Raw genomic sequence first — 144179 nt, 5'->3', positions numbered from 1 at the left:
GACGCAATATGCTGCCGCTTTCTTTTGTTGAGGGCAGACGGTTCGAAAAATTAATGCTGTATATCGAGTCTGAGTACGTGGTGCCAAGCCGCAAAACAATAACGCCCCAACTCGAGAGTAGCCATAACCAAATGAAAGAGGAGATACTACGAGCGTTTGAGCGGGTCAGCTATGTGGCAAATGCCTTAACTACAGACGGATGGACGTCTGTAGCCACCGAATCTTATGCCCTATGACGTGTATAACGTATGTGGACGAAGGACATCCCCGCAGCTGTGTGTGTCATGCGCCTTGGAGGAAAGACACACAGCTGAAAACTTGGCTGCTCTCCTGCGGAGCGTGATGGATACGTGGGTACTAGAAAATAAAGCCGTCGCCTGCGTGCACGATAATGCCGCTAACATGGTGCTGACGAATGAGACCCTGCTGGACTGGGAGTCGGTACCATTACTCATTACTTGTTACATCAATAGAATTTAAATTAACAAACTGTCCTTATTGTTTGGGCTAAAGTAGCCCCTTCTGTAAATACACAAAACATTTGCATTTTAAACTTTGAATTCAATATGTATTAAATTTCAAGTTTTCTTGCTAGACTAGACTAGTCGACTAGTCGCAAATAAAATTTTAGACTAGTCGACAGGCAAATTAGTCGAAATTCCCATCCCTAATATATATATATATACATATATATATTAGGGATGGGAATATATATATATATATATATATATATATATATATATATATATATATATATATATATTGCTGCTCGATTAAGCGATTTTGAAATGTAACCGAATGTTCTGGATAAAACGATGTTAAAAACGTTCAAATCGTCACGTTCGATTTTGTTATTTTTGGTGCATTTCCACTTCCTCCCACGAGCGCGCAGTCCGAAACAACGACACCATCCATGGCTACCGGCGATTCTGCTATTTGCTCAGGCAAGTGAGCGTTTAGTTAATAAATCGGGCAAATATAGATCTGTAGTGCAGTGTGTGCCCTGCATGTACAATACAACTTGTGAGCAAGTAAGTCAACGTCTGAAAGTCGTCCCTTTTTTTCTCCATTACAACGGACCTCTGGTCCAGCCGGACCATGTATCCGTACTTAAGTACAGTACATTGTATTATTGAGTGACAGTTTTCACTAATCATTGATTTATGTTTAAGTAAGACCAGGGAGAAAGGTGAAAGGCTAGTCACTAGCTGGTTGGCAAAATGACTTGCTGACAGACTGTTTGGTTTACAGACTTGACTGTCTACCTTCTCTCATGTTGATGATTTCGTTTCAGATGGTATATGCACTTTCTTCTTTCATTACTGGTTTAATTAAGAACAGATCTGAAATCTATTGTGTAAGCAAAATGCTGTTAATCCCAATGGATTGTTCTGTGTGTATGAAATTAAATTGACTGGCGTTTTGAGTTCAAAGAAAGAAAAATTAAGTTTAAATAAAAGACATTTAAATTACTTCATTTTTCATTATTTTTTATTTTCCAAAGAAATCGTAATCGTAAAATTTGTTTGAGAGAAAATAGTTAGGATTTTCTTATTAGGCAAAATCCAACAGCCCTAAAAAAAAATATATATATATATATATATATATATATATATATATATATATATATATATAGTGCGGGTGTTTGTCTCTGTATGCCCTGTTCAGGGGTCGTGGGTTCGATCCCGGCTCCGGCCTCCCTGTGTGGAGTTTGCATGTTCTCCCCGTGCCTGCGTGGGTTTCCTCCGGGTACTCCGGTTTCCTCCCACATTCCAAAAACATGCATGGTAAGTTGATTGGACATTCTAAATTGGTCGACTGGTTAGCACGTCCGCCTCACAGTTCAGAGGTCGTGGGTTCGATCCCGGCTCCGGCCTCCCTGTGTGGAGTTTGCATGTTCTCCCCGTGCCTGCGTGAGTTTCCTCCGGGTACTCCGGTTTCCTCCCACATTCCAAAAACATGCATGGTAAGTTGATTGGACACTCTAAATTAATTGCCCCTAGGTGTGATTGTGAGTGCGGATGTTTATCTCTGTGTGCCCTGCAATTGTCTGGCAACCAATTCAGGGTGTCCCCTGCCTATTGCCCGAAGACTGCTCGGATAGGCTCCAGCGCACCCGCGACCCTTGTGAGGATAAGCGGTATGGCTAATGAATGAATGAATGAATATATATATTTTTTTGGGGGGGTGTGGGGGTTGTTTGTCTACATGTGCCCGTGGCTGGCTAGCAACTGGCAAAGTCAAAACAAAGACTAACCTTACAGCTGGCAAATTTCAATTATTGCTGTGTCCCACACATTTGTTTTTTTGGGTAGTGCCAATGAGTAATAAACACATGTCAAAGTACATGTAAATTAATAAATAATCCACTTTTCTTAAAACTAACCTTTAATAATGAGGAAATGCTACATGTTCTTGAGCACAAACACTTTTTTTTTAGGAATCAACATTTTATGATCCCTGAAATTGGTTTGCATCTGCATTTTGACAATCCTTGCATGCATGTTGATGTTGAAGTGAGATTCCATCGTACTGGCAGTTGTGGCAGGGAAAATGCTGTTATAGATTGTTGAGCTCCAGAAGGGTTTGGTCCAACACCTGATGCATGTCCAGGTTTTCCTCTTTGGCATGGGCCAGTTTTCCTGAAAGTTAAAAAGACACATCGGCATCCAAGCACGCATTAATTGTAGAACTAAATTAGGTAACATTGTAGCAACTGTACACCAAGTAGATCATTTATGTGCAGTCAGTCACCTACGACAATTGAATTACTTGGTTATATGTTTTCTACAAAGAGCCCTTCAACATTCTAAATCCATTTGGCTTATTCTAAGAAGGATTACATTTTCTACAAAGACGGCAAATGTTACAAACATTAACTTTATGCCATTTAAAACAATTAATTGGTTCAGTTTGATTATGATCAACAAAATTTGATTAATCTGCACAAAACAACCGGTCAGAATAAAATTGTAAATATCTCACACTAAAGTTGCAATTGCAGATAGCCGTAATTCACTAGCGGATCTCTGCAATTGAATTGTATATATCTGCGATGGCTACCACATACACATGAACGGTAAAAGTAACATGATTTGTTATACATACAATACACAACTGGATCTTAAATGATATTAGGTGCACTGCAGACGTGAGAAAACTCACAGTCTTGGTGCTACTGGATCTAAGCGCTGCTTTTGATACAGTAGATCACCAAATTTTATTAAATAGACTTAAAAATCTAGTGGGCATCTCTGGTACTGTTTTTGACTGGTTTTATTCCTATCTCACAGACCGATATTTCTTTGTAAGTATGGATACTTGTTCCTCTAAAACTCATGAAATTAAATGTGGGGTTCCTCAAGGTTCGATTTTAGGCCCCTTACTTTTTAATCTTTATATGCTTCCCCTCGGGGATGTCATCAGGGGACACGGCATCAGCTTTCACAGCTATGCTGATGACACGCAGCTGTATATTGCCGTGTCTCCTGATGACACAGGACCCATTGATACCCTTTTAAATTGCATTTTAGATATCAAGTCATGGATGGCAGATAATTTCCTACAGCTCAATCAGGACAAGACTGAGGTTTTAGTTATCGGTCCCGAAGGTCAGAGAGAGAAGCTTTTACCAAAACTACACATTTTTAATCCCTCACACTGTGTGAAGAACCTTGGCGTCATTTTTGACTCTGAGCTCAGTTTTATTCCTCATATTAAAAATGTAACCAAGATTGGTTTTTATCACCTTAAGAATATCGCCAGAGTCCGCCCGTTTCTCTCTCAGGCTAACACGGAAGTGCTGATGCATGCCTTTATTTCCTGTCGTTTAGATTACTGTAATGCCCTGCTCTCTGGCCTCCCGAAAAAGAGCATTTCACCACTGCAACTACTGCAGAATTCAGCTGCTCGGGTGCTGACGAGAACCAGAGGGCGGGAGCACATTACGCCAGTTTTGAAATTGCTGCATTGGCTCCCTGTGTGTTTCAGGATCGATTTTAAAGTACTTTTATTAGTTTATAAATGTGTTAATGGTCTTGGGCCATCTTATTTATCTGATTTGCTTTTATCATACCAGCCCTCGCGGATCCTGAGGTCCTCTGGCGCCGGCCTTTTATTTATTCCAAGGGTGAGGACCAAAATGCATGGCGAGGCTGCATTCAGCCATTTTGGTCCTCACCTTTGGAATAGCCTGCCAGAGGATGTCAGGTCTGCAGAGACTGTTGATATTTTTAAGAGGAAGCTCAAGACACACCTTTTTAGTTTGGCTTTCAACAACTTTTAAATAATTTATCTTTTCTTTTGATTGAAGATAATTCTATGTTTTGCTTTGAATGTTTTAAAGCACTTTGAGTTGCATTTTTATGTATGAAAAGTGCTATATAAATAAAATGTGATTGATTGATTGATTGACAACTGGAAACTGGCAACCAGGTTCAGCTCGTCAACCCAATCTGCTGGGTCAAAATAATTAACCCAACCTTGAGTAATAGTAACCCAATCTTCTTAAAATCCACAGCTACCCAGTGAGTAGGTTGGGAAAACAACCCAGCATTTTTCATGTGTTTCTGTCTTTTTCGACTAGGCCCATTATGTTACAGCTATCTTGAATGAAAATTCAAAATATTCAAAATGTAATAACCACATTATGGGATCACAAAAGTAGCTTCACCACTTATAAACTAGTTGATGTTGAAAACAGCCCTGGTACTGCACTACTGAGAAATATTGTTCAACTAGTAATGTCACTATTTGTAATGCCCAACTGGGAGCAGTTTGACGCCATTCATTGTTTAAAGTCTCTAAATCTATGACTGACAAATAAAATTTTGCTTCACATTTTTTTTTACTTCTCCTAATTATTTGGGGACATGTGGGTAAACAAATTTAATGCATCAGTGTTCTTTGGGCTCAATTTGACCCCAGGCTTAGCAGTACAAAACATATCAGAAATATTTATCAACATACAGTATATATCATTTAGAATCACGTGAAGCAATCCCAGATGCAATGAAAAAATGATTTCTGATATTGTAAAATCTTTCAAAAAATATTTTTCCTGGGATCAAATTGACCCTGAACGTAATACATGTTACTATTCTTGATAACAGAAACAGTTTTTCAAATAGGGGATGATGTCATCGCAATCTGTTTGGCAGCGTTGCTGTCCATAATTTTTTTTTTTTTTCATATAACACACCTTCAAATGTTTGTATGGAGGAAATGAACAGCTCACCTACCAATAACAAGCTTTATATTTTATTCTTGTGATTTTGAATCTGTCGAGAAATGATACCGCATATTGCGTCATTTGCACGTTTAGCATTTAGCATGTAATGAACGATTAGGAATGTAGCAGTGACTGATTGCCCCAGCCCTGATTATCCCGTAACATCCAACCCAGGTTCACAGTTGAGGTTCCCTCGAGCAAAGCACCCAACTTCCACAGTTGTTCTAGATAGGTGCCCATCACAACTCAAGTATGTCATAAATGGTGTGTGCTCTACTGATCTCAGATTTGGAGTTCCAAATAAGTAAGGATGTTGTGTAAAATGTAAACAAAATGAGAATACAATAATTCGATTGATTACACTCCAAAGATAATATATTTAATGTTCAAACTGATCACCTGTTTTTGGGCAAATATTAACTCACTTTGAATTTTATGCGTGCAACATGTTCTACAAAAGTTTTGATAGCGGCATATTTACCACTATCACCGTTCCCTTTAACAACACTCAGTTAATGTTTAAGAAACAAGCAACTGCAGTGTCCATTGGTGAGTAAATGGTTGAGCAACAGTCCATTTCGTAATGCAACACATATTTTCAATGGGAGACAGGTCTGGACTGCAGCACCCGCACTCTTTTACTACGAAGCCACACTTTTGGAACACGTGCAGAATGTGTTTTGGCATTGTCTTTGCTGAAATAAGCAGGGACATCCCTGAAAAAGGCGTTGCTTGGATGACAGAATATGTTGCTCGAAAACCTGTATGAACCCTTAAGCATGAATGGTGCCATCACAGATGTGTAAGTTACCCATGCCATTGGCACTAACGCAGCCCCATAACATCACAGATGCTGGCTTTTGAACTTCCATCCAGATGGTCCTTTTTTTCTTTGACCAAGAGGACAAGACATCCATCATTTCCAAAAAGAATTTGAAATGTGGACTCGTCAGACCACAGCCCACATCACTTTGCATCAGTCCATCTTCAATGTGCTCGGCCCAAAGGATCCAGCAGTGTTGTTTGAGTGTTGTTGATAAATGGCTTTCACTTTGCTTGGTGGAGTTTTAGCTGGCATTTGTAGATGTAGCAATGAACTGTGTTAACTGACAATGAGGTTTCTCAAGTGTATCTGAGCCCACATGGCAATATCCTTAACACAACGATGTTTTTTAATGCTGTGCCACCTGAGGGATTGACGGTCATCGGCATTCAATGGTGGTTTGCGGCGTTACTTTTGTGCATGAGGAGATTTCTCCAGATTCCCTGAATCTTTCACGGTACATGGTGAAATCCCTAAATTGCTTGAAATTGTTCATTGAGAAACATTGTTCCTAAACTACTACGACTATCTGCTCACGCAGTTGTTAACAAAGTGGCGAATCTCGCCCCATCCTTGCTTGTGAACAACTGAGTATTTCGGGGAACCTCGTTTATACCCCATCATTCACACACCTGTTTCCAAATAGCAGTTTGTGATCATTAAATACCTCATGTTTGTGGTGTATTCATATTCAATTAAATATAAATTGAAACAGATCTGCAAATCATTGTGTTGTTTTAATTTACGTTTTACACAACGTCCCAACTTCATTGGAATTGCTGTTCGTATATAAGGAGGAAAGGAAGCTTGTCATGCATGGCACCAACAAACAAAAAAAAAATCAGGATACATCAGGGGCGGAGCAATGGGTGGGCCTGGATGTGCACAGGCCCACCCAAATTGACACACTGCCCACCCAGTGAGATTCATGAAATGTATACTTTAAATTTTTTTAGTAAATTATTGTTAAATTATTTGAATTTGCGTTTCCACGTGTGTTTTTTAAATTTTATTTGATTGAATATTAAGAATGGCATAACTGTGGTTCTCTAAAGAAGAACTGAACTTCATATTATTCAGTTTGTCATTTTATTTGAATATACGATGTATCGGGACAGGAGGATTGTGCTCAGTGAGAGAAATATTCAGGCCCACCCTGATTTTTCCAGGCCCACCCATTAGCCACGTTCTGGCTCCGCCCCTGGGATACATAGGAGGAAAGTGCATTGTGAGATGTGAAACAAAGTTTTATAAGAAGAAAAACAGAAAAGAGCAAACATCTTTTTGAAAAAGCTTTTACTGTGTAGTTTACGAAACTTCATAGTCCTTGTGTCAAGATACTGAATGAAAACAAAATGCGGACAGGGAGCTTTGGAAGCCAGCGAAGAAAGGAAAAGAAAAAAGACTGGAGGGACACGGAGAATGACAAGAGTTGAAATACATTTATTCCAATGCAGGGTTGCAAGTGTTTTGCAATTTCAACTGAGGAAATGCGTGGGAGTAGTGCGACCTCAGCAAAACACTTTGCACCGACTGGGTGAGTTTTCACCTACTTTCAAGAGACCAACGCTCTGTAGGGCCTGACCCAGCAGCGCAATGGAGGGTGAACACTACATTTCAAGAATTTTTTTTTTCCCAGCTGATAATACCACAGTAGAGTGCAGTAAAACAGCAGCAAGCAGGCAGAGAAGAGTTGAAACAGGAAGGAGAAGAACTGACAGCTTCTACAGTGTGGTCATATCATTGAGGGCTAGGTCCAGCTCCTCACTGAGAGCCTTGCCCTTCAGCTTCTGAGCATACACTTCATCTGCAGGAGGACACACACACACGCGCACACACAATGCCAGACACGATAGAGAGAAATTTAGCAAAAATAGATTTACAAGCAAAGAAGCCACTGTTATCGCAAAATATCATACTTAGTCTTGATAGAATGCATTCATATGCACTGAGCACAGCCTGCTGTGTTACTGATGTACATACAGTCCGCAATATTTAGTATCAGTATGTAACAAGTCAAATATTGAAGAACTTAAAACTGTGAAGTGCGTGCAAATTGTCTTTCTCAATGTAATTTTCCTCTGATTCAGTCAGTGAAGAGTTGTTTTAATTTTGCCCCCCTCTTCCATCAGTCCAGCGTGGACCCGCAGTAGCGAGCGCTAGGCGTAAAGTCTGATGGTGCGTAGTAGACCTAGGTTGGCTACAAGGAAAATCAAAACATTTTGTTACATTGTGTAGATGTATAGGCTACTGGTACCCCAGGGTTGTGAAAAAAGTGTATTTTAATTCCAATATAATATGTATTGTCTAATGTCAATCCATCCAACCATTTTCTTCTGCTTATCTGGGGTCGGGCTGCAAGCTTTGAACAGGGAAGCCCAGACTTCCCTCTCCCCAGCCACTTCTTCCAGCTCTTCCGGAGGGATCCCTAGCCGTTCCCAGGCCAGCCGGGAGACATTATGTCTCCGACCTGTCCAGTGTCATCCCCGGGGCCGTCTACCGGTGGGATGCCCCGGAGCACTTCACCAGGCAACCTAACCAGATGCCCGAGCCACCTCATCTGGCTCCTCTCAATGCGAAGGAGCAGCGGCTGGACTCTTGAGTCCCACCCGGATAACCGAGATTCTCACTCGATCTCTAAGGGAGAGCCCGGACAGCCATGCGGAGGAAAGTCATTTCGGCCACCGCTCTGCGGGATCCTGTTTTTTCAGTCAAGACCCACAGCTGGTGACTATAGGTGAGGGTAGGAATGTAGATCGACCAGTAAGTCGAGAGTGCCTTTCGGGTCAGCTCCTCTCCATCCTCCCCTCACTTGTGAACAAGAATCCCAAGATATTTTTAAAGATCTTATAGAGCCAATTACAGCAGAGGGCAGTCAGGGAGAGGCTCTGCCAATTTGGGTGGAAAGGAAGGTCCTAATTGTGTACAGGTGTGGCGCTGGAGGCGTACAGGTTTTTGTTATACTTAATCTGGTCCCATAAGCGCTTTCTCTTGTCTATTTTTTGTCTTTTTCTTCGGCTAACAAAATTAATGGATTGGCTAAGCCGACCGCACGTCAAGCATTTTCATTTTTTAACATACACTCAAAACAGAATGTGCCATTCCTGCACTAAGCGGCATTTTAATCAGATATTATTAAGTTATAATTACATTTTGAACGTGTTAAAAATTTTGGGGCAACAACAAGAACTGTTAATCCTTTAAAGGCGTTTGTGAACATCTGGGGAAGGTCTTTGCAACCTAAATTTAACGAACCCTGTCAAAAAACAACATTCGCTACGTGCGCAAACACTAGCAAGCATGAGCTGCCCAGTGGGATACCACCTTGACGCTTAAAACCAGGAAACTCTTTTTTTTTTTTTTAACGAGGAAGTCAACCCCAAATTTTCTTTACATTCATATGTTCTATGCTCCTTCACTAGTCTAAACACGACATTCTGATTAATATTGCGTTTGTGGAATATGAGTTAAGCAGCAAAATGTACCCATGTACCCCTATCTTGTGCGGCGGCCATTTTGTCACTTCTATCAAATGAAAATGCCATCACAGCTGTAGGTAAGGAGCAATCAGGGCTCACCTGTTTTCTGAAGCTGAGCCATGATTAGTCATTACCTGAGCAACTGTGAAGATGGACAAAAACGGGTGGATTTTGCTGCTTCACTCATATTCCACAAATGCGATATTAATCCGAATGCCGTGTTTGGCTGCAGAGAGCATATTCTTGTAAAGAAAGCTTTTGGGTTGACTTCGTCTTTAATGAATGCTTGTTTATTTTTGATTGGCTGTTCCATATTCACATATGCAATGTTGCGATGCTACGCACTGGAGATTAGAATTTCAAATCGCAGCAAAACCAGTAGCAGACAATTGGCCACTGATAAAAAAAAAAAAAAAAACTAGTTGCCAAACCCCACAAAATCAAGATCAGATTTGCTATGTCGCCATTTTAAAAAGCGTTAGGGGCGCATTCAGGTACAAAGTAATCTCATTACCAAATAAACGGATGTCATGCGATTTTAGCAGGACTTTTATGTTGTCTGATGTTAACCAGTTACAATATTTTTCATTGTTATGGTGTCATTAAGAATGGACATATTTATAAGAGCTGTCGGCTGTTGAATTAAGTCCTATCAAATTTTACTACACTATTAAATCATAACGACTATTGTATGTAATGCTCAGTGTAGATGCGTTTCCTCAAAGTTGTACAAAACGTCATAAACATGATTACCAGGCAGTGCGGGATCCTCTCTGGTCACGCTATTCTGCGTAGCATAGATAGTGGATGCACTACTGACAGTATCGAGACAATAAAGGACTGAATACCTTCCAGATCATCAATGGTCTTCTCCAGCTTGGCCACAGATCGCTCGGCAAACTCTGCTCGGGTCTCAGCCTGAAACACGCACCAATACAAATGTTTATAACATACCGTATATTACACTCCTCATTTATTCAAACGAGCAGGAGTTAGCGCAAAGACAATCACACAATCAAACAAACACGAATCAAGAATCTTACCTCTTTAAGTTTGTCAGTGAGAACTTTTATTTCTTCTTCATATTTGTCCTCCTTCTGTGAGTACTAAAACCATCAAAATATGTTTTGTTATTAAAGATTGCAATCAAAAGAACGCACGCGACAACGACAAAAGTAACTCATCAATTTTCTGATAGAACATATTTTTCTCCTTTATGTACACATTCTCTCCATCCTTCTTTGTGCATTTGGTCTCATTATAATCCAATTTTGGATTTACACTCCAAAAATATTTTAACCATGAGGCCAATTATTCTATCATTTTTTTGTATCTTTGTATTTCATATCAAAAGATAACTATGAGATAAGAGGTCAATACGGATTTTATTTCCAAGTTATGAATTCACCTTTGATTGAATCCACCTAATCTTAACGCAAAAGTATTGGAATATGCGATTGACAGGTATCTCTTGTTGCCCAAGTGTTTCCTACTACATTGATTATTCAAATAATAACAACAAGCGCTGAATGTCTAAGCTCAATTTCAGATTTGGGTTTTGCCTGTCAAGACCAGACATCTGATAGTTAGACATGTAACGAACATACGAATCTGTTGCCCATCCCTGTGGTCAGAAGAGCTTGATAGTAACCCTCGAAAACAATCAACAACTCAAAGAAGTGACGGCCTGGAAAATTTAAAAAAAAATCCAAGAATGGAAACGCTTGGTGACTCAATGCAGGCTTGAAGTGGTTATTGCGACTAAATATACTATTTGGTCTTATTCACTTCACTTGTGGCGTTAAAATCTGTTCCAATACTTTTGCTCACCTAAGAAGTTGGTGTTTTGTTCTAAATACTTGAGAAAAAAAAATCTTACAACTCGTTTTTGCATGTCCAACGCAGATGTTTTCATTCTACAGCAAAACTAGAAGAATGAGCCTCACCTCCCTGTTCCAATACTTGTGGGGGAGACTGTATGATTAATCACATGATTACCGCCTAACACCACCCCGCCCCACCCCCTACACACGTATAGTCTCACAAAGACACGGAGGGGAAAAATTGCTATTTAGAATTAGGGAGTTTTACATAGTCTTCAAATTTGAAATAGTACAATTAACGATAGAAATGTGGTACTACTAGTAGCAAGATAACAGGAATGAAAAATGTGGTTTAATACTTTGATGTCTTCAAAATTACAAATATAAATTTCTGAGGGAGACCAATGAATTTTGAACGCATGCTACACTTCGGTATACACTTACAATAAAAGGCTGAACAATGAATCGGATTCAAATCGACATTGCACTGTATTGCAAATCGCAAAGGCTGCAATTTGCGCAATACAGTGTCCATATAAGTTCAGTGCTTCAGAAGTGCAGTCCACATTTCCATCTCTTTGTTTCATGAAACATGAAAAGTTGAAGAGATAAAGCCACAGATTTGTTTATTGTTGTTGTGATCTGATTTATGACTTACTGATTTAAATTGACGGCACAATCGTTTGGTTGGAGTTGTCATAGTGAACGCTGAAGAGACTACAACTGTTTAGTAAGTTAACGACTGTAATTGAAGTAGATAAATAAACTGTCTTTCATATTAATTCACAGTTCCTTTGCCATTAATTTAGCACAAACCTAACCTATAAAACCCAAACATTTGTGTATAATAAATCCCATATTATTTATTGTAGTAGTACAGATTTATTTTTTGTTTGTGTTCGTTAAAAATACATGGGCAGAGGACTTTGAAAAAAATAATTGCATATTAAATTGCAATCACAATACTGAGGGGAAAATAATTGCAACCAGATTTTAGTTTTCAAAATCATTTAGCCTAGTATTATCATTTGATAAATAAATGCACCCCGAGATTCTTCTGTACCTTTTCAGCCTGAGCCTCCAGTGACTTCAAGTTGTTGGTGACATTTTTCAATTCTTCCTCAAGATCACCTGATTTACTGAGCAATGGCAGGAAGAAGAAAACAAGAGGAGAGAAAAAGAGTACCGGTAATTGGAAAAGTAGGACAGTAAAGCAGAACAAAGTGAGAGTAATCCAAACTATTCAAATGACCACTCAGCAGCCTGCTTCTAATTTGATGTCTGCCTTACTTTAGAGGCAAAATTACTGTAAAATTCAGTTAGGCGGTTGGTTTAAGTAAAAAATTCTTGTAACGTTTCCTTATTATAACCCCTTTTCTCATTTTCCCATGGAGGTTTCTGTCAAATGTCAAATAGAGATGTAACGATTCACTCAAGCCCCGATTCGATTCGATTTTCAGTTCCCGATTTTGATTTGATCTTTTAAAATATTTTTTATCAAAATGAACGACTCATTTTAAAACCATAATAAGTTTTTATTTTAACATCTGCATTTTTTTCTTGTTACAAACAGTAACATTTTGAAGTTAAACTGAAAATAAACAGATCAATTGGACTGTTTAACTAAATCTTTTACTTGTTATCAGTGTTTTGTTAGTGTCAGAACTAAATAATAAATGTTCAAAATTTTACTTTCAACATCTGTATTTATGCTATGTCAAACTAGCGTTGCGAATTGATTTTTTACATTTTTTTACATTGGTGCATATTTTAAGCAGTTTAAATTGATATTAACTCGATTTTCAATGAATCGTTACATCCCTAGTGTTTAGGTATTGTATAATAAAAACAAAATTGATCTTCTTCGATTGAAAATGACATCACAACTGCTCACAACGACCAATCACGGCTCAGATTCAGAAAACAGGTCAGCCGTGATTGGTTGTTATCTGAGCCCTGAGTAGTTGTAATGTCATTTTCAGTCGACAGAAGACAAAATGGCCTCCCCCAGAGATGGCTAAAAACGAGTGCATTTTGCTGCTTAACTTATATTCCACAAAGGCAAATTGAACCAGAATGCCGTATTTCAACTAATGGGCCTGCTGTGAACATATTCTTGAAAAAAATATGTTTGGGTTGACTTCCGCTTTAATTCATATTCCACAAATACAATACAAATCAGAATGCCGCGTTTAAATTAGTGGGGCTGCATTGAACATATTCTTGTAAAAAATTTTGGGGGGTTGACTTCCTCTTTAACCATAAATGTAATTTAAGTAAACGTTTCCCCCAAAAAGGGAAGGGGTAACTAATACAGATAGGAATAAATGTATGAAAATTTAGCCTTTTGCTCATATAGAGTATAAAATCAGTTCAATTAAATTCATTAAATGCTGTACCTATCTTTACATAATAAAACCACCCATCCTTCTTAAAAGAGAAACGAGAATTTCAGATGTGATCATGCGCGCAGGTTAGATGGAGAAATGAGAAAATTAAGAGTTGAGATGGCAGGTTTTAGGAGCGGCAGGCAACAGGTCAGGATGAACCCATGGCAGAGGTCGCCCAATAAATACCTCTTCCTCTCCGCACATCATGGATTTCAAATTCTGGTCCATTAACCCGAACTCCTCCTCCAGCTCCCTCACTCGCCTGCGGGGGTTAGTCCATAGCCAGGTGGGTTGGTTGAGGGTGATGGTGAGGGGAAGCAAAACATCCCATACAGGTGGTGGTGATGCATTGAGGCATGCATTGCATAGAAACACACATACAAACATTTCCGTCTCCATGTCATTAATGTGTGTTATTCCTTGCAAAATGTGAATCGCACATCTGGAAAATGGCTGCAGCACAGGGAATGCGCATGCACTGATGAAATGATCAGTTCATGAAATTCTACACATGAACGTGCAATTCAATTCTTTACATGAGTAACTGTAAATGGGTTCTTCACTTCAGGCCCTATTTCCGGGAATGGCAAAAATTAGGCGCAAAGGCGGGTTGGACTGGTATTGATCATTTTGTGGACGAATGCAGTCGGGCAGATCTGCGGGCGGGCGGGCTGCGCCATCTTGGGAGTGTTTATAGCCGACTTAAAGTGGGAATCACCCCAAACACGTTTTTTAAAGAATATGTTCCCAGCAAGCCCACTAGTTGAAACACAGCATTCTGATTAATATTGTGTTTGTGGAATATGAGTTAAGCAACAAAATCCACCCGTTTTTAGCTATCTCAGGGGGTGGCCATTTTATCACTCCTGTCGACTGAAAATGACATCACAACTGCTTAGGGCTCAGGTAACAACCAATCACGGCTCAGCTTCAGAAAACAGGTCAGCCGTGATAGGTCGTTACCTGAGTCCTGAGCATTTGTGATGTCATTTTCAGTCGACAGAAGTGACAAAATGGCCGCCCCACAGTTGGCTAAAAATAGGTGGATTATTCCACAAACGCATTATTTAGCAGAATGCCTTATTTCAACTAGTGGGCTTGCATAGAACATATTCTTGAAAAAAATGTTTGGGTTGACTTCACTTCAAGTCGCCACCAATCCAAGCGGCTCCACTCATTCCCTTTAAACGGGGGGCAATTTACAGTTTATATTGAGATACGTATCTCTGTGTGGAAAAGGACGATGCGTAATCGCAGCAAGCAGCGGAACTCCCAGCTAGGTGCAGAAGAGTTTGCCAAATTGCCAAACACGCACAGTGAGCCTTGTACGTGTACGAAAAATCAGGATCTCCCGACATTTGTGCCGCGGATGCGCTTTCTACGAAATTAGAGCCCTGTAAGTTGACCTTAAGTAACATGCCAAATATAGACAACAACATTAAGTTGGAGTATAGTCCCATGTATCATCGTAGCGATCACATGATCTTTACTCCGACAACATGAATAATGTATGATGGTTCTCATGTCAGTGTTGCATTTTCATGGCACAAGTGTGGACTTACGCCTCGGCCACCTCAGCACGCTCCTCTGAACGCTCCAGATCGCCCTCAAGAATCACAAGTTTACGTGCGACCTGCAGACGTGTGCGGCACACACATGATGAGTCACAACATGATTCCGGACTAAAAACAAAAGAACGCGGAGCATTCGCGTGCATTGTTTTGGATCAAAATATGCAAAGAACTAGTTTGCTTTTTTCAAAAGTTAAAGGGATGTAGTGAATATCTCACCTCTTCATATTTGCGATCAGCTTCTTCAGCGATATGTTTGGCCTCTTTTAGCTGCATCTCCTGGATCTCCATTTTCTCCTCGTCCTTGCTTGCCCTGTTCTCTATGACCTTCATTCCTCTAAATGTCAATGATGACAAACATAGTATTTGTTTTAATGGAGCTCATCAATTTGTTACGAGAATAATTGCTTGACAAGTAAGTAAGTTGATCTTTCAATTCCAATTCAATTTCCAATAATCAGAGTTGATGACTAGTAGTTTTAATCAACTCTTTCCATTCCTTTGTGGAGGTTTGATTGATCGTCGTGTGTGTTACTGCTTTTATTAATTACATGAATGCATTCATCAACAAATAATTACTAAGCAAGAAACTTCATGTGCATTTGCACAGCAGGTAAACCCATCTGATTTGCTGTTATATTTACTGTAAAGTTATGATATGGGAATTCGGGGTGGCAAGAAGTTTAAGAAAGGTTGATGATTGGTGAGCATTTATTTCACCTTTCACTCTCGTCAGCTGCTTTCTCAGCTTCTTCGAGCTTCTGCAGGGCAGTAGCAAGTCTCTCCTGAGCTCTGTCCAACTCCTCTTCCACCAGCTGGATACGCCTGTTTAGAGACGCCACCTCGGCTTCAGCCTGCCGAGACACAGCAAACAAATGGAAATATTTAGCAATATTTTACTTGAAGAAAAAAAAGGGGGTTTAAATTAATTAATTATTTTTGCCAACAATGCCAGGTTATACAACTTTGAAGATGGGAAAATGTTCTTTGGGTAGATGAGACAAAACTGGAGGTTTTTGTAAACAAACATGGATGGATGGATGGATGGATGGATGGATGGATGGATGGATGGATGGATGGATGGATGGATGGATAAATCTAAATCCAATGAAACATAAACCAAAAGAGCTGACACATGCAGTCTGGAACAACTGCATGTCCGCCTCTAGTTATCACCATTATGAGTCCTACATTTAATAGAAATAACAGTAGTTATATAATATAAGTATTCATCAAAATCCATTAAATGTAATTGCTAGTGCTCTTTTTTTTTTAAATAAACAAAAAAGTAAAACACATAAGAGCTGTCCTCTCTCGCCTATGTGCACAAACTGACGATTCCAGCTTGGATGAAAGGTGAAACATTTCCTATGACTTGGATGAATGAGAATATTCACAGGACTCACATCTACATATCAGGATCTGGGATTCCAGGATCCAATAGAAAAATTAAATAAAAGTTTAAATTTTGTATTTCAATATCACAGTCACAATGTTAGGTACATTGTTTCCTTGAAACACTCATGAAATTTGAAAATATCAGGAAAATGCATATGTTGACTTGATGCTTACCTACAGTCTGTCCTTTTTATGCCTGTCTTTTCACAAATATATTAGTGAATGTGTGTATTTGGGAACCTTTGTATGCATTTTTGGAATGTTTTGAAACAATATGACTGTGGTGATAAACATTGAAATATATATGGCATTAAAAATGTATAACCATCATTTTTCAAAAATATATTTGCGTTTGTGTGTGGATGAAAAAGGGGCATTAATTTTGTGCATTTTGTACAAAGGCGATTCATGATTGATTGTCTTGCATTAGTTTACGGGCAGATCTGCCACATCAAATACGGCAAACGTGCTCACGAGACGCAACACCGGATGAAGCTGCTCCGGGCGGGATCTATGTAAAATTTATAGTATCTATGTTAAAAGATACCTGGTTCACTTCCGGCAAAATGTTGCCAAATTTTAGTTGAGAGTTTACCTTTAAGCCTCATGATGCTTATATTTTTGCTGAGCGCGACGTACTTTATAGCTAATCTTTCATGAGATGTGAGAACAATTCGCTAATTAGTACATGTATCCGTTTTAGTGATTACCGCCTTTCTCGCCTGTCTCTCAAGGTCCGCCTCTCGGAGCAGCAGCTCGGCTCGGTCCTCCGCCTCATAGGCGACTTGTTGCAGCATTTGTATTTTTCTTCTCACCGCGTCTATCGACATGAAAGTCGCCATAGTGGTTGGACTCGACCCAGCGTTGTGATGGTGTTTGTTACCGTGGCAACGGCGTCCCCTTGTCACACTAAAATACCGTACAGGCATATATAGATAACACCTTGAATCGGTTGGCCCGTTGCCGCGCTACGTCCGCGCGTCCGTCATATTTGATGTGTCAGCTCTGACCGGAGGAATTCATTCAGAACTCCCGGAACTCGATGCTAATTTTCTCTTAACTTGTGAATAGTATATTTTACATTCACTGCTAGCATGAGCACTTGCGGTGTTTCTGAAAAGAAGTATGTCTTGTATACAGTAAAATCTCACTGGGGTGACATACGTTTGCTGCGCTGATAACACGGTGCATTCAGGGTGCATTCAAAACACAGGAACTTTCAAAAATACCGCGCCGTTCGGCACATTAAAAGTTTTTCTTTGGTTATGATGTTTTTTTAATCACGAGAAGCCAAAATCGAAATCACGATTACATTTTAAGTAATTACCCAGCCCTGTAAGAAAGAGTAAAAAAGTTCCAATTAGGAGAAAATTTGTGGAGCTATTGTCCTCTCAATTCAACTTTGAACAACTAACAAAAATTACTACCGGTAATAACTTGGGATTTATTTACTGTAAGAATTCACATCACAGTATTATGCGCATACAATGTAGAATCAGTCACCAATTACCAAAGTGATGCTAAAAGGACAAAATCAAATCAAAAGTCATTGTTCATTCCTAATGCCATCAGATCTGGCTTTTAATGTAAAATGGTTGTTAGGCCTACATATCTAAGTAGCAAAACACTTTTCCACATCCACTATGGCAATGACATTAATGTATTTTCCAGTGTGGACAGGTTTTATGTATAAATAATGTCTATGGTCTTGAAAGTCTTCCGGTAATTTTTACAAAATAATGATTAAAACCTGAACATGCACAGATCATCATTAGATATTATTAGTATACGTTTTACACTGAAATTCAGTGACTGAATGCAGTAACGGTGGGAAGGATTGTTATGTTCAGTAATAAATTAGACAAAACGTAGCACAAAAAAATTACATTTTTCATGTGTCGAAATATCGTGTCAACCTAGAACCTAAATAATTTATTTGTTGTTGTATGCTTACAGTTAACCAACAGGGGAAAGAAGTCTGCACAATATTTTTCAATACTGCATGGACGACTTACATATTGGTGTCATCTCAACAAAGAAGTTGTTTTGTTTAAATTAAATGTATTTTGTCTGTAATGCAGATGATAGTGTAAAATGCTTTCTATCAAAGGCAATCTAGAACAACTGCCAGTATCGGTTGCCTTTTTTTAGTTATTATTTTAGTTGTATACTTTAAATAAATTCAGCTAAAAAAAAACATTTTCCTGGAACTATGATGAAACTTCACTTTGTCATATACCATCCCTTCTATTCTTTATATTTTGGAATTACTAGAAATGGAACACAGTATACCTCTTATTATTTCTCTTAGAATTTCTAATATACTTCAACTTTAGGACGTCGTACTACATCGTGTAAATCCATTCATACACCGCACTGCCTCTCCTCTGTCATATATTGTAAGTATGGATGTCAGTCTTTTCTTCTCCTTAAAGCAAAAGTCAACCCCAAAATTATTACCGGTAATCAGAATGTCATGTTTAGATTAGTGAGGTGCACATGGAACATATTATTGCAAAGAATTTTGGGGGATTGACTTCCCCTTAATAATCATTGTAAGAATACGGTGACACTTGACTGATGGTTAGGGCCTGTGGAGTCGACAGTATACTGTATCTCAAAAAAATGTCTCATGGATTTAGAGAATTTAAACACAGAATATTTGGCGCAGGCTTCAAAATGATGTAAAAAATAAAAGATATATTATTTTGCAGCTATGGGCCCAGACCCATCACACATCATCTGCGGGATAGACAGTTGCAATTTTTGCTTTGTTGTTTTAGCAATGATAAAGAATGGCCCTCAGTGGAGCAGACCCCCCACCAAAACCGTCGCTATTTACTGGTTCATGCAGGAGGGGGAACAGATGATGATCAATCTAGGCAGGGCCAGAACTTGTGGCACCAAACCGACATTAGCTAAAATAGCTGAAGCTGCTTGTAAATTTTGATGTGTCAGCAGAACCTGATACTGAGTTTTAATAACAGTTAAGCTTCAGCTGTTAGCCGAAGGACTGCCATGGGTTAGCAACTTTACACTGGAACTGATGATGGTTGATTTGGCACAAACTTTTTAATAGAGTACTTGTGAAGGTCAAATCGAACGTCTGCTTATCATTTATGCATGAGATTTGCTATTGAATTTTGGTAATGTATATTTCAAGTGGGGTGCGTCAAGTGGGTTTTCCTCTCCATCATCACTCACATCTGCTGCCTTTTTCTCGGCCTGTTCCAATTTCTCCTGGGCATCCTTCAGTGATTCCGAGTATTTGTCGAGTTCATCTTCCACTCCTTTCAGCTTCTTCTGCAGACCCAGCAGCTCTTCCTCCAGCTACAGAATACAACACACACGTCAGAGTAAAGCAAATGTGTGCAATATGAGAGAAAGAGAACAATGTGTATTCTGGGATGAACAATATAGTATATAAAGTATGTAAAGATGAGTAAATCATTATTTATATATTGGTCACCAGTGGGGGGCAGTAATGATGTACAAATACGTTACTCGAGTGAAGTCAATGTGTACAGTTAAATATATAAACCCCCAAAACCCCACCCCTTACACACAATCGCAGGTTCCGGGTTCACTGTCCTGCTATTTTGGGGTTTTTTCTTTTGGTACTCTGTTTTGTTCTGTCTCACGTTTATATTGGGTATAATTCAAGTCGACTACTATATGGCGGCACATTATTTGGTTTGACTTAATGTACAATGTAAAAAAGGACTTGATTTTTGGTTGCACATGATTAAAATGTGTTAAACTAATACATATCATTTGTTTATTTTTTAGGAAAACACAGGAAAATTACATAGGTTTTCCACATTTTAATCATGTGCAACCGTTGTACATGTTCAAATTAAGTAAATCCAACTATCAGTTTGTGGATTTTAAAAATAGAACGAAAACAGGCAGTACTTTCTGCTCAGCGTAGTTTTTGATGAAGATTATTTAATGTCGCATCCTCGTCAATCCTGCTTTTTAGTCCTACAGAAAGTAACAGCTGTAGGTTCCTTTTTTAAATATCGTCGCTGTCCTGTGAAAAACACGTATGTCCAATTTGGTCATTTTTTTAAAGCAGCGCTGGGCAAGAAATCGACCTTAATAAAAAATGTTCACAACTTTTTTGATGAAACATTGACTTACAAGTACAGTAGTTGAATGGGACTTCATGCCCTGAGGGGGTCTGTATCGTTTTTATTGGCACAAAGCAATTTTGAGGAGGGTGGGCTATACCCTGGCACATAAAAAAAAAAAAAGTCCTGAATTGCTTTACGGCATACTCACTTCCTCCTTTCGCTATAAGGACGGCTCAGGATTTCATGACACTACGGCCTGGCACGTATGGGAAATGTGGTTGATTTTTGTCAAAGTACTACCACTTTTGTCCATATGGTACCGCCATAATAAACAAAAACTGACATATAACCCAGTGTTGCTTTAAATGTTCACGTTAATCGGACGTCTGTGTGGAAACCCCATTCATGAAAAAAAAAAATTTATGAAAAAAATGGACATAAGTGTTTTTCGCAGGACGGCGACGATATACAGTACATTTTTGGGCATGATTTGTTACTGAGGAGAAAACATTTTTTGTTGTTTGTTTTTACTGTAAATACAGAGGGAGTCATACACTATTATACTATTTGTACAATATTTTTCTTTTACCCATTGCTCAATCTCAATATATTATGTGTTTGAATGTGTTTGTATTATTTTAAAAGTGTGTTTAAAGAATTTTAAAGTCTTACTGATGGAGTAATTGAATAGGGCATTTTTCTATATGGTAGATTTCACTTATTGCAGGCGTCGTCTTAAAGATAACCCCCATGATGGAGGGGGATTACTGTACTTACGTATTCATTTTTCGAACAACTTTCACTTTCACTACCTACAGTACATATGTAAATTGGTACACTTGTATGTCCTTACTTTGTACAAACACATCTAGGTACGAGGTATTTTCCAGTTATCATTAGCTGAATTCGCTTTTCTTTTCTTAGTGTTTAAAGGTGCAAAAAACTTCAGAGGTTGGACAGCCATCATTCATGAGGTAACAAAACCTCAGCCAACTTAAAAAAAACCTCAGTTCAGTGAGCACCAAAGGATTGACTCCAGCTGTTTGTTTGTGACTCTCATTCTAAAAGAGGGCAACCTCAACAAGAGGTGATAAGAGCACAAGAATGTGACGAAGAGAAGAAGAATATATAGAAACCTCAGAATCACCACTTGAATTGTTTTTATGCTTTACATACTAAGACTTTTTTTTTTCATAAAGAATGTTATAAAGTGACACACATCTGCCATGTGATTCACCTTCACGTCATAAATTAAAGTCAAGCCTGATTGTGTTGTTGTCTTTATGTCTTAAATTGTGCAGTGGTTATCTTATTCTCATTTTGGTTAAAGCGAAATCAAAATTTCCTACAAGCCCCCACTATTCTAATAATGGTATTCCGATTTATATTGTGTTTGTGGAATACGAATTAGGAAGCCTAATCCACCGTTTTTCAGCCAATCAATGAGGGTGACATTTTATGCAGCACTGCCACCTGCTGTCAACTGAAATTGATGTCAAAGTGCCCACGGGCGAATGTCATATGACCAAAACAGGCGAGCCGTGGATTAGTCTTCTTAATTCTTACTCGACAAACGCAATATTGATACTGCGTTTAGAGTAGAGGGGGCACGCAGAACACATTATTACAAAAAAAATATTTGGCTTGACTTCTGCTTTAAAAGTGCAAAAAAGTTATACTTCAATTTTTTTTTTCAAACTTTAAGTATAGACCAGTTGCAACAGCATCTTGAAAGTCAATGGTAAATGTATGAGATGGTGCCACTAGAATGTCCCTGCAGGATAAATGTGCTTTCCATTTGTCTCTTGCAGCCTGTAGCCATGTAAGGCTTCCCAGTCACAAATAGCCTGGGAATCCTCATCTTGCAGCCGCCAATGTTGTAAATCCCACAAACTCTCAGAATGTCTCTGTTGAGCAGTGCTTCCCAAACCTTGCACATCAAGTAGGCTTACATACTACCTAAAATAACACTGAGCACTCCAACATGACCAACATTAAACAAAAGAGCAGTAGGTCTAAGTGTTCAGAAAAATGAGGCTTTTGCAAGTCACTGTAACATTGAAAATTAACACTGTGCAGCACTTTGCATACAGCAGTGGTTGAAATAAAGTGCTTTATAAATACAGTTGAGTTGAGTTGAGTTGTTTGTCTAAATGTTTTGTTCGATTGACTGACGCCAAGTCCAGGTTGTACCCTGTCTCTTGTCCAAAGTAAAACGGGATAAGCTACAGCCAACTAATGACCTCGGCTAGCTAAACCTTGAAATGGATGGATGGACATAAATAGACATGCCTTCATCAAGAAAGGATTGTTATGCTATTGTGTTCGCTTAGAGCTGGAATCCTCAGAGGACAATTGCTATGTGAAAAGTTGCACGGATGAATCGTTGATGTCTATTTGTAGCTCAGTACGCAATTCTTTGTATTACACCGTGGAGCTACAGTTCATTCTCAGTCATTTTAACTATAAGTAATGAACGCTGTTGACTGTATAACATCATTTGCACTTTATTACAGTTACTCACTTACCATAAACACACCAATACAGGCTAGCAGCATTAGCATTTAAAACAACAATGTGTTTAAAGGTTGAGTCTCAAGACTATGAAAGGAAAGCTGTAAATTAGACATTATTTTATTTTTTATAAGTAATGCATTTAATGAGTATTCAAAGGCTTTATGTGTTAATAATACATATATTTCGAGATTTGAGGTTGTTTTCAGTTTTTCCACAGTGGCACATTGTCCTTGAGCACCTCTCGTTTCCAAATGATACATAAAGTATTGTTTATTTCATAGTGCACCTATGTTAACTCATTCACTGCCAGACATTTTCAGACCCTCTTTTACCATAACGTTTGAAATAAATTGAAGAAAAATATAAATAAATTCCTGGGATTGAATGGCTGGACTGTGAAAAGACAAATATGTCCTTGGCAGTGAATGGGTTAAGTATTCAATTCACTTCATTCAAAAACAAACGATGGATAAAATCAGTCTGCCCGAACATCAAATGTCCACTGTCATCCCTCATCCACTTCCATGTTTCCACTGACTTTGTTTCCTATCTTTGTCTGCACAACATGTATTGTTTCAAAAACCGGCCAATGAAAACTGAAATGAAAACTGTAATAAACTGGTGGGGCAAAGAAAACGTCATGTAAAATGCATGCGACTTTTTTTAAAGGGCTTCAGTGAGCAGTAGGATGGCGGCGGCATCATCACCTGTTTGCATTTGTCCTCTGCTCCTTTCTTGTCCCCCTCCGCCTGCTCTGCCCGGTCGATGGCGTTCTCCTTGTCCAGCTTCAGCATCTGCATTTTCTTCTTGATGGCCTCCATGTTTCCTCCGGTTGTGTGGTACGGTTAGTCGAACAGAAACAGACTCAGCACGGTGTGATGGGAGTAAGGGAGGACAGGAGAGTCCGCGAGGTGGAAATCTTGAAGATGGAAATCCAACTGACTGAGCCCCCACACTTTTTCCACTGTAGGGCCGCCTGTGGACCTTGCCCATATTTAGGCAGTGACAGATGTCCATTCTATGCGCGTGACGCTGGATCCTGTCTGGTCTGACTAGGGCCACAGTATATTATTATTCTCAAATTATTAATATCATTTCACATGTATGCACCAACATGAGAATTAATGAACAATATACAGAAAGTAATAAGACTGAATGAATTTACATTTGCTAATCGGGCGGATTATATTTAGCAAGTTAGCTAGCTAACTAATGCCAATGCAAGTTCAAGTTTGCATTTTCCAATTATGCCACTTTTCTTTCGTTTCTTTATTTTTTTACTGTATATTCTTACGAATGTAGAACATTAAATACACATGTAGTTTGGGTTGTGGTTACAGCTCAGCTTCGGGAAATCAAATGAAATAGTACTCGGGTGGAAGTGAACCTTAAAATGGCAGTAGTGCTCAGTGTGGAACGACTTGGCCTGCAGACCAGAATGCGACGGGCTGTAGGACAGCTGCAGTTAAAAATATTGCTCATAAGCCTCCTTCAGAAATCGGTAGAGGTGTGGTTTGGATTGGCAAGTTTGCTCCTTGAAAGTGCTAAGGTGCCCCCAAGTCAGACACTGAACCCCCAGCTCTTTGGTGGTAAAAAACTGCTATGCTGCTCTCTTATCTTGGCATCCACCTTGAGAATAGGAAAGAATATCCCACTGTAAGAATACTAATGTATATAATGATTCATGTGTTATGATGCCTTTGTCTCACATTTGTATTATGAACGATAGAGGTTGATGATTAGCCTTGTTAGCTAATTATGAAGGATAGACGTTTGATGATTAGCCTTGTTAGCTTTGTAGGTTTAGCTTTAGCTTTGTTTTAATCCAGGCCCAGCTTGCTTGGTGTGCTTTGCTTTCACACATGTATGATAATGACACACACGCACACACCCATAGACAAAACAAGTTCAGAGTGTTCCAGCTGCTTTTGCTCCCCTTTCTTTTCCCTTAGAGCTGGAACACCTTTCCTCCTAAGAAATTAAAAAGAGAAGAGGCGCAGGAGCCGGGCGCAGGGTTTTGTGGAACTGTAATCGTACATTTCTCTGCACTCTCTTTTTCAAGCAAAAAGACAATATTGTGTTGAGTGTCTTCTCTCCTCATTGTGTGCGTTGTTTACTAATGTCTCACTTGGAGTGAACCTGACACCCACACATACTGTATCTAATGTGTACCGTGCTTGAAATCTAATGTTACCCATGCTCAGACCGCGTCTAACTACTGGCACAGGTGGTTTATCTAACGCAATTTTGACTATGATTATTATTATTAGTATTATAGTTTACATCCTCCCACTGGCCACCACACACTATGGGGCTGGCACACAATCAATCAGGGGTGCGGATGGAAAAATGAGGTCTTCAGATATATTTTAGTCACCAATGGTTAGCACCAGCTCATTCTGTATTTAATGAGGGTACCCGCTTAAGTTGTCTCTTGCCATACTAGACATGAGTGTGTCACATTTAAAGGGAATGAGAGGAGTCGCTTTGATTGGTGGTGAAAGAAGGTTGTGTTCATGCCCACAACAGTGCAAACCACCTTTTTTTTCCCAAACACTGGCTTGCAAGCAGCTGTGAAATTACAGACGCCTGTCTAATCCGCCTCTATGCAGATTAATGCCGTGCGTCACACCGAATTTGCGCCAGTCACAAAAATAGAGCCCCCAAAGTTTTATTAGTGCTGCGCTCAAGCACAGTATACCTCCCTGGCCCCAGTGGACTTGGGCACCACATGATTGAATATGCACAGGACATGTAAATGGACAATCAGGATATTTTGTGTAATTTTTGGACATGGTTCTTCCTCATCCTTATGAAAAGATGAGAAGAAAATTAGCCAAGAGGTCGACAGCAACATTGAAGGAGATCATCAAAGCCCTGCTACATTTGGGGCCAAATGTTGCAAGGAATGTAGGAAGTTTGAGTTTTCTGACCTCCAATCAGGAAAAGCGCCCTGAAAAGCCACTCAAACCCACCGGTCGCAAAGTCAGAGAAAAAATATCTTCCCTAACGTCACTCGACAATAGCAACCCCCATGGAGACACAGACCATGAATAGCAAAAGCATTTATAAGATTGTAAAAACATCCTGTATGTCTATCTTTATTATTTATATTCATTTAGTTAGTCAACATAACTTCACATACCACAATGTGATTTGTACCGACTGCGTGAAGATACGCCGCTATCTACCTGCATGAATCTATTTGGTGAAATGTATGAAATGCACATACGATAATTCCTTTATTTCTATAAATGAAACAACTTAAGGCAAGTTTGCTGGAAGTCAAAATGTGTTTTGAGAAACAAAACAAAAAAAACAAAACAATTTCTACTCCTCACCCATCTTTGTTGTTTACAATTGCCTGGAACACCGAGGTTGCAACTGGTACAATCCGAATGGGACAAATCCAACTTCCCACTTTTCTGGAATGCAGCCTTAGTCAAAAAGTGTGTGTGTGTGTGTGTGTGTGTGTGTGTGTGTGTGTGTGGTGTTGGGTTTGGTGGGTGTTTTTTGGGGGGTCTGGGATTCAGGATTTGGCTAGAAAGCAAATAAAAAAAAAAAGTCAGGAATAGTGTACCAACCAGATCACCATCTTTAAATGGAGGCTAAACTTGAAATGGTGACAAGTGTGCGCTGACTCCCACTTGACATGAGTGAAATGAATGCAATTGGTTCATTCCAAAAACAGGCACAATCATCCAATTACAGTGCTCGGAGGGTGTGCAACTCTGCACACTTGTAAACCCACATTATCTTATTTCATTGGACTTCTCCCATTTGTATAGGTTATACATTACATTAATGGTGGAAATAATGTTTGGTGTTATTTTTACCACAAAAAGCGAACATTTGAACATGGGTGTGTAGACCATTGATAATGACAATGCACCAAGGGTGTAATACTGGAAAGAATGTGCGTGAACGTGGACAGAAAAATGGAGATGGTGTTCCAATGAAAACTGGCTTTAATGCATAAACATAGCTTTTGCTACTGTTTTACACCAGCATTATATTCATACCAAAGTCACAATGTGAAATAATGGCTTTTTAAAAAGGCAGATTTTTTTTTTTTAAGTAATAGCTGTGCCAAATATTATTTAAATGGTGAGTTTATAAGATGCTCTGTTAACTTGGTGAAGTGAATAAGTGCATTGGAGGATAAATGACAGGCATCAGAGAATGTATTCAATTACTTGATACATTCACTAGAAAGGCACTTTCAAAAACAATTATACACTGGGAAAAATAGTGATTTAACATTTGGCTCTTCGTAAAGGGAAAGAGTAATGTAACTTAAAAATAATGCATAGACAGACATGCGTAAACTAAACTGTGACAGGGATCCCCTACAGTAGACTGTCATTAGTTAGGCATCAGACACAATACTTTGGCAAAGGTTCAATGAATCATTTCACATCCAAATACAGTTCATACAATGTTAAATATGATCCTCCTGATTTTTGACCAGTCTCTCAAATATAACCCAAGACTAAATACTGTCATTGTTTAATTTCAAAAACGATGCTGTAAAACACGAATGAAAGTAAAATAACAAATAAATTGCTAAATCTGTAAAAAATATATTTTCCACTCTTCCATTGCAATGTCACTGCTTTCATTGGAAAACTATGAGCTCATATTGCAAATATTGTCATGTGCTCATGACACATTTACACATTGAGCCGCTTTTAAAAATGCTTTCTCACATAACATTTGCATAGAGATTTTCGTATAAAGCATCGATTGTGCTTAGCTACAACTGTCTAAAGTTCGAGTGATGAAGGCAGACTCTTGGCAGGACTTGATATGAAGTCTTAGGACTTTTTTTTATGAAGGCACATTGTATGTCCAAAAATGCAAACCATACAGTTCGAATTAAAAAAAAAAAAAAAGAACTATAAAGTGAGCCCTATATTTTGAAAAGTAAATAATCATTCAGTACATATCAAAAAGCATAGATAGGCATACACATCTATTTCTGTATCAAAGTTAAACACTGGTATTATAGAACATTTCACTTTGACAATGACTTAGAGGGACACATTCAGAATAACTGTTGTGGAATTAGAGTCCCCGCCCCCTCCTCCTTTTCCTCTTCATGTAGCTGGGTGAAGGTCCTGAGCATTGCATGAATCACTATTGTACCACGGACTCTCTCACTGTTCCTGACCATCTTCCCGCAGCTCTGAGGGTAGAAACTTGTACTGCTGCTGCCTGATCATGGCCAACCTCTTCCTGGCCTCATCCAACTCTCTTTCTTTGCGAAGCATCTCCTCTTGGGCGGCGATGATCTGCAACACAATATGTTGGCGCACTGTGTAAACAAACCCTCATTATTCAACCAAAATATCTTTGTTGTGTTGAAAATACCCACCTAATAAATATTAGTTGTTAAGTGTTTTGGTTTTACTGATGCAAATAAGGATTGACAATAATTACATATCTGTTAAAATACTAGATTGATTATTTGTCTACTACTGGCCACTGGAACAATATGGATTACTGCAACCCTGTCCAGTGATATGTTGAGAGTGAGAAACTTATTAGGTTCAGATGATGTCATGCATGTGTGACAACAACCAGGTGAGGTTTGGGGCTGCATGATATTGGAAAACCATGCGATATGTGATATGGTTTTTGAACATAGTGATATAGATTTTACTGTGATATTTAACATGTTCCTAAAGAAATGACATTTTTCTTATCTAATGAAAGAAATACATTTTTTTCACACAGCAAAATAAGCGAGCTCAATGTATTCTTAACTAATTAATTGTAATTAATCTAGATCATTTTTTCGCATACTTTTTCTTTCCCATTGGGAAAAAAATCACGGCACATTACTTAACAAAATGATTCACAAAAAGTATGTAAAAAGGTTAATTGTGGTTGAGAATCAGTGCTCTAGATAATGTTCCACTATTGGGTGGCGATGCACATTTAAGTTTGCGTCTGACTGGTCAAATTCAGATAAAGGCATACAATTCCATAAGAAAAAAATATTGCACGTCTTTGCGATATGCATACTGCATGAGCCAATATCGCGATATCGATATTTTTCCAACATGACATTCCAACATGATAACAACCCAAAAACATCGCTCCACTGCCTTACCAAACAAGCTGAGGGTAAAAGTGATGGACTGGCCATCACTTAGTCAAACTGCAACTACAACCACTACAACAAGGAACTTAAAAGTACCTTATTTTTACAGACCATAAGGAGTCTTTAATTCCTTCCTATTACGTTTGCGTTGTCATTCTCATGCGTATCTAATCGCTAGCAGGCATCTGTGTTTTTGTCGTCGGAACTAGGACTATGTCCTGCTTCTGCGTCTGAGAAACATGGGAAATGTAGTCCTACTAGCCTAATGTTGCGGTCAGCTCAGCATTTCTGGCCGCACATTTCCATTGTTAGAATGTGCGATAATATCATTGTGCTCTGTGGGACCGAGGGGTAAACGTTAGGTTAAATTCCTTCCTATTTACTTTCACATTCATTCATGTTTGCGATCTCATTCTCATCTGCATCTAATTGCTAGTGGGCTTCTGTTTTTCATCACACCGGGACTAGAACTACTTCCTGCTTTCATGTGTGAGAATCATGGGAAATGTAGTTCTACTAACGGTAGACCCAACGAAAGTTAAGCTTTTCTTGCGGCATATTGCAGCAATGGGGGACCGGACGGGGCGCAAGGCAAACAACATAGCCAGCTTCCAATAGCTGCCGAGACCAAGCAAAAAATGTTCGATAGTGGTGAGTGTATCGACTTATTTACAGTTCTTGAATTGTAAACCATGATAGCATTTAGCATTTAGCATGAGCCAAAATAATAACACAACCACCGGCCACCAGATTGACTAGCGCTGTTCAAACATTTTTTTTCGTCTGTCCGAGGACCCCTCCTCCGCTTGAAGCAGCCCCCATGTAGGTACACCGCAAACAAAAGCAAGCGAGACACGCGGCGCTACCTGATGTTTTCAGCCGGTCTTAACTGAGCATAATAGCGCTAAATCTATCAAATAAATATAGGGTCGAATTAGAATAAACTATTTCACTACATACTATTTCACCAAAATAATGCGCCTTATGACCCAATGCGTCTTATGTATGATTTTTATTTCAAAATCAACCCGTTTTTTTTTTTTTTTTTTCCTTCATAGGAACCATAGAGAGTTTGTTTGAAGTGCATGAGGCGTTACTAAATGTGTGCCCTACAAAAACAATGCTAAACGCAACACTTAACAGTGTTACAAATGCGTATGATGGCTTAATCCATCCACTAATACAGCAGGCCTGTCGTCCGCCTAACCTTACATTCCTACGGCAGACCATCAGTTGTTCATGCCTACATTAGATCATCACCTTGAATGACTAGAATGTCTGCAGTTGGACTCACCTGGGCAATTCCTCCCACCATCTTGCTCTTGACCACGACTGCTTGGTCATCCTGAGCATCAAACGCTGCTTTCTGTGCTGCCTTCACCAGGTTATCCGAAGCTCTCTTCACAGCATTTCCAGCCGCCTACAGAAACGCAGACATCAGTTAAGAAAAAGTGCATACAGGTGGCACCTAAAAAAAACCCAAAACAAATCTCATCTCTAGTTGTAACATAAACTTTTATTGAAGGCCATTCATCTGTTTCGATGACGACGTATTTTCAGGGAAATGAGTGCACATATTTGGAGCAACAGACACATAGCTTGGTGTCTTGTGAGCAGCAACTCCTTAAAGGGAAAAAAAGCAACCACTACAGTAGACTTGAAAACCATAATGTTTTTTTTTTTTTTTTGTGGTGCCTGGAAATTGCTGTAAAAGGAAAAAGTGTGGGCTGGTTTGCCGCACTCAAAGTCAAACATTTCTCTCATTGGTCGACGAAGTGGAGCTTTCTCTCCTTTTGTGGCTCTGTGGGCTGGAGCAGACTGAGCTAGCAGTAGATGACAGTCACAAACACATTCTACAGTCATTCTACTCGTTTATCTTTGACTGGAATGTTACTGTTAATCAGACCCTTGACGTGAACTTTCAACAGCTGTGGGCCTACACTGAGGCTACTTGCTAACCCCAGGATGATCGCGGTCCACCCATAAAGCTGATGTCTTAAATGATGATTTTGTTTTCTCCACGACACAAAAGTATCACTTTTGTAAAACATATTTACTACAGTCCAGTCCAGAATACAATTCACATTTTTTCCCATGGTCACACTCACACCGGGCCAGTTCAAAATGACTCGTTTTATGTATGACAGCCTTAACCAGGACATCAACCCAAACACATTTTTTTTTTAAAGAATATGTTCTCAGCAGGCTCACTAGTTGAAACACGGCATTCTGATTATTATTATTGCGTTTGTGGAATAAGAGTTAAGAAGCAAAATCCATCCCTTTTTAGCCATCTTAGAGGGCGGCCATTTTGTCATTTCTGTTGACTGAAAATGACATCACAACTGCTCAGCTCATGTAAGGACCAATCACGGCTCAGCTTCAGAAAACAGGTCAGCCGTGATTTGGTCATTACCTGAGCCCTGTGTAATGTGATGTCATTTTCAGTCGACAGAAGTGACAAAATGGCCGCCCCCTTTGATGGATAAAAACGAGTGGATTAACTCTTATTCCACAAACGCAATATTAATCAGAATGCCTTGTTTCAACTAGTGGGCTTGCATAATTAGCACATATTTTTGAATGAAATATGTTTGGGTTGACTTCTCCTGTAAAAGATGTAGAGATTAGCTTTAAAAAGCATCATGGCAAGGGGAAGGGACAAGATGCTAAGAGTGTAAACACGGGTCAGGGCTAATGTTTCGAGTTGCGGGTGCCATTGGTTGACTGGTGGATTGTTTCCAAGATCCCCCTGGACATAAAGGTATGGGAATTACTGTGGTGGCAGCTGCAGGCCCAGAAGAGGAGGGGATAAGCCACTGCTGATTGGATCCAAGAACACGAGCTGGCCGGGACTGGCTGATGTGCTCTCAGATAAGATACACAGTCATAAATAAATCGAACATTTAGAAGCGTTTGCTATGATGGGAGAGAGCTGCACTTTCAATGTCTTGGAACTAGCCACGCTTTCAGTTTGACAATTCAGTCAGTTGTACCTTGACCCACAAGTGCCCCAACTACAGTGTAGTGGGTGGGGGGGGAAATAATTGAGACGGAACCTTGAGTGACTAACAAATTGGTTAACAAACAGATTTTTTCAACAAATAGTGCTTGGCTTCATGAACTGAGCTTCCTGACATCCACACTGTAAAAAACACAACTTGTATTTTTGGGGGCTAAAACAACTCAGTGCCAGGACATTTTCTGACCTTCTTTTACCCTAATGTTTGAAAATGTTTGAAAAAAATATAAATAGGTTCATGGGTTTCAATGGCTAGACTGTGAAAGGACATTTAAATATGTCTTTGGGATTTAAAAAGTTACATTATTACAACAATGTCAGTTATCACAACAAATCAATACAGTTGTTTACTCCAAAACAATTTGTTAAGTTGTTTTTTGTTATATCTTGTATCTATATCAATACAAGGGACAACAGTTGTGAAATGCGGGAAAGAAACTTCACAACAGAAAAACTTAAAATATTTAATTGAATTACCCAACTTAAAATTTTATAAGTTTGTTGCCTTGAAATTTTGAGTCCACCCAACTTTTTTTTTTTCAGTGCTCCTGCAACGCTCACTTTTGATTTCTCCCACGACCTCATTCACTCGCATAATTCGATATTTTTTTTCTTCTGCTGTAAATTAGCCCTCAGTATAGCACCCTAAAAGGGGAAAGTGCAAGTCACTATTGGGAAACTTTTTTTTTTTTTTTTTAAAACGTATCCCCTGCTAAAGAGTGACAGACGGCTGCTTGCTGCAGCAGCCAGCAGCTGCTTCGCACAGCGGGGACTCGGGAACGAGAGCTACAAAGAGAGGTAGCCGACACTTACTGTCATGCTATTTAAAGGCCAATGTACTACAGCTAGTGTGTGTGTGTGATTTGAATTACATGTGTGGTGCTTGAACAAATTAAACTTGTAAGTCAAGGCACCACTGCATATTTTAGATTTAAAACAACAACAACAAAAAAAGCCCCAAAAAGTCAACTAGTAGGCTACGTTCAGATTGAAGGGCGTGATGCCCAATTTGGATTTGTTTTTTGTTAAATTCTACATGTAACCGTTACAAAAACAAATGCGACTTGTATTGTGAACGGAACGCGTCCATGATGTGAAACGCACAAAGCATGTCGTTGAGTGACATGCAAAGATGACGTCACGCGGCAGTATTTACGGAAGTAAATATGGGCCAGTGTGTAGGGGCTCCTTTTTTTTATCATCTCATATCTACAGAGGAGCGATGCAGAGGAGGTTGAAATATTTTGGGGAGATGAGGCGAGGCGTTTAGAATTTATCAATTCATGGAGACGTCTACTAAAGAGGATGTCACGTCATTGCTGTGTTGTGAAATGCACTAAATGAGTTTGAGTTTATTTGAAAAGAGGGACAACACATATTAATGAACAAGATTATAGCCAACGGCTAATTTCCATCTTTAGTCCCTTCGGCAGGCTGATGTTAAAAACAATAGATAAAATGCATAGGGCAACAGTAGGTAAAAAACACAGGACAAACTTGACAAACTTGAGATACATGCAATCTAGGCAGTGTTGTGATGACAATGTTTTTTATCCAGCAGCCAGGCGTTAAGATGTTTGCTCAAGAGGTTCAGAGACAGGAGTTCATGTATGGTGTTTGGTATTGAGTAAATAAAATCGTTTTGTATTGTATTGTATTGTATCAATCATTATAGTGTGTTTATGTTACCCATAGTTTGCTGAATGTGTGTCGAATGAACTGTTGCGTTACATTTAAATTGCACGTTGTTAACATGAAACCTTGACTGTGACTTGAGTGCGAAACATTAAAATCCCTCTTAGTTCCATTCTAAGTTAAAGTGATTGTCATCGCTGCTCTGTAAAATACACTTAGGTCAATTTTTTTTCAATTTTCTTATTTTTGCGTGAATGGTGATTCTGCGTAACAAACATTGCATTAACTTGAAAATGTGTTTTTTCTTTTCCAAAATTGGACATAAGTGTTTTTCACAGGACAACGACATTATGGCATAATATGACACTTGTACATGTCATTATGCCCATCTTGGGACACACAAGGGAGAGTCTTCACCTTCTTCTCTAAGTTGGCAGGCTTGTCATTTAGCTTTGCTCTTCTCAAATGGAGACGATTAAGTGTAAGTGCGAGACGATTTAACATTTATTTGCTTTCACCGTCATAACAGCCCAATGAGGGAAGCCGTAGTTGCAAAGTGGCCCGCGACAAAAATTTGTTTGACAGCCCTGTTGTAGTGACTGGACTTTTAGCTAATTAATTAGAAATAATTAACATCTTTGTTACATGTAGTCTGTTTTTGTGTTTAACTGATGACCGTGATGGCCAGGTCTGGCCCGGAAACACATCAGCCATTCAGGAAAATTCACATATTTTCCCCAAATTCCTAATGGCTACCACGCCCCCGATTGCCACCGACATTGGTTAGTATCAAGAAAACTATGGAACATGGCTAAAGATCAGCTCTTAAATTAAACTAATATGAGCTGTTTCTGTTAAACAAATGTAGACATTTAAAATGAACAAAAAAACTGAAGAAACAAGGGCGGTCTAATAATGTTTCTTCCTCCGGTGGCTGCATGGTTACAATTCTGAAAAATGACCATCCAAAACTTTGGAATGATTGAGCACCATGTAAGTGGTCTACTTCATGAATGTTGCATCATTTAAAATGATACATCTGCAGATCTGGACTTGGTTTTCAAAAAGGACATTAGAGGTATGTATTAGGACAGTGCACATTGGCATGCAGTGCTAACCTGTAGCCTCTTCATGGTCTGGGAGTCTTGGTCAGCCTTGACCTTGCAGGCCACCAGAAGCTGAGCAGTAGAGGCTGCCACCTGCTTGGCCGAAGAGATGAGCTTCTCCTCACTTGCGTGTCCCTGAACCGCTGAGTTGGCAGCCTCACAAAGATTGTTGGTCGCTGCAGCTACCATTCGAGCCTAAGGAGTCAAAGGCATTGACTGACATGTTCAAGTGGGCTAGTTGATCCAGTATTTTATGAAGCTGGATGTAGAAGACTCACAGCAGAAATCAAACCCTGAGACCACTGTCCATCATCCACTGCATTGGCTGGAATAGCTCCCACCTGTAAATACGTTGTTATTATGTTGACATATCTGTTGCTGGGCAATGGGTGATTAGATAATCATAGATACTATGAAGATAGAAGATAAAACACACTTCAATGGATATCTATTTTAGGGTACACAAGCATGTTAAGAGCAAATTCAATAGAGGGGGGGGGGAACTCTAAATGAATGGATGTGGCTTTCTGCTGGTTCACAGAAATGAGAAAATAAAAATTGGACATGGCAAACATTACCTAGACCATCTTAGTAACTGTACAAACTGGGTAGCACAGTGCCCTTGAAAAAAAGTTTTTTTTTTCCAACAACAACAACTTCAATTATCATCAACCAAAAGGGACAGTCGTGAAAATGGCACCATTCAATTTAAAGGTATTTCTTCTGCATTTTACTCAAAGAAAATAAGTAGCATTCATGATAATCTGGGATATTTTTGTAGTTTGGGGCCTTGTGTTGTGAGGGTCCCACAGATACATTTTCATCGTGTGTTGGGTGAGCCCTACCTTTCCTTGAGCCACCAGCTCTCTCTGGGCTGCTGAAGCAGCTTTGACCAGAGCACTGGTGGCTGCGGCAATAGACTTGGCGGCCTCGAGAATTTGCTCCTCAAAGTTCAAGCTCTCATCTGCTTCCTGTTTAAGGAGAGGGAAACCAGCAGTCAATAAACACATCATATGCAACAACTGTGATGAGCTGTGAAGCAGTTGGTAGAACTAAAAGCTGCCCTCATTTGGGAAAGTTAACAACTGCAGGCAGGAGTCAAGAATAACAAGATAAGAGATATAAAACCTGTCATGCCATGGAGGGATGCCATGAACTGTACATATATATATATATATATATATATATATATATATATATATATATATATATATATATATATATATATATATATCTATATATATATATATATATCTATATATATATATATATATATCTATATATATATCTATATATATATCTATATATATATATATATATATATCTATATATATATCTATATATATATATATATATATATATATATCTATATATATATATATATATATATATATATATATATATATATATATATATATATATATATATATATATGTGTGTGTGTGTGTGTGTGTGTGTGTGTGTGTGTTCACACAGTGCCTGTACGTGGTTGGAATAGATTCAAATTATTATTTGGTGTTTTGATCAGGTCATGTTCAATAAAACATACATGATTAATATAATTGCATTGACTTCAATCCTTAATGAAAATATTGTTTTACCTCTTCCACAATTTAAATCAATTACAACCACAGGCCAGGCTGTGTAAATAAAATGGCAAAAACACTCTGTTAACTGTTGGAGCTGATTTCCCCTCTTCAGCCATGTTTTTTGATACGCTAGGCTCGCTTAGTGACAAGATCTCGCATGATGAGAGAATTCAAATGTATTTATGGTGAAAAGATCTATTTAAAGGATCGATTCATGTATTTTCCCAAACTTCTTCCATTTGAGGATTACTGTGCTCTTAGGAAATTCTTTTGTAACCTTGGCCACATCTGTGCCTTGCCACAATTCTGCCTCTGATCTCCTTGGGCAGTTCCTTCAACCTCATGATTCTCATTTTCGCTGACATGCACTGTGAGCTGTAAGGTCTTATATAGACCTTTCCTAATTAAGTCCGATCATTTTAATTAAACACAGCTGGACTCCAATAAAGGAGCAGAACCATCTAAAGGAAGATTAGAAGAAATGGCCAGCATGTGAGCTAAATATGAATTTTTTTTGCAAAGGGTCTGAATACTTATGACCACATGATATTTCAGTTTATTATTTATATTTATGTTTATATTATTATATTATTTCTATTTCAGTCTTTTTTCATAAATTTTTGAAAATTTCTACCTTTCCGTTTTGTTTCTGTCAAGATGGGGTGCTGAGTGAACATTAAATTAAAATAAACTTTTTTGATTTTGTCAAATGGCTGCATGACACAAAAAGTGAAAAATTTCAAGGGGTATGAATACTTTCCATACCCACTGTATATAAATATACACACACATATATGTGTGTGTTGCAGGATCGGAGGCATGGGTGGGCCTGGGTGAGAACAGGCCTACCCAGATTGACAGACTGCCCACCCAGTGAGATTAATAAAAAAAAATCTATATTTTTAAATTATTATTAAATTATTTTTTAATCTGCATTTTGTTGTGTTTTTTTTATTTTATTGAATATTAGGAATGACATAATTGTGGTTGTCGAAGGAAGATCTGAACTTCATATAATTCAGTTTGTCATTTTATTTGAATACACGATGCGTCGGGACAGGAGGATTGTGCTCAGTCAGAGAAATATTCAAGCCCACCATGATTTTTTCAGGCCCACCCATTAGCCACGTTCTGGCTCCGCCACTCTGTGTGTGTGTGTGTGTGCGTGTCTGTGTGTGTGTATGTATTAGGGATGGTAATTTCGACTAATTTGCCCGCCGAAATTTTATTTGCGACTAGTCTATAAGCAAGAAAACTTGAAATTGAATACATATTGAATTCAAAGTTGAAAATGAAAATTGTTTTGTGTATTTACAGTAGGGGCTATTTTAGCCCAAACATTTAGGACAGTTTGTTAATTTAAATTCTATATTTACATTTATTTGAATAAATGTTTTTGTATTATTTTTCACAAGAGCTTTATTTTTGAGAAGTTCAAGACAATACAATATTGCAGCTGTTACTGAAAGCATGCTACTGAACACCAATTGATTGGCTAACCTTGTCTTGCTTTAGAAAGAAAATATATATGACAAACAACGCTGCATTTTAAGGGCAAGCAAGGAAAGTCTATCTAATCTAAGCAATTTATGTAATCATATGGTACCTGATGTATCTATCTGTATGTACAGTGGCTGCTGCTACGCATGATATAAGCTAAATAACAGCTAGATATGTGCATTTGTGTGTTGAACTTGTTGGCTCAATATTGCAATTGGATGAATTTAGACGATTCTGACTTTGGGTCATGAGCCGCATCGAGGCCGCGTCGGCCGGATTACAGACCCCGCGAAGGGTGACTGCTGCCACCGCGGTGTCCCAGCGGCCGCTACAGCTGTGGAAATCTGTGGGAAGGGCCCGCCCCGCCCAGAGTCGCCACCGCCGCTGCCCACGCTTGCCGGCCGGGACGAGGAGCTGAGCGCGACTGGGGGTGAGCTAACGTGCTATTGTTGCTACGCAGCTTGCGGCAGGAGCCCGAGGCTGCGCGCCGCACGTGGTTTCTCATCGCTCTGGGAGAATGGTTGTAAGCGAGTTTATGCTTACAAAGCCTACAGACGACCTTGTTGTCATCTTCAGCATCAAAATACTGCCAAACAGGGCGTTGTTTTTCGTGGGAGCTTCGACATCTCTTTTCTTCCCCAAACTTAGTGTCCCCGCCCCCTACTATGTGTGCGTGTGGGCGGGGGAGAGAGGAGCAATTCTCTCTCTTGGTGCTTGACTTGTTTACAGAGGCAGAGAGACTTGAGGAACAAGATGCGTGATAATGCAGCGTTTAACCGACTAGTAAAATACTAAACGTTTAATAAATCGTAGACGGTTAAATGGTTAAACGACTAGTCGCGCACATCCCTAGTATCTATAGTATATTACTTTAAAAAACAAACCTTGGGTTTGGTCCTGGGTCTCAGCTGCTCCAGTTTCTTGGCAGCTGCTTCAATGGCTGCTGCTGCTCCAAGCAGCTCATTCTCAGCGATGACAGTAGGATCCTCAGGATCCACCCATTCGGTGCCTACAACATACATAGAATGTTTCCAACACTTTGGAAGACATGAAGCGAAAAAACAAGGATAAAAGCACTTGGGCTATACATTAATCGGTGGTGACTCGAATTGAGTAGCGAATTGGTCGTTAAAACAAATGCCAAATGAGTATTTCCATATTCAAGTCACATCACACACACACACACACACACACACGTCTCACATCTATGTGTGACGTAGGTACACGGGAGAAGCGCATGCGCCCTGTGACAGCCCGCTCCGTTCGAGAACAAAACACGGAAGCATTTGCGTGTGTATGGGAATATTTATCCGGCTATCGGACATTAAATTCAACTAAAGCAGTCAATGAAGACCAGCTCGACAACTTAGCTTGTCAACGCCTTTGTCTTTACTGTAGAACCGACATTCTGAAATCGGAATGATTCCAGGAGAACACGACAACACCACTGTCGCACACTTACATTTGCGGAGAAACAGACTGTGACCAGGGTTATAATAGTCTGGGATTTTTCATCAAATTATTTCGTTTTGACTTTCTTTTTTTTAAATTTTTTTTTTAATTGAGTTAAAAAAAAATTGACCAAATGTGTTGCCCTTTATTTTTTTCGAAAATGCGTCATTTTAGTTGATTTTTTAAAAACCTTTTATTAGTTTTAGTATTAGTTTTTTTTATATATATATGGTGTATTAGTCAAGTGCAAGATTTAAAAAAAAGGTGTCTAACATATTGTGTAATAAAGTAAACTACAATTCTCAAACAACTGTTTGACCTTCCTTCTTTTGTAGCTATGTGCAGCAATCCCAAAATGTCATGTCATGTCATCTTCCAAACCGCTTATCCTATATAGGGTCGCGGGGAGTTGCTGGAGCCTATCCCAGCCGTCAATGGGCGAAGGCAGACTACACCCCGAACTGGTCGCCAGCCAGTCGCAGGGCACACATAGACACTGTCACTGAGCGGGAATCGATCCCACGCTGCCCGCACACAACTCAGGCGTGTGTACCACTACACTATCAGCGGACCAATCCCAAAATAAATACATTTAAAATGAACCCCAACAGCTCACGTATGAAACCAATCGACAAAGACAATTTCTGTAATTGTTATTTTTAGTTAGTTTTATAAACGTAAGATGTAGTTTCAGCTAGTTTTAGTTTTTATTTTGTTTTTTTTATAGCATTTGGGATTTTATTGTATTTCATTAACGGAAATGCTTTTTTAATTTTAGATGAAGTTATGTTGTTAGTTTTCGTTGACTCCAACAACCTTGACTGTGATACTGGATTGTGGACTTTTTGACACAGACACCACAGTCAGTCCGTGATGGCCGGGATATCTCAGGCTGGATTACGCTGCGCACCGGCTTTCCTAAGCCCTCTGCTGTTCACACTGATCAGATCACACATGACTGGGTGCTGTCCCAAATTTCCCATGGTGAAAACCATTACAACTATATGCAAAACCCTCCTTTTAAATATGGCGGTGTAACGTAAGCTGGTATGTGTTTATGCTGAGTCGAGCCAGAACGGCGCTAAAAGACTAAGCCTGTTTCAACTCAAACTGTGATACTAAAACTCCATTAACCCCTAACTGCTCTTTCCCCACTCAGACACAGACACATTGGGAATGAGACAGGACTTGCTACCTGACCCCAAACATGCAGCAAATGGTTGAACCGGTGGAGAGGACGTCAGACATTCCAGAAGGACTCAGTTGATATTGTTCTTTTTTTTGCCTTGAACTCTAGAGACCGAAGTTGCGTTGCTCGCTAGGCTAATTAACATTAGCCACCAACCAAAGCTAACCATACGATTTCTCTTGTAATGATCTTCTCCAACTGCTGCTTTGTTTATACATAAAACATTATTTACATAGCTACAATGTTAACTTAAAACATGTACAAAATATATAAATATAGTTTGGTTTAGTAAAACTGTCATCTATCAGACTCATTCACACAGAAAGGTCATACATGTAAATAAAAGCACACACTGACATCTCAAGGTATCAAGTTACAATATTGTATGCCTACTGCGTTTTTATGTGGCGGGTACAATACCTTTCATGGCCTCTGCGGCCTGGATCAACTCCGTGACAGAGCCTGCAACCCTTTTGGAGTAGCTGGCCAACTGCTGCTTCATATCATGCGATGGCTTTTGAATAATCTGATTGAGGGGGTGAAAAAAAACCAAGATACTTTTTAATGTATTACACACATACTGATTTAACTGAACCTTGCACTTTATGTACAATTACAGCATAATTTGTCATATGTTAAAAATGTATTCTTGTAGTATCATCACAATCCTTTTACTCCTTTGTGGATCATGATATAGGACAACAATGCCACGTGTCTAAAAATGTGTTCACTCATTCATTACAGCATTTCGTAAAGTATTTATCTGATTCATCTTCCACACATCATATTCCTTTAGAACAACATGAGAATATAATGCCAGTTAACATCTGAAACCCATTTCCAAAATTCAGTAATGGTTCAGGGTAACTACACTTGCAACAGGGAAATTTATTTTACTTTCAGTTGGTGTCCTCAAACTGTCCTAGGTAGACATGCACTATTCGAGTTGGAGAAGTGTCTGACAGCTGCAAAGTATTAACTAGGCTCAAACACTACCCGGCTCAGGTTTTTTTCAGATGTGTTGTCATGACAAGATAGAGGTGCGGACGCAATAGTACAGGAACGCATGCAACAAGCCAAACCAGTGCAAATGCCAGCTCACACACAGCACACAAATAAACTGGCACTCTCACACTCAGACAAAAACAGTTCCTGGGACCACTCTGTCGTTTGAACGTCAAAAGCATTGTCATTCACCGGAAATTCAACAAAGAAATGTGTAAAACCCAAGTTAAACAATTTCATGTATGAATTTAGTTGAATAATTCTAAGTGATGAAGGTAATTGTGCTCAGATGGTAAGATCTCTAATAGCGCCATGTGGTCCTGACAGGGCATACATAAACAAAAAAACAAACCAGGTTACTTAGCAACATGTTGAGAACCTGGGGGTAGTAGTACTGTTTCCGGACCACATTGAGTGGGTGTGGACAAGGTGGTTAATCTATTTCAAATGTCTGGAACAGAAGCAAAGACTCAGATCACGTCTATATAAAGTCCTGCCTTGACTATTGATTTTATTTTAAACTTAATTTATTCAAGTGGACGCAAATGTAATTTTTACCATCAAAACAAAAAATCCAAATTGAACTGATTCAATAGGCAGAACTAAAACAACTTGCAAATAAAGTGTAAGATAACCTGCATTTAACTAAGCATTCATAAGTCAAGGTCAAACAGTTTGTGAAATGATTTTGGAAGTAGCAAGGTGACCGCCATCTTTGTAGAATTTAAAAAGAAATGTTTTTAAGTTAGCCGGTAATATTTTGTTAAGTGCTTTGTATGAAATTATAGATACATAATACTTCACAAGGTCCTGAAATGTTAACAGCTTACATTGAAAAACAAATTATGAGTGTGCTTCCAGAAAACCAACATTGTGAATGATCCTCACAGCATGTTTCTCTAGGGTGACTAGTTGGAGCAGCTGTATTCTGGTAAGTGTTTGCCCACACTTCAACAAAATATGTAAAGTATGGGAGAACCAACGTGCAGTTTAAAATACAGAGTGCATCCTCATCAAGGTGTGGTTTTCCTTGTGTTTTTTTTTTTTTTTAATTGAGAGGCTTTAAGAGATTTTTGTTGTGTCTGGCGTGAGGTTGAACCACTTGTTATCATTACAACTCACCAAAATGTATTTTCATTCACACTTTTGACTTGAACACCATCAACGGTTATTGGTAATACTGATTCCATTATTCGATTACCAAACAACAGTGCTTTGGTTTTGTTTATGTTAAAGGATAATTTATGTCCATCCACGTTGACATTTAAAAAAAAAAAAAAATTAAATAAATCAGATGTCACATATGGGAGGAAAAAAAAGAAACAAAATTCACCAAGATTTTTAAAAAGTACCCTATGTAAACATCTTAATATGTTGAATTAAAACTGACTAAATGATTGACAACAACTCTGCATGTATACACTACCTGTAATCAAATATCAAAGTCAACTTTCTGTGCATGCTATAGTTTTTTGATGGAATTATGGTGGACCCTTACACTAAACTAAATAAAAATTATTTACATTCACTTTACATTAAATAAAAAGAGATTCCTTAAAGTGTAAATCAACCGAAACATATTTTTTTCAAGAATATATTCCACTACTTGAAACACGGCATTCTGATTAATAGTGCATTTGTGCAATATGAGTTAATCCTCTCCTTTTTAGCCATCTCAGGGGGTGGCCATTTTGTCATTTCTGTCAACTGAAAATGCCATCACAACTACCAAGGGCTCAGGGAACGGCCAATCACAGCTCGCCTGTTTTCTAAACCTGAGCCGTGATTGGTCGTTATCTGAGCCCTGAGTAGTTGTGATGTCATTTTCAGTCAACAGAAGTGACAAAATGGCCGCCCCCAGAGATGGCTAAGAAACGAGTGGATTAACCCATTTAGGACGGGAGCGCATAGCCGCGTTTCTACCACTAGAGCGCTGCTGCGTCTTTCTACCCTTAAAGCCGGGAGAGTGTATACGTCTTTTTCTATTTATTATTTAATTCTCAGTCTCTTAACCAGGTGCTTTAAGCCTTAATGGGTTAACTTTTATTCCACAAACGCAATATTTATCAGAATGTCTTGTTTCAACTGGTGGGCTTGCATAGAACATATTCTTGAAAAAATTATGTTTGGGTTGATTTCCACTTTAAAGATGTCAATAATTTAAACTACAGTATCTTCCTATAGATGGAAGATTGTGTTTAATGATGTGGCTTCAGTTTTCAACTGTGACATGACTGATAAAAATCTGCATACCCAACATGTGTATTTAATTCAACGTATTTGAGTACAAATACCGTATGCGCAGGCAGACATAGTTTGGCCGGAGCACAAACTTCATCCAGTGCATGGAACACAAGCATACATGCATGTGACGAAGATGAACTCTGTCACTGACCTATTTAGTGTGTGCATGTAAATGAGTGTGACCTGCCACAGTAAAATAAGTCACGGTGACCCAAAGTTAAAAAATGAGGTGTTGGCATAATTAAAAAGCGTATGATGTCCGCTTTCCAACGATATCAACCATTGCGTTCCGCTAGTCATTACATCATTATCACAGATATGAATGAGTAGATATGAAATGCCCCATTTGAGTTGCATGCCTGCGGCGATGCTAAGCTAGGAGGGTCAAAGTTTTGTGAATTCCTTGTGTGTGGACGGCAAGAAAACATGAAATGTCAAAGATTGCAGTACAGTACATTGTGCTGAATACAATGGCGTACCGTTATTAAAAGGGGACTGGAGTAATCATTCGTGGGTAAAAACATTTTGGGTTCGGTGGGGTGTAGATATTTTGAGATACCGTAATGACTTCTTTTTTGAGTACCTTTTATATAATGCGATTTTTGAACACTTCAAGATGTTTATTTCAGGAAAATGAAGCTTTTAATCAATAATAGGGGTACGCAACGATTATTGCCTCGTATCTTGGATTCTACTTGAGCGAGTTCCGACTCATCTTGCTATGGCGGGTCACAACTTCAAGGATTATTTTTTCTTAGTATCATTTCCCTCTTATATTAGTTCAGTTAAACTTCTGCTCCACCTCTTTGTTGAAAAGTCAGACATCAACAAACATGATGTTAACAGACATGTTGTGATATTAAATAAGACGATTTCAACCAACGCAATTCACACTTATTCTAGTTAGTCATGTTGCGTACTCACCGGCTTTGCACAAATATCAATGAACCACAAGTTTAAATTCAATGAACATTTGCAGAGAATGGGGAAAAAAGAAAGGGAGGACATTATTAAACAAATGACCTTCTGCAAGACAAAAACGGGTGTGTAATGTGTCATATAAATCATTCTTGAGTCTTACGGTGATTTTGACGAAAGCATGTTATTAATACACCAGGGAACTGTGTAAAAAATGCACAAGATCTTTCCTTTGATAAAAGTCAATGGAATAAATGTATCTGTAATATATTTTAATCATGGAACTATGGGTCTAGCACCCTAATCATAACAGAATAAAGGCAAGAGTTTCCCAACCCTACTTACCACTAGTACATGTTCCAGGAGTCCCAGATATCCCGTTGCACATTCGTTTCCATAGCGCAGGGCTCTCATCCGGACGTCCTTATTGACCTCCGTATGGAAAGCAGCTTGCTGAAAGGAGGAATGAAAAAAAAAAAAAAAAAAAAAATCAACATTTTAATGAGTGACATTTCAGACTCAAAAGATTAAAAGGCAGAAGTGTGTACATGAGTGACATACGTCAACCAAGTCTTTCACAGACCCATTGTTCAACAAGACAACTGCCACCTGTGCCTTGTCCCACCCAAGATACAAACTAGCAAACTTGACAAATCCCCTCCATGAGTTGTCCACTTACCTTGCAGGAGTGTAGCATGTCAGCAATGGCCCTTCTGCTGAGGTTAGCAGTGGCAATGATGTCCTCTTGGCGACAGGAGTTCCCAGCAGCTACTGCCTTAGCTGTTGCCATGGTGATTCCTTTAGTCATGCGAATGAACTCCTCAGGTGTGGTCGTCTTTGCTGGTGGGTCTGAGCTGCTGAATGTCTGTGTCATTCATTCAACATATGGGCTTAAATTATAAGTTGCCGTAAAAATAAATAAATGCCATCTCAATCGAAACTGTTAATTGTCATGACACTGACGATCCATGAAAAAAATAACTGAAAGTGGCCCATGTTGCAAATGCGAAATCTGAACATGATAAAACTGTGACCCGTATTCTGCTAAAAGAGAAAAAAAAAAGGACATGTGCAATGTGTATTGTGGGATATAATTTAGGACCTAGCAAGTCAATGCCCTAAATGGTTTGTTGTGGTTTTAAGATGGAAGCTGCACAAAAGATATTGACTTATATTGACTATATAATATATTATATTGATTATATTGATATCGATATTGACGATATTGATATTACATGCAGCCAATAAACCTTTTAAAACCCGAATACAGTATTGGCAGTATTCAGGTTTTTAAAAGGCATGTAAACATGCGCAATAACCCGAATGTGCCCTTATTCTGCTTTTTAAAATTCCGAATATCATGCCTGCGTTACTCCCTTTCCAACCCGAATATGCGTGCATGTACACGGTAATCGGAATATGCCGAATGCACGGGACACTGCGCACGCTTACCCGCAAGGAATCTTGGTCTTTGTAGTACAGGAAGTGCTTGTATGCGCGCTGTTTGGCACGCAACCCACCAGAAATACACATTTAGCGATAAACAAAACATGGCGAGAGCTAGAGTAAGTACGACACCATACTTTGAAAGCAAGGAGGAAACTGTCTCACTGTTTTACTCGTGGGGTGAGTGATATGAATATAATGTGTTTAATTGACGGAAGCAAGTAACAAGCGGAGATGACGCATAATTGCGTCATGGCGTTTGAATTGTGTTATTTCAATGCCTTTGCTTTTTAAAAAAAAATACTATTCAAATGTTACTTTCTCCGCTCAAGCAATGTAAACGGGTTATTCCGAATGGCTCAGGAATCTGAATTTTGACCTTAACCCGAATATTGACTCCATGTAAACGTAGTCATTGACTAATCAACGTTTGGATTTTCAAAGTGTCATTACTAACAGCCAGCTCCTGTCTGATGTGTTCAATGGTGGCCTCCAAAGCTCTGGTCCCCTTCGTGGCTTCATCCTCAACAGCCTTTACCGTCTTCAAGAGCGATGTAACATTAGTCACCATTACCTGTTGCAGACAAAGATTATCATATGGATTAAAAAGGCAGAAAGAAAATACGGTTCATGACTGCAAGTAACCAAATATCTCTTAATTTCATTCCAATGAACACGGCGCCACATTATTATAGCGAGGCAACCTTTCTGACAGTCTATCTAGACTTCAGTACATTTTTTTAAAAAATAAAATCAGGGCGGTCTTTTTTTTTTTTTTTACCTGACATTTAATTATTACTCCTGTCATGGCAAAATGTAACATTAATAATGTAGTTTCTAGATAAATATAATGATTACATTTGGGGACCTCCTGCAGCACAGACATTCAACAAACTTGAATATTTTCATCTTTAGCTGACAAAAAATCAAAACAGCGATTGTATTTAGATCTTGAAAATGCAAATCTCTCTCTTTACTCCATTGTTGTTTATGTAGCATGCTATCAATGGTATGAACAAATGAGTTATCCACATGCTGAAAACGTGACATGGCGCATACGTGATGTCACTACCCCAGACGAGAATGTGAACTTGAAGGGTCCCACAATGGCTCACTATATTCAAGCAGCAAATACAAGATGTCCTATTTCTTACATGTTCAATAATTGAACAATTGTTGAGGGTCTCCGGTATTGAACTATTTGTTATCAGTTTTGCTGCATGCACAGACCACCGTGGTTGAAAGGTATGTGCTCACGCACACTGTTTAAGTCAAACGCCACCCACGCCTCAGAGGCGATCTACTGTAACTGCCTTTGCTGGTGAAAGGCACTTCTAACTGAAATTCAGCTGTCAACTTCTTCAACGTCAACATGATTTGATACTATTTAGTAACATTCTATTACTGATGAGTAAATGCAGTCTGGTTGCTTGACTAGGAAAAGTAACTCATTAGATGACTGAAAACTGTTATTGGCATCACTGGTATGGCATGACTCCTTCTTGTGATTGATTTCAAGTCAGCCCTTAGCATTGCTGAGTAGACAACATGTCGCGATAAAGTTTTTGGCTTTGGATAAAAATTTGCATGAGTGGAAATATTCTCCCCACTGCCTTGCGTTTTGCCTGCACTATGCTGGCACTGCTTTGCACCTGTACTTCAGACACAATAATTTAAGACACAAAGACAACCATTGTAATTTGTCCTTGATTTGATAAGTGACATTGTGCATGAAAAATTCATTTATTTCCCTCTACTTCTCCCAGAATGCGCAAAATGAACTGTGTCGCACGTTTCCATGGTTGGCTTCGTAGATCAGCTTTGACATATTTGCATAAACAATCGAGTTTGTGCCCGTTTGTGCACAAACCTTGGGTGAACCAGGCCCAGAGAGGGCGGAAATGTCTTTTTTAGTTCTCGTCTTTCATTCTTGCCTTTGGGGAGTGAATCTGAATATAGCTAGAGAGCAGCAGGGCATGCTTGTAAACTTTCGACATTGACTCTGCACGTCTTGTGTGACTTTGCCTTTGTCTTTTACCTTGGCAGAATTCTTAAGATGGAGCATGCTGGGATCATCATGAGGTTTGCCTGCAGCTGCCTTGGTGGTGCTGATGAGGTTGCCCAGAGCTTTGGCCACATCTTTCACTGCGTTGATAAGGACCACCTGTGGAGTGAAACAAAACTTCTTTTTTCTATTTACATTTTTTAACATTTCCTAAAAAAACAAAAACAAAAAAAAAACTCCTCCTGTTCTAGCATCATATACTCTCGTTTCTAAATCCTTTGTTTATATTGACTGTAAATCTTTACATGGTATCTTGCATCTCCCTTGAACTACAGACATGCTCCACCTATACAGTTTGTCTTGTTATACTCAGGTAACAAATGCTTTTCATTGTCACAAGCTCAGAGGTGATTGTACCTTCTCAGTTTCTGTTCCCTGACACTCCTCAGCCAGGTTCAGCCAATGAAGGCAAACTAGCTTTTCTTGTACAGTACAACAATTGTTGACTGATTTTTTTAAAAATTTGCTTTATATTGCCTATATATAAAAAGATGATTGATTTATCTTGACACACCTGGGTTTCGGGATCTTCAGAACCAAGGCTGGCTGCTCCCAGTTTGACCACATCGGCCAGTTTGGTGATGGTGCAAACAGAGGATTGGGCGGCCTGGGCTAGTTTTTCTTGACTGGCTCCCGCACCAGATACTAAAAGCTTGGTGTCCTCCACGAGAGCCTTGGCTGTCTTCAGGATGTATTCTCTGTAAAATAAGGGAGTCAAAAAGTCACTGGTATGAAAGCCAAACTGAGCAAATTTCCAGAGAGAGAGAAAAAGAAAGAAACAGAGTGAGCGAGATATTGATTGATATTGCTAAATATTGTACAAATACATTTGGCCTTGAACAGAGTGCTATATTGTGTAACAATTTATTTCTGTTCATGACATGAAATGTAACATTTTCATTTAAATACTATTAAAAGCATTTTACAAACATGAATTTGAAAAAAATGCATATATCAGTATTACCCATATCCAGCGTTTGTTTTCATTACTTTCACAAACATCTGCATACATTGGCCATAGTAAAGCAGAAAAATAGGAGAAAATAAATTGTACATAAAATTACGGCTCCTCTAATCTTGTTGTTTGACATCACTACGGTCATCACGAATGAAAAAAATTCGTAGTCTACTTGCAGTACACATTATTAATAAACCTCACACTTTAGTCCATATTAAATGTAATACCCAATCATTAACATAATAATTTATCAAAATAAATCTGAACCAAAAAGTTGAGTAAATTCACACTTTCCTGTTCACCTCTCAGTCCAACAGTTGTGTTTTTAATCTACCTCCACAAAAGAGAATGAGGAATTTATTAACAAATCAATGAATACTGTACGTCAATAAAAAACCCAATACCCACTTTAACTTTAACTGAACATTCTAAATTTGGAGAATTGGCAGCTAGCACAAATGCTCTCCACATTTTCATGACATTTGATCCTACATAACGCCGCTCTTGCTATTTTAACACAAGAGAAGTTCATGTGTCATCCACTTGGAAATAGTATTGTGCTGATTGAAATTACTGCTCAAACTGTTCTGTTAAAACAGGTCGGAAAGGGTGAAACTACAGTATTAATCTACTTAAAGGTTAATAAACCCAAACAAATTTTTTTCAACAATATGTTCCCAGCAGGCCAACTAGTTGAAACATGGCATTCTGATTAATATTGCGTTTGTGGAATATGAGTTTTAAGCAGCAAAATCCACCCTTTTTTGTCCATCTCAGTGGGCGGACATTTTGTCACTTCTGTCGACTGATCACAACTGCTCAGGGCTCAGGTATCAACCAATCACGGCTCAGCTTCAGAAAACAGGTCAGCCGTGATTGGTCTCCAAGACAGTTCGTAGGGTCGAAGCATGGTGAAGAAACACAGAACAATATGCTGATTGCTGCACCGATAGAGGAAGAGCCTTTGGTGAAGGCAGTGCGATGGTGCGGGGCGGCATCTCCCTCACTGGAAAAACAAGGCTTGTCATCACTGGAGCCGATCTCAATGCAGAGAGATATCAAGATCAGATTCAACAAGCAGTGGCAATTCTCTATCACCAGTCTGGAATCAACCTTTGTCCTCCACGATGACAATGCTTGACCCCACACAGTTGGTTTTATCAGAGACTACTTCCAGAATTTGGGAGTGGGGAAGAAGGAACGAGCCGCCAGTTGTCCTTATCTAATACCATTGAACGCTTGTGGGATCAGCTTGAGTGTACTGTTCTTGACCAACATGAACATGTTGGATGACTTGCAACAAATGCTGGCTGAAGATTTGGCTGCCATCCCACAGCAATGTGTGACCAGGATGAGGAGGCAGTGCCAGGCTGTTGTGGCCGGTGTATGATAGCACATTAGCACATTACTCAGACTCCAAATTGATTCATTTGCCAATATGTCTTGCTTCATCAAATTTCAACAATCCGAAACCACCAAACACAAAACAACAGCCAAAGAGCAACAGCAAAATGGGTTGTTTGGCATAGGGAGCGAAGATTTGATGAATTGTTCAAGGGCACAACCCACATACTCAGCTCTGCTGCTCATCCCACAAATGCATGTTCCTTATAAATGTGGCAAGATTTAAAAGGGTAATAAACAAGCTTTCCAATACTATATGAAATAATCAACCAAATACGAACTGCCTTCCTTCTGGTGCTATGTTTACTTGCCCAGCCGTTCTGTCCTTAGGACGCCAAATACACACACAGGTGTGGCCAATCAACAACAGACACCTGTCACATGGCAAAGCCTCACAAGTATTATTCTGCCTCATTAGGTTTTTCAATGCAGTAGCCCAACTTGTAGATAAAAGTAAATACCTTATGGCTTTGTCCTAGCGCTTTCTGTTCTCACACTGACATCTTGCTGTTCCAACTATTAGCATTTGAGCAACTTTCTTTCAAAATATTACTTGACCACAGGGCAAAATGAAAATGTTCATCAATGTGCCTCAGTGTTTTCTCTGCTCAGATTGCTATATTGCTACAATGTTAGCTTAACAACTGTTAGCATTTCAGCATTTGAGCTAAAATGGCACCAGACCACAGGGCACAATGTATTTTTTTTCCCCGAAACGCACGTTTCTGACTTGCAACAGTTAGCAAACCCATTCAAAATTTCCATGGATTTTTTTTCTAGTTTACTCTAACTTACTCATAATTGAATCTCAGCGATGATTTAGAAAAATAATAATAATAAAATAAAAAAATAGATAACCAGCACAAAAAAGTATTTGTATGCATTATCTCTGTAGTGAGATGTACCTGTGGTCTGCAAAGGTCTCTGCATTCTCTCTGTTTAGTGTCCCAGCGGTGGCAAACATGATGGTGGTGTCAAGGTCAGCAATGATTCCAGACACAGCGCTGGCTGCAGTGATGCAGGCCTGGGTGCCACGGTTACCTGCCTGGAGGGCTGCCAGTACATGCGAGACCTACAAGAAGACCAATTTATTAGGACTGTAACAGGAATCTGATTAACACTACACACAAACAGCAAAACAGAATCCGCTGTTCGCTTGAAATTTCAAGATGAGGACGGACGCATGAGGATGCCAGGGGGGGTGGATTGAACTAAAGTGTTCAAGTGTAGGTGCATCTCATTGTAAAAACTAATTTGGCTTGGAGCGGAGAGCATGTACAAGTACGAGCAAAACTGACCTTCTCTGAGACTTTGCGAGCACTTTCAATCAGTTCCTTCTTGGTGAATGAGTCATTGGGGCTGCACTGCAGAGCTCCAGCTTTGGTCACCAGACCGGTGCAGCTGAAACCCAGTTCACCCACCTGCTTCTTTATATGAGAACCAATCTGGAAGAAACAATGTGAAAACTGCTAAACTGCCGCACACAAAAAGTGCAGATGATAGACAAGACATGTATATTACTAAAATCTCAGCTATGGCTGATCATACCTCATCATTTTCTGCAGTTATAGCTGCATATTTGGCCTCATTTGCCAGATTTCCGAACTCATTTGTCAGCTGATTGGCCAGTCCACCAAGGTCATCAGGGTTTGTGTTAGACTTGGTCACCTAAAAAAAAAAAAAAAAAAAAAAAAAGAGGACTTGAACAATTAATATTTCTCGATATTACAAAATTAGTTGAGAAGTACAAATTTATTTTCTCATAAATGCAATATGAGAGTACATGAAACCACAATTAGAGTGTAGTTGGCAATATTTACAACAACCCTTTACAGCACGTATCGTTTTTGTCGGTGTTGAAGAATTCTCCACGCATACTGAAATTTAAAGTACCTTTAAAACATACTTTCCAAATAAAATACTGTATTTACATGTGAAATAATAATTTAGACAGAGAGAGCATGATGACATACAGTATAGTACATGATTATATACACATCTCAACTCAATCGCCTATATACAGTAGTTGGCAATTTTTTCAACACGCAAATCAGTGTTCACATGTCAATTTATAGAGACAGAATGGAGCTTCCATTTAAAGTAACACACTAAAGTAACAGTTACGTAATCCCAAATACTCTTACCATCTCCTGGACAGTGACAGCAATGGCCTTGGCCGTCTTAACCATTGTTGTCTGGTAGTCCACAAAGGTGCCCTCAGGTTCAAGTGTAGGTGCATCTTCCATCTTATTGATGGCGTCGTTGATGGAGTCCACCATGCCACCCACAGCACCCGCTGCACTGGCTGCTTCAGCCAGAGTGGCCCCCAAATCATCAACGGCTTCCTTCATCATCTGCACCGACTCCTCCAGAGCCTCCTGCATGTGCGCTGCCTGGAAAAGGAATCCATATTGATTTTGTGTTGCTTTAATTGGGATTGATACGGTTTGATACATACAAATTACGTAGAGCTTTTATTCAATCCAATTCAGTACAAATGTATCTATAAAGCACATTTATAAATAGTCAACTAAGTGCTGTACAATAAATTGAAAACACAGAATATAAAACTAATTAACATAACAAAAGATTTTAAAAAACTAAACAATAAAACAGTATTAAAAAAAAACCAAAAACTGAAACCCATAGCTGACAATGAAGATTCTAATTCTAAAAATTGAAAGAAAAAACATAAATAAAAACACAAAGCTCGAAACTCGATGCATGGTCAGGGCCAACGCAATGAGATGAAGTGCGTTTTAGGCAATTATTTGAAAACGTGCCAAAGTGGGGTCAAGTCTAATGTGTTGGGGCCATTGGTTCCACATTTTGAAAGCCACTCCAGCAAATATTCTGTCTCCCCTGTTTTTTAAACATGATCTGGCAACTTCCAGGAGATTTATGTTCAGACTTCAGTGAACGGGACAGAGTATATGTATGTACATAAAAGATTCCTTAAGAGCAGTGCAACGGTGCAACCAGGTCGAGATGAAAGCATGTCAAATATTATCAAAGGCGTAAAAAGAAAGAAAAACCTTGACCTTGGTTCAAATCTGCAAGTGAAAGAAACTGGATTTTATTAACGAGTTAATCCAGTTACATCGAAATTGCTGACAAAAGGCTTTACACGTGGTGCACAGGGGTTCTGCTGCGGTGTGTGTTCAAGTTTTGAAATGAGATAAACAGTCAATAAAGCACTGAGCACAAGCATTGGGCTTATTTTTTGATTTGATTGATTTAACATCCAGCATATGCCCGTCTATTACAAATAGTGTCGTTTTGAACAATCTACGATATCACAATCCCAGCTGTGAATGAAGGGGGAAAGTACCTTGGGGTTTCCTCCAGCTTCCTTGGCAGTGTAGAGCATCTGCAGGGCTGACTCTGTTAGAGTTTTAGTTTGGTCTAAGACAGCCATCTGCTGTTGGCTGCTGAGTATCTTCGACGCCGTGCCAATAGCTGCCATTATGAGGGGCTCAAAGTAACTGACCATTTGAGAAACCTTAACAGAAATAAAACACAGTTTTTGGAATATAACAGCAGGATGGCGTAATACTGATAGGAAGTGACTAAAACGTGAGCTGAGTAGAGATCTGTTGTCTTACCTTGTGGCCCAACTGGGAGGCCTCAGAGCGAGCGGCCACAGCAACTGGTTCTATCAAATTGCTAATCTCATGAACTGAGGCAGCCATCTGCTCATGAAGGGCCTGTAACACAACATATACATGGAGTTTATGATCATCAACCATAGCCGCAATGCTAAATTGAATTACAGTAGTTGCTGGAAATTGTAACTGCATAATAGAACCAGAACCACAAATAGAAATATTGTCACTTTGACACTAGTCATGCCGCGCACATTCAATTGCCTTTCATCTTAAATCCTAATATCACAGGCAGTGAAAATACCATTAGAATGCAATGCATAGACAATTTAGTGTTTGTGTTTACCTCCAGAGAGATATCTTCTCGGGGTGTTAATTGCTGGCTGATGGCAGCAAGAGAAGCATGGTCAACCTCACGGATGCAGCCGTTCAGAACCTCGATAGCATCATCACACTCCCTCTGGCCAGGAGCCTTTTCTCTGTTGGAATCAATGAAGAGCGATAGTTTGGACTATTAGAGGAGAATGTTCATTTATGTTATGTTTTCATTAAGAGTGAAAATCTTCGCCACCAAGCAGAGGGCGCGCTCCGACTTCCCGACTGCTGACGTCGGATTGGTACGTAGGCCTTAAGTATCTCTTGCTATAATCAGGATTTTGTTGTGTAGCTATTTCTTAACATGTTTGCTGCTGTAACCAGTGAATTTCCCCAATGTGGACTCAAAACATTTTTCTTCTGATACATTGTAGTGCAGTGAAATTGTATTTGCCCCATTTATTATTTCTGATTTTGTTTTGCATCACACTTAAACAATTTTGGGTTCATCAAGCCAGTTTTACTATTCACAAAGACAATCCAAGTAAATACAAAATGAAGTTTTTAAATGAGGATTTTATTCATTAAGGGGAAAAAAATCCCCAATTATCTGGCCTTATGTGCAAATGTTACTGCCCACCCTTGTTAAAAATATTCAGAAAGTTTCAGAAAAGTTTAATTCAACTGGCCACACCCCGGTGCTTGATTACCACCAAAGTGAATGCGCTGAATCACGAAATCACTTTATAGTACCAGTCAGAGAAAGTTAAGTAGAGCACTAGATGTCGAGACTAAACGCATCATGTCAACCAAAAGAAATTGAAGAACAAATGAAAAACAAAAAGGTTGAAATCTATCACTCTGGAAAAGGTAACAAAGCCATTTCGAAGACTTTGGGACTCTAGCGAACTGACTGACGCTCAGAGCCATCATCCACAATTGACAACTCATCCAGTAGTTTTCAAGAACCGAGAACACCATCAAAAGAACTGCAGAACCCCTCTGGCCTCAGATAAGTTCAGTGTTCATGATTCAAACAGAACAAAGTCACTGGGCAAAAATGACATACATGGGAACAGTTCAAGGCAAAAACCACTGCTGACAAAAAAGAAAACGACGGCTCATCTCACATTTGCCAAGAAAGATTAATGACCGACAAATTTGATGAGCTGAAACATTAGGAAGAAGGCAAATCTTTTTTTTTTTTTTTTTTAATGGCACTTTGTAACAGTGCAGATAGCCAATCAGGAAAGTAATCATACTTTAAGCAATTTAGACTAGGGAATAAAAAACAAACAAACTGATGGACATGATAAACATATATAGGTCAATAAAGAAAACTGAATATCACTCATGGTAAAACTAAATTTGAAAAGCATTACACTTGAGCCGAAAGCATAGTAAAGCTACCACAGTTGTAGCCCACAGAGGGGCAAAAGCAAAACTTAGTCCAACTATAGAAGGAGACGGTAGGTCATCGCTGGAAGGACAACTGATGAGTAATATTGAATGAAGCATCAGATTTATAAATGACACTGTTGGTCATTGTCTAACTATAACCCACTTGGCAGCACAGTTCAGTTTGGTCCAGCTCAGTAACGGCACTATTCTTTTTCTTTTGCATTTGCACTACCACATTTTGAAGGGTATGAAAAGGCCTTATCTGATCTTGGATAGGGAAGTACGTTTACTCAAATATCAGAGATGGTAAGAGCTGAACAATTTGTGGGAGATTATACCTCATGTTGGTTATGAGTTTCTTGATGGAGTCAGATACAGTTCTTGAGTGTCCGGCAAGCACAGACCACTTGGGCGGGTCTTTAGGGTTGACAGCCAAAGAGCGTGCAGTCTGGATCAGGCCAGTGGAACTTTCCAGCATAGTCTTTGCTGCCACTACAATGGGCTCCATGGCAGCGTGACCCTATGGCGACACAACGTAAAGTGAAGGATGCTAACTTTGGTGCATCTGTGAATTTGGTATCAAGCACGGTCTCCAAAACCTTTCCAGCTCAAGATTCAAATTAGGAATTTAGTTTCCAAAGATCAAAATGTACACCAATATACTGTATTATTATGTGTTCCCTTAAAGCCATAGAGCACAACAGAATTTGAATTCATTACAATAAACATGAATGCCTTCACCAAAAAATGGGTGTGGTTATTAAAATTAGTCATGAACTCATTCACTGCCAGACATTTTCAGACCCTCTTTTAAACCTAGCGTTTTTCAAAAAATTGAAATAATATATAAATAAGTTCCTGGGTTTGAATGGCTGGACTATGAAAAGACAAATAAATATGTCCTTGGCAGGGAATGAGTTAAACAATTTACCACTGTATCCATGTAAAATTACATCTTTCTGAGTCAACGTTACCTCAGGACTGATCTGAGCTGGAATGCTGGCAAATTCTGGGTTGGAGGCAAAGGCTGTTAGGTTGTCCACGGCTTCTATCAGGGGACCAGTTGCAGCCTTACACTTTTCTCTGTTCTCCTGATTGAAGGCTCCATCCAAAGCCTACACAGGAATACGGAAGAATACTGTGTGTATGATATGGGTATTAGTTTTGAGGACATCGTGGTCCTCTTTCAGAATGTCATGATGAAATACAATGATGATGTAGGCAACAACTTTATACAATAAGTTCAGAACCCGCAATTTTGGAGAGCAATTTATCTGGATCGGGATTCAATTTGATGATTAAAGTGGATGTCAACCCCAGAATTTTCTTTACAAGAATATGTTCTATGCAGGCCCACTAGTTAAAACATGGCATTCTGATTAATATTGTGTTTGTGGAATAAGAGTTAACCAGTAAAATCCACATGTTTTTGTCCATCTCAGGGTGCGGTCATTTTGCCACTTGCTGTCAACTGAAAATGACATCACAGTTGCTCAGGGCTCAGGTAAAAACCAATCATGGCTCAGCTTTAGAAAACAGGTGAGCTGTTATTTGTCGACAGAAGTGACAAAATTGCAAATATATTCCATCCATCCATCCATTATCCAATCCGCTTAGCCAGCCATCATCGGGCAGTAGGCGGGGTACACCCTGAACTGGTTGCCAGCCAATTGCAGGGCACACAAAAACATTCACACTTGCAATTAACAGTGTCCAATACCCCTACCATGCATGTTTTTGGAATGTGGGAGGAAACCGGAGAACTCTGAGAAGGCTCACGCAGGCACGGGGAGAACATGCAAAACAAACACAGGAAGGCCGAGGCCGGGTTCGAACCCACAGCTTCTGCGCTGCGAGGTGGACGTGCTAACCAGTTGACCACCGTGCCGCCCAAATATATTCCACAAATGCTAAATGTATCAGAATGCCATGTTTAGACACATAGAACATACTTTTGCAAATAATTCATTTGGGTTAACTTTCTCTTTAACAAGATAAATAGTGATTTTAACAAGACTACTCATGTTAAAGTAATAATGAAAAAAAAAAACAGTGAACAAATTCTATGTTTTAATGGTCTCAGATGCAAATCCCAAACAAATCTGCACACTATGGATTTTGATAGTATCCAATACAGGAAAACAATTATTGTGTCCTTTATTGATGAACAAGTACCTTTGATTAAAAACTGGAATAGGTTTGCTTCATTCATTTGATATTGCATACATTTATTGGGCTTTATTTAGCTGTATATTTACAAAGCGAGTAACACAAGAAACTGTAAACTACAAACCTTAATTGACTTCACTAGGTTGGCAGTTGTGTTGGCCACCTCTTTGGCTGACTGGACAAATTGCCTCTTGGCGACAGGGTTGGGAGTTTTAGAGGAAGCCAGGCGGCAAGCATTACATAGTGCAGACGTGTGTTTGGCAACAATGGTGGCTGCAGAGAGCACCTATGCAAGGAGACAGTGAGATTAAATCAATGACGTCATATGAAACCAAAACATGAAGACAGAAAGACATGACAGTGTCATTGGTGCAATGTCATCATGCTCTGTACTTGTGACTGGGTGCAGCCGGGGTCCACCAAGTTCTGGCAGGCCATCTGGATTGACTGGTTAGCACGAGCAAACTGAGCAGGATCCACCAGACCCTTCTGACCTGCTGAACTGTTGGGGTCGGATACTCCAACAAGATAGGCAGCCTAAGAACAGCAAAAAAAATCAGGCTGGTTTAATTATATTCTATTATACTTCACATTTCTGCCTGGGTGCCTTTGCAGCCCACAGCATTTTTTTTTTTTTTTACTGGCTAGCGACTAATAAAATCCATGGCCCACTTTAGAGCATCACAAAATAAGATTAGAGCCACATTGAAAAGAAACAAAAAAAGGTTTGTACATTTAAGAACTATGAATAAACTACTGCAGACATTGGTAGGAGGTGACACCTGGTCTAAATGGTGTCACAATTCAACAACCAATTTTTACCTGTGCTGCAGCCTCAGTCAAACCGCACAGGGCCTTGGAGCCAGAACTGACTGAGTCACCAAACTCCGGAAGGTTGGAGTTCTTGGCATTGTGGGAAATACCGGCCATAGATTCACCAAGGATCTTGCAACATAAAGCAGAAGCTTAAAAGACAGAAGACAGTTGTCGAAAAGCATTCAACAACACAGCAACAGTGATGTCCGTCCAACCTTGGAGTTTTCCATGACGCTGTCGATACAGTCAAAGTAGGAGAGCTCATTGACGGCTTCTGTTGGGTTCTCCAGCATCCCCCTCACCGACTACACACACAAGCAACAATGTCACACACCACTCTGTTGTGCTCGATTACCTAAGAACGTGCTTATAATTTGTTACCAAAATTAAATAATATAGATATTAAGTTAACTACTAATGAATAATAATCATTGTTTCAAATGAATCTTTTCTTCTTTTGCTCTCTGTTAGTTACTATAGCTTTATTATTCCCAATTTTTTTTTGTCAACGCAACACTTGAAAAGCAATTGTGAGCAATGTGTTGCAATACATACTGTGCAAATAATTTATAGCTAGGGGGGAAAAATATCACATTTTAATAGTTTAGTGCTGATGAACCACTTTGTTGAAAGGTTAATGTTAATTGAGTTGATGATATTTCCTTAAAGGCGAAGTCAACGCAAACATTTTTTTCAAGAATATGTTTTATGCAAGCCCACTAGTTGAAACAGGGCATTCTGATAAATATTGCGTTTGTGGAATAAATGTTAATCCACTCGTTTTTAGCCATCTCTGGGGCCGGCCATTTTGTCTTCTGTCGACTGAAAATGACATCACAACTGCTCACCATGACCAATCACGGCTCAGATTCAGAAAACAGGTCAGTCGTGATTGGTCATTGTAAGCAGTTGTGATGTCATTTTCAGTCGACAGAAGACAAAATGGCCGCCCCCAGAGATGGCTAAAAACTGGTGGATTTTGCCCTATATCTCATATTCCACAAACTCAAAATGAACCAGAATGCTGTGTTTCAACTAGTGGACCTGCTGGGAACATATTTTTGAAAAGGATGACTTCCTATTTAAGGACAGCAGCAGTTTCTACATCGTTGTCTCATTTTATAATCGCAATTATAAGAGAAATATGACTCAAACATTACCGGATGGCAGCACTTGGAAACATTTGCAAATAACTCGATTCTTTAAACGGCACATTATAGGGGAAAAATGCTGTTGCCTGGTATAGTTAAACAAAATTTGAGTAGTATTAACCATAGCAAATTCCAAATCACTGATTCTGACCTTAACTCTTTTGTGAAACAATCAATCTATGGTGTCTATTAATCCTGACAATTGAGCGGAAAGCAGAATTATGCAACTGCAAAAAAAAAGAAGAAAATAAAATTATAGTTGTTTGGTGGTGGTACCTCCAGCTCTCTGAGGGCATTGTCACACTCCTTCTGACCTGGAGCCTGCTGAGTGCACATAGTTATGAGCTGGTTGATACTATCCGTAACTGCCCTATGGACACAAAGGTTGACAAATGAGGTATAAGAAATGCATATGCAGCAAAAAAAAAAAAAAAAAAAAAAAAAATTATAAAACAGAAAAATCAAGATAAACGGTACCGAGCAGCAGCTGCCAGTTGGTTCTTGAGGTTGGGGGAGTTGGGGTCAGTAGATAGTGCTTTGGCTGAAAGCAGTAGTTTGCTGGACGACATTGAGATAGTCTTCAGGTTGGATACCACTTGTGTTTTGTCCTCTTTAGACTGGAGAAAGCAAGAAAGAAGGCAAAGATTTGCATAAATTTTACAGCCAACACCAATTTCATGAATTCTGAAGGAAATCTTTTGCATTATTGTTCATGTATTATTTTATGATGAAAAGTTGTGGGTCAATCTGAAGACATACCCACAAGTGAATTAACTCATTCACTTTTCAGACCCTCTTTTACCCTAATGGTTGAAAAATTTGAAAAAAAATATATATAAATAAATTCCTGGGATTGAATGGCTGGACAGTGAAAAGAGAAATAAATATGTCGTTGGCAGTGAATGACTTAAGGATGTCCACTGCAGGGGCTAAATTCTCACTCCCTCCCTCTTTTTTTTATTTTTATTTTTTTATCTTAAATGCCACAATTCAGATTGCGGCTTAATTGGAAGTCAACCCCAAGATTTTCTTTACAAGAATATGTTCTATGTAGGCCCACTAGTTGAAACATGGCATTCTGATGAATATTGTGTTTATTGAATAACAGTTAAGACAGTAAAATCCACTTTTTTTTCCAACCTCGACGGCGGCCATTTTGCCACTTGTTGTTAACTGAAAATGACATCACAGTTGCTTGGGGCTCACGTAACAACCAATCATGATTCACCTTCAGAAAACAGGTGAGTGGTGATTGGTCGTTACCTGATCCCTGAGCAACTGTGATGTCATTTTCAGTCGACAGAAAGTGGAAAAATGGCCGCCCCCTGAGATGGTTACAATCGGCTAAAATCTAAGCCGCTGCTTAACTCCAATTCCACAAATGCAATATTAATCAGAATGTCGTGTTTAGACTAGGCACATAAAATATATTATTGCAAACATTTTTTGGGGGATGACTTCCCTGTTTAAAGAGAAAAAAAAAACGACATTGAATTGAATATCCTCTGATTTAAATACGGAATACCCCAAATATGAATGCAAATCAAATCCAGTATGTATCGGATATCTCCCAATGTAACTGCAGTGAAAATGGACAGAACTCGGCCTGCCAGCTTCAATGTAGTATCAGAGGCGTAAAAGAGGTGGAATGCTGCCGGTCCCACCAGAGACTGAAATTTAAGACCCTAGACCAGACATGTCCAAAGTCCGGCCTGGAGTCCAAATGTGGCCAGTGGTCAAATTTTATCCGGCCCGCAGCCACTGTCATATAATTAATAACGTCTGGCCCATACCGCCGTTGACAAGCATATAAAATACACTCTAAATGCAATTTCACATTTTCCCACATTTTCCAACTCCATAACCCCGTTGTGACCCTTTTCGGACAGTTTCAATAATGGCGACAATGATTGAAAAAAGGAAACTGGTCTATTTTTTCACTGAAATACACAACAATTGTGTGTGCCTCATTTGTGAGGAGCCTGCTACTTATTTCCCTGTTTTTAAATGTAAAGGTTTTAGTGAACATTTAATCGCCAGTAATATGTCATGTTTCAAATGGACCAGAAGACATGTTTAAGAATCGCGAAATGTAAATAAAAAAGTCAAAAACTAAAGGCAGACTGGTTTGCTAAAATGTGCTTGGTTTTATAGGTGTTCCATGTAAAAAGGAATGTCAGGCTAAATGGTCGGCCCCCCACATTTTCACCTCACCAAATCTGGCCCACTTTGCAAAAAGTTTGGACACCCCTGCCCTAGACTCTTTGTTTCACACCCTTTTGTGTTGGAAGAAATTGTCACTGTCATGCTGACATGGTGACATATCAAACTAATTATCCCCCAGTGTGTGTCTGTCTCAACGGTGTGCAAGTAAACATATTCACAAGTAGCCACTTTGGTGGCACGTGTCTGCAACTACTACTGTTACTGTACACCTCCTATGTGCCAATTTACCAAGAGTGCCGTATGAAAGTGGCTACTGTTGTAGTGATGAAGCTCATCATACTGACTTGTGATGTTCCTGCCATGTCAACGCCAGCATCCAGGAAGTTGCTGAAGTCCTGTCCGAACTTGCCGGTGGCTCTGGCCAGGTCTTGGGTGGTTGCTCGAGACGCCTGGACAACCTCATTGGCTGACTGGTTCAGATTGGCTGCCACTTCATTCAGCTGAGCTTGAACCTCCTGGAAACTCCTTCCACTAGATGGAAACTAGAAAGGAGAAGAGCAACACCAGCTGTGAAGATAACATTTAACATGTAGTCATTTGTCTGCCCCGATTCACAGTAAATCAAGAGTACCAAAGTCAATCACAACAAACAATATGTGTTGAAACTTCAGAGAACCACTGTCACACATTATCCAGAAATGGAGAAACTGGTGAACCTTCCCAGGAGCGGTTTTACAGCGCTTCACTGGACACAGTTAAGGTGCTTGAGACAACAATGTTGACAATAAGAAAGACAGTGGGTAAGATTGGACCCAATTCCCTTTTTTTTCTGTCGATGTTGTTCTGAAAATATGTGGGTCTGACATGAAAAGATGAGTAATTAGGTTATGACATAAAAGATCAAACTTTCAGCTTTTATTTCCAGGAATCTACAACAAATTTACGATGAAATAGATTCAGGAGACTAAGACACTTAAACATAGCCAACTTCAATTGATCATTTAGTGGGTCAATTCACTCACAGAATCAGCCAGTAGAGATTTGCTGGCTTCACCCACAGCACGAATGGCGTTGTCCACGTCTCTCTGACCAGGGAGGCAGTTCACACATCTGTTCAAGGCCTGAGACACCGCTTTAGCCACCTACACGCACGAGATGCACAAATACACCCATACTGAGTGACTGATGAACTCAAACACTTGCAGGCTTACTTTTGTCAAAACAGAGTCAAGTCTGAACAAACTAGCAGCTAAAATGTTCATAATGTTGATACAACATGGATACAAAAGCATAAACATATGTTGGGTTTTGAAATCATGATAAAAATAACATGAATATGAAAAAGAAAAGAAAAATTCTGAGCAAAATTGCCAAATCTTTTGTAAACTGTATGCCCCCCAGGCTCTCAAGTCTTTGTCTGACCTGGGCCAGCCTTTGCTGACTCTCGGCGTCTCCTGGCTTGGTGATGGCCTTCTTTGTCTCCTCAATCAAGTTGCCCGACTTATCCATGACATCACTGGCGCAGTCCAGCAGAGCAGCACGTGCTCCTACGTCCTCTGTGGTTGCAGCAACTCCTCTTGCTGCTGAGGCCAAGGACTTCAGAGCCTGGGCTACATCTCTGGCTGCCATACCTTCAAAAAAAAGCAGGTCTAGCTCAAGATGACAGCATTGACAATACGATAAACCAATTATACTGGCCTTTTCAGAATAATAGTAATCAGACAGAGTCTTTTACCCAAGGCAAAACAATGTATTGAAACTGCAGTCATTTATAAAAATCAATAACAATAATTTTCCTGGTAACTTAAATCTGCCATTTGTTAGATTTGGCCAATGTCCTTAAAGGGGAATCAACCCAAACACATGTTTTCAAGAATATGTTCCCAGCAGGCTCACTAGTTCAAAACACGGCATTCTGTTTAATATTGCGTTTGTGGAATATGAATTAAGCACCAAAATCCACCCGTTTTTAGCCATCTCAGGGTGCGGCCATTTTGTCACTTCTGTCGACTGAAAATGACATCACAACTGCTCATGGCTCAGGTAACAACCAGTCACGGCTCAACTTCAGAAAACAGGTCAGCCCTGTTTGGTCGTAACCTGAGCCCTGAGCAGTTGTGATGTCATTTTCAGTCGACAGAAGTGACAAAATGGCCGCCCCCAGAGATGACTAAAAACGGGTGGATTAACTCTTATTCCATAAACACAGTATTTATTAGAATGCCTTGTTTCAACTAGTGGGCCAAATATGTTTGTGTTGACTTCCACTTTAAGAGCTGTGAAGGACATTTTCCATCACATTCACCCTCTTGCCGCGATATTTTGCTCAGGTTTATATTCATGCTCAGTGTGCATTAATAGCATTAGAATTGGCTCCTGTTTCAGTTGAACTTCAAACATACTTCAACTCTGTCAACATTGTTCTGACGTGAGAAATACGTTTCTGTTTTTTATTTTGAGTTGAGTTGGCAATGGAGAAGAGAAGGTAAGTGTTATCTTGAGTGCATACAGTAAATGTCATACTCATGTGTCAGGAAGTGTCGTGGCGGACCCCAAAACAGCAGGACAATACGGGATGAGGGTTCAGTTAAGTTTAATGGACTATGACAGAATAAGCCATATGGCTCAACGTAACTAGAGTAGCATGGCTGGACGTGACTGGAGAAGCAAGGTAGGGTGAGACTGGAAAAACAAGGTGGCGAGACAGGGAGAGCAAAGCAGGACGAGACTAGGGAAGTTGGGTTTGACGTGACCGGGGAAGCTAGGCTTAATGTGACCGGAGAAGCTTGACTTGACATGACCGGGGTGAACATAATTATACCAGACTAACACCGTGAGACTTCACACCAGCAAAGCCACAGACAGAGGCAAGCCCCCTCTCTGTCCATTTTTCAAACCTGTTTGAAGACACATTTCTATTCTTCTGCTTTTGATTTGACGTGAGACCGATAGTTTTCAGCTGTTTTCCATTGTCTATTGTATGTAGTATTTTGTTTTAATTTATTGCTTTCACTTGTTGTATTATTGCTATTTTGTTGTTGTATGTAAAGTGCTTTGTTACAGCTGTAGCTGTTGTGAAATGCACTATATAAATAAAGGCGTATTGTATTGTATTGTAATCACAGGCATACTGACGAGGCAACGAGAAACACCTGGACAAGACTCACAAGGTAGGAGGGAGCTGATTGGCTAACACTAGCGAGTGGAAGGCACACAGGTGGACACAATAATCATGACGAGACAAACACAGAAACACTGAACAAAACATGAAACTAAAAAAAACCTAAACCAAAACAGACTAAACAAGACAAACTGTAGTTAAGTGTTGTCAAATGCAGCCCTCATGTTTAATGAATGCTGGTTGACAATTAGACAGTTTTAAAAACAGTTCTTGTGTTAAATAAATTTAAATATGTGTATAATAGTTTCAGTATATTGACTTAAACCTTGCTGTTTTGCTTATGAAAGGATCTATCATGCAGGTAGAATGCAAATGATTGAAAAGGGTTGAAACACACCTGTATAGTTCTCATTGCCCTGGGTGGCCTCACTTAGCAATTGGGCTATGGCTGAGCTTACTGCTTTAGTGCTGGTACCAAGGTCCTGGGAGCATTTCTCAAGCTGTAACCATGGGAGGCAAGCAGAGAGGAAGAAAATGTTATTGATTCATGTCTTTGTTCGATGTCATTTGCACAAGCAAAAACATGGGCACAATCGTGTATGTGCACGTGTCTTGATCCATCCCAGTTTGTGCATCACTTACATTCTCGCCTGGTAGGGGTTTGAGTTTGCCTTCATCAGCCGAAGCTTTGGCATCCTGAATATCCTTCTCCAGACGCCTCACAACTGACAGCGCATTGTCTATCTCCAGTGGGCCGCACGCTTCTTGGGCCTACACAAGGCACACATGCAAAAATCCTAAAATTGCCGTCTGTCTATAGTACATTGGAATTTTTACCTTTTTAAAATTTTCAAGGGACAGCTTAACTTTAAAATCCATAAACAAATTTTTGATTAATAAATAAGATAATCAATTTATTTTAATCCAATTTTAATTTCCTCGGAATTTTTGAATGTGAATGGGAAAAAAATCTGCCACGGACAGTAAGCAATAGTATTATTTGTCACACTTGACGGGCCTGATTTAGTAAGATCCCCAAATAGCGGGTGATTAAATGTATATTCAGTCGACTGTAAGTGCTTCATTGCGTATTCACGTTAAAACAATGCAGCACTGATGGTGGTCATGTTGCACGTTATCTACTAAAATTATGATCTTACTAAGACATTAAATTGCGTGTTCATTCATTCTAACAGACTGCGTGCTATTGGCTGCAGGTGTAAAAGTGGTGGAGACCGTTATATTTAAAATAGGGATTTGTGCTTTAAACCAGTCGTACACCACGCAATGAAATCAAAGCCGACTTGGACAGGACCATCGCAAATGACAGTTGGCAACTCACACCCGCACATTGAGCAATTTGATCTATGGATGCTCTGTGGAGTCCAAAAGCAAGCCGATACAGGCTTTTGAGGGGCACATACACTATATTGTACTTTAGCACTTAATTAAACCATAAAAAGATGTAAAGAAATGAGTAAATGTCAGGGAACAAGTGTTTGTTTTTTTGTCCTGAGAGAGGACTTGGGTGAGAATAAAAGAGCCGGGTTATATATTGAATGGACCACCCGCAACCGTTCAGTGGAATGTATCCATCACGGTATGTACAGTATATCGACAGAGATTGGAACTTTCGCTATTTTGGCCGCAGGTACATATGTGACCCGCCACAACAAAATGAGTCAGAACTTGCTCAGGTAGATTCGAGATACGAGGCAATAATGGGTCCACAGGTCTAACCTCTACCCCTTTCATCGCTTCAAAGTTTCATTTTCATGAAATAAATAATCAAGTATTCAAAAATTGCCTTGTCAATGCCAAAGCATATAACTATCAATATATACCACTCCAAAAAATCCTCGCAAAATATGTTTGCCTTTGGCATTGCCGTAGGCATGCAGCGCAAGGGGAGGGCATGTCTTATCGACCTATTCATATTTGTGGCGATGCAAGCCGGTTCCATCGCACACAGGCGATTGACATCTTAAATCACATTAAATCCAAAACCAAACCTTTCAGACGCAGTATCCAATTACACAGTCGGCCCTCACAATTCGTCTCAGGTTTGATAAATTGCATTGCACATAAATTAATCATAATACCTTGATTTGTATATACTCCACCCAGAATGCGCATAATGAATTACACTGGAAAAAATGAGCATTTGCAGACGTAATCCTGGGTGCGCCCAGTTAGTGGATGGCTATCCACATCAACAGTGTAAGTGGGCGAACATACATTTATGGTAAATCAGACTTTGTGTCAGGCAATGTGATGGCATCATTGCCACATTAAATTCTGCATCTCACCTTTCTCGGGTTTGTTTCTAATAAGCTCAAAGAACATAACAGCGTAGGTGTGCGGTACCTTCTGCGAGGCGGTGCGTAGCTCAGCCAAGGCACTTGCCAGGTTCTTCGCACACTGGCTGAGCTGCATAGCAGATGCCTGGTCACTGATGGTGGGAACTGTGGCTTTGGAGGCTGTGACCATCTTTGCACCAGGCTGAAACACAAACAAATAGAATTTTTGTTTAAATGTGATTGTATTCTGCCGTCATGATCCCAGCACAAACTCAGCAAGAGTAGGAGAAAAACACAACACACACAGTCTACATGCATACATTATGTGCCTTCATTGGCTAATCTGTCTATGTTGCTACTGCAGTCAGTCATGATTGTTTTTGACCGGGTTCCCCTAAGTTGATCTATGTGAATTACCCGGCATGCACAAAACAGCTAAAAAAAACGCAGATGCCTTCAGCCCCACTGATTGAAATTATTTCCCCTCATATTGAACCCCCCACAATAGAAATTAATGTTTTATTGAATCATTAAAGTGCTAATCAACCCTAACATATTTTTTTCAAGAATATGTTCCCAGCAGGTCCACTAGTTGACATGCGGCATAATATTGTGTTTGTGGAATATAAGTTAAGCAGCAAAATACACCCCTTTTTAGTCATCTCAGGGGGCGGCCATTTTGTCACTTCTGTCGACTGAAAATGACATCACAGATGCTCAGGGCTCAGGTAATGACCAATCACGACTCAGCTTCAGAAAACAGGTCAGCGGCGATTGGTCGTTACCTGAGCCTTATTGGGTGTTACTCTTATTCCACAAACACAATATTTATCAGAATGCCTTGTTTCAACTAGTGGGCGTGCATAGAACATATTTTAGAAAAAAATATTTTTGGGTTGACTATCACTTTAAGATAGATACTTCATATTGTCATTTTTCTATGACACAGTACATCTTACCTTGTGTTAAATTACAACCAACAAAAAAATTAAGTGGGCATTAAGTATCAAATATGAATTTGGAGAATGGGTCACTGATAAATTAGTGGGACACACAGCTGACTTCTGTGTAGGCAACTTGGCTGTGATTCTTTGGCGCCCAATCCGGACTGCTGCCTATCTTTCCCCGACGGCCGTCAGCTAAGATAGACTTTAGCTTTCTAGTAGTTTTGAACACTTTAAGTGGATGAAAGGCCCACTGAGCTCTTCCCGGCTCTGCAACTGCATTGTTTACCGGGTTGTCTGTGTGTGTTGGGCGTTACCTGCAGGAAGTTCTGGCTTGCACTGATGAGGGCCAACTGAGCACTGGGGCTGTCAGGCTGAGACTGGCTGCCTCTGACTCCTTGAACCAACTGAGGAATCTGCTCTGCAACCACCTGAGAGACACGTATACAAAAAGAGAGACCTCAGCAAAATGAGGATGTCCAGGGGAAGATTTTGATAAACTATGGTACAGATAATTAGTTCTGCCTTACTATTATTTACTCTGAAGTACTTGCATGCTCTGCCAGCATATGTTTAGTTTGACTATCTTATCTAAGTAAGTGAGCTGAAACTATTGATCTGCATACAGAATGTGAAATAATCTTTCATAACAATTAAACATTTGATACTTGTCGTGAGTATTAATCAAGATTACTTTCCCATCTTAGCACACAATCGACAGCTGAGAAGTCATTGTTTATCATATCGTCCACAGTCAGGGGTTCACAAAATATGAAATGCACACATGTACCAATCTTGCCCAACACACTCAAAATACAGGCAGGAACAAATCTAAGTGGAAAGAAAAGTCGATTTTCTTTATCGTCGTTATTTCACCGCGGCCACCACGCTGAAACGCTTGCTCCGCCCCTGCTCATCTAATAGTACTAAATGCACTAAATGAGAACAGACGAAGAAAAAGAAGTCAGATGGTATACTTTATGATAATCCTGTAGGTATTTACCTTGCAGCTTTGGACCAGCTGCTGCTGGGCAGCCTGGTTCTTGTTGGATGAGGCAGCATGCTGGGCTGCAGCTATTGTCTGAGTAGCTGCTGCAGCTGCTTGTCTTGCTGCATTCTAACAGGAAAGAGGAATCATTTTGCAGCTTTAGTTCAGGTTTCTACCACTACTCAGTGTAGCAGCATAATACCACCGATTCCATTTGACCTTGGGCAATTCATTTGCCATTGAATTTACACAAAAGGACGAAGTTGGCCTTCCTCAAACTGTTCCCACAAGTCGGATGCATTGAATTGTCAGTGTTTGATGATGGCATATGCCTTCAAATGAAAGCTTGTATGTTTCACGTCGTTATAAGAGAATTATAGCTTTGAACAACGAAACAAAAAGGTAAATAATTGTGTCAATTATTCAATAAAAGTGTCATTAGGGGCATTAAATTGCACAGTAAGGAAAGGAAACTTTTTTTTTTTTTAATCACTCGAATCCACATGTTGGCAAACTTGTATTACTGGTTTGTTTTTTTTGGCTTCATTCATCTTAATGTCCAACTTTCAATCTGCTAATTCTGGGTAAGTGACATGAAAACCAAAACGTTTTCTTTGAATATGAGTTACCTCAAGCTTGTTGACCAAACGTTTTTTGATCGCATTCTGTGCAGCGGCATTTGTTGCCATGCGGAGACCTTCTGCAGCCTCTCGCAACCTCTGCTGCTGTTCTTCACTATCAGGATTTGCTGCAGCGCCCTGAAGGAAACACGCAAAAATGTCATTTTATGTTACATTGCTGTTAGTGCTGTTTCAAATTATTATTCATACAACATACACAGTTAAATAAATGTTAAAGTTTTATCCTTTATTTTTTTCCTGCCTGTTTAGATCACTGCAATCCCAGCACACACTCCACACTCTTGCTACCCCAAGTAGAAGAAGCCACTCAAGCTGTAACTAAAGGGCTCCGCCCTGTCATCATCGGAGTGAAATCCAGATTCGCCATTGGCCAAGCCGTTTACGGTGGCGCGTATACGGTCCCTCACTTGCATGAGCAGGGCTGGGCCCTCAAAACCCGTTAATTTCAGCAACACAAGAACTAAGGTGCATAAGGTTGCTATAAAAACACATGCAGACCTTGGCCGCCTCCACCATCTTGGCAGTAGCATCAGCCAGAAGCTTGGCAGCTGACAGGAGCTTTCGGGAATTTTCCAGGTCTGACTCTCCCTCTGCATCCATCTTGATTGCATTGACCAGATCAGATGTGGCCTGGGCAAGGATACGAGCCTGGCGGACCATCTCACCTGTTAAAGAAAACATCATGGGAAGATAAAAAAAATCAAATCTGCAGCTGTTGAATAAGCGGTGGTACCAACAAGTCAAAACACCCTGGCCTGTTTATTTTTCACAAATCCTGTAGCAATAAAAACAACTACACTCCGTAAATAAAAGTTATCTGCATGAGCTGTCATATTTTCTAAAAATATGCCAATATTACTGGGTACATAAATTCTGTCAGTATGAAAAGTTGTTGAACAACTTAAAGCACGGTATGTACGTATGTATGTACAGTATGTATGTATGTGTATGTATTCATAGAAATTCAATAACGATTATTACACTCCACGATTACAAAATTGACGATTCATAGAAATTCAATTACAATAACAATTATTACACTCCACGATTACAAAATTGACTATCGTAAAAAACGATCATTATTCAATTATATCCAATACACAAGGAAATCATACTTGGATTTATACATTTGCACCTTTTTAAAAAAATGTTTCATAATAACTAATTTTGTAAATTTTGTTTGGTCCAGCAAGAACTTACATTTATTTTTTATGTTTAAACATTTCCTTATTTTGTACCAAAAAATACATGGTTTGAATAATTGTGACTTTAATTATTACCAAAATAATCATTAATTTTTTTTTTTTCATAATCAACATCCCTAGTGTGTATGTATGTATGTAATGTATGTATGTATGTATGCATGTACAGTATGTATATGTATACATACAGTATATAAGCATTTTTCTGTGCTTCTATTGCAAAGAATCCTGGTCAGTCCCACTTTTCAGCTTTTATTGGTGCACAGAACAATCCAGTTCACTTGTGTAGGGTGGAGTTAAATATGCTTTTTTTCCTTTGTTACTATTTGTTGATTGTTCAACAGGAAATTTCCACAATGCCGTTTGTGTTTGCCTGATTATGGATTATCAGTATGTAACACTGTTGCATGTTTTGTAATCATAAATGTTGCATATCTTCAGTGGTGAGTAACACAATGTCATGCTGCTGAGCTGTCACTCTATATACAGCAGTGGAAGTTTACAGAAGTTTACAAACACTCATCATGGGCATGAATGTCAGGTTCTGCCCAGACTTGGTAATTATTTGTTTGGTTCATTCTTTCTCCAGGATGGGAGAATTATATAGCACTAATTTTATGATTTAAAAAAAATAAATAAATAAAGAATTGGGTGCTCAAAAATGTAGTTTTGATTTTCTGTAATTCACACGGTGGCAAAATCATATATAAAAATATACTCTTTAAACATACTGTATGTTTTTCATATGTGTGATCATCTATAACAGTGTTGTGTAAAAAAAAAAGCAACATATATATAACAAGTAAAATATCTAATAAAAAAGTCTAACATTGATGGTTTAGCTCGATGAATCAAATTATGATACTATAATGTTACCTTTTTTTTTTTAAAAACAAAAAACATAACACAATAATACAAATTCTACTCTATTAGACAGATGCTGCTAACATATGACACCCACCAGCATTTCCCATTGAGCTGAAGATGTTCTCTGTGACATCCAAAATGCGATCAGTGGCTTCTCCATGGCGCCCAATTGGATGGCCTCCACTGGCGTATTGTTTAATATGTTGAAGTAGCTCGTTTAATGCCTGAGTGACGCCTGTTGCAGCCACGCCCACTTGCTTCAGGAGGCCCTCATCATTTGTAGCCCCCTGTGAGGCATCCACGCAACCTTCAACTGACTTGGCCACCAGCTTGCCTGCCTCTATCAGCTGTTCCTGGCAAACTGGTGAGCTGATGGTTGGAGCCACCACCTACATGAGTGATGGTAGTGTAAGAAGAATGATAGAAGAAGCGAAAAAGACTCAAACTACATCACCATCTAAGAAAAGGTCTCATCAACCTAGCCTATCTGATGATCAACATTCTATCAGTTCAGGTTTACCAGTTGTAAGTAAATATTCGGGGGGGTGATTGGTTGGGGGGGGTTTCATTGAACAAGAATTTTAGTATTACAAGTAACAACAGTTAATCTCTCTAAGACTAGGTTCACACCGCAGGTCTTAATGCTCAATTTGGATTTAAAAAAAAAAAAAAAATCTGATTTTTTTGTGGAAGCATCCATATTACATTATAAATGCGACCTCGGTTTTGTCTGCTGTATGAACAAATGCGTCGTCAAAGTGACCCGCATCCACAGAAGAAGAGACGACGTCACTCCCAACGTTGTTTGCGGTTGTAAATGTGATCCAGTGTGTCGGGGCATTTATACAGTGAAGCGATTAGGTAGGAGGTAGAAATAAATATAGTATTTGGGGGAAATTATGAGGCGAGGCTTTAATATCTCATTTCATGGAGACATCACAAACGATGACATCACGTAAAAAAATTAATCGATCTGAACCGTGGCTGAATTACTACTATCACCATACATGTCCACTTTATGTTTCATGTTTCAAGTGGGAATAAATTAAGGTAAAATATAAAGTCAATAGTGTTACTCAAAACAACTTTCAGATTCGATCACCCTGCTGCCAGCACTCTCCCTCTGCCACATTTTGGGCTCCGGATGACGTCAATATATGCGACCTGCCGTTCTGACCGTGGTCACATTGTAAAAAACGGATATATATCCGATTTTAGGACCACATATGAAAGCGACCCAGGTCGGATTTGAAAAAATTGGAATTGAGCCGTTCAGACGGTTATTAAAAAAATAAAATCAGATACAGGTCGCATATGGGCAAAAAAAAAAAAATCTGATCTGGGTCGCATTTGCCTGCGGTGAACCTAGCCTAATTATCATCGCAGTGTTGTATGTGTATAGATTTTTCATGCAGACTTCAGAATGCACACATATGGAACAGCTATAATTTTGTTCTTCTCTCAGCTTCTAACAATATCCAAATAAAATTTTAAATTAAGATTTTTTTTCATAGACCTTGGGAAAAAAAGTTACATTTATATTTTTTATCAAATTCAATGCATAAGTCGAGTGAGGTGAAAATAAATCCATGATTTCTAAATGGATGTCAGACAGTGAGACTAGCAATACCTGATATTCATACTCGTACCATGAGAGCTAAAGATATTGGGGTATGGAAGTATTTTCCCACCCCTTGTAAATATGTTAGGTAGTCTCACTCACTCTTGTGCAAGCCACCAGCTGAGATGTGGACAAAGCACACTGGGTGGCTGCAGCAATAACTCTGTTCTGCTGGGCTGAGTCCTCTGTCTTCTGGGCCACGTTTTTAGCTTTGAGCACAAGGGCTGCTGCAGCATTAGCCACCGCTTTAGCCAGCTGCATCAGCATATCCTGCAAAGGACAACCACGCACATTAGCTAACCGTGCGAGACGAAAGGTTTGTTATGATAGCTGGACATTCAAATACTGTCATTTGATTTGGAAATGAGGACTGAATAAATCAGAAAAGGAAATGAAGACAGTAACGATTTAGGAATGGGTGATTGATTTAATACTGGACTAGCTAATCTCCCCAAACACCTTTGGGAATGTTGAAATATCCCACAATGATGATCCATAAGATTTAAAGGTTTCATGATGCAATGAAGTCTTAATTTAATTTATTTCTTTGCACTCATTCAACATTATTGGCAAATTGATGCCTTAGAAACCAAGAAAACCAATACTTTCAATATTATCGTTGGTCACATGTGCAATGGATTACTTTTAATGGAGAAAAACTTTACCCAACAATTTTAGTTTACATCAGTTTCAATTGACAGTTTGGTATGATGATTACTGTATGTGGATTAGTAAATGAATTAATAGATTTCTTTGATTGGCATTTTATCGTTAAATGTCTTCAGCAGACATTTGTTACCATCGTTTGACAATAAGAGGGCACTCTCCATCTGGCAGCCCTGAAAGATCCCTTCCCTAGAAACTGTCAAATATAGAGATGGATAAAGACAGAAAACAGTGTATACTTGTAGAACATAATCACAGGCACCTTCACAAACTCTCAAAATGTGAGATTTAGAAGTTATTTTCACATATACAATATTTGCAAAAGACAGTGTAGCCAAATACATTGTGGGAATTTGGACTATCCTTCCATAGGTAATCTGAGCCTTCCTAAAAGACTTATGAGTTATGAGTATGAGTATTAAATAATTAATTCAAGAAATAGAATAACTTGAACTCAATTTTAGAGTATATGGTACCTACCTGGAACTGTGGATCAGTGTCCGTCTCTCCAATGTGTGACAGTAGCTCTCCGCTGGCCTGACCCACATTTCCCGCAGCTTGCAGTAGATTCTGACGAGGCTAAAACCAAAACAGTTTGTCTATATTATTGACAAATTCATACAGATTAAAAAAAAACAAACCATTATTGATACCCTGCACTGTGCAAAAGTGTTAGGTCAACATCAGATTTGCTGTTTCAATGAATTTTTCCACAGTAGTCAAACGTGAATAGCAGGACGGATAGGATAGGAGAGGCAGTATTTCATCCAAAATGTTGTGATCTTTGGAACCAGAGGGTTGAATCCCGCTACAGATTAAAAAAAATAAACCGCAACTGATTGTTGGACAGATGCTAATCTGCTTCCCGACCATTGTCGAAATGACCTTTAGCAAGACACGGGACCCCGATAGACACAGTTCAGGGGCAGACCAGACAAGCAATTCGTCTCCCTTATCAAGGATGGAGAGAGGCCAAAGGCACAGCCTACGGTGGTAACCGCTCACTTGGCAAAGACAAAGACAGTAAAATGATGGTGGATTTCTTGAAGTAGCTCTGGTTTCCAGGAACCATCACAGTAACATACCTGAGACCAGACATGCTTTTGGAAGCAACAAGACAGGAAGTCATGCTGGAGCTCAATTTGCCATTGCTCGGTGGATTTTTTAAATAAACTGGACAGTTGGCATCCCTTCAACAACCGGTTTGATTTTTGCATCCAGTAATAGCGATACATTTTATGCTTGCATTTCTTTTGTGTTCAAATGTGTTTACAAATATTTTGTAGTAAGTTTAAAGCGGAAGTCAACCCAAACATATTTTTTTCAAGAATATGTTCCCAGCAGGCCCAGTAGTTGAAACACGGCATTCTGATTAATTTTGCGTTTGTGGAATATAAATTAAGCAGCAAAATTAACGAGTTTTTAGCCATCTCTGAGGGCAGCCATTTTGTCTTCTGTCGACTGAAAATGACATCACAACTGCTCACAACGACCAATCACGGCTGACCTGTGTTCTGAATCTGAGCCGTGATTGGTCGATGTGAGCAGTTGTGATGTCATTCTCAGTCGACGGAAGACAAAATGGCCACCCCCAGAGATGGCTAAAAACAAGTGGATTAACATTTATTCCACAAACACAATATTTATCAGAATGCCCTGTTTCAACTATTGCATAAAATTCTTGAAAAAAATATGTTTGGGTTGACTCCCCCTTTAAGTGTGTTTTAATTAGTTTATGTTTTATTAAATTTAAATGTGTTCAAGCATGTGATTTTTTTTCCAATGTCTAACTATATCATGGATTTTCATTCATCGATGCTGGGTCTGGAACATAAATAAACGGTGGTTCACTGTAGAACCGTTTCGCAACACCCCACGAACCAGTAAGAAGCCTGTTTAAAAAACAAACGGACCAACAAACTAACACAAATAAGGGACTCTGCAATTTCTTTTTCACTTACGCCAACAATTTGGCCTTGAGGCAGGACTAATACCGTACTTTTGAATATCTACAGATTGTGACACATAAAGGGACACTTTAGTGTTGGTTTCCAGCTATGCTACGCAGAGTGGGGGTGGGGGAGTGTTATCCTGCATCTCTGCCATATTTGATTCAGGTTCCTTTCATTGGAAAACCATTGATCAATCTGATATGGTGTGTACCTCTGTGTTTGCTGGCTGCGCGGTCTTCAGCATGTCAGAGACAGCACAGGCCAGGTTCTTGGCAGCCCCCAGCAGTTGCTGTCCGTTTCCTCCTTCATCCTCCATGAGCGCTGCCAACAGTTTGACACCCTTTGACATCTCAGTGAGGTTGGAGGAGATGGTGGTAACAGCGCAGCCCACTGCTGTGTAGTCTGTCTCTGCTGGGTCACCTGTGGACGGGGTACATGGATCAACCTCAAGGAAACTAGATTTTTTAAATTGGTGGTATCTGCCTCCACTTTTCCAAGCCAACTTTAGAGTGGAAGTTGATAAGTAAATGCATAGTCATTGGCCCAGGTTTACAAGGACAAAATGTCTTGAATACGATCAGAGTTCGGATTAAAATTATGATCGGATGCGCTGTTTTCATGGACACAAAAAATGTTCATCCGATTAGGACTTGCTCGCATCGCACCTTCGAGTGGAACAAATTATTTTCACGTGCGCAGATTGACCAAATATACCGGAAATAGTAATGGAAGAAGAATCCGTATAGAGACTTCTGTGTCAACAAAACAACGCTCGGTCCATTTGTACTTTTTAACGTTAAGTGTTATTTCGCGTATTTTTCCCGTTTGCGCTGACACATTGAGTTAACACATCCTAATGGAGATCAGAACAGACCAGTTCATTCTAGCTCCCGCCATGTCTTTAGCTCGCTCTGCTTCTATTAGCTTCCGGGAATAACAGAAACGCGTATACTGAGGTCACAGACATGCGCGGTAAAGACGGTTTATTCCGAAATGTTTTCATGTGTTTTCATGCGCGCCGATCGGATTATTAATCGACATAAACCACCACTCTCGTTGAGAACAAAATCTTGATCGGAATGGTCTTGAACGCGGTCAGACTATTCAGAACGGGTTGTGTACATGAAGCATTTTAATTGCGATCAGGCTTTTAATCCGAATAAATTTGTCCATGTAAACATAACCAATGAGTCCTTCATTGTCAACGGCACCCATTAGAGTGCGACCTCCACCAAGGTGGGAAAATTGGGGATTGGGGCTCAACACAATGGATGCTAGGCAAACAGCAGATTAAAATAAATACAGGAAGTCCTCGAATTACAAGGTTTTGAAGACATTTCAACTTTACGACACCCATGCCGCATTTGCCATTTTGTCCCCAGCACCATAGTGACTATGCTTACATGCAGCCAATATTCGGGTTAAGGTCAAAACTTCCCATTTCTGAAACATTTGAAATAACTCGTTTAGATGAATGAGTGGACAAAGTTGCTCTGGCATTTGAATAACTCACTGTGAATGGCGACGCACGGCATTGTGACTCAAATGGATGTCATTTCTGCTTGTTTACTTGTGATCGTGTATTTGCGATGGGCCAAACACTGCACTTCCGCATACAAGCACTTCCTGTACTACAAAGACAAGGATTCCTTGCGGTTGAGCATGCGCAGAACGTCCCGATCATATCTATTTGCATGCCGGCAGTATCTTTGCTAAGGGTGTGCATCTCTCCACAAAAGACGATTCGATACGGTTTTTGATATGTTAGGTGCAAAACGATTCAAGGACGGTTCAATTTGAAAGTGGAGCGATTCAGTTCGATTCGACTCAGTGAGATTACGATTCCATATAGTATGGCTCAGTTCAATAGTGTATGATCGATTACTTTTTTGTTGTTGTTTTACACACATTTGAATGAATTTGTCAGGACTGTAAATGTGCCAATTCCTTCTAAGATATAGCTCTCCAATAAAAGACGATTCGATACATGTCTCGATACATTTCAAATAGGAACGTTTCGATTCGGTTCGATTCAATACACTCACACCTTTTAAATCAAAAAACGGTTTTCCAGTTCAAACCGTTTCTGTTACACCCCTAATCTTTGCCTTTTTCGCCCTCCCTCCTTCTTATACATCCACCTCTTATCAGTAATGGTAAGTACAGCATCTTATGTTTTTATTTGAACGTTTTTTTGTTTTTTTTCTACTAAGTATTTTGATGTAAATTTCGCTTAACGGTGAAATCCGACATACGCATAAATTTGGGTTACATCGCCAGTGTAGGAGCGGAACTTGTTTGTAAATAGAGGACTTCCCGTACTTTAATTCAAATTGTAGCATGCGTACACATGAAAGTGTATTCATTAAGAAAAAAGAATGTGCTATCGTTAGCCTCTTGAAGGGTAATGAAATAAGCGGACACTATTCAAACCAAATGTTAAGTTGTCTTAAATGGAGACTATCTGCAACAGATGTGAGGTGCTGTCAAGAACATCAAGCATCAGTTGACTTTGCTGTGGGCTATAAAGCACAGTATCAACTTTGGAGCCATTCATAATGGCAAATGCAAATGGATGAATTGTTCTTTATTTAAAATCTACTTCAAAATTGTACCTAATTATAGTTATAATTTCAGATATTGTTTAAATGAAACCTTCAAACTGCTTTATTGCACTGTGATCACTCTGACTGTGTAAAGTAGCTAAACCCCAAGCACTACAACATCTTGACAATTCACTGGGAACAGACGTCTGTTCTCACTGTACAGCTTTACCTGCAGTGAGGTTAACCATGGAGGCAGTGCCCGCTGTAATAGCATCCACTTGAGAATGGATCTCATGTTTGGACTCGTCCATCTTATTTTTGCGCCAGGCTTGGGATGCCTTAAACACAAGAATAAAATTACAGTATAAAACCATTGGCCAATGTTAAGAGCCTACTCTGTACAAGTACTGTAAGGTTTTATTGGCAGGTTAGTGTAGAGGAGAGCAAGATCTTACAGCATCTGTTCCCAGTGGTGGCAGGGTATCGAAGTCATCCAAAGAGGCCTGTGCAGCCTGGACAGCGTGCATACTGGAGTTGATGGTGCCAGTCAGGGCTTGCTGAGCTGAAGTCTGCAAACACACAAAATTCCTCAGATCACCGTCTCTACTGTATACCTGGGATAAAAATAATGATAATAAATTGGCTTTATAAAGAGCCTTTCTACATATGCAATGATGCAAAGAGACTACCGGTACTTCCAACTTAAAGAGTAACAACATTTCTTTCCATAATGGGAAAAGAAAAACGCTAATTCAGTTTCAGATGCAAAATTGTTTGATCCACTTTCTGCTCCACGTCAACCGCCAAGTTGCTCCCCGTACTCCTTTGCAAATGGGCATTTATAAAACTGTGGTACAGGAAGGGAATGTTGTCTTTATCTATATATCCAAGAAAAGCTGGGTTCCTTGCTTACTGTCTGTACTTATAAATTAATCCCAAGCTTGATGATGCATTGTAACGATGTCAGGCATAGGTTTTGAAGGTTACACAATATACAAATGTAATTCAAACTGGGGCTTTTCAAACTTGTACACAATCTGTGTACCGCTAAATGACATCGGAATTAAAATGTTTTAAAAATGTGAGAAAACAGTACTAATGTTATGATAACAAAATCTTTTTTTTTGGAGGACAAAAAGTTATGTTATGAAAATAAAACTGTACTTATTCTCGAAAAAAGTAGTGACCTTTACACAACAATTCTCTAAGTCGTGGTAATAGTCAAAGTTCATATTTTACCAACGCATTAAAAAAACACCGTTTATTGTCATAATACTGTCTATTATTCTAGAAAAGACACCTTGATTCTACAAAAAAAAGCCTATATTCTCAAAAAATGTTGCCTTTTGTTGCCCCAAAATCAAACTCCAGTTTGCGAACCATGAATTCAGACATGAATTCATATGCATTGGTTGTGCTATTTAATGCTTTATAGTAATATTTGTTTTACCAGCGGGGGCATGTGTCCTCTGTGCATCTGTCCACTGGTGATGTGCTGCTTGGCCTGAGGCATGGAGCCCATCTGGAAACTCTCTGGACCACCAGCTCCTGAGCGCATGATGGCTGGCAGGGCCACTGAGCCTGTCTCTACCTTACCCACTTTGTTGAACTGCTGCTGCAACACTGTTGACCTGAAGTAAAGTAAAAAAAAAAAAAAAAAAAAAAGAGGAATTTGCTACTCGCTATCATCGTAAGATGGGCGGTAACATTTTGGTGAGATCTCATATTAGACAGCTAGTCCAGTTTCTTTTTTATGGCTGTTTCAAGTCCCCCAAAATATGCTGCATGGATGAGGGTCCAAAGTATTTGTTTGTTTGAGAAAGAGATGACAGACAGCAATGCTACTGACAGAAATGTAAGAATGCACACATACTTTTTAGGGGACACGGAGTCCTCTAGCATCGTTGACTCTTCATCTCCCTCCAGCCCAAAGTGGTCTTTGCTTTTTTTCTGTCAAAAGATATTATTGGCAGTTACAATTGATCATATGGATAGTATAGTTCTCATTTAAAAACACTGAAAGTGGACATCAGAGAATACTTAAAGCGGAAGTCAACCCAAAAATGTTCTTTACAAGAATATGTTCTATGCAGGCCCACTAGTCTAAACACGACATTCTGATTAATATTGTGTTTGTAGAATATGAATTAAACAGTAAAAGCCACTCGCTTTTGTCCATCTCAGGCAGACATTTTGTCACTTCTGTCAACTGAAAATGACATCACAGTTGCTCAGGGCTCACAATGACCAATCATGGGTCAGCTTCCGAAAACAGGTGAGCCGTGATTGGTCGTTACCTGAGCCCTTACTAGTTGTGATGTCATTTTCAGTCAACAGAAGTGACAAAATGGCCGCCCCCTGAGATGGCTAAAAACGGGTGGATTTTGCTTTTTAACTCATATTCCACAAAGGCAATATTAATCAGAAGGCCATGTTTAGACTAGAACATATTGTTGCAAATAATTTGGGGGTTTTGACGTCTACTTTAGGTTATTGTCATAGTGTGAGTTTCAATAATTTTGCTCAGTTGAAAAGTGTGTGGCTTCAAACAAACGGTGCTTTGTCCTGTTGTTTAACACAGTCAGATGTAAATAGTATGAAATAAAATGTGTAATTCTGAAGTTTTGTCTCATATGAATCTTTTGATCTGAAACCCAAATGTCTTTAGTATACAACAAAAACAAAGAAACCGACCTTGACTTTCCAATACTTTTGGAGGGGACTGTTATTACTGTGACTCGTCCAACTCTATTTTTGGGGGGAGTAGTCAATATTTATGATTCCCACGTCCCTCTTTTACCAACTCTCCAATTTCATTATCCCTGTATTTCATGTGTTACATGCCCCCTTTCTCCATTAAATTCTGTTTCTATTGTCTTTTGTTATAAATCAGGTTTGAGGGTCCAAAATTCAGTGGTACGTTATCATAACCTCTAAATCGTTGAACAGTTGGACATGTGCATTCAAAAGTTCAGTTAAGGACAAATTTAGTTCACCTGAAAAGGTCCGACTACATTTTAGGTTCAACCTGAAATTTAACAAGGCAAATATCTCTAACTTTTAGTGAGTTGTGCACAGTATACAACAATTTTCCAATTAAAATTTTCAGGCTCTTCATAATGTTTTCTTTCATTAGTGTTGACATTCATGTTAAAACATTCCAAAAGATGGAAAAAATATTCATTTTAAAATTAACAGTTTACATTCATCATTCAATCAATTATCAAGATTTTTTTAGCCACCTTCCCTCTTAAAAAAGGTGCTTCACAAAATAGGTAATAAAAGACAATATATCCCTCCCACCCACTAGCAGTCAAAACACCTCACCCTAACCCACACCTGAAATCTCATGTGACAAAGCAGTTATGGTCCTAAAATATTGAAAATGACATGACTGATTCGGAATGGATACGAACAAAGTGAGTGATATGAAAATGTACTGTCTGTTACCTTCTTAAGGATGATGTCAATGTAACCAGCAATAAGTTGGGCTATTTGCTCTCCCTCAGTGGTCTGCACTGAGTAGTAGCCATCCTGATAATCTCCAAAATCCTGAAAGTAGATGAAATAGTGTCATTCATTTCAAGATTACGGCACAGTGTCCTCCCTCCCACTGTAGCAGTTAGTCATGTGACATGTCATGACATCTCAAGGCACTTTACACATACAATAAAGAAAACCATCAAAACTCCACATCAGCAAGCATCATTGTGACTGGAGCAATGAACTTACTTTAAATGTTGTTATTATTATTGTTTTATTTATTGATGTATTATTATTATTATTATTTTATTTCTAAATTTAATTTGGGCCCGGCCGGGCTCAGCCCGAAAAGGATACGTGGGTCCCCCTTCCCATGGGCTCACCACTGGTGGGAGGGGCCAAAGGGGTCGGGTGCCGTGTGAGCTGGGCGGCGGCGGAAGACGGGGACCTTGGCGGTCCGATCCCCGGCAGCAAAAACTAGCTCTTGGGACATGGAATGTCACCTCTCTGGCAGGGAAGGAGCCTGAGCTGGTGTGTGAGGCTGAGAGGTTCCGATTAGATATAGTCGGGCTCACCTCCACGCACAGCTTGGGTTCTGGTCCCAGTCCTCTCGAGAGGGGTTGGACACTCTTCCACTCTGGAGTTGCCCAGGGTGAGAGGCGCCGAGCAGGTGTGGGCATACTTATTGCCCCCCGGCTTGGCGCCTGTACATTGGGGTTTACCCCGGTGGACGAGAGGGTAGCCTCCCTCCGCCTGAGGGTGGGGGGACGGGTCCTGACTGTTGTTTGTGCTTATGCACCAAACGGCAGCGCAGAGTACCCACCCTTTTTGGAGTCCTTGGAGGGTGTGCTGGAGGGCGCTCCACCTGGGGACTCCATCGTTCTGCTGGGGGACTTCAATGCTCACGTGGGCAATGACAGTGAGACCTGGAGAGGTGTGATTGGGAGGAACGGCCCCCCCGATCTGAACCCGAGCGGTGTTCGGTTACTGGACTTCTGTGCTCATCACGGATTGTCCATAACGAACACCATGTTCAAGCATAAGGGTGTCCATATGTGCACTTGGCACCAGGATACCCTAGGCCGCAGTTCGATGATCGACTTTGTAGTCGTATCATCAGACTTGCGGCCGCATGTTTTGGACACTCGGGTGAAGAGAGGGGCGGAGCTGTCAACTGATCACCATCTGGTGGTGAGTTGGCTCCGATGGTGGGGGAAGATGCCGGTCCGACCTGGCAGACCCAAACGTATTGTGAGGGTTTGCTGGGAACGTCTGGCAGAATCCCCTGTCAGAAGGAGTTTCAACTCCCACCTCCGGCAGAACTTTTCCCACGTCCCGGGGGAGGCGGGGGACATCGAGTCCGAGTGGACCATGTTTCGTGCCTCCATTGTTGAGGCGGCCGATCGGAGCTGCGGCCGCAAGGTGGTCGGTGCCTGTCGCGGCGGCAATCCCCGAACCCGCTGGTGGACACCAGCGGTAAGGGATGCTGTCCAGCTGAAGAAGGAGTCCTATCGGGCCTTTTTGGCCTGCGGGACCCCGGAGGCAGCTGACGGGTACCGGCAGGCCAAGCGGAATGCGGCTCTGGCGGTTGCTGAGGCAAAAACCCGGGTGTGGGAGGAGTTCGGGGAGGCCATGGAAAATGACTTCCGGACGGCTTCGAGGAAATTCTGGTCCACCATCCGGCGTCTCAGGAGGGGGAAGCAGTGCACCATTAACACTGTTTATAGTGGAGATGGGGTGCTGCTGACCTCAACTCGGGACGTTGTGGGTCGGTGGGGAGAGTACTTCGAAGACCTCCTCAATTCCACCGACACGCCTTCCACTGAGGAAGCAGAGCCTGGAGACTCTGAGGTGGGCTCTCCTATCTCTGGGGTTGAAGTCACCGAGGTAGTCAAAAAGCTCCTCGGTGGCAAAGCCCCGGGGGTGGATGAGATCCGCCCGGAGTTCATAAAGGCTCTGGATGTTGAGGGGCTGTCATGGTTGACACGTCTCTTCAACATCGCGTGGACATCGGGGACAGTGCCTCTGGATTGGCAGACTGGGGTGGTGGTCCCCCTTTTTAAGAAGGGGGACCGGAGGGTGTGCTCCAATTACAGAGGGATCACACTCCTCAGCCTCCCCGGCAAGGTCTATTCAGGGGTGCTGGAGAGGAGGGTCCGTCGGAAGGTCGAATCCCGGATTCAGGAGGAGCAATGTGGTTTTCGTCCTGGCCGTGGAACAGTGGACCAGCTCTACACCCTCAGCAGGGTCCTCGAGGGTGCATGGGAGTTTGCCCAACCGGTCTACATGTGTTTTGTGGACTTGGAGAAGGCGTTCGACCGTGTCCCTCGGGGAGTTCTGTGGGGGGTGCTTCGGGAGTACGGGGTACCGAGCCCCCTGATAAGGGCTGTCCGGTCCCTGTACCACCGATGCCAGAGTTTGGTCCGAATTGCCGGCAGTAAGTCGGATTCGTTTCCTGTGGGCGTTGGACTCCGCCAAGGCTGCCCTTTGTCACCGATTCTGTTCATAACCTTTATGGACAGAATTTCTAGGCGCAGCCGAGGTGTCGAGGGGGTCCGGTTTGGTGGCCTCAGTGTTGCATCTCTGCTTTTTGCAGATGATGTAGTACTGTTGGCTTCTTCAAGCTGCGATCTCCAACTCTCGCTGGAGCGGTTCGCAGCCGAGTGTGAAACGGTCGGAATGAAGATCAGCACCTCCAAATCTGAGACCATGGTCCTCAGTCGGAAAAGGGTGGCGTGCCCTCTCCAGGTCGGGGATGAGATTCTGCCCCAAGTGGAGGAGTTCAAGTATCTTGGGGTCTTGTTCACGAGTGAGGGTAAGATGGAACGGGAGATCGACAGGCGGATCGGTGCAGCGTCTGCTGTGATGCGGACCCTGTATCGGTCTGTCGTGGTGAAGAAGGAGCTTAGCCGAAAGGCGAAGCTCTCAATTTACCGGTCGATCTACGTTCCTACTCTCACCTATGGTCATGAGCTGTGGGTCATGACCGAAAGAACAAGATCTCGGATACAAGCGGCCGAAATGGGTTTCCTTCGCAGGGTGTCCGGGCTCTCCCTTAGAGATAGGGTGAGAAGTTCGGCCATCCGGGAGGGACTCAGAGTCGAGCCGCTGCTCCTCCGCGTCGAGAGGAGCCAGTTGAGGTGGCTCGGGCATCTGATTAGGATGCCTCCTGGACGCCTCCCTGGTGAGGTGTTCCGGGCATGTCCCACCGGCAGGAGACCCCGAGGACGACCCAGAACACGCTGGAGAGACTATGTCTCCCGGCTTGCCTGGGAACGCCTTGGGATCCTTCCGGAAGAGCTGGAGGATGTTGCTGGGGAGAGGGAAGTCTGGGCTTCCCTGCTGAAGCTGCTGCCTCCGCGACCCGACTTCGGATAAGCGGGAGATAATGGATGGATGGATGGAATTTAATTTGACCTTTTCATTGGTTCGGGTGGGGGATTATATAATAAAAAAGAAAAATATTTTTGAATATGATGTTGGTAAAACTGGTGTAAATGTTCAATAAAGGAAAAAAAAACAAACTCATCCACTCAATTCCAGCCCATTTTACACCCCCTATTTTTTTCTTACTTAAATGAACCTTTTAGTTCCTTTAGTTTAGTTTTAGGTCCTATCTTATGCAAATCACCTACTGCCCGCCTCACATATTTCTAGGCCAATGGCAAATACGGACTTTGTCACCGTGATGACTAGTGGTGGTGTTAATTGTGACTCCATGTTGAGCCCAAGGTTTGTTGAACAGATCCTTGTATCTGGTTGTACAGGACAGCACAAAAAACAAATACCCCAACTCCACTCATATAAAACAGCTGACAACTGGATGAGATTTTTGTATCAACAAATCAAGCAATCAAAAATGACTCAACAGTTTTAAAATACCCTTGTAGAAATATGATATAGTTGATGTTTTGTGATTCTAACAACTACAGGAAATAGAAGTCTTATTTTACCTAAATATGGCATTACACACCGGAATGATTGAAAGATGATGCTGTCTTTGTTGCTGCAAGACTGCACATGCTGGGCATTTAGTTTGCGTTATGTCGTGCCTCAACACAGCAAATTGACTTAGGTAAGTGTAAAGTGTAACTGCTCAAAAACATTGAGTAATCTTCTTGATCATGACACAGTCTTGTTGTCACTGGGTGGAAACCTGACCAGTTAATGAAGAACTCTGAGCAAGTGCTAATCATATGTCTGTCATTGTAGAAAGAACTCACCAGAGTGAAACTCTTGGGTGAAGCAGCCCAACGTTTGATATTGGTCAGGTTCCACTCCTGGATCACCTCCTTTGTTTTCTCATCCACCCTCATCACACTCTCTTTGGTGATGCCCAAGAGACGTGGTACCAGTTTGTTCTTGCCCTTCATCTTCTCCTACGTGATATTTAAAAAGGGAAGTCAACCCAAACATATTCTTTTCAAGAATATGTTCTATGCAGGACCACTAGTTGAAACGGGGAATTCTGATTAATAGTGCATTTGTGGACTATGAATTAAGCAGTAAAATCCACCCACTTTTATCCATCTCAGGAGGCGGCCATTTTGTCACTTCTGTGAATGACTGAAAATGACATCATAGTTGCTCAGGGCTCAAAGGACCAATCACACCTCAGTTTTCTGAAGCTCCGCTGTAATTCGTCGTTATCTGAGCCCTGAGCAACTCAATGTCATTTTCAATTGACAGAAGTGGCAAAATGGTCGCCCCCAGGGATGGCTAAAAATTGGTGGATTTCTCATATTCCACAAAGACAATATTAATCAGAATGGCTTGTTTCAATGAGTGGGCATCCATAGAAAATATTCTGAAAGAAAATGTGTTTGGGTAGACTTCCTCTTTAAAATTAATAAATGCAGGTCCAATATCAGTCAGTTCAGATATAACATCTTATTGAAAGTCCTCTTACCTTGACCAAAAAAAATGACACTCCATAGGTTTTAAGAGACCTGGCTAACTTCACATAGCTGACTTTGGCCTCAATCTCTGTCATGTTTTGGCAGTTTTTGTGTGCCTGGGTAGACAACAGACCAAAAGCATTAATGTGCGGCATTAGCTATTGAACCACAAAGGATTCTTTGGACCCCACCTATAAGGGACAACATTAGAAATGTATGTGAATCACGTCAAAGTTGTAAAAATAATAACTTGCACTGGTAATATGATGAGAAGAAAATGTACATCGTACAATCGTTCAATGTCTACATTTTAAAGACAAACATTTTACATAACAAAAATCTCACTGCATATTACTAAACCAAAATGCTAAAACAAAAATAACCTTGTCTCAATTTATTCACAAATGGACTTCCCAAGTGTTAAATGTGGGCCTTTTTAAATGAACACAAAGCTGATATACTCGCAGGAAACCATTTGTTGTATGAATGACAACAGGTGGCTATCCTGTGCCATCTTAAAGAAGGGCATTTAATTGTTCTGCCGTTTACTATACAGTATGTCACAGGCGTAGATTGATAACAAAGTTATATCTGTAATTCATAAATAATAATTTTCTGAATAATTAAGTGAAATTCGATCATTTCTTATAGCACCCAAGATGATTTCTCACAGCATGCAAGGTGCCATGACACCCTGGTTGGGAATCACTGCTCTAGCGACCTGCCATAATCAGGTAATTATAATTAAATATTAAATATTTGTTTAAAAATACGCTATACATCTGAGGTAACTTATTTGAATTGATTTCTGTTTTATTGCCAAATCTGTTGGGTATTGTATTCTTACCTGGAAGATCTTTTTCTCGCCTTTGTGTTTGATGTACTCTTTGGGAAGAAACTCTTTTAAACTGTGTTGTACAAAGGTCAACATGAGTCAGACAGAATTTATCTAAACAGAGTTCAATATAAGATAACACTCACTCTAAGAATCCAGGTTTGTGTTTAGATTCATTGTGATCACCAAACTGGATCTGACACTGATAACCAGCAAACTCACAGGCCTTGTCAAAGGAGACTGGATGAGACCCATTTAGAATGTCATCACGGGCCTGTTCACAACAACACAGACGTGTGCACATTCGTTAGTTACCCTTTTAGTCAACATCAAGTCAATACTTATGAAACCACTTTGTTATTGTATCCTGTGAGTTTGGTGTGCAATTATTTCCCTTGTCATAATTGCAAGATTAATTATCCACCCAGTCGCAAAATCGTAAGAAATTTCCTCATGCTGCAGACTGTAATAATTAAGGCTGTGCATTAAACAGTAGGAATTCAAAATGACATTCGGGTGAGTGTGGAAAAACATCAAATCATAATTTTCAGACTTGGATCAGAATGAGTCTTATAATATTGTTGCGTGTGTTGTCATTTGCATGGGGAGCTCAACATGTGTCTCGAGGTATGTGGGGAGTGCACGTGTGTTGTTGTATGAGTATAGTTAGCAAGCTAATGAGCATTAAATAAAGTATTAAGCAGGAAAATCACTGGAGCCTCTCTTGGGCTGTGTAGAGTATCAACACCTCTGCCATTAGTTTGCTAGCAACGTTTCACTAAGTCCATCAAACACGGCAAAGAAAGAAGGACACTAGCCAACTTCAGCCCACAGAGACCATCTCTCTGGCTAGCTAGCTATCTTAGCTATATGATGCAGCTGATACGTGGTAATGAGGATGTGTTAATTACAACACCAATTGCCCCAATAAAAGCCCTGAATTATAACTTTGGCTACCATGCGGCACGAGATCCTAGTTTTCTTCTTCCCACTCCTTTTTCGAGCAGCATGTGTAGAGCGGTCACAAATGGTGACATGGTCACCTCTTGTTTTGTTTTGTCTATGAACTTCTTTTATTTTTTTTTTCCTGAAAAAATGAGATGCTTGTACTGGCTTGCTCAGAAACAAATCATTAAAAAAACACTCCAAAAAAAAGGCGATTCACGTGATTCGTGTACCTGCACATAGAGAAGATTGAGCTGTACGGGGTCCCTGGAGTCAACATTTTGATCTGAATAGAAGAACTTCCTCCTCAGCAACAACATTTCTGTCTCTTCAACACCTTGCTCTCTCAAAGTCCGCCCATGGTCCAACCAGTTTACTGTGGAACATAACTTCAATCTAAACTAACCTTTTCAACATCAGTGAAATGCAAGTCACGAAAAATGATAGTAATTAGACACGTGTATCCATTTCATTTACCATTACTCAACATTTCTAGACTCAGTCATAACATCAACATTAATCAGATGTTGAAAGCAGATCGATGTCATACATTCATCATCTGTGTGGAGCTTCTGCTTTAATTTCTCCATCTTCTTGTCATCTCGGAGCAGTGTTTTGTCTCTTTTAAGAGTGCCTGTAGTCTCCTCCTTCTTCTCCTCACCAATGTCTCGCACCAGTGAGTACTCGTCATAGTTTGTAATACCTATACATCAAAAACGTTTCAATTTAGTAGGAATTTTCAGGACTCAAAGCTGTTATTTCAAGTGATAAAATTCAAGTGATAATTGTATAAAATATTTCACCTATTCTGGCACAGATAGTCATGAGCATGTCGCTAACGATCTTGGAATCATCCACCATGACAGTCTTCACAGTGCCATCCAGCATACGGATCTTCAGAGGCCTCTGTTTCTTCTTGTACTCCAGAGTGTCCTGAGAGACAAAATATTATTGAAGTGGATGACATGTTCAAAATTCCCTTGCGACAAGAAACGTGTGGCGAACGTCCGGAGAACGTTTGGCGAACATTTGCGACCTTGAACGAACCCTGACGTGAACGCACATTCGCTACCTTCGCCACCACTCGCAAGCGTTCACCCCTCAGTGGGATACGGGCTTTAAATAGTAGGTCAAAGCTCCAAATAAGTGGGTTCGCATCCAATTTGCAAGTCAAAATTCGCATTTTGCGCCTCATATTGACACATTGAAAAGCAAAACTGTGAGTACAATAATATTTTAATAGTAAAATGACCCCTCAATTATATTGAACTTCATCAAAACATGGAGTTGTTGTTGTTGTTGTTTAACTCTCGGCTTAGCCCCTTTTAGTCTGGGTCATCACAGTGAGTTACATGCATGATCACCTGTATTTGGCACAGTTTTACGCCAAATGCCCTCCCTAGTGCATCACACCACCACAGTGGCTGGAAAACAGTGAATAGCATAAAGGGTCTTACTGAGGGACCCAACTGGAGTGCTACCTACTGAGCCATCCAACCTCTCTTATCAAAATGTGGCGTAATAACATAATTAAATAGAATAGACATTTTTTAATTAGTTTTGCGTCATGATTTAATTGAGCAATCTTCATTGTGCTGCTGCTTGTGGTGTGGCCACTTTGGCCTCCAGGAGGCAGTACTGTATAATACAGTCAGAGAAACAAACAATAATATTATTAATTTTGTAATATATTACTGTATAAAAGTCATTTTTGTAGAAGATAATATGAGCCTATGCGTAATGTTAATCTGTCTTCATGTGTTGTTCCACCAGTTGTGTTCAAATTGCTTAAAGAGTTGTGAGACTGCAACTATCGATCCCAACCGATGGCAGTGACAATGACATTTTCCATTAGAGCTAAGCATTAAACTAGCGGCAACTATCTTCAGGCAAGGTTGTGTGGTTGCCACCATATCAGGGGCGAAGCCATGTGTGGGCCTGGGTGTGCACAGGCCCACCCAGATTAACAGACTGCCCAACCAGTAGGATTCATAAAAAAAATATATACTTTTAAATTGTTCGTAAATTATTATTGAATTATTTTGAATTAGTGTTTCGTTGTGTTTTTTTATTTTATTGAATATTAAAAATGGCATAATTGGTGTTGTTTAAGGAATATCCGAACTTCATATTATTCAGTTTCTCGTTTTATTTGAATATGCGAGGTGTCGGGACAGGAGGATTGTGCTCAGTGAAAGAAATATTCAGGCCCACCCTTGTTTTTCCAGGCCCACTCATTAGCCACGTTCTGGCTCCGCCTCTGCACCATACAGTGCTGGTATCTCACCCGCAAGTCAAAGGAAAAACATGTCCGAATGACAGCTTGCATCTCAAAATATTTCTAAGTCGAGTCACTACTATCTGTCGGCACCACTGTATCAATAACTTTATGAACTCTTCATTCATTTTCCCTATTGTTGGCATTTGGTCAAATGTGATACTAGTCTTATTTTTGCTGCAGTGTTTGATGCCATCACGTCCAAACATTTTTTTAGTATTACTAAGCATTCCTAAAATAATGATATGGATGTTTATTTGAGATAACTGTCCATTTAGCTGAAAAAGTTTCTGTATTTTCTGGAGTGCCCATAAAGTGGACCAGTGTAGATTGTACTGTCTGTCTTCCTTTTTAGGAGTGACTCACCCCATTCCTCAACATGTAGTAGTCTAGGGCTTTTCCAGCCTCCAGCCAAATGCCTTTTTTGGGGTCTTCATCAGAGAGAAACAGTCCATAGTCATTGGCTGCAAAAAAAAAACGACAATGCTGATTAATTTCTTCAATAGTGTTTGTTTGAATTTACTGCGCTAAATGTCTGTCAATGGTCTATGTATGATCAATACAAGTGCTCCATACAAGATGGATGATTGACACATGTACTCCGTTCAAGATGACGTTAGATGATGGATATCAATAGTTCAAGAAAGCAAACTCAGATTTCTCAATATTTGTATTTGTGAGTTTAAAACAAAAGTTGGTTAAGTCAAGCAATGGTGAGCCCTGCTGTTGATGTAACAATAAATAGCACAGTGTGTACACCAAACTTTGAACCAAGAGGCTAATTGTGGTTCATGACAACACTTAACCAGCTTCTAACCAGCTTCTATCCCTGGTGGGATAACACCAAAGGCTGAACCACCAGGACTATTGTTCTGTGGTGTGGGCAGGAGCAGTAAAAAAAAAAAAAAAAACCATCGGATTAAACTGCAACAAAGCTGCCAAACTGGCACTGGGCTGCCCCTTTGACTGGAGCTCAGCAGTTGTTCACGCACACCTCTTTTGCGCACCCCTTTTGCATTCAGGGAGAGATCAGCACAGGTATTCCACCAGTCAAGCCATTCGCAGTCCGAGACTAAAACAGTTTGTTGGTCTGTGTTGTTCGGAGCTATAACTATGTGGAATATTCTGCCGCCTCCTGTTACAGAAGCTTCTGTGAAAACCACTTTTAATAAACTTGATAAAGAAATATTTTATTGTTATGGAAATATGTACAATGTATACCACAATGTGTAAGTTTGTGTTGTCGAAATAATATAATGTCATGTGTTATGTATGTTAAATGAAGAAATTACCCCACGAAGAGGGGCTATGACAGCTCATGGGGATCCGAGATAATTAACAAATAAACCAAACGGTCTGTAATCAAGTACCAAAAGGCCCGGCCTGGCAAAGTCTGTAATCAAGTACCTAAAGGCCCGGCATGTTCACCCAATTTTGCTCAATGAGTTTATCAATGCTTTGAGACAGTTTTACCTAGCTCACTTCCATCTCTAATGAGGTTGAAGTGAAGAAGTGGATAAACAGCAACAGGAGTATTTAGGGTACAGTGGGCCCTCGATATTCACGGGCTATAGGGACCGGCACCCCAATTGCAAAAGTCCACACATAAATTGATAAATGTATTCGAAAAAATGAAAAACAAAAAAAGTTGAATTACTGAGGACAAAAACTGTGTTACCTTGATAATAATAAAAAAATTACAATTCATATTAAAGAAATATTCAACAAAAATCTGCAAATAGGTAAAACCATGGGGGCTGAACCTGGAGTATGCAGGGGTCCACTTTATATATTGTTTGAGCATTTAGATTATGGGTAATTTACTCTTCTGGTCATAGTAAATAGGTAAATTATCACGCAAATTATCTAAAGTGACAGCCCTAAATACAGGCCTGTGTTCTGCTATTATAATTTGGAACGGGACATACCCGGTACTCAGGCTTTCAATGCAAGATCAACAGATAGCATGGTCACGCTAAAAATACTTGTCAATGTAACTTCCTTTTATGGGCATTAATGAAATAAGGGGCCAAAAATAAACACAAATGCCTTATAATAACAAAGGCAAGAAACTAATTTGGGTTTATCAACAAAATGATCACAAACATTGGAGACTGTTAATTGTCTCTGCAGTAGGGTGTAGCTTCCCGTTGATTGTGATCTTGTAATGAAGGAAAACACCAACAACATCTGATCAAAGAACTGCAGTCAAATTCACATTCTTGCACATTCTGAATTGATGTTTTTTTACATTGATGAAATTAGGGTGGGGTCTATTATAGGTCTGCAAGCCAACTGCAGACTGCTCATTGATTCTTGGTTTCTCTCTAAACACTCCCAATGTGTGAAAACGTGTGAGCATGTGCGTCGTGTGTGCACGCATGGCGGCAAAAAAACTCACGCTGTCCAAGTTGTGCCTCTGTAACTCTCTCCCTGATGATGCGGCAGGCGTCATACACCATGGTGGAGGGCTCAAACTGCATGGTCTTGACCACATTGCCCACACCAATCTTTAATGACAAGGCCACCATGATGTCTGTTCTGCAAGTCCACCCAACTCACACCTAAATGAGAGCAAATGAAAAAAAAAGTCATAGAGATATATCAGAATGATTAAAAGAGATTTGAACTTACCCTTTTGAAAACTTAAATCAACAAGATTGGTCTGTTATAGCGGATGTCAACCCAAGAAAATTATTTGTAATATGTTTTATCCACCTTCATTACTCTAAACATGGCATTCTGATTAATATTGCGTTTGTGGATTATGAGTAAAAGGGGAAGTCAACCCAAACACATTTTTTTCCAGAATAAGTTCTATGGAGGCCCACTAGTCTAAACACGGCTTTGTGATTAATATTGCATTTGTGTTATTTGGAAAATCCACCCGTTTTTAGCTAGCTCAGGGGGTGGCCATTTTGTCACTTGTCGATTGAAGATGACATCGAAGTTGCTCAGGGCTCAGATAATGACCAATCATGGCTCAGCTTCAGAAAACAGGTGAGCTGTGATTGATCGTTATCTGATACCTGAGCAACTTCAATGTCATCTTCAGTCGACACAAGTGACAAAATGGCCACGCCCTGAGATGGTTAAAAGTGGGTGCATTTTGCTGCAGTTTAATATTTGTTCCAGCGTAACGTCACTACGTCACACGACATTAAATATCCATATCATCGGTGTCCTGTGAAAAACAGAAATGTCCAATTTTGGAATTAAAAAAAAAAAAAATCATGTTAATACGATGCCCGTAACACAGAAACCCCATTCATGTAGGCATTTTTAAAAATAAAAAAGATGGACGTGTTTTTCACAGGACAGCGACGATATTGACAGTTGCCGTAGCAGAATGATCGTAAATGTGTTGAGAAATCCACCCACTTTAGCTAGCTCAGTGGGTGGCCATACTATTACTATTATATATTTAACATATGCATTCCTTCACAGTCAGATGAGCGCACCAACACTACTCATGTGTCCTAAAGCTACAGATGAGCTCAAAATAAACTCCATTTCCAGCTAGCAGTAGAGTTCAATGCAGCGGTCAGAAAAATATGTTACCTTGTCCAAGCCAATTGGTTGTTTCGTATCTAAAATGAATTTTGAAATATTTATGTTATTGTGACAAGATGGCAACATGTTCCTGTTAAAACGATTGTCACTTTACAAACGCATAAAGCTGGGTTTAAAAATGAGGAACTTTTGTCAGATGACTTAGGAACAGGAACACAAGGTTCTGTAAATTGAGAGTTTCATCCACAGAAGCATATACTTAACCATTTAACTGTGATAAGTGGTACAAAAAATATACATACCGGTATTTGGATGTTTTAGCATTTAGGTGTCAACTTCGATTAAAAACAAGTGTAGTAGTACTTAATGATTAATGATGTTTTATTTGTTGTATGGTTGTTTTTAGTTGTTGTTGATGTTTAGTCCATTTCACAATGTCATTGTATGCCGTATGTCTAGACCTGACAAACCAGTTGCATGGAAATTGTATTTGAGTGGCACCATTTGGGAATTGTTTGCATTGCAATTAAGATTCCTAATTAGCTTTCATGCTTGATTTATATCTATTATTTAGAAAAACAAGTATTATTGACTATGTTTATCAACTTTTCTGACTTGACCGATGTTTAATTTAAGGCATTGTGCTGAAGGTCTATTTGAATGGAGATGATTAGGAGGCAGCGAATAAGCGGGTTTCTTTTAAAAACAGTCTGGAAGTTGCATGTTACCATCAGTGAGTGACAGCATAGTGACAACAGGGAGAGAAGAAAAAATGTGCTATGGGTTGCCATCAGAGTTCACATGGATTGAATGTCACAACACAGACGCCCTGACACCCTGAGCCTCACATCCTGCTTTCTCTGAATCACTTCCCGCTACACTTTCTATATTCTCTTCTATTGCGAAAACAAAAGGAAACCTCTATCTTTTCTGGCATTTTGTGAGTGTGTTCCACCACTCCGATTCCAAAATTTCATTTGGGAAATTTCAGTTTCTGTAATTTTTATTTGACATTTGTTGAGGTTAAATATTATGAGTGAAGAGGGTGAATGAGGTCAATACCTGCAAATTGTACTGGCTGCACTGTCAGCTGATGAATTCTGGATTTCTTCTTCTCCCTAAATATAAAAAAAATAGACACAGTTTGCAATTATTTGTATCAGCGGACGCTGCTTCTACAGTGCTTGATTTGCAATAAAACAAGTAACATTTTGAGATCCTCTCTCTGCTGTTCTGTCAGTGACTTCAAGAACTACTCCTCCTCACTTGAATATGTCGTCATTTCCTGTTTTAAAAAGCCCTTCTATGCCATAAAAGGGCATTCCAGCGGTCTACACACCCCCAGCTATGATTCAGCTGGAAGCGGCGTATCCTGTCTGCTGTGTCTTTAAGGACATCTTGAGGAGCTGAGGAAAAGTTCAATAATAGCTGGAATCTTAAAACTATCCATCTTTTACATGCGCTGCGAGAAGTTTACATAATTGTGAACGATTTTATTGCAAAGCATGGCCACTACTACAGTTTACTATGTTTTAAGTTTAGTTTTTAAATAAAGAGATTGCCAACGAACTCTGGAGATTCACCAAAGGTCAACAGTCTGAATGAAAGAGTAAGTGTGAAAGTGACAACAGCCTCTGCGCAGTCACAGTATTGACAAATAATAATAATGCATATGATTTATATAATGAGGAATAATGCCCTACCCCTAAGGAGACACTCACAATCAATATGCCAGAAAAACACCAACACAAAATTGTTTGTACCCCTGTGTTAATAAAGAAAAAAAACACAGTGGCACTTATATAATTTGTAACTGACAAAAGTAACTACAAACAAATTATTGAAAATCAACCAAGGAAAATCGACCTTTCTTTTGTGGTTCAACAGAATCATTTCAAAAGACAAATTAATGAAACAGGACTTGACAAACATGATGGAAAAGATTGAAAATAATTTGACCATATTGACCATACGTTATATAAAGGTGTGTCCTCTGATTAGCATTTAAGGTGTTTTCAAACTGATATTCAGTTAGACTGCCTATTTAAAGGTTGACAAGGAGCCACTATGTTGTTTGATGACATGGTACTCACCAGAGGTGGGCATTTTACAAAATTTTGCCAGTCCGTCATACCATCCGTCAGCGGGCTGAATACCCGTCAGTCTGTCATTTTTTGAGACAAACCAAATTATAATTGTCAGTTAGTCAGCCCGTCAGTTAAATCTGTCAGTTAGTCCATTAATAGTCCGTCGGTCCGTCAGTCCATCCACTGGCCCCACCCACCCCAAAAAAAACATGTCAGCAAAACGGGCATTAATGTGATTAACAACAAGCGCCCCGCGGCTGTACCATCGCGCTCAATTGGTGACAGTCAAATATTGTCGACATTCTCCTCAACGAAAACGGCGGTGCTGCAAACATGCTGCCATAAAGGCGCAACCTATCAAGCGAGGATATTCTACTCCAATTAATGTCACGGCCAAAAAGACTAAAAACAGTCCATGACGGGTTAACACAGCGTACGATAAAAATTCAATGACAAAGCAATGGTAAAAAGGGTGGAAAAATACAAACTAAAGTGAAAATTCAGTGGAGCTTTTGTAACAAGCCGCCATGGTTATAGTGTCATTTTTACGTGTAACAGTGGCTAGCTACATTTACATGAACACATTTATTCGGATTAAAGGCCGGATCTGAATAAAAATGCTTCATGTACACACCCCATTCTGAATATTCTGATCCGATCAAGCCCATTCCGATCAAGATTTTATTCCAAACTGAGGGGTGGTTTATATCGATTGATAATCCGATCGGCGAGCATGAAAACATTTATTCTGAAATTTCAGAACAAACCATATATACCGCGCATGTCATGGGCTATCAATATACGCATTTCTGTTATTACCGGAAGCTGGTAGAAGCAGAGGGAGTGAAAGAAATGGGGGGAGCAAGACTGAGCTGGTCTGTATCTCCATTAGGAAGTGTTAACTTGATATAACAGGAAAAATACGCAAAATAAGGCTAATGTATAAAGTACAAACAGACAGAGTGTTGTTTTGTTGACACGAAAGTCGCTACGGCTTCTTCTTCTACGACTATTTCCGGTATGCGTACATGATACATCTGCGCATGTCAAAATAATTTGTTCCGATCAAAAGTGTTGGTCCTAATTGTTTTCAATTCAATGTTTTTAGTGTTCATGAAATCAACGCATTCGATCAGAATTTTAATTCAAACTCTGATCCGATCTGAATTTTGTCCATGTAAACGTAGCCACTGACTAATTTGCAAAAAAGAATGGTACCAAGAAAAGAAGACTTTCCCTACTGTAAAACATGGAGAATATTGGAATATATTCTGGGGTTGCTTTGTTACATCGGCAAAGGGGATTTTGTAGCTGTGCAGTAATGCAATGAATTCCCATGACTATCAAGCCATTCTAGAAAGAAATGTGCTGCCTTCTGTCAGAAAGCCTGGTTTCAGTCGCAGATCACGGGTCTTTCAACAGGACAATGAACCAAAACAAACAACTAAAAACATTCAAGAATGGCAAACAGCAAAACAGTGGAGTATTCTCAGTGGCCTCCTATGAGCCCTTATTTAAACGCTCTTGTACATCTGTGGAGCTGAAACATGCTGTCTGGAGAAGGCACCCTCAAGACCTACAGTATGACTGCTGGAGCTGTTGCTCATTGCAATGTTTGTTTCAAAAGATTGTGCAACAAAATATTAAGTTAAGCGTACCATCATTTTTGACCAGACCTGTTTCATTCAGGGTTTTTTAAAAATATATCTTATTTAATGACTCTGTTGAACCACATTTCAAATGCAATGTTTGAAGTTCATTCGTTAGTTTTCAGTAAATGTTCTTTGTCAGTTTTGAGTTATTACAGTGACCATTGTGGTTCCCTCTTTTATTCACAAAGGGGTACCAACAATTTTGTCTATGTGGTAAATGCCAGGAAAACAAACTTGTTTGTTTCTGGAACGTATTTCTTTTATAATTTGCTGCACTGTAGAACAGTGGAAATACAGACAGATTCAACTTAATAAGCATATTGTGCAGGAACATATATGTGACAGCTAACTAGGATTCATGTGGCAGATTTTTGTTAATGTATATACTGATGCAGTGATTCTCAACTGGTGAGTCGAGACCCAAATGGGCCACGGCACTATTTTGCGTGGGTCGCAAGACAGGTAGTAAACATTTTCAAGGGTTCATCAGGTTTAACCGTACATAGATACGAAGTAGGGATGTTCCGATCAGGTTTTATGACACCGATACCGATCAGGCATGAGTGAGATCGTACGATCCCGATTCCGATCACATGGAATATCTGTATATTTTTCCATTTATTTATGGTGAATGCTATTATGCAATATTATCTGAAAAAAAAACAGCCATATTATTGCTGTAATTTTGACAAAAAATCTATATATATTTTCAAAAGCATGAATACAAAACCGTTGCTGGCACAATACAACAATTACTCAGTGACAAAGATAACTGAAAAACTTAAATTTACCAACTTTTACGAATACAGTTTTTAACAGATCAAAAGATTCAGCAGTCTCAAAAGACTTACTTATGCAAAAAGTCAAATAAATAACATACCACCTAAACATTGCATGGTTCAGAATATAATCAAAGTAGAAAAAATAGTCACATACAGGCTTCACTTGAATAAACTATTCAATGAGTTCCTAAATTGAAACGACTCAGGAACTTTATTGTCTTGTGCATATACAAACTATCTTGTGCATTTGCCAACGAGAAAAAAAAATCACTGTTAATCTTTTAATCTCCGTGTAGCAAAAATGCCACTTATACAGTGCTGTGCCCGCCTTGACTTTATTCAATGCAGTGAGCCTCGTAAATTCACCCAATTGCTTGAGCTTCAAATGTCAGATTAAGTTGGTTGTGTTGAAACTTTTGGCCATGCTGCCAACGCGAGGTACCTTTTCATGGCATATACAGTATTACAAGACGCAAACTCCACACACACAGCAGACAATGCTATGTTCACACCAACAGTGGTGGTCGGAATATTCGATCAAAGCCTTTTATTGCCGATCAAAACATCACCCGCAGCTCATGCTTTGCAGCCTTGTGATGCGTCCCGGCCCTCTGCTCGCAACGGAGGCGCGGCTGTGTGGGAGCCTTTCTGGCGGTGCGTTTCAATTGGAGTCAATGTAGGCGGGGGCAGTTGCGTGCAGGGCGGCGCGAGTGATGCTTTTGGACGGAGGGACGTCGACTCGTATTAAACAAATCAACTTTTTGGCCATTTCGTCTCGCGGCAGCCAAGCATGACCTGCGGGTGATCGGATGTTATTTTTCACGGAAATCGGCCGATCATGATCGGTGCCCGATTGATCGGAGCATCCCTAATACAAAGAATACATTTTGTATTTGAAGTTGCCATATTCATCATCAGTTCCTTAATAAAGTGCTCAGAAAGGCACTTTGTGTAGCCTAAGTATGCGTAGTTAAAATATGATATGCGTTTTTAAAGGTTATTTTCGAACAGTGCATTTTCAAATTGTTCTTAAAGTCTATTAACCCTTAGATCCATAAGTGACTGGAACCTACACTTTTCAATAAGTGGGTCAAAAAATGACCGGATCAGAATCAATGTAAGTATTTTATGCCATTTTGGCTCAGGATAATCATTCTTTTTTTATTATTTATTACATTTTGGTCCATGCAAATCTGTTTCAATGTTTGAAATGTTTTCATTTTTAACGTATTTAACATATGTAACAAGGTCAGTAAGATCGTGTTTACAGCTTCATCTATCAAATAGTTTAGTATTCAGATATCTTGAAATTGTTTCTTTTTCTTTTACTTTTTTCTTTTTACAAGAGAAAATAACACATTTAATTCAATAATGAACAAAGTATTGGTTTTCATTTTTATATAATCAACTTTTTTCCCTAGATTTAAAATGTGCAAAGCAGCAAACTGTATTTTCTACTCTAGACACATTTATAAGTAAGAGTTTGGGCTAAGACAAAGTCACGTCAGAACAACAGTAGTGATTTTAGCCGGTTAAAATAGCACATTTGAGTAACCCTGGTTTATTAAAAATAGACCAGAAGGAACTGTAACCGTGTCAGGATGTCAGCATCATAGTGTGCTGGGTCATTTTCACCTGTTAAATTGCCTTTGAAAATAAGTTTGACGGCTCCTGCCAGCCTCAGCCTATATGGGGCACTCGCTTAGCGGCTAGCTGCTCGCCACTAGCTGCTAATGCTAGAAACAGGCGCCGCATTCTACAATGTCAGCATGATTTGTTTATTTAACGTCCTTAATTAGCGACTGAACATATTTTCAGGATGACATGCTGAGGTTGGTGGAAACAGTTTGTGATGGCAATTCAAACTTAAACTGGGCTCCGACTATCCAACTTCCAAAACGAGTCAAGTCAGCACCATGCGTTGCCACGAACAACTTCAAAATAAAAGCATACCAAGGCACTGATGTCCATCCATCCATCATTTATAATTTCATTTATGTATGAAATGTGCATTTAGAGCTTCGCCCAGACTAATTGGTACAACCGTACACCACACATAATGGCATTTTGGGCGCAGAGACAGGAAACATGCCACGGGAAAAAAATAAAAAATAAATAAAAAAATCTATGTATTCAAGTGAGGTGAGCTTAATGAGTTGCAATGTATGATGGGCGCCGCAGGCTTCACCTCTCGCTACAACGAGTAAGGTGGCATTAGTAGTCCAAGTTATTACAAATATGTCCATGGTGTGTTTGTTGAAGGCAGTGAGGAGCGGGGTCAGTTTTTCAGTTACTTGTGCGTTGGGTTAAGAGTTTGTACACGTTTAAACGTATCTGCACATTTGAAAGTACTGTATTTGCAAAGTACGTTTGAATTGATAAAACGTAGGCTAAACGCTAAAAATATATAGCATTTTCCCCATAATGCCACATGGTATTGCTGAACAGATATCATGCACTGCAGACATAATAATAAAACCATAAAATGACTGATAAACAATGTTTACTTATTTAAATATTTAACGTATCGGCATGATGTAGGCCAAATGCTAAAAACATAGCTTTGTTTTTACTTGCAGCTGTCTGACATAAGATTGATAAGTGAAAACTTTGCCCATCAAATCAAGCTTCCTCTGATGTTCATATTACACGCAGCTCGCTGCAGATGACAAATGACGATAGACACGATAATAGAAAAGTAACACACAATAATTTTTTCTATCGTCTTCAGGATATACAGTACATCATTGATTACTGAGAAAATGTTTGATATCACTAGGGCCAAGAATTTAACAAACATGTAATTGCCCACTCTGGGCAAGTTCTACCAAATACAGGCTTCAGCATGTTTAGCCCTGCCTCCTCTTTCCTTTGCTGTTTTGCACTCAGTCTGTCTTCAAAATTGTTATGCTTGTTTGTTGTCTTTATTTGAACAGTGCCATGTGTCGGTTTGTCATTACATAATAACTCCAGGTAGGCCAGTCCGTGTGTACTAGTGCATGACCAATCGTTCCAGGCCGAGATCTTCTACTCATGATGTGAAACCGGGCCGGAGAATTGAAACAAACTAGACTTTAGGTATCAGTCTTTCCTATGCCTGATATGAAATGCTCAAAATGAGTGCACCCTTAAGTTATCCCAATATGACCCCTGGAGAGTCACTGGAGTGACTGAAATGAATCATGGAAAATTGAGACAACATGGAACAGCAAAATTTGCGCGGAGTCATCACTAGTGTTTAAAGGCCTTTTTGTTGACTTCCTTTGTTTGGTCAGGCTTCCTTCCATTATATAGGGATAGCTATCTTGTCACTTGTCACACCGCAGGCCAAATTCTTTGTATCTACATCACTCAGACACATTTCACCCTCCCACATTCAGTAGAGCTGCATGAACCGGCGGAACTGTCCATCACCTTTAGCTGAGGGATATAAATTATCTTTTCTGGCAGAAGCAAGTTTTACTTTCAAAACTGCTCCTCGATATTGATAACTGAGCAATAACTACTGCAAGAACTTTGGTCTTTCTACAATCTTTTGAAAAAAATAAAATAAACCTAAGCTTTTAGCCAGTAAATTATATTCAATGTAGCTTGATGTGTACAGCACACATTTTCAAGTTTACTGTAATGCTAATTGTAGTGCTATTGTCAAAAGACACAGATCATATTCTAATAATGCACGCCACTCACACTGGGCAAGCCATACAGCACTCTAAGCACGGCGTTTCTCAACTTGTGGGTTACGGCCCAAAAGTGGGTCACAGACAGGTAATAAAAATAATTAAAGGAAGTACTCAGAGGGTACAAAGAGGAAACATTTTATGAACGTTGCACAGTGAACTAGTTTGAGCTATGGTTTAAGATTCCATGGTCATATGGCCCTAAAAGGCACGCTCAGTTCACTGTATTTACCGTTTTCCATATATTACATTACATATTTTCAAAGGCTATTTTTCTTAACTAACATTTTTTTTACTGTTCTAAACTTCCACAAAATTAGGTCACGACTAGGGCTGCTCGATTAAGCGATTTCGAACCGAAACCACATTTTCTGGATAAAACGATATTAAGCACGTTAATTTTTTCTATTTTTGGTGTATCTAAGCCACCGTAGCTTCCTCTGCATTTCCACTTCCTCCCACGAGCGCGCATAGCAGAAAAACTACAACACCATCCATGGCTACCGGCGATTCTGCTATTTGCTCAGGCAAGTCAGCGTTTAGTTAATAAATCAGACAAATATAGATCTGTAGTGTAGTGTGTGCCCCGCATGTACAATATAACCCGCGAGCAAGTAAGTCAACGTCTGATAGGCGTCCCCCTTTTTTTCTCTCCTCTACAACGGACCTCTGGCAAGCCGGTGCATCCGTACTTTTAAGCTTGACAGTGCATTGTATTATTGAGTGACAGTTTTGCACTAATCATTGATTTATGTTTAAGTAAGACCAGGGAGACAGGTGAAAGGCTAGTCACTAGCTGGTTGGCAAAATGACTTGCTGACAGAATGTTTGTCTATCTTCTCTCATGTTAATGATTTCGTTTCAGATGGTGTATGCACTTTCTTCTTTCATTAGTGGTTTAGTTAAAAACAGATCTGAAATCTATTGTGTAAGTAAAATGCTGTTAATCCCAACGGATTGTTCTGTGTGAATTAAGTTAAATTGACTGGCATTTTGAGTTCAAAGAAATAAAAATTAAGTTTAAATAAAAGACATTCAAAATATTTTTCATTAATTTTTTATTTTATAAAGAAATCGTAATCGTAAAATCGGGTTTGAGAGAAAATAATCGGGATTTTCTTGTTAGGCAAAATCAAACAGCCCTAGTCACGACCTTGTAACAATAGGAAAATGTGTGTCCCAAGTTGACAAACTACTACCTTAGTACTTTTCACACCTTCATTTTTGCGAATGTAGGTACTCGGTTTTATTCACAAACATAAATGTTCCAAACCATGCTCAGGCATGCCACACTTCCTTGGCCCCAGTACAGTAGGAAATGGAAGACTTAAGCATGGAAGTGTTGCTTAGGTGCAAGGACGTGCACAGGTATGCAATGTATGTTATGTAATCATCAACAGTTATTAAGAAAAAACCTCATAAATCATTTTACAAACAACAATAACCAAGCCTCTAGAGCAGGCCTGGCCAACCCGCGGCTCGCGAGCCGCATGCGGCTCTTTGGCCAGTTTACTGCGGCTCCTGAAGCTCTTTTAAAAAATGAGCTGAGCTGGGTGCAGCGCGCCGTCAACCCTATTATTGTGTATGTGGTGAGGGGTGGGGAGCACGAAAAGTTACGGTAAAAGTTCTTTGCTACCGTCCTGGTCTTGTTTCGCTGCAAAATAATGAGCTGTTCTTCTTAAAATGTAATTTTGCTTGCCAGTGTGGCATTTCAGCAGCTCACTTCCGGGTTTGTGATACGCGGCCAATTGGGTGCCTGTATTCGCAATACAGGCACCCGATTGGCTGTGTAACCCACGTGATAATTTGACACGTCTGAAGAAATGTACTGATGATTGGCTGACTGGCTGGCGCACGTGACATTTCTCCCGCGGAGCTATGTAAACAAAAGCCAGCCGTGTATGCTTGGAGCTACAGTACATTATCTTCCGATTAAAAAAAAAAAACAGATGTCACCGCGACATGCTGTCATCTGGTGGGGAGCAGTAAACATGGTTGTTTCGCCCGACTTCCACCCCTTAGTACATCAGAGATAAGTTGCCCTCCAAATTTAAGCATCTCAGTAAGCACAGTAAATTAAACAAACAAGGTGATTATTTTATTTATTGTTACTTGGCTTTTTCTTTACCTGTTGCTTTTATTCAGTGTTCCCGTGTTTCTGACTTGATAAGCAAGGAAATCACTGTCAGTAGACAGTATCACATTTCAAATGCCGAAAATAAGAACTATGATACTGTCAAATTAGTGAGCAGACCGTGTCCCGTGAACTTTCCAGCAATACAGTGAAGATTACTGCAATGTCACACTCTAAACACAGTTGGGTTAAAAATAACACAATTTTGGGTCAAAAATGGATCGAGCCACTACTTGAGTCAATTTGACCCAACTTTCTTGGTTGTTTTTGCAGAAAACAACCCCAAAAATTGGTATTTTTGGACAAAACAAGCCCAAAAAAGTATTTTGGAACAGAACAACCCCCAAAATTGAGCTGTTTTGGACAAAGCAACACAAGTAGGTGGGTCAAATTGACCCAATTAGTGTATCGGTCCACTTTTGACCCCAAATTGTGTCGTTTTTTAACCCAACTGTTTTTAGGGTGTGCGAGCTTTCACACAATATTGCAATAAATATCATACTGTGACATCAATACCGTGATGAAACGAAACCATCAACTTATGATATTGTCACAGCAGTGTAATTTCTACCCATGATTGGATTGAGAGGAAAAATGTCTGTTTTACACAAAGTGAGCAATATAATCTGTGGAGGCCAAACTTGGTGATGAAAGGGATTACAATCGGCAATCAAGGTAACAAGTGTATGTGTATGCTGTGGCTCTATGTGGTAACTCAAGTCATAATTGGAGCTCTTTGCCTTTGAATGGTTGGCCACCCCTGCTCTAGAGATACCTCTTCAATTCTAATTTCCATTTGTGTTACGCAATTACAAATTTGATGGGCCCATAGTTCAAAATATTCCAAATGTTGCGTGACTGTACCACTTCAAATAATAATGTCACTTTTGGCAACATTGGAAAGGGGTCATGAGACAGGCACAGTTGGTCATCTGCAGAGAGCAGGATTTCTCATATGTCAGAGGGTTGGGTCACAATAAATACTGCATTGTCAGTGAATGCAATCCTGGCTGGAAGTGCTTGTTGAGGCAAAGAAGGTGAAGGGCCAACTAGTCTTAGTGAAAGTATGCTAGTGTTGACAGAAGGGCAGTAGAGGTGATGAATGGCTTGCCAGAATAGTGTAAATGAGATCATATGAACAGCATCTCTGTTTCATGTCCATCTCTGCCTATGACGTGGTCATATAGACAGCCAGGCGGCCTTGTGCCAGTGCAGTACAATCCTACGCTAGAGCTAGGCAATTGATTGATTTAACTGATTTTTGAGGAGGGGGCAATTACATGGATTGATTTTTTTCTTAATCTATTTTTCCCTTTTCAGTAACATTGTTTACAAGGACATGCTTAACTATGAGGAGCTTGTTTACTTAAGAGTAGGGTTGTCAAAAATATCGATACTTCGGTACTTACTCGATACTAAACATTTTGAATAGATACAATACTAGCTTGCTATGGCATCGATATTACCGATGCCAAACCACTGACTTCGATACCAACAGCGCTTTGCCAACGTCTGCTCCTAATGGTCTGCTGCTCCCGCACACACTGCCGAAGCCTGCCTGACGCGTTGCGGTTCATGACTCAAAGTCAGAATCGGCTAAGTACGTCTAATGGCAACATTGAACCAACAAGTTCAAAACTCAAATGCTCATATCCAGCTAGTATTTAGTTTATAGCATACACAGCTGTAGCATATACAGAAAACTGTACATACATATGCATCATATGTTTACATAGACTGCTTGGATTAGATAGACTTCTTTACTTGCCCATAAAATGCAGCATTGTGTTTGTCATATATATTTTCTTTCTAAAGCAAGACAAAGTTAGCCAAGTGTTCAGTAGCATGTCTTCAGTAACAGCTGCATTATTGTATCGTCTTGAACTTCTCAAAAATAAAGCTCTTGTGAAAAATAATACTAGATAATAATGCAAAAAAATTTATTAAAATAAATACTGGTTAAAAACAGCCCTTTTAGTAATCCATGGTAAAGTTCACAAATAGTAAAATGTTCATGAAATTGAAGAACAGAGAAGTTCATGTGATTTGTCCAAAAATAAATCCTTCTATTTTTTTTTTTTTTTGTTAAGAATCGGAATTGTGAATCGTTAGGAACCAGACTCGAATCAAAACATCGGAACCGGAATTGTCCAAATTCAAACGATGCCCAACCTTACCTGCTACTGTTTTGGATAGCCAATAACTGAAAGTATTTTAATTTATTTTATTTTTTTATTATTACTATTAGTATTATCTGTGACCTGTTGGTTTGCCTTAATAGATAAACATGTGGGTCTAGATACTCAGACAACTTATAGAATTTGTTGTCAATTGATTGTTACTGTAAGTGGTGGGTGTGGTGGCTTTTTCACTACCTCAAACAATTTGAAAATGATGTGCCATTGGTGTTGCACAATATGGTTATTTCTTTGCACCAGTTCAGACAATTTACAGATTAATAATTGTTTTTTTCTTTGCACTACTTCTTCCTTTGTTTTGCACTACCCCAGGCTCAGACGACTTAAAATGTGTCATTAGTTCCAGGCATTGAATGTACAGAGGGTTGTCGAATTTAAATACTGAAGTTGTACTATTTTTCTGCACTACATCTTAAAAAACTATTGTATTAGTGATAATTTAAGTTTTTGGGGATAAAAAAGTTTTACAGTAAAAGTAAAAAAAAAAAAAAAGCCTGTGCTTTGATTTGTTCCATGTGGTATCGAAATGGTATTGTGACAAGCCTACTTAAGAGGCACCGTTTCAGCAGTTAATTTGGAATTGGTTTGTGTTTCCAGCGTTAGACAATGTGCAGAATACAGTTCGATGCACAGTACGTTTAAAGACTGTTTCGCAGATAACATTAGTCAATATTCTTCAAAAAAGAGGATTCAAGCTATGAAACTAAATACAAAACGAAGGCGCACAGGCTAACAATTAGCATCTACATGGTGGTGTTGTTACCCTTTAAAGTGAAAATCAACTCAAACACATTTTTTTCAAAAATATGTTCCCAGTAGGCCCAACAGTTGAAACACGTATTCTGATTGATATAGCGTTTGTGGAATATGAGTTAAGCAGCAAAACCCACCCCTTTTTAGTCATCTCTGGTTCGGCTCAGCTTCAGAAAACAGGTCAGCCATGATTGGTCGTTACCTGAGCCCTGAGCAATTGTGATGTCATTTTCAGTTGACAGAAGTGACAAAATGGCCGCCCCCTGAGATGGCTAAAAACGGGTCGATTAATAACTCTTATTCTACAAAGGCAATATTAATCAGAATGCATTGTTTCAATTAGTGGGACTGCATACAACATATTCTTGAAAAAATATGTTTGGGTTGACTTCCCCTTTATGTTTGGGAAGTCAACACAAACATAAAAAACATTTTTGACCAATCATGGCTCAGCTTCAGAAAACAGCGGAGCTGTGAGTGGTCATTACCTGAGCCCTGAGCAACTGTGAGGTCATTTTCATACGACAGAAGTGACAAAATGGTCGCCCCCTGAGATGGCTAAAAATGGATGGATTTTGCTGCTTAAAGCGGAAGTCAACCCAAACATATTTTTTTCAAGAATATGTTCCCAGCAGGCCCACTAGTTAAAACACGGCATTTTGATTAATTTTGAGTTTGTGGAATATAAGTTAAGCAGCAAAATGCACTCATTTTTAGCCATCTATGGGGGCGGCCATTTTGTCTTCTGTCAACCAAAAATGGCATCGCAACTGCTCACAACGACCAATCACGCCTGACCTGTAATATTCCACAAACACATAATTAACCCATTAAGGACGGGGAGCGCATAACCGCGTTTCCACCACTAGAGTCGGAGCGCTGTTGCGTCTTTCTACCTTTAAAGCCGGGAGAGCGGATACGTCAGTGTCTTTTTTTAATCCAATTCTCCGTCTCTTAGCCAATTTAATGCATCAGAATATACACATGACGGTGTCGCGAGACCACGAGGATGTCCCGGAAATTTTTTTGAGCCGTAATGGCGGCCAATCAAGGGAGCTTTGAAATAAGTAACGGCAGTGATATATAGATGACGTACTTGTGAACTTTGAACCAGTGGAACCAGTCAAACGTGATATGATATGGTTTGTAGACACTGACGATATTGACGTCTTGTAACAGAATAGAGGATTTTAATTACCACTCGATTTTTTTTTTTTAATTAAAATAGTGCTTCTTTTGACACGTTATTTTTACATCTTCGATTCAAACATCATAATATATTATTATTTACTAGTAAATAATAATCTGCCTGTGTGCAAGCCACATGTCTAAGCTCTCTAATTCTGTTGGAATTATGTTTCTGTCTGCTACAGGGGCTGAGATCTTAATTATTTTGTAAGTGTTGAATTTCTGAGAAAACTTCAGGTTTTTAAGATTAATTCCAAAGGCGACCTTAGGTTTTGGGGAGCTGTTGAGCCAGGCGCTTTAGGCCTTAATGGGCTAATCAGAATGCCATGTTTCGACTAGAAGGCCTACATAAAACATATTCTTGTCGGGAATTTTTTTGGGTTGACTTCACCTTTAGGGCATGATTATGACAAAGAGCTCCCTGGACTTTTTAATGTAATTTTTAAAGCAAAGATGCCTCTTGTATCACATTAAATAAATTTTTTTCCTTTTTTTTTTTTTTTTTTTTTTTTTTAATCCACATTTTGCAACTCTGAAAGGTTTAAAGGCAAAGTCAACCCAAACATATTTTATCATTTTTATCTTATCCCATTGAGGGATGAACATTTGCAAGTGTTCGCGAAGGTAGCAAATATTGCGCTCTTGTCTGGGTTCGTTGAAGGTGGTAAACGTTTTCCAGACGTTCCCCAACAGTTTCAATGTATTTGGGTCGCAAGGAAATTTTTAACATGTCCAAGATTAAAAAAAACAACATTAAAACGAAAATGCAACATTTGGTACATTAACAAACGTTCGTCCGTCAGTGAGAAACGGGTTTAAGTGCCCCAGCTGAGAAGGTTTTCCGAGGTGACATTGTAACATCTAACAGGGCACGCCTAAATCCTCATGAGGTAGACTTATTTTCTTTCCTAAAAAATTATTCTGAAACCTAGCAACGTACCTGGTATGTATCTGAAGTGCTATATACTGGATGCAGGAGTGTGTTTACGTTTTCAGGTCACAACAATTAAATTGTTTAAAGCATCTTGACTGGCAGTTTTGTTGTTACATATTAATCCCAAAGGGAATATTTTTTGTGAAGGGGGAAAAAACATAGATTAATATCATACATACCTGATTTTTTTCATGGCTATATCTCCTCACCTAAGTTTAAGGTACAATATTCTAAATAAGTAGACCTCCCATTAAAAAGTAAACTATTTTAAAGTAAACACAAGAACTTTTTGTCTGGTCATATCAAAATAGCCATAAGCAATGTTTGAAAGGTACAAATGCCTGATCAGCAGCTGTCACTTAAGTGATTGATTTTTTTTAACAGCAGCTGTGTAGTACAAATACAGTAAGTGTATTTCATTAAAGTGAAATGAAACAGCTGTCGACATTAACGTGGCACTGTCAATAGTTACCGTATTATGGTGTCAACATTGAACCCACCTAAACCAATCTGCTCTCTTTGTTGATTTTATTTTATGCAGCTGTGTTTACATTGCTGAGATGCTGATCTTTTCACAGGAGCCTTGTTTGTCACACATAAAATATATTTTCCTTTTTAATTTCTTACAAATTATCCATTGTGAAGTGTAAATTCAAAAATGAGGTGAGGTAAATTCGCAGTAGGGGAATTTTGTTTTCTTTTTATTTTGGACAATGCTGATGAAGCTGAATATCTCGTGCACTGGAATATAATGACAGTTCACGACCACTGAGTAAATAGAAGGCCAGACTGAATCTATAAAAAGAAAGAAATGAAGGAATATGTTCTGGTGGAGTCAACAGTTTGAATTTCATTCATCAAAAAAGACAGAAAACTGAGTGAGCTAAAGAAAAAGGAAGAAAGAAATGCTGATCATTTATTTTATTTACAGCATTTACTCTAAACCAGGGCTGTCAAACTTAATTTTTTCGCGGGCCACATCTTAGTTCAGAATTCACTCGGAGGGCCGTTACGACTGTTAACCCGTGTAAATGTATGATTTCCTCCTTATACACAACTAATTGATTGGTTTACTAGTTTTGAAATCAGAAGCCAGTAAATAGTTTGTTCAACTATTACAAAAAATTTGTAACTATAAAATATTTTTGAAAATTCAGGACCTATTGTAGTGTCCTTGTGGCCTGACAGGGTGACGTGTGATGTCATCAAGTATGCTTGTGCCTGTCTGGGCATGAGCGTGAGTGTGTTTGTTGTGTTCACCTTATGTGTTTTACTCTTCTACCCATGTCCAATGAACTTCACAGTTGTGACTGTGGTTCTCTTTCCCCACACCAGAAGGCTGTGTTCCCCTGCATATTCCGGATTCACAGATTTTTGGGGAGGAACCTATCCTCCATTAAGCACTGAAAAACTCACTGATTCACTGTTGTGCGTTCAGGTCAAAGCCAAGTCGAAGAAAAAAAACATCAACTACTCAGGGCTCAGGTAACGACCAATCACGACTGACCTGTTTTCTGAAGCTGAGCCGTGATTGGTCGTTACCTGGGCCCTGAGCAATTGTGATCAGTCGACAGAAGTGACAAAATGGCCGCCCCCTGAGATGACTAAAAACGATTTTGCTACTTAACTCATATTCCACAAACACTAATCGGAATGTCGTGTTTCAACTAGTGGGCCTGTATCGAACATATTCTTGAAAAAAATATGTTTGGGTTGATTTCCACTTTAAGTCATGCCATAGCCTTGTCTAATAGAATACTTAGAGGTGCAACCTAAAAACAAGCAAATGTATAGCTGAGAGAAAATGGAAACACAATCAGAGGCAAGAGGCAAGAGCCAGAGCCAATACAACCAATTGCAATGTCCTGAAGAAGAAAGATCACATCAGTGTACTAGTGCTGCACGATATTCGAAAAACATGCAATATACGATATGGGTGTTAAATATTGCGATATTGATATTGCGCTATTTATAAACTTTGAATATTTTATATTTACTTTAAATTTCTCCTTTTAAAACAAATATAAAATATTTGAGCAAACAATTTTTACTAGCCTCTGATCTCAAAACTAGCTATTTATACATTTCTTCGCCGCTTAGTGAGATACAAGCTATATCGGTCTTCAGATTTATAAAAAAAAAAAAAAAAAAAGGCAGATGCCAATGTTTGTCATAATGCCATTGGTGCTGAGAATTGGCCTGGCCCATAATCGGTCTATACCGACTGCTCACAGTCATAATGGCCCTTCGAAGGAAACCATAACGACGATGTCGCCCGCAACAAAAATGAGTTGGACACCGCTGCTCTAAAGGGGAGGAGAAGTGAAGGTATTTCAGTGTACTGTTTGCCAAAGATCTCATGAAGAAAATTACAGATGCTCCACCAGAATTTGTAAACCTCTCATTTAAAGAAGAGTAGAAAGGCCAGAGATGATCCTCAAAAAACCTGGGAGAATGTTTTCGGGACTGGCAAGACAAAGTGAACTTTTACCACTAAGAAAATTTAAGAAAAGGAATCATCTGCTAATGTTCTTGAACATACAAGATCATTTGTGAAACCCTGTGGATATACTGTCTTGGCCTAGTGTTTGCCTTTTTCTGAGATGGGCTCAATAATATTCACTGATTATCGGTGCCAATATCTGATGCAAATTGGCATCTGCCTTTTTTTTTTTTTCTAAATCCCGCAGCCGATAAGCAATCAATTTAAAACTGGGTTATTTGCCACAAGCCAAAATTCTGGGAACAACTCTAAATATCGGTCATCCGCCTCCTTAACTAGTAATTGGTATTGGCCCTGTAAACGCCATATTGGTCTCTCCCTATTGATCACAGCAGCAAAATTAACTCAGAAGTCTACATAAATATTTTGCATGCCAACTGATGCAAACTGATTAGGAGAAGCAAGGTAATGACCTAAAAAAACAGACAAAGAACTATGGCTTTTATCAGGGCAAGAAGAGCAACATTTTAGATGGGCTGAATTGATCTCCAGACTTAAACTATGTTCAGCATTTTACCAACTACACACTAAAAGGGAGTGACCCCTCAAGTAGTCAACACGTTTTAGATGAAAAACAAAATTGTCACCTGGACTTTATGAAGTCTTTATCTTTAACTAAGGTCTGAACTTTGAACTTTTATTGAGAATATAAACAAACATGAAGTTTTACTTTCAATACCTAACATTAAACAATAACCCCAAAGAGAAAAAGAAGCATACATAAGAGCCAGAAAAAGATTCACCCAAAGGACACTAGAGACTGGGTGAAATAAAATTGCACAGCTATAATCTGAGGTGGGAAAGGAGTTCCCTTGGCTGTTTTATGATGTTAACAATCAGCTCTTGCTTTGTAGCTAAAAAAAGAAATGCATCCACTTCTCACATAATAGCCATCAGGCTTCTTAGAGCTGTGGCATGCTTCACAAACATAATACAGCTGTTACTGGTTCAAATTTTACTCTCAACAGTGCGGTGAGATTAGACTAGGCTTCATACTATAAACCCAGTTGGGAGCCAGCCAGTCAAACATGACCGAGTGACAATGGTCATGTTGAGTAAAAAAAAAACATAGCAGACACTAGCATGAGTACTTTTGTGTATGTGTATATAGCTATATATATAGTTGTTGTTATCCTTTCGGCTTTTACCCTCAGGGATATCTATAAAGTGTGTATTTATCTATCTATCTATCTAGATGATCTTGCAGTGCATACATTATCGTTGACCAACCGTTTTAGGACTACTTTATCCTTTTAGCGGACTCATTACTGCCAAAGTCCATTCATATTTTACTCGCTTGATTTTAACTTCAGTGTGATGCCAGGGTCGGATATGGCTAACTGGCACTAGCATGTCAAAGACAGGGAACTACTTTACTTATACACCACGTCTCCATCCGGAGTAGTTTAATCAGATTATCATGCATAATATCATTTTATTTTAAGAGTTGTATTGAGTCGAGGGGTCATTTATTTGAGCGAAGTTACGCCGCTTGACGTGAGTATGGGCCGCACACATGATCTGTTGGCTTCTTCTTCGTTGGTTTAGCGGCGGTTTCTTAGTTGGTTTAACTTCTTTCTGTATGGAGGCGGATACGCGCTGCCTACATCACGCATCATGCCGCGATCGGGTTTGTTTTCTAATTTTTTTCTTTCAATCGTTTTATCAAAGGCATTTTCTATTGATATTGTTCTCGTGTCAATCACGATACGTATCGGTCCAGCCCTATCAGCAGGCATGTCAGAATCCAGCAGGTGGCAGGTCTCTGAACTAGCGCCTTTATTATTCTCACTGTACATTTATGATCTCCGAGATGTCTGTCCTGGGCCTAATGTACAAACAGATTTGTAGACTAACCTTTTGCACTGGTTGCACTGGTGCGCCGAACATTTTTTCTTGGTTGCACCAGCACTAAACTTAGTTGCACCAAAATGTTCGACCACATCACATTCACAGAGCTGACAACCTATAGAAATTCACTTCCTGAAAAATTTAACTGAATTGTCATATTTTGTCAAAATTCTGACCGGAACATTACAGCGGGACTACGCATGGGAGATTGTTATATATATATTTAACATTAATGCTCCAAAGAGTAAATCACACACAAAATATTTACTTAGCAGTGTCATTTCAACAATGCACATTACACACACGTCTACGTCCACACAAATATTTTCAAATAAATGTAGGACCCCAAACATTTTAGTGCTATTGGTCATTTCCATGTGAAGACATTTTGAAGAACCAACATTTTTTTTTTAATTATTAAAAATCACTCACCATAGCTACACTTCAACAAGCTGTGGCCATTTGTATTCCAACAAGTATTAACTTTACTATTATGACAGTGGGACACACTGCAGTGTCATAGAGTTTGTTATACTTCCATTTTCTGAACCACTTATTCTCACTAGGATCACAAGCATGCAATAAAGTTGTCATTAGTTGTTGTCTGCGCATTATTGGACATAATAATCTGGTGATTAAACTTCACTTGATGTCGCTACTTACGAATGTCTCTTCATACGAAATTTTCAAGTTACGAAACGCCTCAACAGGAAAATATTGCCTCTTGTTACAGAATAAATTTCAGAATATGAAAGGTAAAAATACAGTATGGGCTGCTTCTCGCAGCTCCAGAGTTTTCTGAACGCAACCTATTCATAGCTCCTATGCCATTGGCTATTACCTAGCATCTTCCTGGCATCCCATTGGCTAAGAGGGACCTCTACCGTATGTGTATATGTGGGTAGAAAGACAGGTAGATAGATATATGGGCCATTCTGCTGAATTGGTTCAAATTCAGAGTTGGAAAATGTGTGAAATGTGTATTTTATTTCAGGAAAAACTTTTATTGTATTCATGTTGCACCATATCTAAGGGGCACAAATATAGTAAAAGTACAGTCAATTTTCAAATAGTATTTTCTAGCTTTTCCCTAATATCTTGGCTGTCCCTAAAATGTGTCACTACCGAAGCACACAATTACAGAAGAATAAAAATTCTACTCTCCGATTCATATTTTTTTCCATTCCCCCACTACAGAGTATTTTTACAAATGAATATACATGGTTTTGACATCAAAACCAATCAAAACGAATTTTTAACAGAATTTAATATGACTTTTTCCAAAATAAATCAAAATGTATATGCTCGTTTTCATTGTAAAATGTAGAAAGTTGATCATATCGACTTCAAAAGTCATCATTAATTAAAACAAACATACGCTTAAACAATCATTATCAAAAATTGCTGGTTGATAATTCAATACTTTTTATTTTTGTTAAAACATCAGTTTTTTCGGTAGTGACTGCAACATTTCAGTAGTGACCATATTGTTGCTGCTGTTGCAGTAATACTTTGTGTGAGTGTAGCATTGTAATCACTTAACTAGTTTTGCTATATTTTAACTTTTAGCGTGTATTTAGCGGGTAGTGACGTTTTATGATAGTTGTTGACAATACTCAACAATGCTAGGCACAACGTGGCTACCTTTATTTTTTACATTATGCACAACTCTCATTTATTGTGCAATTATCTAATTGTAACATGTATTTGTTACATGTTTTGATGCATTTTTATGCTTTATAAAACATTTATGTCTGAATATTGGCGGGCTTGGAACCGATTAGGGCATTTACATGGAAAACGCATCTCTACTTACAAAATTTTCTACTTAAGAAATTTCTTCCAGAACCAATACATTTCGTAAGTAGAGGTACCACTGTATTGATCTATTAAGGCTAGGGGAGACTGTAGTTGGCCTCATGTACAGTTGCACTGAAGCATTTGGAATTTGAGCATGTAGCTACGTTTCCGTGATTAATAAAATGCAACAGTCCCAAACAGCGATTTCCCGCTAGTTGTACGTTTTATTTCCAGATCGTCCATTTGGTGTGTTATGGATATGGCGTTGGAGAGGTAGAGAGGCTCGATAGCGGAGGTTTGCGTGGCTGCGTCATTAGCCTAGCCATTAGCCTGGCTCTGTAGCCCCTCTGCAGCCTCTGCCGCCCGGTCCAGGCCATCACGGCCACCAGCAGTCCTGACAGATGTACACAGATGATACGGTGATCTTTAGTCAGGAAAGGGATGCAATGATATTTGCTGCAAACATCACAAATGCTGGCTAACAACCGTCTTGACATTTAACACCCAAAAATTATTTGGTATGGTCGGCGGAGGGCTGTTTGGGGCACACACGTATGCACACAACACACACACGGACATAAAACATAGGAGCTTCAATGATAATGGGCACCAAATAAGTCAGCTAGCTAGTAAATGGGCTGTCACTTATATAGCGCTTTTCTACCTTTGGTACTCTAAAAACTTGACACTGTACCTAATCGACCTACTGATCATCAGGAGCAACTGGGGGTTCGGTATTTAGCTCAAGGATGCTTTGACAAGGTCACGACAGGCGATGATCGAACCCACAACCTCTGGGTTGGGAGACAACCACTCTACCAGTGAGCCATGCAGCCCCCAGCTAGTCAGTAGCACATTGGCTTCAGTATTACACAATACCATGTCAAAGGTGTGCTCTAATTGCAATTCAAAAAGGACAGCGGTACTGCCTAAACACATGTAATGTTTCCTAGCGAGAAAAAAAAACAGCCAGCTCTTACCTAACAATATAAACAATTACCTATCGTTAAATGCAACAGAAATGAGCCCTGGTAATGATAATAATGTGCTGATGGTGGTAGAAGTTAAAAAAAAAAAAGCCACATATCCTTGTTTAAGTCAGGTAGAGCTACTCACTCAAACTAATCCATGTGACTGGAAGACTGCACACACACATGCTTGGCTTGCCTCGATGAGAAGAGGTGGGAGGGATGGATCAAACCATTTTTGAGGAAATGTGGGGGGTACTGTACTCTTGTTGATAAATTATTATGTTTCTAACTTTCTCCCAAGCACTGTATCGTTTTAACACGTATCTGGTTTGTTGAAGGGTAAGTCAACCCAAACATTTTTTTCCAAAATATGTTCTATGCAGGCCCATTAGTTGAAATGCGGCATTCTGATTAATATTGCATTTGTGGAATATAAGTTAAGCAGCAAAATGCACTCACTTTTAGCCATCTCAAGTGGGCAGCCATTTTGTCACCTCTGTCGACTGAAGATGACATCACAAAAGCTCAGGGCTCAGATAATGACCAATCATGCCTGACCTGTTTTCTGAGGCTGAGCCATGATTGGAGAAGTGACAAAATGGCCGCCCCCTGAGCTAGCTAAAAACGTGTGGATTTCTCATATTCCACAAACGCAATTTTAATCAGAATGCCGTGTTCAGAAGTGTGTGCCTACCAGGGGCGGAGCCATGGGTGGGCCTGGGGGTGCCCACCCACATTGACAGACTGCCCACTCAGTGAGACCCTTGAAAAATTATATACTTTTAAATTTTAAGTCAATTATTAAATTATTTTTGAATTTGTGTTTGGTTGTGTTTTTTTATTTTATTTTATTGAATATTAAAAATGGTATAATTGTGGTTATCTAAGGAAGATCTGAACTTCATATTATTCAGATTGTCATTTTACTTGAATATAGGATGAGAGCGAACTATTCAGGCCCACCCATTAGCCACATTCTGGTTACGGCCCTGGTGCCTACATAGGACATATTATGAAAAAAATATGTTTGGGTTACTTTATTATAGTAAATAAAAATGTTTTTTAAATGGCTAGACATGCCAATGAACATGATACAAACAATACAGAAAAACATGACTATACCTAAACTATCAATGATGCCAAGCAGATACTTTGTATTCTTAGAGGTGATGGAATTGGAGCAGGTAACTCAATATGTTTCTTTTTGGATTCCAACCTCATTCAAAAAAAAAAAATCTAAAACATTTGAACAAACAAGGCCCGTTGTTGCAATAGACCTGTTGCCTTCCATTTTTCAAACACTTAGTAGTGCTTCACAAACTCGTTTGGTGGTATCACTGTACTAAAACCTATTAAACAGCTTCACGAACAAGCCATCAAAGCTTTTGCCAAGCAACCACAGTTGGTCCATCTTTGCTCTATTTTAGAGAAACATATATATATTTTTAAGGAACATAAGGGAAGAACTCTAAAACTCGCACCCCGCCAGCCTCCATAAACTGAGAAGTACAATTTTGTAAATCTATTTTTACATCGAAAGCTGTATCTGTTAAAGGTTGCACAAGATGGAACACTGCTTCCTGCTGTAAGAAAATGCTCCACCTACTATATCATTTGTTTAAGAGATAGTTACTACCATGGCTGGCCAGCCATCAACACCGTGTACACCAGATCTGTGTACACTCACTCAAATGTGACTTTTGCACAAGTACTTTATAAAAAGACCATTTAAAATAGCCTGCATCTTCTTGTTTGACCATGATCAGTTTCATTCTATTTGTGTTTTATTGTAACTGCTTTTATCTTATTATATTTGATGAATATTGTGTCTGTACTTTAGTGTCATCTTTTCATGTTTCCTGTTGTGTTACATTCATGAATGTGCAATGGTGGCTCTGCTGCCTCCAGACCTCCAGAGGAATTCAACTTTACATTCCTCGGTATACCAGCATCATGACAGACTGCAGTGTAGGAGATGAAGCCTTATGTCACTGACTAAATACAACCACTCCCTGCAAAATGCAGGAATGTTTAGAGAGAGATAAGGTTGTATAATTGAGATTTTTAAACTCAGAGGATATAATTCACAAGTCAGAGAGGTTAGAATACAGCAGTTCGTAAATCAAATCGCAAGCTAAATGATGACATAATATTAGCATTAATGCACTTGACGAATGACGGGACACCTTTTAAAAATGACGGACAAAGCACTGACGGAAATGGGTTTTTGTCCGTCACAGTAATCGTCAGTAATCGAGTCAAGTACCGACGGACTGATGGACACTCGTTTCTGGTAACAACAGAATACAATGATTTGCAAAACGTTAGCGTTGTTATCTCGCACGGTATGTCGGACGTACTTTGTTGTATAAAAAAAATTAACTTACTTGTTACATATGTTACCATGTCCATGGATGAATATTACATCAATACTGCATAAAGATTGCCACTTGACTCTGGATCGAGGACATAAGGCTCAAACAATATGTTCTTCCATCATTATTACAATTTACTGTTTCGTGGGCGATGTCATGAAAGGGTTGCGGCAGCCACACGGGATTTTTTGTGAACCAGGAGTCTTACTTCCGGGTTCGAAAATAGACACCAAGATAACTCATCGGCATTGTGCCAAAGGTAAACCTATAGTTAACTGTGGAAAGCTTGAAAAAGCATGATAGAGGCACTTTATATTTCCTGTTAAAGTGACATCATGTCACACTTATACACGCTTGCAATGACAATCTTTCTTGCCATGCCATTCTATTGTGCACAGACAGTTACCTTCTGTGTCAATGATTTATGTCAAGCCAGGAAATATCTATGTTTAAAATTAGTTGCAAACTGGAGTTCCATTTTCCACCTTGATAGGTACGATGCTTGTTTCAACCAATCAGTGTTTGCGCGACAATTCAACATGGCGGCACGGTGAATTGGCCAAGTTTAAATTTGCCTTTTAAAATACAAATATTTTTCAATGAGGAATAATTTTGACGTTCAGAGGAGCAAGGAATATTTTCACCAAGCGGTAGCTCAAGTAAATTAAATAAAGTGAACCATCAACAAGCGGAAAATCTTTCAGGGGGTGAATGGTTTCTCGCAAGTGCAGTGTGTGTTTTTATGGTTTGAGTTGTTTCAGTGCTTTAATGGCCTTAGCCCTGCTGCTATTGTCCCACTCCACTCTCTTGTACCCAGTGTATTCTGCATACTCTTATGTTTTTAGCAGTTGCATATTCATAGAAGCAGCTAGAATCAATCAAGGGTAAATGTGTTTTTTGTTGGCTTGCTGCAGTTGGTATTCTTTAAAAGTGTAAGGATCACACTTACAGTATATACCTGCTCCATTATGCAAAGTGCTTTGAAATAACTTCTGTTATTCTGTTGCGTTTGACAATACCCATAATGTATAATGCATTTTGATTTCATGCTTTTGTGAACTCAGTTTGTTGTGAATGTCGCTGAAAAACCACTGATTGATCCTGGATTTAAAGTGCTTCAACAAAAATATACGTCGATTAAGTTTGAGCCTACATGCCAGCTGGCTTTGGGCAAGATGCAGGGTAAACCTCGGACTAGTCGACAATCAATCACAGGGCAGACATAATAACTACTGAAAATAATAAATCGATTGTTAAGATCATGTCTGGAAGAAATTGATAGAAAATGGAGTGCACGACTGCAACCAGCAGAGGTGCTGTTGATTCAGCATCAACTCGTTTGTGGTCTGAAGAACAAGATGATGTCAGCAATGGAAAGTTGAGCTACATCCACAAAGAACTCCACTATGGCACAATTATTCCTGCCAGAATTAATCTGCTCAATACCACAATACCACAGTTCAGAACATTCAGTTTATCCCCTTTCCCTAAAAAAAAAAAAAAAAAAGATCAACATTCAATCACTTAAATTGATCGTTAATTTTAGTCTATCCAGGAAATGTCAAATTCCATCCCTTGTTGTCACATGATAGAAAATAATTTAAATTCAGAAATGGTTCGAGCTGGTTGATACTGTATGTCTGTAATGTATCGTAACAGCTATCTTACACGAGCTTGATAACTAACATTTAAAATAATATTATTATTGTATAATTTAATATTTTATGGTTGATGGTTCTTCTATTACATCCTCTTGTATTAAAAAAAGAAATCTGAAACTTTCAGCGTCTTTGTGAATAGTCATGGTGGCTCCACTACAACTTCAGAATGCTAAAGATCAAATTTTCCATAAGAAAATATAAGGTCTAGATTGATGAGTAGACCAAAAACCCCACTAATAAAATAGTTTTCCAAAAAAATAATGATTTGATATGATCAAACTGTAGTTATTTTCTGAATTCATTATGCATCTAATGCAGGCTTGGGAATTGGCTCAAGTCTTAAACAAATGATTTCTTGTGCTTAAGGAGTGGCAGCACGTCTTGACCAAATATGGCTGAGTGAAAACACTACGAGGCAATCTGTGCAGCACACTGGAATGAAAAGCTAGTCTCCTTAACTGGTGTGAATGTGGACCATGACACTACACATTGACAGCGGCCTAAAGTCACTTCAACTCTCTATAGGCTGGATTTGTTTATCTGCTGGCTCGGGACTCTGGTTACTTGACCTAATTTGAAAGAGGGACATTCAAAATTGGCCTACGGGGATATTCAGCTCATTTTTTAATGAAATAGTTGACCTTAAAAACTACACTATTATAAGAGCCCAACAGGCTCTCTTTGAGGCATCATTGATACTTGATTGAAGTCACATAACTTATTTAAACGATATCCACATTCTTTATCCCTCCCAGGCAAAATACTCTTTTTTTTTTTTTTTTTTTTGCACATAAACTCAAAGCGGTAGGAAGTTACTAGGGCTGCACGATGTTGGAAAAAAATGACATTGCGATTTTTGGGGGGGGGGGTTGCGATATATTGCAATATATATTGCGATGTTAAAAATAGAATTTTCACCAGATGACTTTAATACCGGTAGATTTGTTTGGGAATAAATTGGTTAACTCACCATTACATCATTGTATTCATATAATATCGTTTATTCCAGACTAAGGGGGTTCATCTGTAAATGATGATTGCTGTATATAAAAGGGATCACAGAGGTCATGTCTCTGTAACATAATAGATAACATTGTATTTCACACTTAAATGTAATCAGCAGCAAAATATTAACATATTTTAAACAAAAAAATAAAACTTGACCTTTGAGTCATTTCAAAAAATAGAAGAAAATAAAAAAACCTCTAAAAAAAAAAACCTCTAAAGCAGCAGCACCTTTAAACTAGACTATAAAATATTTAAAAATTAAAAAGCAGGTGTACTAGCGCCTGAATTGTTTACAAAAATATAACATTAAGGTAAAAAAAAAACCTTTGTGAAACTGCAGCAAAGTTTTAAACAAATTAGAACAAAAATATTAAAACTTAAAGAGCAAGTGCATTAGTCCCGAGTTGTTCACAAAAATATAACGATAACTAAAACGGTCTGTAAAACATATTGCATCCATGATTTGTCGGTGCTGTTAGGACTTATTATCCTAAGGAGTTATGCTGGCGAAGGGGTCTGTAATTGTTTTTTGACTAGATGCAGTTTCACCTCGGGTCCCACTTCTGAGTTTGAACTGCTCATACAGGGGCTTGTGATGGCGATTGCAGCAACAACGGCGAGGCACTGTTGGCAAAGGATGTTTTGTTGTTCTGAATCTTCCTTTTTATAGCCGAAATACTTTCATGTTTTGGATGTTGACTTTCTTTTGGGGACTAAATCCACTGCCGCTTTTGCCGCTGTCGTCTCCTCGCCTGTTAGCAGACAGCAGAGTGGAGGGGGAGGGGCCGGTGACTGATTGGCAGGAAGGAGGGGGTGAGAGAGACAGGCTGTGTAGCACGGAGTAGCTTGCTGCTTTTTTGAAGAAAAACAAAAGTTAAAATATCGCACGTCCTATGATGTGACTATCCGCATGCGCACATCGCAATCTCGATGTTCAAAATACACATCGTGCAGGCCTAAGTGTTACATAGCAAGTTTCATGCTAATTTGATTAAAAAATTAGTGCTCAGGCATACTGTATTCCTTGTCTAACAATGATACAACTCTATGGTCAAAGGTAAAGCATTTTTCTGACATTTAAACGGTACACAAGTGAGATACACCGTTATGAATAGACCTACAGTACAGAGAACCGGTTAAAGGGGAAGTCAACCCAAACATATATTTTTTTAAGAATATGTTCTATGCAGGCCCACTACTTGAAACACGGCATTCTGATTAATATTGGCTTTGTGGAATAAGAGTTAATCCGCCCATTTTTAGCCATCACTGGGGGCCATTTTGTCACTTCTGTCGACTGAAAATGACACCACAGTTGCTCAGGACTCAGTTAACGACCAATCATGGCTCACGTTTTCTGAAGCTGAACAATGATTGGTTGTTACCTAAATCCTGAGTAACTGTGATGTCATTTTTGGTCGATAGAAAGTGGCAAAATGGCCGCCCCCTGAGATGGCTAAAAATGGGCTCCTGCTTAACTCATATTCCACAAACACAATATTAATCAGAATGCTGTGTTTCGACTAGTGGGGCTGCATAGAACATATTCTTGTCAAGAAATGTTTGGGGTTGACCTCTTAGGCTGATGGGACAAGTCAAAAGTCACAACAACACTCGACTTGTTTTCTTTTTCATGGTTTGGCAGCAAAATCTATTGACGGGACAGAAAATACAACCTATATGCATCTCACTTCGTTTATGCATATCAGAATTCTCTAAGACAATGTTCAGAATCATCTCACCACGTCACAATCGTCTTTCTGTTGTTATTGTATGAGGGAGCTCATGCTTCAAAAGACAGCTTTTGTCCTTTATTTTGGATGGACTAGAGACGGTGATATTTACAGGCCTAGCAGGAGCCTGGTAGCAGATGAACAAAAGCATTAAATGTGCAAAAAAGCCGTCTTCAACCTCAATAAGCCTCAACAGAATTAAACAAACAATGACTACTTTGTACTGGGAAGCTTCGAATGCCAGAAAGATCTTTTACAATTCATAGGGCAACTGGATTTTTTTTGTATGATGCAACTTCTAAATATAGTTTGTCAATAACTCGAATGTTTTTATTTCTCTGTTTGATGGTTTTACCATACAACTGTAAGGTGATGCCACAGTGTGTGGAATTTCTATGTGTCCTGTGTCTGTGTGGGACTTCTACAGGAGTTTATTTCGCAGAGCCTTTAAAAGTTGATTTTAAACGCTGCTCTTATTAACCAGTCATTGTCACTGTTGTTGGCATTCCTGCCACTAAATTTTAAGGCCATTTCTTCATTGGTTGCAGACGACGAATCACAAACAGACAACTCAAGAGTTGAGTACTCGTACTGGTATCAGTTTGAAAAATCGTGGTATCCGTTATCCCTAGTAATCTGTGTCTCATTTTGAGAAATAAAAACATACAAACAGTACATTTTAGCGCTTTCAAGCCATGCTGATTTGTTGTGAATGTCACTGAAATGGCAGCTACGGAATGGCGTTATCACACTCTTGTGCATGCACTGCTGAGTTCAAGTTTACTTGGTCGTACCAAAACAAGTACCAACTTCAGAACCCATAAATACAATACTATTGCATACGTAAATTTTACTCCTTTATTTCTATTCTATGGTGTGTAAGTACTTCAGCAACACACACACACACACACACAGGGCAGGCCTTGTCAAAAGAAATTCATGCACCAGAATTACCGGCACCACGCTGGAGTACTTTAAGCCATGTGGATGATTGTGTCGAAGGGTGGGACCAGTGTGCGCGCGAGTGAGTCTGCAAGATGAAGACTGATGGTTGAGAGAAATGCTAATTGGATGTTTTCTTGAGCAACATTAACCGTTCGTTTTTATAATATAGAGGTTATTGATCAACCACCACTTGTCTCCGTTTCATTGTTGTAAGAAGACACTACAGTACATTGTCAATCTTTTCACTGCTAAAGGAGGGCATTTAGTGAATTCACTAACACCTGATGTAAGGATTTAAAGTGAAAGTCAACCCAAACATATTTTTTTCCAAGAATAAGTTCGATACAGGCCCACTAGTTGAAACATGACATTCCGATTAGTATTGCATTTGTCGAATATGAGTTAAGCAAAATCCAACCATTTTTAGCCATCGAAGGGGACGGCCATTTTGTCATTTTTTGTCGACTGAAAATGACATCACAAATGCTCAGGGCTCAGGTAATTAACAATCATAGCGCAGCTTCAGAAAACAGGCGAGCTGTGATTGGTTGTTACCTGAGCCCTGAGCATTTGTAATATCATTTTCAGTCGACAGAAGTGACAAAATGGCCACCCCCTGAGATAGCTAAAAGGGGTGGATTAACTCGTAATCCACAAACCCAATATTTATCAGAATGCCTTGTTTCAACTAGTGGTCCTCCATAGAATATATTCTTGAAAAAATATGTTTGGGTTGACTTCCCCTTTAAGGCTGCTCATCATCAAGCTTTAACAAGTGTCTTTTCAGATGGGTAGATAGATGGTTAATATTTAAGAATAAATTTGCATATTTTGAAAGTGACAATGCTACCGGTGTCATTTATAGTAAAACTTTGCCAAACACCACTTCAAGTTTGCTGTGGGAACCCACCACCAGTCGATTGTAGCAAGGCATCCGTGAATCAATATCAAGTTGTAACAGCATTGCCAACTGGTTAGCACATCAGCCTCACAGCGGTCGACTGGTTTGATTTCATATCCGGACTCGGACCTGCCTCCGTGAAGTTTCTATGTTCAGATTGTTCAGATTCACACTGTTTCAAGCTTTATTTTTTGTAATTATTTGCAATCATTTTGTCCTGCCCTGGCCATTTTTAGGCTATGAAAAAATACTTCAATGTAGCTTTTCCGCCAATTAGTCCGTTTAATCGAGGTTCAACTGTACCTGTAAGATACATTATATTTTAAAAAGTCAATAGTTTTAAAGTACACTTATGAGTTGTAAAGAGCTGTAAACTTATCCCTTTTACCACTCTGCTTGTTCCATACTTGCAGGAAGCAAGTAGCAACAAGCCCCTTCAACCTTGTTGAACCTCCACCCCTAAGCAGTTGAAAAGAGCATCATCGGCAACTTAACACAGTCACAGTACACACATAGGCAGACGTGGTTTGGCCCAAGATCGGCCTACGCTTTCTGCATAAAAACTGGAACTACACAAAAAAGTGTGGAAAAAGTCAATCAAAGAAACAATGTCAGTAATCCTATTTATTTGTGCATGTAAACAAAGTCAGTCTTGGCACTGATTGCCTATCTATCCAAGGTGGCTTCTTTCTAGCCATTTGCCTGAAAAACAGCCATCAAATTAGTTTCAAGATGCATAACATGTTATTGACTTACTGTAGTTATTTTTGTCCATAAATGAACGAAGTGAATTGTTTTAGTTTGTCTTAGGAATCGAGTCTGGTTTTTTTTTGTTTTGTTTAGGTTTTTTTGCGGGGGTGGTATTCAAATGACATTCTTACATTGTCATTTGAATAACCCCCCATAGATGGTGTGTTTATGCTCGCTTTGGCGGTCATTGAAATGGATGCATGTTCATCAATAGTATGTTCATCTATTTACAGCAATAGGCATGCAGATCAGAGCAAAATATCTATCACGTGTGAGCTGCAGCCTAATTCCTATTGAGAAATAACCACCTCTCTGCTCACGTCAGTTATTTGTTATTGTAATAAGTGGAACTATCAGATTGTTACAGGCCAATCTGTAAATAAAACATTGATGAGGGTACCAAAGTGTGTTTATGCAACTTGCCCATTTGCCAAACCTACATTTTAGCCCAATGACAATGGTTTCCTTATCAAAGCAGAGTTTGACGAACGCAAATTCCTCCACACTTGTCACACCCTCCCAACTTCCCAACATAGCGGTGTGAGAATTGACACCCAGAGGCTATAGCTTTGTCTTGTCTGAAGCACAAGACGCCCCGGGCTCAGCTTAGTTTCAGCCCAAATGAAATCATATGAAGTAATTTACCCTCCCTATAGAGCGTAACTCCAGCCATCTCAACAAAACGTCTCAAGAAAAAAACCGTAGTGGAAATACGGAAATGTTCGAATTACAACACCGTGAGCTTCCACAAGAGCCACATAAGAAGACGCACGGTCGTCATCCTTCTACTTGAACTTCACATGTCTTTGCTTCTTCCATAGAAGAGTGCACACGTCATAGTGAGATCTACAGACTGTCCTGCTACGCGTTGAGTAGGAAGAGGAAAGGCGCAGTTAGCCTCCACTAGCCAGCCAGGACAACTGCACGCCGTAGTGTGGGAAAACTATTTAGGTATTAAACATACGCCAATACGCACGATTACCTTCTGGCTCCAGCAAATACGACCGATAAACAAATCAGCGTCTCTAACTTTTCATTCTGTTTCCACAGCGAGACCCTGGTGACGTCAAGGACTTCTTGCAAGAACGCTGGAAACTTTTCAAAGTTGAATATATAAATCTTACCTGAGCGCGCAGTTCACAATGCCGCCGACAGTCCCCTTGGAATTTCAATGAAACGATTTTGTGGTGATTTCAATTAATCCAAGAAATAGGGCAAGTTTGAGCAGGGAGAAAGGGCAGTTAGCGACCTTTTTTTCTAACTTCCCCTCCCTATCCGCTCAGGGTAGTGGTAGCTACAAACTCCTCCCTGGATGCAGACTGCTTGACTGCAGTGGGGCGGGCGGTGTCACGTCACGGAGGAGTAGATCAGCAGGCCGACTGCTTCTCCCAGACTTGGGGCTAATCTGTGACTGTCAAAATAAATACAATACTAGGTCAGTGATAGCGATGGAATGGAGCAAGACCGAAACAAACCACCTCAGATTTTATGGAACGTATGAAGTGTGGCGTGAGGATAGTTACTTTTGTGCCATCTAGTGGTACGTTGGGGAAGTGCCCAGATGACAATGCATCAAATGACTATACCAGGCGTTCAAGAATTGGCAATTGAAATTGGCAACTTAGGCACCAACGTTTTTGGAAAAACAAACCACTTATTTTATATTGTCAAGAAAATCTGCTAATAAACTAATAAAAAAATGTACATATAAAAAGCATTGCTGCATAAACATAATTTAAATGAAGTACACATTTATGAGAATAATGTGCTCTTGCTTTTTAGAAAAAATATTAGACCAATTTTGGGATCAAGGTGGTCATATGAACTGTCAATCAATCAATCAACAAATCAATCTTTCAATCGCCATATTTGAACACGCACACACACATTTCAAACTTCTCAAATTCTTAATTTTTTGTGTACAGTAGTCTCCCCACTTTAATGCTAAAGATCATCAAGTGAATGCAAAAAAGATAACGCAAGTAAACATCAAATATGTATATTAGGAGTGGAGAGATTCACAAAATCCACAGTTCGCTTTGTATCAGTTTTGTGCTCTATCGTATGATATATAGTTGGTTAAAGTGAGTTTTGTAGCATTATTATTAATTACTTTTATTATTGTTGATATTATTTTGTTTTCTATCTATGCCAGGGGCATATAGTGGCAGGCATGAATAAATGCTCTTCAGTTGGATGGCAAAAGGTACGTTATACAATCAACCTGTATATCCACATCATGTCTCCTTATTGCAAATGGCAATATGGCTCCTTATTGCAAATATATCGGCTTTGTGTTTAACTATTCAAGCCCATATTTCACTCTTGAGTAAGTACATTTCTGACCAAATTAAGGCTAGATCATTATTTCACCTTGGATACATTTTGTTTTTGTTTGGTGGTTTACCTGTATACTGAGTTTTTTCTTATATAAAAAAAATACATTGACTCCACAGGTTGGAAAACAATTGACTAATCATTATCCTCCAAAATAAAAGCTCAAGATATTAAAAAAAAAGTCCAATATTTTGCACACAGTCTTCCCATGGGCTCACCACCAGCTATGGAAGGGGCCAAAGATGGTCGGGTGGCCTGTGAGCTGGGTGAGTCAAACTTGTGTTTGACTAAACATCACCAAAATTGTGTTGGTTTCACCAAAATCACCTATTTTGGACCAAAAAATGCATAAAACAAACTTTTTGTGAAAAGATATATTTCATGCAGAACAGTGACTTTGATGCTAATATTTGCGTTAGTGATGCCTCAAACATATGAACAGTCCTTCTCTTCTACAAAATACCAACAATGAAAATTAGCTTTTGATGGCAAAATAATGTATTTACAAATAGTCACCAGTAATATGTTTACATGTAACAGAACACAGACTTGCGGCATGTTATTTATGTGTGTGTGCGTGTGTGCTTTTTTTTTTTTAAGCGCCCATTGCCACCGAAAACAGCTTGAATAAAGGAACAAAAGAGGGGGATTCCCCTATACCGTTCATATTTTAAAACTAGATGCGGAAAACCCATTTTTAACCAGCCAGAGCGCATGTATGTAATGTCATTGCTGCTTCTTCTAAAAAAAAAAAAAAAAAAAACACTCATGGAACAGGCCTGGAGAAAAATGATGGTACTCCTTGAAAATTATGAAAATAATTTGACCAGAGGGATATGTTTAACCAAGCTGTGTCCTCTAACTAGCATCACGAGTGTCTTCAAACTTGTAATCAGTCAGTTGGCCTATTTAAAGGGTGACAAGTAGTCTCTCTTTGCTTTGCAGCATATTGGCGTCAGGAATGAGCAACATTCATGCTCTGAAGTCTGGAGCTTGGCCAAGCAGCTTTTTTGTCGGATGAGTCGGCAAGAACAAGGCAAAATAAAAACATTTTTTCTCACTATTGGGACACAGAAATGACCTGTTTAACTGGGCAGTGGCGGGTCTAGACAGCTTTCATTTTCTGCATTCCCTGGCAAGTTTTATGCATGTCGTGAATAACATAGCTTCATGTTGAGCACTAACAGTCCTTGTTAGCTTTGCAATAACAATTATCTACAAGTACAATTGAAGCTATTAGAAATATTTGACACAGTCTTTCACTGGCTACATTTATCACAGAGACCTTCCAGACCATTTAAGACGATTAATATAGTGGCCGGGAAAACACTTCTCAGAAATATCTAGGTCAAAAATGACTTTCCACACTTGTTCTTAATTAGGGCTGCAAAAAACAATTATTTTAATAATTGATTAATCTGTGGATTATTTAGTCAATTAATCTGATTAAAAAACGTTTTAATTTCCATCCCTTTATTCAAAAACATAACATTTCATATTGACAATGCAGAAACTGCACAAAAATGAATTATGATTCAGCTACAGGTTTGTTCTGTAACATTTCAGAAAATAAGCAAAAATGTTGATCATTGTTTTCCAACGTAAAAGCAAATGTTTGATTTTGATTCAACACCAAGATAATAAGACCGTTTTGATGGAGGACTCCAGAAATAACATCACGGTGCCGAAGAACTCAGGTAACGAATCACAGCTCACCTGTTTTCTGGGTTTGGTCGTCATGTGATTTTTGCAAGCTGGGCCCTTAAAGTAACAGGCCGGTCCAAATTCTTTTTCCAGCATTCAATTAGTCAGTGGGTATAAGGAATAAATGTGTAAACATCAATAGCATCTGATTTACTGAAAAAAGGTTTAAGCCGATTAAGTACCGTACTAAAACATTCTTTATGCAGCCATCCAAACTTTTTTCGTAGAATGTCACATGTGCGCTCAGCGTAAGTATTGGCACATCTTAATTTTCCTGCCGGGGCAAGCCTAATTTAACGTGTTTGGGAATTTGTATGACTTTTTTTTTTGCTGTACAAGAATAAAGTGTCATTGTACAGCCAGTACAGTAGGTGGCAGTGCCACTAATTTTTTAATGTCAGGCGAATTGATGCGTTGCAAGTCTTTGTGACAGACTAAAAAACATTTTTATCTGTATTTCTCTTTTCTATCTTCAATATTATTTTGAAATAAGGATACAACGTTATGCAGAGGCGTACTTATAGATTTATCGATTCCATTTAGAGTCACGGCGGAGAATTGGGAGGCAAAATGTTTCCTTCTTCCTTGGGGAGGATAACAGAAAATAATTGAGAACACTGTCGTGGGGCCATTTTTATTGTCTTTTTTGTAATCGCTTTCCCCCCACTTAAAGCTCTAAAGTATAAATGTGAAATGCATTACCAGTTCATTGACAGAAGATACTACTTATCCAAAATTGTGTAATGTATTAAGTTGCATGCATGGGATTTGGAAAAATAGCGGAAACATTTTCAAAATACTCCATGACATGTCTTTAGTGTGCCAAGACCAATTTAAGATGAGTGAAAACAGACCAACAACAAATGTTGAATACAGTATTCATTTATTTTCTAAAGTTTTACAGAAACAGTATGGCTAAAATAAAATCTGATGAAACATCCACTCACTCATATCTACAATGCATAAATTATTTTACAGCTTTTACTGTACATTACCATCAAATTTAAGATTGTGTGAAGCCACATGTTACACGACATTAGTCACACTAGCAAAACAGCCACACTGCATTTGTGATGCTATCGTGTGTGGAGAGGCACCAACTGACTGTACAACTGAAAAATTATATACATAAAGAGACATATTGTTTACATTTGATACAGCATTGAAATAAGGCTTCTTTATGGCATACTGTAACTGTACTTTCAATAACTGTCTGTCAATAATTATCCACACCTGCATTTATTTCAAGACTGATGTTTGCCATGGTTTCTACCTGAGCACTATTTATGCCTATGCTGGATATTTTAGTCAAGATTTAACAGGAACAAAACAACCGGAGCGACACAGACGAAGACAGAACTTCAAATGACTTATTACAGAATCTCGTAAACTCAAAATGATGGCCACTGTCAGTTGAAAACGAAATGTTTGAAGCGGAGCTTCCTGTCAACGTTGTCAAATACGACAAAAAAAGAAGCACAAAAACACACCTAATGCAAATAGACATTGAGGCAAGACAATTTTTTTAAGGTAGGTTAGTTTCTGGTTCCATTATACTTAGCAGATACATGCTGTGTTTAGAGCTGGAAAAAAAAAACAGTAATATCTAATGATAATAACAGTATCATTGTTATCTGAGTACATATACCAGTAATATCGAATATAATTTTAAAAATGATTTAAATTAAGAGAAATGAGATTTGTTTTCTTCCTTGGAGCGAGTGAAACTGCCAAATAACCGTTTATCAAACTAGTGTTTCAGTAAGGGTGCAATTTCATTTTATATCTTCTAATACGTCCAGGCTACAGAGATTGAAAAAATATATGTTTGGGAACATCAAAGTAGGTACAATCGATCACATAATATGCATGAAAAGTTGATTAGAGATGGCTGCCGTTGTGCTGTCACACAGGTACATGTAAAAACCTCTTCTTTTTTTTTATTTTAAAACAGCATTTGCTTTCTCTGGTATGTGATGCTAAAGTCATAACAGTCTGTGCTCCCAAATGAAAATATATTAAAATCTAAAACACGTAGGGAAGTTTTCCTAACACTTGGACGTCTGAAATATATCGTCCACTCTTGATAGATGTGTAGACTGGGTGAGGATGGCCAAGCTACAGGCAGTTCAGCAGCATCGAAGGCTGTCCACAAGCTGCACTGCAAGACCAATGACGCATTGGCCTTTTGGCTGCTTAGTGTCTGCACACTTTCCAAATTACTGGACCTCGATACCTTGAGGAAAAGCCTGCGGCTCTCAGTTGCTGACGCCAGTGTCGGAGTTGGAGGTGACCACAGGGATGCGCGGCATCTTCTTGACTGGACTCGGGATGTGCTACAATGACAGATTATTTTAAACGGATGTCATATATACCACCGCAAAAAATATAATAATATTTAAAATGGAGCAACATAAAAATATACTCAAAAAACAGGCTGAGGTTTTAGTTCTAAAAAGCACATTTACTCTACCGAAGTTAAATATTACCGAAGTAAACTTAAAAAAAAAAAGGACACTACTTGGGTACTTTATGTGAAAAGTTAATAGATAATGTACTGTAACTGGAAAAATAAATATGCAGTTGCATAGCTAGAAGCTTCATTTTAATATGTTTGATTGGGTTTAATGTAAATTTGAATTGAATTCAGTGATTCTTTCACATCCTCCGAGAGCCTGCATACCTCAAGTGATACAAATAAAATATCAAACATCAAATACTCCAAGAATTATCCTTAGTGATTTATGTGCATTTCAGACTGTCCATCATAACCGTGCTTGTATGTGTCAGCCAAGATGATGAACAAGTGGTTCCAGGAACCATTTTGGTCAATTCGAAATTAGGGATGAGTGGTTTCGAAGAATAATCCAATTGCAATTTCTTTACCCCAATATTGTAATTTAACGGGTAATTCTTTTTTCAAGGTCATCTTCCCAGGGATTAAAAAAATAAAATAAACAAAATAAATAGCAATAAATCTGCATTTACAATAAACAATCAGAACAATTACCGGTAATCGAATTCAAATCAACATTGCAATGTAGTAGCACGCCATTTTCAAATCACAAAGGGTGCAATTAAAAAAACAAAACAAAACAACTTCATTTCAGTCGGTTGGTGGGCTTTATTTTCTACATAAATTTATATGTATATTTTTTTACATTTATTTATATAGTCAAAATAGCTTCAGTGCTTGAGTGCAGTTCAGATGCTCCAAATCTGACAACTTGAAGTAATAAAGCCACAGATTGGTTTGCATGATTGTTGTAATCTGAATTATGAATTACATCACACTTGATTGGTACACTTTTGTGAAACTGTCATTGTGAATGCTTAAAAGACTGCAATTCAAAGTCTTTAGTAAGATAACAACTCTAATTGAAGCATATAAATGAACTGCCTTTCATATTAATTTACTGTTATTTTAGTGCAAGCCTAATTTAAAATACCAAAACATGGAAGTATAATACACCTGATATTGTAATACAAATTAATTTATTGCTTGGGTTTATATGGAAGAAAAAAAAAATAATAATAATGGGAAGATGACCTTTAAAAAAAATTACATATTAAATCGCATTTAAAAAAAATAGAATTGGATTAAATTTCAAAATGGTTCAGCCCTAAACCCAGCTCGTGTTGTCTATTAGTGGGTGAACAATCCACTGCTTGGTGAATGTTGCTTCACAGTGATGACAAGATACGACACCGAAGGATCAGACAGTGATGTGGCAATGAACGCTTGGTTGCCACAGGAAAATGGCCATCCTGACTTGTAACACATTATAATGATTAACTATTTCAGTGATCGCAGTGTGCAATGAAAGAATATTATTTTGCCAGCTGTGAAGACTTGAGTTGTGTTCCAGAAGGTTTGAGATGGAATCTGTACCTCAGCAGCAGTGCTGGAGCGAACACGTTCTGACTCTGAAGGCAGGTCACTGTCCAGAGGTCTCCTGGCATATTCCCTACGGTGTTTCTCATCCACTCGTGTCAAGTACCAAGTACCTGGAAACAGATCCTCTGCGGAGCCACGAGGAACGTAGCTGGCTGGAAGGAGATATTGAAAATATTTGTTACAAACACTTGTCATAGATAGACTGGACCGTAGACTAGAGCAGGCTGAAAAGCGCATCATATCTTCAGGGGGTATTATTTTTATTTTTTTGCATATATCATGTCTACGTAAGTTCAATGCTTAAGTGCAAGTCAATATGTTTACGTATCATCGTTCGATGAAACGCCGCAGATTTGTTTGCATTCTTTTTGTAATCTGAATTATTTACACCACACTTGTTTGGTAGAATTAGTGTGAAATTGTCCTAGTGAAAACTTAAAAGACTGCAAGTCTTTTGAAGTAGTTAAATAAATACTTTTATTTTAATTGATAGTTCATTTGATTTATTTCAGTGTAAACCTAACGATGTTATTTATAATCTAGATTCATTTATAGTTTGTTAAAAGATACTTTGGAAGAGGACCTTCAAGAAAAAAAAAACTTGCATTAAATCACAATCACAATATTGGTGGAGGGGGTAATCGCAAATAAGATTACGTACTTTTCAATATCGTTTAACCCCAATATAACATAACATTCCTAAAAGAAGCATGTTTCACCTACTTCTATTTAATAGATTATGCTTAGTTTTCGCCTAATTGAATTGCTGCTTGAATCTGGCCCAGCAATATTTTGGTGTGCTTTTCCTGGCTATCACTCAGTGTGTCATCACTGTTTGTAGTCAATGTTCAACATAAACTTGGGAAAAATCATACCTAGGTGGTGGGTCTCCTCCCTGAGCTTCATGTTTTCAGAGAAGACAGCGGGTGAAACCTTCTTCCTCGACTCCAACCTGACCTTCAAGTCACTCATACTACCGATAAGTTTGTCAAGAGCAGAACCTGGGGGAGGCGAGTATCAATCACCACTGATTCATGTCAGACAAGTGAGCCCAACTGTGGGAAACTCACCAGGCGTGTGGTCCTGTGAGACCTTGAGGGAATACAGAGTCGCAGCGAATCCCGATCCATACGAGAAGACTCCAATCCTCTGGCCTGCCATCTGTGAAGATGTGTGTCTGCAACAAAGATGGCAAACATTTGAGTCAAACAACTGCACACTAAAATTCTTAATATAATTAAAAATCGAAACATGCAAGGCATTTGGGGCACATTTACAGCCTATTTTGGAAGTGAAAAAGATCCTATTTTACTTTTGGTAATACCATACACAAGATAAGGAACATTGATGATTTGTTAAATGGGAAGTCAACCCCCCAAAATTCTTTGCAATATGTTCCCTACGCTTTCAGTAGTCTAAACACGGCATTCTTATTAATATTGCGTTTGTGGCATATGAGTGAAGCAGCAAAATCCCCCCATTTTTAGCCATGTCAGGCGGCGGCCATTTTGCCACTATCTGTGGACCAAAAATGACATCACAGTTGGTCCAGTAACGACCAACCACGGCTCACCTGTTTTCTGAAGCTGAGATGGCTAAAAACAGGTGGATTTTAATTAAACTGTCTTCTGAAAAGTGTTGCACTAATTTAGTGTCATTTTTTTTAACTACCGTACATTTTTTTTTTTAATCACACCAAACATGTTCTTCATTTTTTTTTTAATGTTTATTTAATAAATAACTGTGTTATTGTATTTTTATTTGTTAGGCCATGTGTCAGAGCTGCAGAGGAGAAAGAGGACCAGAGCTCTGAAAAGCTGATTCAAACTAGGGCCGCACAATATATTGAAAAAAATATCAATATTGGCCCATGCAATGGGCATATCGCAAAGACGCTATCGGAAGAAGTTTCCTATGGATTTCGATGCTTTTGTCTAAATCTGACCAGTCTAAAAGCGCATCACCATCCAAAAATTCAAAATGATCAACTATATCTAGGGGAATTACAAATATTTGGTTAACAGTACATTGGTCTTGCTTATTTTGCCGCATGAAAAAAGGGTACTTATTTCCAGAGCTGGGCATTTTACTAAAAATTGAACGTCCGTTATTCGTCATCCGTCTGCAGCGTGGCTTCCGTTGTCGGTCATTCGCCTTTTTTTTTCCGGGGGGGGGGGAAAAATTGTGCCCGTCTATAGGCCGGTCTGCCTCTAATTTTAAACGGCTGTCCATCGGTGAGTCTCACTGTACTTTAATTCCCACTCTAGTGCCAAAGGTTTTGATGCACACCTCTCAATCAAATACAAACTAATAATTTCAAATTCTCCAGAATTTCAGGTTTTCCGTTTATCAATCTTGAAATAATGTCATTGCTATTTCTGACTAAAGGGAATGTGCCTTCTCTTACATGTGTGGCAATCCCAGCACATGGTCTTGATTTAATGTGTCTACTTCTTTCCCACATGGTTATAGCAACTACATGTCAACACAAAAGGCCGATCTTGAGACATACTGCGCAATGACTGATGCCAAGCAGCCGTAGACTGAGGGGGTATACATGTTTCCGTTCTGGTTGGATATGAGCAAAGAGAGCTTGGTCTTTCTCTCAAACAGGTCCGCACTGGCCTTCATGAAGGCCTTCTCAACATCCCGGTCAAAGTAGGTCTCCTCTGGCTTTATGTCTCTGCCAAAAGAAAAGACAACACAGCTCAAGTTTTATGAAATTACAAGGAATGCCAACATTCACAAGTAGCCAGCTGTAGTATAGTGGTTAATATTTTAGTTGTCGGTGTACCTGAAAGCATCAAGGCCAGTGAAGGGGCCCGTCTCAGTGTTCGGGCAGGGGTGGTTCAGAAAGTCATTCAGCATCAATCTGGCCAACGACTTCTGCACCAGCTTGCAGTATGGCGAGTGGAAGACCAGAAAGCCAAAGTCCTCCAACGAAAAGCACTTCTCTGAATCCTCTGTGGAGGAGAAAGGAAAGGCTTTAAAAAAATAAAAATAAAATTCAAGAAGTCCTTACAGGCTTTGTTTGTGAAAATAAAGCAACCTAGTAAATTGCAATCACATTTCCCTTTTACTGACTTATTGACCAAGAATGTCCCGACCACATTTTTTTTTGCACACCAGTCACCTAATTTATTGACTGACATTAGACAGTCCCTGATGCATTAAAAAAACTCATATTGTCTAAATTTTGTTTATTTGAATAAAAGTATCCAAACACACACACTTTTTATATTAATAAGTCCAGTGGAGTTGTGGGTCAAACAAAGTAAACAAAACGTTTTTATAGCATGAAAGTGATGCAGCATAAAATAACCATGCAAACAAAAACTGTCTTAAATAAACTGAAATCTACAAGCTAGCATCGCTTCTGAGTAAGTCACCGTGGACCCCCAACACGAGGTAACCTGAGGTCGCCTTTTTGGAGGTTATGTATGAGCAGCTGTTGCACAACTGGTGTGAATTGTTGGAGTAGGTGGGGTGACTTATGAATGTATAGTATTCATGATGGATACATTTCATGGCATAATTATTATTACTAGTTAAAGGAAGTGGTTAATAAGTAGCAGCTTGACTTCCATAGAATCAGTTTTTTCCTCAAGGTTGTTCATGACGTCCTACCAAGTGCTCAATTTGATATTGAGACTCTGCTTTGGTCAAAATTGTTCAAGGTCAAGCATACAAAAGAGCAGAGTACAGCTTACAGAGTTGATCAATGATTTACAATGACGCTTGGGCTTCCTCACTTTCACACATTTGCTCAGCAGATTAAAGGCTCATTTCATTAAAGCTACTTTATGATCACTGAACTCGGATAAACTTAGTACAGCAAGCCATGTAAATCCAGCAGCAAGTCATGTCTTAAGCCATCTCAATCAATTAGGCAGTTATCAGTTCACCGAACAAGCAAGTATACAAGGAAGCCATCCAACACAGAAACTGAACTCAAGACTATGCATTGCAAGTTTTTTTTTAAGTTAATACTAATATTACAGCTGTACTAACATACCAAGGACAATTTTGTGAAATATTAATGAGGCAATGGACCACCTTTGTATATAGGTCACTTCCATTTCATGTCATCAATACTTGTACCGGTGTTTGTCAGAATTTGAAAAAAATACCCTATTTACAGGGGAAGTCAAATAAAAAAAATGTTCTTTACAATGCCATAATATGAAAACTGGTGAGCCGTGACGGGCCATTTCCTGAACCCTTGGGCAATATGATGTCATTTTCAGTCAGCAGCAAGTGGCAAAATGGCCGCCTCCTGAGATGTATAAAACCTGGTGCTTAATTCACATTCCACAAACGCAGTATTCATCAGAATGCTGTGTTTAGACTAGTGGTCCCACATAGAACATAATATTGTACCGATTTTTTTCCAGTTACTTTCCACTTTAAGTCACAAATTGTGGATGCGTGACCATAGCTTATTTTCTGAGACTTTAGTTTGGTGAGCATTAATCAAATTTGCCATTTAATGTACTCATTAGGATCACCATTCCCTCAAGTAAACAAAAAAGATTAACACTGCACATTTTGCTTTTGTTTGCCTGTTATGGATTTTCAAACGCAACAAATATCTTGAAGTCCATCAGAATCCTGGAACATTTAGCATAAATGTTTGGGATTTCACACTGCAGTTCTTCCCCTGCTCTAATAATTTGACCATAACGTTGCGCCGATGTAGGTAGACTTTAGTTTAAGTATCTAATCAAGTCAGACACAAAATTAAAAAAATAAATATATAAATACAATGTTGGTAGCCTTTACTTATACATCAACTCTACAAAGACTTTTAACCAACCTCTTTGCCACTGAGCATGGATCTTATTGCGGTACACAGAGTAGCAGCGGTCCAAGGCACTCAGGTAGCACTCAATAGATAGCTTGCCATCCACCACAGGATATTCTGACATGAGGTTGGGTTTGTAGAAGTCGTATGCATGCTGCATGTGGGTTCCTCGCAGACCTAGAACATCATTAACACAAATTCAATTAAACAGCTTTCAATGCTAAAATGACAAGTAATTTGATAATTGTGAAAATCACAAGTGTAGAAAATAGTGTGTCTGATATGTTAATTTTCAAAGAGTACATCTATATCTTAACTGTATGAGCCTGTGGGCCTTCTATGGTGTACTCAACATAAATGAGTAACTCAACAGATTTATTACAAACCCTTGACAGCCTTTCAGAATCAATATTGTGGGCCGGAAGCCAAAAGTGGTTCGCGGACCCATTTTGGGTGGGCTGCAGACAGTAAAAAATGAATAGTACGCGTGTGCCCATATGGAACACAGCAGTTAAGCAACAGAAAATGTTATTCACTTGAGCTCTGGTCACTAATTTACTCTGTGAACACTGCAGCTCAGCCTCTGGCAAGCGGACGTCATAATCCTAATTGAAACTATGGTCATGAAAATAAATTGTTCAAGTTTAAAACTTCAATTGAAAGTATACATGACATTGCTGTCTTCAAAAAATTAACAAAAAAAAAAAACCTTAAATGTCATACACTACCATAATGACAGCTTTAATAATATTGTTTTTCTTCATCTACACTTAAATCAATAATATACCTAAAATTAACTAAATAAAAGCAATGGCTACTACAGAGCCAAAAAAAGATTATAAGTCAATCACAGTGAGGTCTTATAAGGTTACTACATCAGTCACTGATGAACAATTCACACACTTTCTGACCTCGTTCAAAGGCCAAAGGCGCATTGGGCCCGATGAGCATTGCCACAGCACCGGCACCGCCTGTGGGTCTGGCGCTTCCTGAGGCGTAAACAGCAATGTCCCCTGCCACAACTAAGGCATAGCGGCCTACAGAGAGAAAAGAAGATCAACCAAAAATAAAAAGTGCTGCCTATTAAATAGCAATTATATAACAGCAGCATTGCTGTACTACAATGAAATACATCGTGGTTCAGCTGTCAATCACGAAATTAATCTGTCAACATGAAACAAAGATCAAACTATTACTCATTCTACTTGTAAAGTGTGTGCGTTTTTTTTAAGCTTGTTTACCTACCATCCCATGAGCTGGATTCAACCCAATTTACAGCATTGAAGAGTGCAGCCGTCCCACCGTAACAGGCATTTGTGGTGTCAATGCCCTCCACATCAGTATTGCCCGAATCCTCAAACAGCTGCATGAGGACTGTCTTGACTGACTTGGACTTATCAATTATACTCTCAGTGCCAACTTCCAAACGACCTATTGAATCGTAAGACAGGCAGTTCTTCTCCATCAGTCTTTGGACCACTGTCAGACAAAGGGAGTTGATATCCTCACAGTCTGAGCAAAAGCCCATGCAGGCTTGACCCAGGCCCACTGTGTATTTGCCAGCTGTAACACCATCAAACTGTTCCAGTTCAGCTTGGTCCACATACTGGGATGGGAAGTACAGTTCCATGGCAATGATACCCACATCTTTGGGCCATGGACCCAAGCAGTTGTTAGAGGCGGAACCAGGCATCCTGTATCGGTCAAGAAGGTTTAATATTTATGCTCATGGTTATATACAGTGAAATGAAGGTAATAGATATACATATTTACAGTAAGGCCTTGTTATTTTCTTGAGGTTAGAAGACAATAAAACTGAAATCTATTTGTACTACGAATTGTAATATTCTACGCAAATAATTGTTCAATAAAATCATATTTACATCCAAAGTATTGACATTGGTTTTATTTTAAAGGTGAGATGTCCCTGGTACATAAACTTGCTCATAGAGGCAGAATAACAATAATTTCGCACTTTACATCGATGTCGAGGATCCAAACGCAAAACAAACAAACTACTGCATTATTATTAAATATAAAAACCTGCTATCGCTATGGAGTGCAAGTTCATAAAAATGTAATGTGACGCTTCCGCTGCTATCTACAGATAAGAAACACACAACGTTAGGCTTTTGTTAAAGTGATCCCAAAGGGAATGAGGAAGAAAACTGGGTGAAAGGTCAACGGAATTTGCCTGAAGTTTAAGATAGGTCATACACGGCAATGCCGTCAGCTGTAACTTGTTAGCTTGGTAAACGGCGAAGTGACAATTAGCCATACATAATGTCAATGACGTTATGGATGGCAAATTTGACAAAGGGAGAACGAATTGCTATTTTATTTGGATAAATTCCTCATTGATGATGATGATGACGATAAAGAGTCATCAGACTCGTCACGATGGGTCTCGTTCCCTACCCGGAACAAATAAGTTGACGGACATTCTTGAGCGCTGTCAAGCTAGCTCACGTCGGTGTTGTAACATGACACATTTTGGACAACATCTTAGATTACCAGTTCTCATTACAGTTGCTCAGTTACGCAGTACTTTATCTGATGTCAAAATATCACACACACACGCACACACACACACACCCATGTCCGACCAAGCTCATTCAAGGCTATCCACAAGCATAATAAAGAATCCAACCGATCGAATGTAATGGTAGGCATAAAACAATTCTTACCTGTGTGAGTGTAACGCCAGTAATATAATTTGGTTCGGGCTGAGCGCCAGTTAAGTCGTAGTTTTAAAACTGCAGTCACCCCGGCATAAGAGTATTTATGGACCGAGATGACAGGGAAGCGGAACCTATGCGCTACACACAAGACTGTTCGACCAATCAGATGACAAGATACTTTGGTCAAGGTACAATGCTATCAAGCGCGCAGATTTCCCGGCCAATCAGAAAGTAAGGATTGAAACCATGCGTCAGAGCTGTAAAACTGATCCAATAGAATCAAGTGCACGATATCTGGTGAGTGGGAACAACCAATCACAGCTTGAACGTAATTCCTGGCGCGGTAAGTAGATCGAGCAGTGGGCAACTCTAAACGTCTCCAGTCAAGTGTTGGCGGTGTGGTGGTGTAAAGGAACCTTAAAATAATTACCAAAACTCTATGAAATCTTCTCAAATGTGACCCTTAAGTCTACATACATTGTGAAGAACAAAAAGCAGTTAAATCACTAGACCAACAAAGACAATTATTCTACACTAAGCACAGATCTTTAATTTTATTTCAAGCTTTATTTGTTAAACAGTGCTCTTCATCCATCGATAGATCGCGCAAACTAAAAAAAATAAATTAAAAAAAAGAGCAGTTACAGTCAGCTAGAGCATTACAAGACTATATCGCGGATTTTTTGTAAACATCATTACAGTTGACATTTTTTTTATCCTGTTAGAACCATGTTTTTATGTTATCCATTACTGTTGCTCTCTCAATGTATAGTGTTTAACTGTGTTTGTATTTTAAAAGTCGCTAGACCTTTAACCCTTGGATGCATAACATGGGTCAAAAGTGGCCTGGCTGGGTTTTAATTTTCTATATTTTTGCAGTGAATTAATTTCAGCATTCAGTATTCCTCAATTAACTTGTTTTTGATATTCATACATCCTTGATTTATATTTTCTTTTCTTACGTTTTGAATAAAAAACATTTTTGATTCACTACACATAAGAGGTGCATGGAGGGCATGCCCAAAGTCCAAAACTAAATACATTATTCAGGCAATGGGAAGATGTGGGTTAAAAATAAAAAAAATAAAAACTGCCACACAAGAGGACATCAGATAGTACGGCCAAAGAAAGGGGACCAGGCTTTTGTGCAAGGAGCGCAAACACTTAGTGATCATTTGTGAGACATGAAAAAATTTAGATGGCAATTTGTGTTCTAGTGATGTGTTATGTCGTATTTTATTTTTTTTGGTCACATTCGCCCAGTTTACAGTTATTAAACTACAGATACTGTACAGTTCTCTTCAATAGCCGTGTTATTTGTTATCATAGGTAAAGTATGTGTGACAATATGACCAATAAACATGTTGCAAATATTAAATACATACGTGGTGCCCCCACTCACAGCTAAAATAATTATTTGAAACAAAATATTATTGTAGTATTGAGTCCGTCCATCCATCCATCCATTATCTATACT

The 144179-nt window shown here is 39.3% G+C and overlaps 3 protein-coding genes and 1 long non-coding RNA gene across 10 annotated transcripts; 1 reads left to right on the top strand and 3 right to left on the bottom strand.

The window, feature by feature from the left end:
• Positions 1–2370: 2370 nt before the first annotated feature.
• On the bottom strand, positions 2371–24273 carry tpm2 (tropomyosin 2 (beta)). Of its 5 annotated transcripts, none has more exons than XM_086053336.1 (9): positions 24015–24273; positions 19919–20044; positions 16037–16170; positions 15536–15653; positions 15308–15378; positions 13932–14007; positions 10576–10638; positions 10381–10450; positions 2371–2642 (listed from the first exon to the last, which is right to left on the bottom strand). In XM_086053336.1, the coding sequence occupies exons 1-9, from the start codon at positions 24126–24128 to the stop codon at positions 2560–2562; spliced, it is 855 nt and encodes a 284-aa protein (XP_085909462.1). In that variant the 5' UTR covers positions 24129–24273; the 3' UTR covers positions 2371–2559. The 5 variants fall into 5 exon arrangements, with proteins under 5 accessions (XP_085909462.1, XP_085909460.1, XP_085909464.1 ...); XM_086053334.1 differs by lacking the exon at positions 13932–14007 and adding an exon at positions 12419–12494 and having other exon boundaries at positions 24015–24271; XM_086053335.1 differs by lacking the exons at positions 2371–2642; positions 13932–14007 and adding exons at positions 7477–7860; positions 12419–12494 and having other exon boundaries at positions 24015–24271.
• Positions 24274–27257: 2984 nt separating this feature from the next.
• tln1 (talin 1) lies at positions 27258–128702 on the bottom strand. Of its 2 annotated transcripts, XM_086053306.1 has the most exons (58): positions 128403–128702; positions 96435–96490; positions 94261–94423; positions 92226–92323; positions 90385–90514; positions 90132–90284; positions 89815–89957; positions 88783–88910; positions 88649–88709; positions 87813–87917; positions 87127–87282; positions 82871–82972; positions 81294–81370; positions 80871–81051; positions 79876–79989; positions 79650–79758; positions 77086–77294; positions 75403–75501; positions 75056–75118; positions 74359–74526; positions 72730–73024; positions 71065–71231; positions 70555–70683; positions 69941–70054; positions 69255–69368; positions 68061–68195; positions 66336–66464; positions 66091–66193; positions 63995–64203; positions 63595–63714; positions 62917–63114; positions 60884–61023; positions 60683–60776; positions 59471–59560; positions 59262–59384; positions 58833–58976; positions 58564–58725; positions 57245–57385; positions 56609–56790; positions 54901–55033; positions 54555–54656; positions 54281–54451; positions 53094–53342; positions 52498–52617; positions 52248–52394; positions 51855–52021; positions 49102–49285; positions 48561–48686; positions 46980–47096; positions 45756–45941; positions 45422–45529; positions 41330–41435; positions 39153–39277; positions 36025–36150; positions 35458–35520; positions 35192–35374; positions 30711–30836; positions 27258–28601 (listed from the first exon to the last, which is right to left on the bottom strand). In XM_086053306.1, exons 3-58 carry the CDS (start codon positions 94388–94390, stop codon positions 28467–28469), a joined length of 7689 nt encoding a protein of 2562 aa, XP_085909432.1. In that variant the 5' UTR covers positions 94391–94423; positions 96435–96490; positions 128403–128702; the 3' UTR covers positions 27258–28466. The 2 variants fall into 2 exon arrangements, with proteins under 2 accessions (XP_085909432.1, XP_085909433.1); XM_086053307.1 differs by lacking the exon at positions 75056–75118 and having other exon boundaries at positions 128403–128701.
• On the top strand, positions 69291–71066 carry LOC147135110 (uncharacterized). 2 transcript variants are annotated; one of them, XR_015089822.1, is made up of 3 exons: positions 69291–69442; positions 70599–70704; positions 70816–71066. It is a non-coding gene; the product is annotated as an uncharacterized LOC147135110 (long non-coding RNA). The 2 variants fall into 2 exon arrangements; XR_015089821.1 differs by having other exon boundaries at positions 70599–70725.
• A 3483-nt stretch (positions 128703–132185) lies between the features above and the next one.
• Positions 132186–142870, bottom strand: hmgcs1 (3-hydroxy-3-methylglutaryl-CoA synthase 1 (soluble)). Its single transcript, XM_086054209.1, has 10 exons — positions 142709–142870; positions 141267–141715; positions 140933–141058; positions 140034–140198; positions 138012–138180; positions 137730–137900; positions 136288–136394; positions 136093–136218; positions 135212–135369; positions 132186–133655 (listed from the first exon to the last, which is right to left on the bottom strand). Exons 2-10 carry the CDS (start codon positions 141712–141714, stop codon positions 133578–133580), a joined length of 1548 nt encoding a protein of 515 aa, XP_085910335.1. The 5' UTR covers position 141715; positions 142709–142870; the 3' UTR covers positions 132186–133577.
• Positions 142871–144179: the final 1309 nt, after the last annotated feature.

This window comes from Filicampus tigris, chromosome 15, assembly GCF_054856515.1.
Source record: "Filicampus tigris isolate MCC_2025a chromosome 15, RoL_Ftig_1.0, whole genome shotgun sequence".
Lineage (NCBI taxonomy): Eukaryota > Metazoa > Chordata > Actinopteri > Syngnathiformes > Syngnathidae > Filicampus > Filicampus tigris.
Note: the sequence above shows the minus strand (reverse complement) of the source record. Positions and strands in the feature narration are given on the sequence as shown.

Excerpts from the sequence above, each read along its gene's own strand:
- tpm2 (XM_086053336.1), bottom strand. The coding sequence starts at position 24,128 with ATGGAGGCCATCAAGAAGAAAATGCAGATGCTGAAGCTGGACAAGGAG. Across the intron at positions 15,379-15,535 it reads CTGATCGCAAATATGAAGAG|GTCGCACGTAAACTTGTGAT; the intron begins GTGAGATATTCA and ends ACACGTCTGCAG. Across the intron at positions 14,008-15,307 it reads CGTGCTGAGGTGGCCGAGGC|GCGAGTGAGGGAGCTGGAGG; the intron begins GTAAGTCCACAC and ends TAACCCCCGCAG.
- tln1 (XM_086053306.1), bottom strand. The coding sequence starts at position 94,390 with ATGGTGGCCTTGTCATTAAAGATTGGTGTGGGCAATGTGGTCAAGACC. Across the intron at positions 92,324-94,260 it reads AGAGGCACAACTTGGACAGC|CCAATGACTATGGACTGTTT; the intron begins GTGAGTTTTTTT and ends TTTTTTTTGCAG. Across the intron at positions 53,343-54,280 it reads AAGCTGGAGGAAACCCCAAG|GCAGCGCACATGCAGGAGGC; the intron begins GTACTTTCCCCC and ends TTCCTTTTCCAG.
- hmgcs1 (XM_086054209.1), bottom strand. The coding sequence starts at position 141,714 with ATGCCTGGTTCCGCCTCTAACAACTGCTTGGGTCCATGGCCCAAAGAT. Across the intron at positions 138,181-140,033 it reads CCATGCTCAGTGGCAAAGAG|AGGATTCAGAGAAGTGCTTT; the intron begins GTTGGTTAAAAG and ends TCTCCTCCACAG. Across the intron at positions 137,901-138,011 it reads ACTGGCCTTGATGCTTTCAG|AGACATAAAGCCAGAGGAGA; the intron begins GTACACCGACAA and ends TTCTTTTGGCAG.